This window comes from Argiope bruennichi, chromosome 3 (assembly GCF_947563725.1).
Source record: "Argiope bruennichi chromosome 3, qqArgBrue1.1, whole genome shotgun sequence".
NCBI lineage: Eukaryota > Metazoa > Arthropoda > Arachnida > Araneae > Araneidae > Argiope > Argiope bruennichi.
Genome location: NC_079153.1, coordinates 101,350,701 through 101,494,879, shown reverse-complemented (window position 1 = coordinate 101,494,879; position 144,179 = coordinate 101,350,701). Strand labels below are relative to the sequence as shown.

The 144,179-nt window shown below is 27.4% G+C and overlaps 4 protein-coding genes across 4 annotated transcripts; 1 reads left to right on the top strand and 3 right to left on the bottom strand.

Moving 5' to 3' along the window:
- Nucleotides 1–56,468: 56,468 nt before the first annotated feature.
- Nucleotides 56,469–63,791, bottom strand: LOC129963576 (protein N-lysine methyltransferase METTL21D-like). Its single transcript, XM_056078039.1, has 4 exons — nucleotides 63,411–63,791; nucleotides 60,884–61,064; nucleotides 58,447–58,566; nucleotides 56,469–56,610 (listed from the first exon to the last, which is right to left on the bottom strand). The coding sequence occupies exons 1-4, from the start codon at nucleotides 63,650–63,652 to the stop codon at nucleotides 56,488–56,490; spliced, it is 666 nt and encodes a 221-aa protein (XP_055934014.1). The 5' UTR covers nucleotides 63,653–63,791; the 3' UTR covers nucleotides 56,469–56,487.
- A 2,532-nt stretch (nucleotides 63,792–66,323) lies between these two features.
- On the bottom strand, nucleotides 66,324–100,764 carry LOC129962720 (E3 ubiquitin-protein ligase Su(dx)-like). Its single transcript, XM_056076661.1, has 21 exons — nucleotides 100,392–100,764; nucleotides 98,079–98,158; nucleotides 97,836–97,977; nucleotides 96,033–96,157; nucleotides 94,656–94,802; nucleotides 92,025–92,324; nucleotides 90,995–91,235; nucleotides 88,736–88,831; nucleotides 86,300–86,465; nucleotides 84,037–84,091; nucleotides 83,549–83,633; nucleotides 78,434–78,559; nucleotides 78,238–78,319; nucleotides 77,657–77,728; nucleotides 77,483–77,571; nucleotides 76,950–77,109; nucleotides 73,811–73,944; nucleotides 71,574–71,714; nucleotides 71,349–71,469; nucleotides 68,119–68,320; nucleotides 66,324–67,905 (listed from the first exon to the last, which is right to left on the bottom strand). The coding sequence occupies exons 2-21, from the start codon at nucleotides 98,128–98,130 to the stop codon at nucleotides 67,733–67,735; spliced, it is 2,709 nt and encodes a 902-aa protein (XP_055932636.1). The 5' UTR covers nucleotides 98,131–98,158; nucleotides 100,392–100,764; the 3' UTR covers nucleotides 66,324–67,732.
- A 389-nt stretch (nucleotides 100,765–101,153) lies between these two features.
- LOC129963127 (39S ribosomal protein L3, mitochondrial-like) lies at nucleotides 101,154–126,247 on the top strand. Its single transcript, XM_056077220.1, has 9 exons — nucleotides 101,154–101,312; nucleotides 106,508–106,738; nucleotides 116,426–116,516; nucleotides 120,769–120,909; nucleotides 121,762–121,861; nucleotides 123,713–123,773; nucleotides 124,547–124,655; nucleotides 124,830–124,907; nucleotides 125,932–126,247. The coding sequence occupies exons 1-9, from the start codon at nucleotides 101,227–101,229 to the stop codon at nucleotides 126,190–126,192; spliced, it is 1,158 nt and encodes a 385-aa protein (XP_055933195.1). The 5' UTR covers nucleotides 101,154–101,226; the 3' UTR covers nucleotides 126,193–126,247.
- Nucleotides 126,248–128,216: 1,969 nt separating this feature from the next.
- Nucleotides 128,217–142,051, bottom strand: LOC129963128 (aspartate aminotransferase, mitochondrial-like). Its single transcript, XM_056077221.1, has 12 exons — nucleotides 141,889–142,051; nucleotides 138,445–138,601; nucleotides 136,769–136,897; nucleotides 136,618–136,677; nucleotides 134,620–134,693; nucleotides 133,911–133,998; nucleotides 133,069–133,137; nucleotides 132,922–132,957; nucleotides 132,351–132,501; nucleotides 130,974–131,139; nucleotides 129,739–129,889; nucleotides 128,217–128,543 (listed from the first exon to the last, which is right to left on the bottom strand). Exons 1-12 carry the CDS (start codon nucleotides 141,972–141,974, stop codon nucleotides 128,421–128,423), a joined length of 1,290 nt encoding a protein of 429 aa, XP_055933196.1. The 5' UTR covers nucleotides 141,975–142,051; the 3' UTR covers nucleotides 128,217–128,420.
- Nucleotides 142,052–144,179: the final 2,128 nt, after the last annotated feature.

The window sequence follows — 144,179 nt, the reverse complement described above, 5'->3', positions numbered from 1 at the left end:
ATTCGATTTTTGCTCGGTAAAATACAAATCCCACAACTCACTCGTATTTCATATTTTTTTTAGTCTCCATTTGCAAAAATGATGCCACTAACTACTGCTTAGATCGGAAAAAGTATAAATCTCACATGTAAATAGTACGTTTAGGAGCGAAAAATATATATTAGCATTCAAAATCTCTTTAATATATTGAAGTCATTCTTCATGCAAGCGAAGATTTCTTTGGCAGTTAAGAGCCATTTTTCACTTCGGTAAAAAAGAATGTTGTCATTTGGAATGAGTGTTATCTCTTTTGTTTTTTCCCATGCTTTTCTTACGTCGCATTTACAAGAGATTCCCTTTAGGGATCAAGATCAAAGATTACATTGGCTGCGTTTTCTAAAATAAATGACTTTGGAAGTGTGTAGTTGCATTGGGGAATTTAAATTCGATATATCTTTGTATCCTTTTTTCAATGAAAACATATTTTTTTAAAAAAGTAAACCTAGGCCATGGAAAGAAAACTTTACATTTGAATATAATGTTGAGAACTTTACGTTTGCAAAGTGGGAACAGAATTCCTTTAAATAAGTTCTTTATTTGACTAAATAATTGCTTAAAAAGATTATAAAACTATTATTTTTAGTTACGAGATTTGCAGATTTTAAATACTTTTAAAGTAAAGGTCCACACTTTTAAACAGTATGACCCAAATTTAGAAACTGAATTTAAGGCAAACTATTTCATTCTCGGTGTATTAAATTTTTTTCAGAGATGAACAATGCATGTTCTTTCCAAAAGAGGTTTTATGAATCGAAAAGGAACTTTCATGAAGAAAAAATCCTTTATTATTAAATATAATATGGTTATATTTGAATACGCAAATGCAACGGGCAAAATACCTATGTGATAACAAACCGCTTCTTTATTAATCCTTACGCAAACTGAGCTGAGCGCTCATAGAGGAAAAGAGATTTTGGCTAGAAGGCGGTGCCTGAAGTATAGTTTTGAAACGTAACCTTAAGCAAGGTAGCAGATTGGAGTAATTGGTGATAGATTATTTTGTTCAAAAAGTAGTTTTGATTTTATCTAGCATCGGGCGTTCAAAAAACGCTTGCTTTATTCTTTCCTTTCTTAACATTCGACACAAGTTGCTTGTTTGCGTATTGCGCCACTTATTGTCTTTTTTTTCTACCACATCTCATGGGGAAAAGAATTAAATACCATATCATATTTTAACAAAATGTAGAAAGATACATCCAGATCGTACTTACGACTAGGGATTGCAATACCGGACCAAAATTTCAATACCGGTATTCGGTATTTTTTAGATCTTAATACCGGGATACCGGTTTTAATACCGGTATTAGAAATTTTAGAAAAAGAAAGAAAACACAGGTGTTTCTTTGTTTTATTTGCCAGTTTTATTAGAAAGGGTAAATATCACAAAAAATAATTTGTAACATAAATTATAACAGTATATAAAGAATCACAAAAAAGTAAAAGAACAACTTATTTATTTAAATCACAAAAAATTGTAAATATCACTATTCAGTCTGTGGTACTAATACAGATTTTTGAAATGTGATCTTAAAAAACATAATGCATCAATTGTACTGTCATTAAGCCTGAAAAGTAATTTTGTGCAAAAATTACTAGCTGTCGAAAACGCTCTTTCGGCATTTACGATAGTGGTACTGTTAGCAATGCGCGATATACTTTTTCCAAGTATTTACCTCTAAATCCCTCATCTTCAAATAAATCGATTTATTATCGGATGGTTTTGGATATAGCTGATTTCTGTATTGTATTTTGGTTCGTTGAAATTCTTATTTATCGGTAATTCTAATTTTTGTTCAAGAGACAATTCCTTTCAGTATCGACATTAGTATCATCATAATATTCGAATTCGTTTGAATGTGGATAGGTTTGTGGGTAAACAATTTACTATAAACTTAATCAGATTTGAATTGGTTCTTTTCTTTTCTTCTTTTTCATTTTCATTTTTAAAATCATTATAATTATGTAAATACCATAAGATATTTTCTATTTCGATATGCCTTTCTTCTGTGCGATTTTTCAATGTAATATATAATCTTCATATAGTGATGTGTGCTGTTAGAAGTAAACGGTTCCAACGTGTTTTAAAATCTAATATTAACATATATTCTGTTTTATTTTCAGTTAGTATGTATTTTAGTAATATGTCATCTTTTATAGGAAAACGTTTAAATATCTTAAAAAATTTTCGAACTTTAAAAAATATTGGAAGCAATTCTTGATGGGTTAATATTTCATCCTCATTAGCAATATCTTCTTCCACAATTACATTGTCATTATCTTCATTGTCAATATCACTCTCACTCTTACTGTTTCTATATCCACAGTATTTGGATTCTTCTGTTCTTTATTTTTTTGGTATAATACATTTATTACTCCTAACTGAATTCCATGAGCATAGCACAATTGCTGATTTGCAGCAATCAACTTTCCAAACTTTTTCATAACTGTTGCTCCATCAGTCATTATGGATACAATTTCTTCTTTCAAGGATAATCCATGTTTCACTAATTTAGATTTAAGCAATTAATTAAGCCATCAATTAGTTAATTAATTTCGCCCGTTAGGGAAACATAAAAACAAAAACGTTTACTAATTTGCTACGTTGGCGATCCCTGAATATATAGTGGAGACAATTTTAAAAATTTCTAGTAAATACCGAAAAACCGGTATTTAAACGTGTGAATACCGGTATTACAAAATTGTACAAATGGCTCAAAATACCAGTATTCGGTATCCCGGTATACCGGTATTGCAATCCCTACTTACGACCCATCAAAAAATATCCTTGCAACCCGCCACCACACGCTGATGTCTCCAATATCAGTGGATTTATTTAAATATTTTAAGTTGTATTCCATTTAATTGTTTAGTACAAAATAAAATATTCATGTCGAGAGGATTTCTTTAGAAATTGTAAATGATTGTCAAAGATGGAAATGACAGAGTCCTAGTTTTCTAAAATCGCAATGGGCTCTAAAAAATAACAATTTATACGATGAGAACGATTTGAATGAAACTTGGAAGACACAATTACAACATTATAGAAATGAAATAATGTAAACAAAAATATTTATATTGTAGTTTTTAACTGCAAAATTAAAGATTTAGCCATCATAGATAAAAAGAAAAAAGAAAAGCCGTTGTATCAGCGACTGCCATGCCAATGCATATAACAACCACTTCTAATTACAGGTTTAAGAAAGAAATCGACCAAATATAAACATTATATATTAGAATTCAATACTAGGAATTTTATAGGCATGGGAAGTATTTTTTAAGTACAACACTAACATCTCATTTATTTAGCTGCTTAATTTTTAATTAAAATTCTGGACTATCACTTCCAAATTTGTCTAATTCACATTTCTATATCTCCTCTAAAAATGAAGCTCTTAAAAGTTTAATGTTTAGCTAAAAAATTAATAAACACTTTAAAAGAACTCGTAATTCCCCTTATTAAATTTATGCTGATTTGAACAACATTTTAATAATGTAATATTCAATACAATATTCGAAGTGATAAACTTTGATTAATTTTATAAGAAATATTTTCTTCTCTCAAGATAACCTTGAACTGAAAATAGAATAATTTATTACAGAATTTCAATGGTTTAAATCTGTTACGTTACAAATGCTATTTTGTTTTCTGTGTTTTTTCAGAACTCTTAAAGAAAATAATTTCTACAATGTCATTATTTCATACATTGTAATAACTACTTATAATCTACATGATAACTCAACTAATTTATTCATACGTTCTTAGTATAAAATCAGAAGAATTATCTTGTTTTTATTAAAAGAAACATGTAATAAAAAGTTAGAGGGTATTTTAGGCAGGCATATCAAAATTCGAAGGGAAAAAAAACATTGCAGTTTAAAAGCATTTGCAAACATGACACATTACTGAAAAAAATGCAAAGAGTAGTGTGTATCAATATTTATATTAATTACGTGACTAATATGAAAAAAAAATTGAGAAAGCAGAATTTCTTTCTAAGGCTGCATTACTCATAGGCAATCTAACATTGCTACATTTATCTCAAATAGAAAAAAATGGAATCTGGACTGGAATATGTGATGAAATATACTACTTTGGAAGTCGTAAATCTTTGAAAAGCGAGAAATGGAACCGGACAAATCAATGAAGATGCATGAAAACCTCTCTCTTTATATAAAGAAATGTTTCCCTCGATACACAAGAAAATAGTATTTGTAGAATAACAAAATAAAGTTAAGCAAAATCAAATCTGTAGCTGTGTTACAGTCACATGATACTGACAGAAAATCTTTTTCTTCTCGAATATTCAGCTCAGAAATGAATAAAATAGATAATGTCTTATACATTCTTCTTTTTTTTTTGTAAATAGTACAAATAGATATATAACAAACTCTGTCGACTGTAAATGAAGTAAATACTTTTTTTGTAATATAAAGTTTTATTCACTTAGTTTCGTTCATTTTTATACGAATGGGTATATATACTTCCTGTGAAAATAAAATATCTAGAAACTCATATTAATCAATCAGCCTGATGCTGGAATTTTCAGTTTGAAATAATAATTTCAGCAACAAAGTTCAATATAATCCAATAAAAGAAATTTTTTGAAAATAAAGAAGCCTTTCTCATGATATTTCAAAAAGTAATGAAATGGTCATTGATTCGTTGCTTTTATATTATCACGATTTGTGTGTGTGTGTGTGTGTGTGTGTGTGTGTGTGTGTGTGTGTGTGTGTGTGTGTGTGTGTGTGTGTGTGTGTGTGTGTGTGTGTGTGTGTGTGTGTGTGTGTGTGTGTGTGTGTGTGTGTGTGTGTGTGCATTTGAACGATTTTATGTGGCTTGGTTACACAGCTTATAGATAGCTCAAATATATATATATTACTTTTTCAGAAACTCCTACTTTTTGTCTCCTTTCAAGACTTGTGTAGTTCTTTCACTTTTATGGAAATTATAGAATTATACTTTTAAAGAATTACCCTTTCTAAATGTGTGCAGAATATGAAACGAAATAATTTTATTAAAAATTTTACTATATGATTATATAATAAATTGAGAAGGAAAAATAGTTGTCGGTTGGCTAAAACAGAGAAGGATAAGCATAGTGTTCTTTCATAAAAGACACAGATAGCATAGATAAGACAGAGATAAAAAGATTTTAAATATACAAGGATAAGTCAAAAAATTAATAGCATTGTTTAAAAAGATAAAAGGAGATCAAAATTTTACAATGACTTTAAATGAATTCTAAAATTCTATGCAAAATCAACTTTTCGACGTATTTAATTCAGTTATTTAGACATCTGTCGATCCATGGCACACGTTTCCCTATGCCTTCTGCAAACAAATAACATTCAATGTTTATTCATGCGAACAGTGACATTCTATGCCTTAACCAATTTTATCTAAGACATTTTTCTAGAAGCATGCGAGAAAGTTTCGAGGATACACTCTTGCTGGTTTCTATTAAAAATATAGTTTTATAATTTTTATTTGCTTACTCAGAGCCTGAATTCTTAAGCCACTATTTTTAAATTAACTAATTTTCAGTTATTTTATTATTCTGAAACTTTGGGAACATAGAAATGGCTTTTTGAATTCTTAACTGATCTTCTTTTGCATTATATTTATACAATGAGTATTAGAAAAATTGGAAAAAAAATCTCTTCAAAGGAGTATTACAACAATATTCATTTTTTTCTTTCAAACATACAACACTGCCTCCAACAATCAATTGCCACACATCTAGAAACTGAAAAGGAATTTAGGCCGAGGTCAACCTTTCGGAAAACAGCTTTATCTTCAGCAGACAAAACAAAACGGATAAAGGACAAACGCCATCAAAAGATGTAATGAGACACTTTTATGACCTGTCTTGCACTGTCATTTGTCTCTGAATCTTAAGTGGATTTTTAGAGGTTCTTCCGCCTATAACCGCAGAAAAATTATGGTGAGCTTTCAGAGAGAACGAAGATGCATCCACACGATGTATCAATGAACTCATGAAGTCCTAACATCTCGTTTGTCTCTTGGATATTTTGAACGTGCACTTCTTGTCACTAATTTTTCTTAACACTCTGGTATCAACTAAAATGTATTCAAATTACGTTTTCTTTTGGATTGAGAACAATCTAAATTCCTTGATGTTTTTTCTCTGCAATAATAAAATATCAAAAGGCAAAGCATGATGTGGTTCTATAAAATGGAAATAATTTTGCCGTGAAAATATTAATTGCATTCTGAAAAAGAAAAATGCCATCAACATGCAGTCTTTTTTGATGCGATAATTTAAAACACAACAACTATAACAAGGAATAAATAGTAAGAGCAATCTTATAAATAAAAACAAAATAAACTTAAAGTAAAATTCAGTTCCTCTTAATTGCATCAACAACATATTGTTGCTAACTAATAAGAAATAATTTACCATTTTTTTATCGGTACATTCAGCAAGAAAAATATATAAGAAATAATCACGCTCTTATACGTTCGTTCTTGAAGAGAATGGATTAATTAATTATATCTGTTTCATATCAATTAATAGAGATACTACTACACTACGGACGTATAGTCGATGGAATTTTGAAAAAAACAGCAAACTATTAATGGACTATGGACAGCTGTGAAGAGGAAGAGGAATCATAATCACAATCCACTAATTTGACCCATCCTGAGGAGCAGGAATAAATCTAAATGATTGGATGCCCCTACAGAATAGGTGGGAACAATGGTTGAGTCTTAACCGCTGTTACATCCTATGGTACAATCTCTTTCTCAGATGGCATGTCCCGTCATCGGTAGATAGCAACTACCCCACATCATTTGTGCCATTCAGAACTGCGGTAACCAACAATATACAGGAAGCTTCTCACCCCTTATCTAAAGTACTTCTCGGAGAGGGAATTCAAGAGGAGGGGTAAAAACTCTTTACATTAATTTTATCAAAGCCATCATTAATTATCATAGAAATTAAGTTACAGAATGAAAATTGAGAATAATCAAATATAACAAAGAATCCCAAATTTTTCAACATTGCAATCTACTTCTTAGAAACTGAATCTTAGTAATCCACGTCACCTCAAAACATTTTCCAAGAGATGAACGACACATATTCCCTCCGAATGATATTTTATGAGGTCAAAATTTAATTCTGTGAAGAAGAAAAAATATGTATGATTAAACATTACTTTACTGTAAGTCTATTTAATAACGGACTTAATGAAGATTACATAGCATTGATTTAGTAGATTATATCAAGAGGCTTATACATTCAAATCCTTGTCTCGGCCCACCAAAAAATTGACTCGTGACACAATTTGGGAAACTATGGTCGCAATATCTTCCAAATGACTATGAAAAAAAGCTACTACAATTTGGCAATTTATTTTTTCGATATATTGCAAAGATACTGTTCTATAAACTGTATAAGGTTTTTTATCAAACCATTTATGTCAATAAATTTCAATGTAAGCCTTCTTGGCAGATCGAAGAACATTAAAGCAGTATCCCAATTCCCGCTAAGTATTCTTCAACATAACACTTATCACATCTGGACACAGCATCTGCAATCCTATCTTTGATATATCAATATTCTCAACTGGCGTTGCAAATACTCGGTTCTTTGTGTAATCACCACCCGCGAAAAAAATCTATTGGAGTTATTTCGGATGAATGTGGACATCATTGACACCATTTTCGCCATGATTTCGTTGACGCCATTTTGATAATTTAATGGGAAATAAACTTCCCTGAATTAGTTGCGTCATCTGTTGAACTGAAAAAATTTAAGAACATGAGTATTCATTAGTAAAAATTTTACTCTATTATATTCAAAAATTAATTCGTAATACTTTTTTTGTAATTAGGGAAACACCCATCAAAGCTGAAAAGAGTCACACAAAATCTAGAAACTGAATCTGGTGTAATATTAAAATGTTATATAATATGTCATGAAAACTCTATATTTAATATAAACTAGTCGAATTTTTTCAATAAAATGGTGTAATTCTTATAGTGTTCAATGTCTTAAAAGCACTGACACTTGTGAGTGAGGTAAAGGTACATTGTCTACATTTTGGTTTAAAAGATTTTATCCCATCAACGAATCTTGTGAGAAAAAATTAGACAACTCATAGACGAAGATTAGAAAGATCAGTTTAGGATAAATGGATTACTTTTCTGGACATTGAAATTTGAAATTCAATGTTCCGATTTTAATCATGTTCAAATCATTTAAGTTTTTCAATTGATAACCTTTTGTAAAAGGTATAATTTATATTTCATTAGTCCTTGTTTTATACCCTTTAAATATATCTTTGTTTATTTTATACATGAACATCCTACATCAAAATTCAAAATGAGGTAAGAGAAAATTATTTAAAAACAAAAAAAAATTCTCAAAATAAATTAAGAATAATATATATATTCTTAATTATATAAATATATAAATATATATATATATATATATATATATATATATATATATATATATATATATATATATATATATCTTCGAATCTCCTAAAACACAAGGTCAATTTAAATTAGTGAGAATCAAATAATAAACAATGTTGTTCAACACAAACGATTTGAATTTCCCCCTCCTGTTAAAAACAAACTGATTTTTCGTTCCCTAAGAGTATTAAAACTCGAAATCCTTATTGAGCTTTCAAAAATAAGAATAGGAAACAAGACTTTATCTAAAAACTATTTTCTTAAGTCAAATCATTAGCATTCAATTAATTAATTCTCTTTTTAACTAAAGCTCGTTACAAATAAGACTTAAGTATCATTATATTCACATCAATCGAATCCCTCTCGAGTATTATTTGGAAAGAACGGAATTAGAAAGGATTAAATATATGATGAATAATTTAATGGTTTAGAAAAGAACAATTGGAAAAAGATGAATAGTCTTTAATTCTATGTATTTTTTATCTGAATTCGGTGGTTACTTTTATTTCATCTTAAATGCCGGGTTTATATTCTTAAATGCTATAGAATGAAATGCATCCTAAATAATGAAAGATAAAGTGAAAAACAGCATAACATGGTTCTTATCTAATGAAAAATTATATCAAATAGTAACATATTCATACACTATTTTAAGCATACTTTACAAATTACAGTTCCTTGTTAAAGTGAAATCAACTTGTCGACAAAGATGGCTAACATATATATATATATCTATATATATATATATATATATATATATATATATATATATATATATATAATGATATGTCATAATCTAATTTGAACCCTAATTAATTTCCTAATTTTTATCTTAATTTAGCCCACTTTAACTTGTTGTTCTCTTATTTTCTGATCACTTCCCACTTTTTATTCAATTAATTCTACACGCGCTCTCTAAAACTGTCAGTGTAAGCTTTTCCTCACGCTCCGAGTGAAAGGATAAAAATCCTTAATGCTTACAACATTCTTTTAGAGTTACCTAAAATTCCATTTTCTAAATCGACACGTGTCAAAGAAATCTCTATCAGTCTCATAGTAATATCATTGGAGGGAAAATTTTTTATCTTTTCTACTTACGTGTGATGTAGACTGACGTATTTCTTTACACGTAAATTATTTCTCCCGTTGTGAAATAAAACGAAATTTTAAAATTTCTGTGTGTGTGTGTGTGTGTGTGTGTGTGTGTGTGTGTGTGTGTGTGTGTGTGTGTGTGTGTGTGTGTGTGTGTGTGTGTGTGTGTGTGTGTGTGTGTGTGCGCGTGTGTGCGTGTGTGTGTGCGTGTGTGTGTGTGTGCGTGCGTGCGTGCGTGTGTAACGTTATTTTTTTTTTGCAGCAGAAGGCAGGTTTGAAGACATAGACGAGACGTATTTTTAATTTCGCATCCCGAGAGACAGGCATGATTTATTTGCAAGCAGAGAAGCGGACGAAGCATGTCCGCCACAGCGCGGAACAAAAGCAAAAGTAAGAAAAGGGACGAAACAAATGATTACTAATCTTATATAATATGGGATTTCTGGCCACGTGTCAATTGAAAACATGTGTTGACCTTTGTCAAGGGCAACGAAGGAATCACTTTCATTTGATACGTAGAAGTGATTGCGGAGTAATTTTTACACAGTTTCAATTGAATTAAGGTTTCGGAGATTGGAAAGTAAGAATTTTAGAGGAAATTAAAATAAAAATGAATGCAGATATTGACAGATCTAAAGGACACGGGATTTATTTTAGCAAAGCATTAAAGAAAGAAATAAAAAATTTAAAAGAAAAATTTGTTATTACAGTAATAGATAAATCATCAAATAATTTCTGATTAATTTGTAAATATTATTATAAAGAACTATTAATTAATGAATATAACTTTAACGCAACTTATATTTTGAAGAACACTGGGAAAAAGATGCTAGCTTTAGATAATTTATATGCTATTAAATAAAAGAATGCTAGCTTTCGCAAAAAAAATAACCAAAATTAAGACTTGCTCTCTAAACTATCCTTATTTATTCCCAACAGTTAAATTTCATAAAAATCCATTAAAATTCAGATTCGTGACTTGCAGCACTGTCGGTTATAATTACTATACGGGAAAATATTTCTTTAAATATTTAAAAATTATCCTGGACAAAATCAAAGATGAAGATTACTTTATAATTAAGAGTAACAAAGAAGTACTGGATTTTCTTAAGGATAATAACATTAATAAACTTAATACATTTGATTTATACACCAATCTACTTCATGAAAAATTAATAACTGTCTGTACTTTTATATATGACGAATATTTAATTGAAGATGTTATTCCTAAAAATAACTGGCTAGAATAATGTAATTTGAATATTAATGAAAATTACGTTTTTAATGGAATTAATTTTTGTAAACAAGTAAAGGGCATTCCAATGGGAACAGTGTTATCAAGTGCTTTGACTAATATTTTCCTACATTACTATGAGAAAAATAATTAAATATAATTTAATAAACGGGTGGAGGTATATTGATGACTTACTTTTGATAAACTTAGATAATACCAATATTGTGACTAATTGCTATCCAAAAGATTTGATTCTAACAGAAATAAATAAAAATCAACTTGAGGCCACCCTTCTGGATTTAAAAATCGAAATATCTAATGATAAAGCAATAGTTTGTATCTAAGATAAAAGATGAATTCAACTTTAAAATAACGAAACTTCGTAATTATCATTCTAATCTAAACTCTAAAATTTTCAAAAATTTAATTTTCTCACAATTTAACAGGATCGAAAGAGTTTGTAATAACAAAATTTCCTATATTGAAGCAACAAATAATCTCATTAAAAATTTAACTAATAATGAATTTCCCAGAAACTAATGCAATATTAATTTTTTAATTAAAATAGGGATGATTTGGGATTAATCCTTTATCCAAAATAAAAATAGAACTTCCGTTGCATATTAAATAACTCAATAGATGGCGCTGAGACCCTCCAAGTATTTTTTTACCTTGAATGGCGTTAGCTAAGGCAGTTTAAGGAAAGTTAATTGAAATGCTTATGGATAATAGCTGCTTCAAAGACAGAATAGGATTTAATTTCTACATCGTTTTATGACAGACGTTAAAAAAATGGGTCCACTACGATAATCCTAAATACAGAAAATCATGAAGAATGAACGGGCATGCTTCCACGCCGAGAGCCAGATCAAAGTGCCAATAATATGCTCAACATTTGGTAGAATCAGTTCAATGTGATATATTTTGAGCTGTTGACACTGAATGAAATCATGACATGAGATGAGATCGAAAAGAAATGAAGCGTTTCAGCTGAACACTGAATGAGACACAACGACAGTACGACACGACAAAGTCATCCTTTAGCATGAAAAACCTCGGCCACATGTCTAACGACCGGTGAAGATATGCTTGGAAACACTAAAATAGACGGTCTTACTCCATCTGTCATATTCTCCAGATATTACTCCTTCTGACTACCATTTATTTCGATTGATGACACATGGCCTGCCAATCAGCCTTTCCGCTCTCATGAGGAAGTCCAAAAATAAATCGATTCGTGAATCACCTAAAAGGATCGCATCGTTTTTTCGATGTGTGCGTGTGTGCGCGCGCGTGCGTGCGTACGAATAGATGTGCATGCGGGGTGGGATGATCGCGCATGCAGGAGGAGATCAACATTCCAAAAAGAGAATTCACTTGACTATATACTTGGAATCTATACTTGTGTGTGTCTGTGTCTGTGTGTGTGTGTGTGTGTGTGTGTGTGTGTGTGTGTGTGTGTGTGTGTGTGTGTGTGTGTGTGTGTGTGTGTGTGTGTGTGTGTGTGTGTGTGATTAAGTAGTGATTGTTAATGACAGCACTGGTTTAATGAAGATCTTAGATATGGAAAGCTCATATACCTTCCCTCTTCCGAATAAAAAAAATGTTTCAAAGGACTTACATTATTCAGGAAAGGCTTTTTTCTTATTAGGTTGTAATACTGTGTTATATCTTCTAAAACACTAGTGATGTCCCAATTTTTTTTTTTTTTTTTTTTTTTTTTTAAATATTTGCAAAAAAAAAAATTAATTTAGAAAATCATTTCGACTTAAATATTTCATTAAGGTAACTGGGAAAATTCTGTAATATTTCGTTTCTTAATATACTATTAAATAATGTTTTATTTATCATTTCTTTGCTGTCGCGACAAGCTTTTAGAATGAAAATGCATTGAAATAATTTATTTGGGCTGCAAACTCGTTGCGAGAGAAACGTTATTAACGTTAGTAGCACAGTCAGGTTTTAATGGGGAAAGAGGAAAAGCTACTAATAACAGCTACTAACAATACTTAATAAGCTACTAATAATACTTAAATAAAAAAAAAACTTTTCATCATATAATATTCATAAAAACACAACAGAAACAGTCAACTCTCCTCTTAAGAATTTAAAAAATATTGCATTAAACTGATAAATTGGCTACATTATCGGAAAAGAGAAAACCTCCATTACATCCTAAATAAAAATTTAAAGCGAAAGAACATAGAAATAAGAGAGGCTTATTTAAAGGATATATATAAAAAGGAAACCAAGGTAGTATATTAATTAGATGTTTACTTACAAGGACATCCAAAAAATAAAAACAAATGCCCACTAAATAATGTATTTATAAACATTTCTTAGTTTTACCAAGCCATCAGAAGCAACTCGTGTTTTTCATGCTTATATTTTGGTGAAAAAATAGTTGATTTTCATTAGTTTTTTAATAACGCTTGGAGAGGAAATTGAGCTTGTTAAGCATTTTTTTAGATAATAATTGCCTCATTTACCAAGAATGTCAGCTTCTTAAAAGCTTCCAGAATTTGCACTTAGAATCCATTATCATTAATCTGACAGCGTATGAACAACTAAATGAGACATACAATAAAACAGAATTTTCTAGAGCAATTAAATTTAATTAAGCAGCTTAATTGAGATAAATCTGGACAATTGCAGGTTTATTAAAATAAATGCCATTTTAAATTCATTTTTAACATTTAAACTAGATTTTAGCAATTTACTAACGACCGATTCAGAAAAACTTTAGAAGAATGTCTTAGAATTAAAACTCAACAAGCTTTCATCATTTGATTACTTTTCCATTAAATATACTTAGGCTTAAATGCTTAATTCTTGAAATAACCAAATTTTAGAAATTTATATAAATGACCTCGTATTAGTAAATAAAATAATTTAGAATGAGATTCAGCTCAAAAATTTACTTCCCTTATAGTCTTTTTATAATATTTTTTGGAAAATTTAAAAGAAGGATTATTATAAAAATTACACGTCAAAGCCGATTACGTAAGGTTTTTATTTTATGTTTAAAAAATGGAAAGAAGATAAATTTTGATCCTAACAATCGAGAAATCGAAACTTTCATAAATCTACCCAATATAGAACCAAAATCCCTGTATAGAAAAATATGTGTTAATCTGTGTTATGAATAAATTAACTCAAAAACTGAACGATTCTAACAAATGAAATATGTACACGGTCTTAAAAATCACACTTTTGGATTTCTGTCAAGCTTTAAACGAAATTCATAAATGAAAATACTTTTGTTTTGTTTTTCCATAAGCATATGTAAGTGTTAACTAAATGATGCAAAAAGCAAAATTTCGTTCAAAAGATGCCCGACATTGCGCTCATATTTTGACATTTGAATGCCTTTCAAATTTGAAGAGCCTATTACATTTCACACAAAATAATTACTTTTATATCTACTCAGTGTCTTGTCTGTAGATATATCTTTTAAATCAACCAATGCTACATTCAAAACACATTTCAGATGTGAATTAGTTTTATTAGAAAGAAAAATATATAGTGATAAAAACACTTATGGTAATTTTTAGTATATTCGAAAATTACCTTTGCAATTTCTCGACCATATTTAGTCTTATTTCCTAAGACAACAGGATAACGAAAATCTTCGCCGAATGCTTGCAGCGTTTTGTTCTTTTCTATTATTGAGTAATGTCATGGAGCAAATGATTCTTTTCTATTATTTAGTCAATACATGAAGTAATAATGGCTTTAATTGATTTTATTTTATTTGATGATTTGATATTCGTAATCGTATTTTCAAGTGTAATCACATATTTTCAATGGGTTTCAAATTGGGGCTTTCCAACCATATGCTCATCAAGACAATTCTGTTATCTTTATGAACCATCACCTCCAAATGAGTGCTGTGTGACAAGGGGATAAACCTTATTCATACAGAAATGATACATTATCTATGAAAATAAATCACTGGTACAAAATAAAAAGTTTGGGTTTTTGAGTTGATTGTTATGGACTTTCTACCATGTTGTATATCACCTAAACAAGAAGGCATGCGATAGCTTCGAATTCCTACAAATTTTAGTATGCGATCTTAACACCGAATTTTTAGATAAATGTCAAAATTCAGTGATTATTTATTCTTACGACTTTCAGATGTGCTTGGCAATTTTCAGATTAGACCACGATTTCCAAGTTCCATTATACATAGGATTCCAAGATTTTGCCAAAATGTTTGCATTCCTGAGTTTACTTGAAAATTTTCAGATTGCACCAAGAAGAAGAAAACCAACAGCTAGTAATCCCATCAAGATTAAGAGAATTTACCCCAGTAAGGAATTTTGATTCTTTAGATCACTATTTATTAAATATAAAATAATAGCAGTATTTCGGGAGTATTGGGGTTCTCTGTAAATACTGACTTATGTTTATCTTTAATTAAATTCCTTATGAATAATTTAATAGTCATGATTCCTTCAAGAAAAAAAATTTAAGCATCAAATTAAACAAGCATTAAATGACATCATATGACAAACATTAAAGCCATATTATTTTAATAGCTTTATATTTGTTCTATATTTATTATGTATTTAAACCATTCAAATAAAAATCAATTTCCTAGGTATCGTCATGTGCAATCAAAAACATAATATTTGTTCTTATATTTTTTTTTTAATTTTCGAGTTTCTGTAATTTCACCTTTTTATTCTTCATGTAAATTCCGTAGATAATAAGCAGTATTAGTAATTTTCTTCCTTGGCTCTCAGCAATGGTAGAAAATCAAGCGATTAAATATTTGGAGAAATATTGAAAACTTTTTTCAATTTACGTACAATGATGAAATGTATTAAAACATTATGCAAAAAAAAATTAAGATTTTTTTTTTTTAATTTAGTAAAATTTTGATTGATAAATATTTTAGATAGTTGTAGCAGAGAAACGCCAAAATCTAACTCGGGTTTTAATTAATTAAAATTTCAAAAAGTATCTTTAATTCTAGAAATAATAAAAGAGATAGTTAGATGGTTTTTGTCCTTCCTCTATTTTTCCACATTTGATCATCTCCATTTCTCTATATTCAGAAAATTTAGTGAACTAGTGGATATCTATATTTTTTATTTAAATATATATAGATTGAGTTTTAATCTAACTACAGCTTTGAATTGAAATATCTGTGATCCTTGTAAGATATCACTACGAAATGTAATGACAAAAGGCATGAAAGAAAATTATTTTAACATTCTTTAATTTCTTTTTCCAAATTCCCATAATGCATTTTCGCTGTCGGTATCAATATTTATGATTGAAAATATTATTTTTATAGAGAAGGTTATCGACATTCAAAAACCAACATAAGCTTCTTACTGAATTTGGAAGGTTATATATCAATATCCAAATCGTTTCCTGATACATAGCAATAGTAGTCTCATTTACCAGTTATTAATCCATGTGATTTCTATCTTTGGGACTATGTGAAGGATTTAAATCGCAAAAAGTGAAAAGTCGTTTTTAGCCTCAAAATTTCTATAAATGGCTCATTCTAAGACTTGGAGGGTGGGAGGAATATTTAAATCAATATCTGATAATTTATTGATTGAATTGCACGATTCTGTAAGCTTTGAAAGTTCTGTCCTTGGAAAAGTTATCCATTCGATTCCATTTCAATAAGATATTTCAGTATTATTTATAATGACTAATATGTTTCCATTCAAGGTGATAGATTTATTAAAATTCATATTGTACATCTGTACATTATTGTGATAGACATATAAGAGTGGTTTTCCCATTTTTGCTGCTTTAAATAACATTTCTGATGCATTGGAATTAGCAAGATTATTCGCCAGTTATTAATCCATGTGATTACTATCTTTGGGACCATATAAAAAATTTTAATCGCAAGAGGCAACAAGATGCTTTAGCCTCAAAATTGTCATAAATGTCTCGTTTTGGAACTAAAATAATACTTAAATCAATATCTGATTATTTTTTGACTGAGTTGTATGATTCTGTAAGTTCTGAAAATTTTGTCTTTGGAAAATTTATAACTTATGTAAAATATTTTTTAAATAACATATAATTTCTGGAATTAATTTTTAACTTAAAATTAATTAATTAAACTGTATAAATTTTGGAAAATATATAATTTTTGTTGTTTTAGTATTTCTGCAGCAACAATCAATATTAATGAATCTACCCTATTTCAATAGTCCATTTTAGATTTGAATATTTAGGAGCTACATTCATGCATTTTATTAAAGTGACTTTAAAATACTTAAAGGTAATTGTTATAGAGTTTTTAATGTGTTCTTTTGCAAATAAGTTTCTTTAAAAATTTCCAAGTATATTTGCATTTCTTGAGGAGAAATATGCAATTGAGGATTTCATATCGGAATAGTTTTAAAATAATGCCTTTTTCAAACTGATTCTATTTCCTAATATTTTGCTTTAAAATCTATGTTAATTCTCTTTTCTGAAATATTGTTAGCCATTTGTATGAGAACTACCTCAGACGAATATCATAAAAAAAATTATATTTCCTATTAGAGAAGAAAGTTCGAAATAAAAATTTTATTTTAAAATGATTCTTTAAACTTAACTCTCTACTTTTCGTTTAAATTATTTTTAAGAATTCTGCATTTGACCAAAATCATTAATATGTAGTAAAAATAAAGAATACTAAAAATATTGAATTGTATTTAAATACAAAAATTGTCTTCTTAAAATTAAAAATAAATTATTTACTTTCTGGAAATTTCGAAAGTTAAACAAATTAAAAATGCATGACTATAAAATATGCAAAGCAAATAAAAATACATATAGCTTGAAAGAATCGTTCCGATTTTTCTTGAGGTTTATTTGAATCTCAAACGAATGAATATTGTTTCTTTTGAGTCATATAAAATATTGAACCAATTATGTTTAGTAAAACGATTTTTCAAAAAAAATTGAGAGAAAATTTTGTTCTTCTTGATCTTTAAGCAAGTTTTCTAAACATTAATTTAATTATATTGAAAAATATTCTCAAAGGAATTGCCTTAGCTTAGAGAGCTTGGATTATACAAAGGAATGCAAATTAAAAATTAAGAAATACAGAAAAACAAAACAACCATAAATACAAAATGTAAGCTCGCAGTTGTTGTTGTTTTTTTTTGTAGACATCAGTTCTGTAGAAATTACAATGGCTTTATTAATGGTGTATAAACTTTTGGCAAAGTAAAGGGCTGATGATAAGTGGCGTTGATAATACTCATGCTATAATATGCTAGCACTGTAGAGATGTAATTTTAACTAGCAAAGTGACGCAATATTATACAGAAATAGTTCTTTTATATTCTTCACAACCAAAAAAACATGGCTTTTGGTTGGGATTTAAAGAAAAAAAATTAAATGTTCAAGTTTTTTTTTTTTTTTTTTTTTTTTTTTTTGTAAATTAATTATTTTTTTTTAACTTCAGTTTTCAAACAAAAAATATCTTTTAGCCCAATATGAGTATGTTGTTGATAAAAGGCTATAACCGAAATTTTGTCCAATGACATCTTACTCATCTTTAGAGAGTTTTATAATACTTGAGAAAAGGGGATATTGACAATGCAAATAATCTATGAAATGTTTGAGAAAATTTCATTTTTAAATGTCGGCCATAGATATATGCCATGAAAATCCTCATAAAAATGTTAAAGCTCCTCCATTTCAAAAGCCTCTTTCTTCTATTGTGAAGCATATACAATCGATTGCCATTCAGATATTCTATTTGTGTTATTCAGATATTTCTATTTGTATATTTGTATAATTTACTAGAAAAGAAAACTTGTCTTAAAGACATTGGGTTTTGTGGCTAGATAAATTAAATCAATACAATAAAATTTCATATATTTTCCGTTTGTAAAGCTGACATCCAATAAATATTTATTTTTCCTTGGCTTTATGATTTTTTATAGCTCAATTAGAACTAATATTACAACCTTTTATTCGATTTTCTAAACATATTGGCAAATCAATTAAGATAATGTTTTCCAATAAAATTTTATTTATTCTTTATGGGTAACTAAAAACCAATTTTTTTCACGCTTGTTGCCGTAAATAATGCAAAATTTGTGGTTGTTATATTTTTGACAAATACAATAATTAGGCAAGACATATATTATGCTCGAATAGAAAAACACAAACGATAGTTTTGTAGTTCTTTGAAGATATATAAGCTGAATTGATTGGAAAACAGAAAGAATATCCGATTTTCTGCTCGAAAAACTTCATATCGGTATTCTGTTTATTGTGGCATTCATCGAATATCAGTTAATGACTTAACACTACTCATGAGCATCCTATCGTTCACTTCTATTGTGAAGCAATTTACTTTTAATAATAGAGCTGACATTTTATTTAGCTCATCGAGCGATCCATTTATCTTTTATGAAAAGACTTAGAAAAGAGCAAAAACTGAACCATCGATATTTTCTCTTTAGTGAATGATCAATGGTTTATAACTAAAACATACAAGATAAGAAATATACAATCCTTAATAGAATTTATCTAAACTTCTTATATTGTTCATATTTTTACTTTATAATGTTTTTATTTTTATTTATTTTTTCTTTGTTTATTTTTATTGTTAATATTTTTTTATTAATCTATTGCTTGCTTTTACAATTATTTGTTGTTGTATAAAAATAACCTATGAAATAAAATTGAATAAAATGACAATAATTATGAACTGAATTGACTTGTAGCTTGTAGCTCTCTCTCTTTCTTTTATTACACAACGTTTTTCATTTTATCAGAAAATATTTTTAAGTTTTTAACTTCATAATAGAGCATACTTAACCTCTAAATAACTAACATTTAGTAACAATTTGTCTTAAAAGTTTTGCATTAATGGCTATTATTATTACAATGCCTTCAACACATTCCTTTTGATTAAAAAATAATGTCATTGTTTTTGCAAACATTAATAATATATTTTCCCAGCATTAAAACAATTGTAAATATCCTGAAAATTTAAAATTTAAATAAGAAGAAAAAATTATGTTTTACCTAGAATATAAAATCCCACCGGTGGGACATATCTAAAATAGAAATGAGTAGCTTCCAGTATTGTAGTTGGTTCTCGCCATCTTTATTGTTATTGTAATGGTGTAGTCACTTCCTGACGATGGCGGAATGTACCTTCCATGAGAGGGTTTTTACGGAGATGGCCATTAAGATCCAGCTGCAGTTCCCGCCTATTGTTGTCACGGCATCCTGATCATCCAATTTAATTGTATACTTTTAGGTAGGTTGGTTCACTCAGATATGCTTATCTAAAATATAAAATAATTCATAATTTCATGAAGAAAAGTTTCATTTATACAGAAAATTCTCAATTACTGCTGATGGGTATTATTGATATTTTTATTAAAAAGAGGAATGAACGAAAACGAATCAAGAGAAATGGTACAGAAATAAAAAAAAAAAGTAGATCACAATAAGAGTAAAATAGCACTATTTTTTTTATTTGTTTTTTACTTGGCTTACCTGACGATTTTCAGATTACACCTAGATTGCTAAGCTCTATTATACATAAGATGCCAGAATTCTGACAAGATGATTGTATTCCAGATTGACATGACGATTTCCGGATTATGCCAAAATCGCCAATATAATTACTACGGTTGACTACCCTTTGCATTATAATCGAAAACGTAAAATAAACTAGTACCATTCATATTTTGCGTCACCTGTTACTTAAAAATTTCGAGACAGCTTTTGTTTTCTGTAAACTGTATTTAAATCCATTTCATTATGTTGGACTTTATTATAATCACTTCGTCTATCAAAATAACTATAATCAATGTACTTGCGATGCCGGGATAGCCTGGTTGGTAGAGCGTTGGATTCGCGACTCTTAGGTTGAGAGTTCGAGCCTGCCGGCCGAAGATTCCCCGCGTACTTGGTGGCTGACGCGCGTATAAATCTGTCGTGGTCACAAAGTCCTCCATGTAGGGAGTAATACCGCTGGGGGTAGTGAATCAGGGGTGATCTGTGGATGAGTGAATGAAATGCGTGAATGAAGTCCGCCACGTAAAAAGGATTGTGACGTGTGTGTAGTTAAGTCGTACTCTTCGCCCTAGTTGGCTCTACGATAAAAACAAGAGGCGCTCCCTTTTAGGCTTAAATCGGCTGTCTTCGAACAGCAGGCTTGTCCAGGGCAAGTGCCATAAGTAACAACAACAACAATGTACTTGCGTCATCCTATTCGAATCCAGTTCGTACCTTGTTAAGCCGCGGTCCAACGGCCGGATGATCTTCACAGATGTGGTCATAAAACTGTCACCCCTCCTTCGTGGTTTCACCCCCGCCTGTGGCAGCGGACCCACGACCAGAGAAATCTTCAGACGGCACGCGTTCCCCTTTCGACCGCTCAAAACCCTCAGTTTCTTTGACTCCCTCCCCCCCATAGCCCAAACAAATTTTCCGGTTCTTTGATGTTTATCCATCTACCGACATTTTGCGGGAAACTACAGGCGTACCGCGGGCGATGGGGGAGTGTGGTCCCCTAGTGGGTTGGATGTCAGATTTATGACCAAATCCGTGAGGTCGCAGGTCGTTGGACCGCCGCTTTAGTCGCCGATCCTACTTTTGTTTAACTCGGCTCCAAGCTTTGTTTGTCCTTCAAATGTCCTCCAATAACCATTTGTATCCCTTATCTGCACATAAACTTGGATATTATATTTAATTTTGCCGTATTCCATTTTCTTTTCCACATTGTTTTTACGTTCATTCAATATCTTTCCTAACTTTCCAAAAAACATCATTATATTACACAAAAGCACCAAAATATAAATGTTTACTTAGAAAACATTAAAAATTTATAATAAATATTGTAAAAAAATAAATGATTTATTCATTAAAAATGTCTATAAAAATGCTAGATGAAATTAACTGCCAGCAGAGCTAAAATGGAAATATAATTGTCCTTAGACGTTAATAAATCTCTGCTTCTGCTATACTATATATAAATTCTACTATATTTAAATTACTTGCGATCAGATTTTTATGGAAAATATTTCAAACAGCTCTAATTCTTGGAGAAGTAAATTATAGCAAGTGTTGTGAAATTTACGAAAAAATTGCAATAAATTATCAGATAATTACGAAAAGTCTATTTTTCTTTCAAATGTTTATCCGTGATTCCCGCAGCTTTTCTCAATGTCACACGAATAAAATTTCAAACATCAGAATTTTGTAATTCAAAGGGAAAATGCTTGAATTCCTTACCAAGCACGCTTCTTTAATAAAATCAATTTATTCAGACTAGCCAATCTAGTTAAGTACCTTATTCTCAAATATTTACTTAGAAAACGAAAAGAGATTAGAAAGTTAATTTCGGAAAGATCATGCATTTGTAAAGAAATTCGGAGTTGATGAACACACGGAAACTTGCTCGTCACGCTTTTATTTAGTTTAAATAAAGTTTGAAGAAAAGTTTTGGAGTCTACCAAGTTTGGAATGCAAGCAAGATCATGCAAGTTCGTGTAAAGTAGAACATGGCGTGGAGTTTGAATAAAAGTCCTTAAAAAGAGTTTCAACATCTGCTCGCAAGCTTTTAAACTGCATGAGTGAATGTGTTTATAGAATATTTTTATTGCAAGTTAGAGCCAGTACAAGTTTAATGACAACATAAATTATTGTTGGCCTTTTTAAACTTATGTAAAACTCGTCAAAATCACGCAATGTTTCAATAGATTTGCGTGGGATGCTACTATTTCTATTTACTGTAAATGAAACTTAAAAGTGAATACGTTAATATTTTTAATTTAATTTAATGCCATGAGGCTTTGATGTGGATTAACTATAATCAACCAAATATTCTTAGAATTATTTAAATATCACTTTATTTGAACGTAAGACTTAAATTTGAGCACTTTTTTTTTCTCTCTCTCTTTTTATAATTTTAGTATTTAACTAAATCGATTTCAGAATTTTTAAAAATACTTGGTGCTATTGTTTAAGAAAAATAATAAGATCTAATGAAATTGAACATTTAAAAAAAATATTCATTAAAAAAAGAAGTTAGATAAATATCTTCTGCCTGTTAAAAATATAAAAAATCCTGCCGTTTCAAAAATCTTCATACTTTGTTTCGTAACTATTTTTATGTAGAGATTTTTGGATATAATTTATTAAAATAAATAAATTTGGTATCTAATTTTGTGACTTCAATTGTAATTCTTCAATTACAGATACAAATTTTGGTTTCAATCGATTGGGAGGGGGAAGTCGTCCAAAATATACATTCGGTGTTCTGATACTTGTGTATTAACGGAACTCCAGCGATTAATCGCCAAATTTAGCACGTTAATGGCATCTAACGTAACTGCTGTTGGCCAGTGGTATGCGGTTAGTAATACACAAGTATATTTATTAGATAGTGTAGTGAATAGCTTATAAGCCAGTTAACAACTACGCTACCCGAGCCATTGCTTTTGTATCATGGTCATGTTACTGGGTTGCGAGCCACAAGGTCCCAGGTTCTATCCTCGCGCATCTCAATTCGCCACAAGAATATACGAGAATCTTTCGTCGAGACAGCTCTCGCTAGTTTTTTTAATATTACCAGAAAATAAAAAAGTATGGACTTCAACTGCACTTTCCATTATCCAAACTATGGTTTGTTTTATTTTTATTTGAATTTTTTTTCTCCTATTAGATTTGTTTATTCTTTAATTTTTATGTGCAATCCTATACTTATCCTCAGATTTCAGCTGGAAGGAGAAATGAAAAGTCCTTCAAATTATGCCTTTTTTAAATGCATTAGAAAATTTTAATGCATATTTTGCTTTATATTTTATATTTGAATCATCCAGGCTTTCCTGAAAGCATTTGTAAGAATGCTAAATATCAACAAGAAAACTAAAATAAGTTACTTACTGCAGCGATGGACAAATGGCAAAATATCAATTTGAATCTATTTTCATTATATTTAATTTTTTATTTGATATTCAGATATATCTTTTTCTTTATGCGATTGATTATCAGGAAAATAGAAATTAAATTTCGGCGAATACAATACTTGAATGATTTTTATATTTCTGTCTAAGATATTCAATCTCGTCTCTAGAAGAATTGAACTTATATCAACATTTTAGCTATTGTTAAATATCTTGAACAATTCTATGTCATATTTGAAGTAATATTTTGACAGTTTAAAATCGAAGTTGGCTTACTGGTAAAGAGTTTTAAAAGTTGTTTAACTTAATACATACTCATTTCACAAAATATTTTATTTAATCAGGAAACTTATGATCAGACTTAAATTAAGAAGACAATAACAATTTTCGATCTATGACTATCTTTATTCAGATTATTTCTGTAAATTCGCAATAAAAAACTGAAGTATATTGGTTCACAGAAATGTTTTTAATGGAGCAGAGATTCTACCTTTGCTCTGTTCATTTTACATGTTCTAGTTTTCAGTTCATTCAAGCAAAGTTCAGTTTGTATTAAAATTTTCCAGTAAATAAACGATTTTTTTTTCAAGAATAGTGCTATATGAAACTTTCAATCAATAAAGTTGAAACTTCTAAAACTTACTGTCTGAATATTGGAAGTTAATTAAATATAAAAAAGCTTCTAAAATTAAATCCAAATTCTAAAGCTTCTAAATCTAAATTGATCTCATGGGCTTATCTTCAACAGGATAGGAAACATTTGGTCGGTAATTAATTACGTCTTCATGTCCAACCTTGTTAAACTAACACATGTATTCTTATAAAAAATACCTAAGATTCCCTATCCTAAATCTACACGTGTCAAAGAAATCCCTATCAAAATATCATAGTAAGACCTCTGAAGGGAAAAATTTTGATCTCATTTACACTTGTATCGCGACGTAAACGAGCGTCAGTTTTATCATTTCTTCTTCTACATAAAATATCTCCCGTAATGAAATAAATGGAAGTTTTAAAATTTCAAAAGTTTCTTCTATTTAGTCACGCAACTTCTGAAATATGTTTACATATACATATACTTACAAGATGGATTTATTTTGTCGGCTGATTTCATTCACAATCAAAATATAAACATTTTTTTTTTCAGTTTTATTGGAGAAGTTAGATAAGGAACTTATACTTTCTATCAAGACAAAACTAGCCGTTGATGAGCATGACATTAAAAAAATAGAATTTCATTTGGAGTTCCACGGGATATCCAAAAGAAGGACTGAGACAGCGGAAAGCTGGACATTTACTACCAATATACATTTACTCGGAAACAGACAAGAGAGCTTTAACCTGACCTCTTCGGCCATCTTGGTGAATGAAAATATGCTGGCATTGACATTTGATTTCACCACGTTATACACTGTATTAAGAAAATATTTTATTCCAGATGTCAGGTTCAATGCCAGAATCCTCCGAAAGAATAGAACGATCGCAAAGTCGTTGATGATGAATAATGCAAAAGCATTTATCATCGTATACGAGAGCATCGAATCATGTAGCTTTCTAGAATTTGTTAACCAGAACAAACGTTTTAGAAGATGCACAGATGTTCATGAGACTAAAATGCTCACAACATCGAATTTAAAACCTTCATTTTCTTGAGCAGATTCCCGAAATTCTCAAGGAAACAATTTCGCAGTAAACTTTACAGAAATAGGTTGGCAATGGATATTACATCCGGAAGAGCAGAATATCGGCATTTGCAGTGGATTTTGTTCCGTTAATAGTGTGGAATCTGGCTACAGATTTCTGCAACGGGCATCTTATGATAAACTGAACATAGCTGAGTATTTGTCAGCCAATAAAATTTGGCTCGATGACTGTCATTTACATTGATCATTCAGATCAAATGCCAGTCATCGCAAAATTCATTGACATGGTGGTAAAACAGTGTAGATGCATGGGAAATTTTTATTGTAACGTATATAACATAGCTGTAACTGCTCTGCACAATACATATTTTTGTAATAATTTTTTACTATATAATAAATAAAATTTAAATTCTAGAAATATCGTCTATTTATTTAGAACATTCAGACATAACAAGATAAGAAAATTTACACTTTTTTAACATTTATCTCAAGTGTAAATACAAGTAGTAGTGGATTTAATTATTCAAAGCATTCTTTACTATCTTTTCTTTTGAGATAATGTTATTGCCTGTGTTCAAATATTTAAATAATTGTTCTAATGATTAAAAAATAAATTTTTATACTCTAATGTATTTTAAACTTACAAAATGGCAATTGGATAAAACAATTTTCTAATTTTAAAAGTAATTCTAAACATTCTATGCCAAGCTTGTCAAATCAATGAATCGAAAGTACTTAAGTCATTAAAAATTATTGTATTTTTCATGATCAACATATAACATTTTAACTGAAAATCATGAATTTGCATAACTATATATAACAGATTAATTATAGATTTTAAAATTTCTGAAATTTTCTCTTCAAACTTTACTTTAAGAAATGATTCTAAAAGTAATACAAGATTTTCAACAATTCATAAAAAATTATTTGTTTTTTTATTAACCTTCTAAATATTTTCATTTTTCTCTTTTAAAAATTAAGATTTTTTTTTAACGCTCACCAGTGATTATCACTTTAAATTACACTGTGGGAAACTTAAACAATGCAAAATGTTATACACCAAGAATTTATTTTTATCTTCCTTAAATTTAATAAAGGCTCAATGTCCAAAATATATGGAACAAATTTATTGGTTCAGAGTTAATTAAATTAACTTGAATATAGGTGTATATAGAACTCATATCATTGAGCAGCAATGTACAGATTACTGGCTAGTAGTAGCTATATCCATGGCCACTTAAATGGTACTATAATTTCATTTAAAATCGCAATTTCATCCACAATTCTGGCTGATTTAGAAATTGAACTAATCAGCCAGTGGTACGAATTATATTGCCAACATTTGGTTTTTCGATTGATAAAATATTTTTATTTAAATAGACTTCAAATATTCAGTTTAATTAATTTGTCTTTAATCTGAGATGTCATCCATAATTCTGTTCGATACGTGCATTTTTGCAATAGAATATTTTCTAAAATTAATCATTTAATTACTATTTTCTATACAGTAATCGATATAAAATTTTGTTGTCATCTCCCTAGAGAAATTAGACATATAAAATTAAATAATAGATTTCAGTAATTATCAGTTTAAAGTATTATATACTGATACATATTCAACATTATTCATATATATCCTCTATATTCACGAAGTCAGAGATGTTTAACTAATTTCTAGGATTTCAGACTGCGATTGAAATATTCTAACGGGTGAAACTAAATTCAAATTAATCCGGATGACTAGAATTCCGCTTTGCTGACATTAAACTCTTAATCTTGATAATCGCCGCTTTAGGGAATTCAATGGGCAGACGGATGGCGCCATACTGCCGTAAGCTCATACGACGGTCATTTCAGTCGGTAAATACCCAAGTTTAATTGTCTGACCAGCTGAATTCTCTGTAGCCTGGAATAGTTGAAGCAAACTCTAACCCTTTCATTGTATTGCCAATCAGCATGACCTGAAAGATAGTAAGTGAAGGCACATGTGTGCGCCTTTCAAGGCAATGCGATTCCTGCTGTTTTCACAAATTGATTCATAGCTTTCCGGGGGCCATACTGTAGCTACGATAGTAGCTATGAATTAATTTACTTATCAATTTACTACGAACAATAAATGGATAAGTAAGTTTGAAATTAAAAAAAGGTAAAGAATAAAATTTTGTAAAATAAATGTATAACATATTTATAAATAAAAATTTATAAATATATATTTTTTAAAAATGCGTAACGAATAAAATTTGCAGATAAAAAAAATATAAAAAGTAAAATTCGATTTCCAAATTTTAAATAATTTATTCAAAAACTATAAAATAATAATCTATAATGACATTATGGTAGGATAAAAACTTGAAGGAACCGATTCTGAACTCACTTTGAATACAGGAAAGTTTTTGGAACTCTTACATTTTTGTTTTAAGAAAAGGATGCTTTGAGAAAAAGAGATTAATTCATATTTACTTAAGGAGAAAGTGATGATTGGAAACTCGAATTGTTTCGCTCTTTTTCGTGAATTAATATTCTTTATTCATCACATAAAGATAATGATAAAAAAAATTTAGTAAATAAATTGAATAATTACGACCAGAATCTAGAGTTATTAAATATAAGACGAAACTTCATCATATATTTAATAATTTATATGTTTACTTTATATAATAATTTTATATAACAGCTAAAACTTTAATAACTTATATTTAAACTTCATCTTATATTTTGTCTTTTTAATTTTATTTTATTTTATATATTGTAGTAGTATTTTTTCAGAGAAATATATGGAAAAACAGAAAAAGAATTACCTCCCATGGTGGAATCTGGCGCTTTGTGGTCTTATGCAGTGTTCATTATGGTTTTCCTTGTTTAACAAACGTCGATTAAATTGCACATTTCAACATATTTTTATTTTTAACAATAGTTATTTATTTATTTTAAGCTACTTTTTAATGTTATAATTTTTTGAAAGTGTACGCGTTTTTAATTATTTATTTATTAATTAATTAATTATTATGATGATTTACACATGTATTGCATACACGTTTGTACGTATTAAAATTATATTTAAATCAATGCCTAGTGTTTATAAATATTGTTATAATTATATGAATAAATTAAAACAGTTGTGATCTGATGATGATCAGGTGTGTGACAAACGTGGTGTTAAACCGGAACAAAGTTCATAATTAAAACTGAAAATATTAAAATTTAAATAACTGTCAAATGATTAGTCCTTCAAAAAAATTTTCATACACGTTTGTGAAGGGTACAAAGGAAGCTGAAGACATAACATAACATAACGCCATCCTGTGCCCCTGATGCCTATAACACTAAGTTTTCTAACCAGTTGGATGAGCCACTACCTTCGTAAAACGATTACGAAGGTCGTGGATGAGCACAAGATAGAAGTGTAAAAAGAAATTAAAAAAAAAAGGATGAAAGAAAGAAGAGACGACAAACAATCCAGGGAGGGAAACAGTAAAATTAGCAGTAATAAATGATAAAACAGCAGAACAGCAAAAATAATAAAATAAATAAAGTAAATGATTAACTTTGCTTGCATTCACTTTTTTTATATAATTCAAAGAATTTGTATTTTTTACTAATTTTTTTATTTGGCAATAATAAAATTAATTATTTTTAATCGATATACCAGCGACCCTTCTCAGACTTGTGACCCAAGAATGTCTAGACAAGTTGGAAATCTGCCAACGGCTACTTTTTTAAATTCCATTTTTTTTAAAAACACTAATCGAAAAAAAATTAATACATCGATTTGCATATATACAGAACTATTGATTATAACAAATCTCAGACTGATAGTTAATAATATTTATAGATTGTAAGATTTAAGTTCATAAAAATTTTTGAAAAACATAATCTGGTAATGTTTTTTGGGTTCAAATCCTATTCTCAGATCGTTGATCGCGAAATGACTTGTAAAACTGCCGTTCATGTGTTTGTAAATTTCAGTCCTACTTCTCAAAATTCAAGGACGTTATTCTTTCTCTGTTTTTTGAGTCTACCATGATAAATGCCACTCAAATCTTGTGAGATCATTAGCTGATGTCATTTGGTTATTGTCTCGGACAATGTACCTTTAAAATTCTCTTCTTCAATCCACCACAATTAAAATAATAATTAATTTTAAAAGGAGAAAATATCATTCATGTTGGATTATGACGAATTGTGTTATTGGAAAGAGGCGAAAAACACATAAGCGAAGCATAAATCATATGTAAGACAACCAGATATGGAAGTAATTGCTTATGGCTTTTGAAAAATGATCCAATCTCTCAGTTCATTTTAATCTATTGTATTTGGATTTGTCACGGAATTCTTTATTTGCTTTTTCATTCCATTTACTATTGACAGCTTTAGACAGCTTTAACTGATACTGAAAAAAAAAATTACAGATCTTGTGCATCAAAGTCCTGCGTGCAAAAAGAAATATAAATTAATAGCTTAAAAGCTTTCAAATTAATTTTTTTAATTTAGTAAATTAAAAATAAAGTGTAACCCTTTTTTGGTGTATAGTCACCAAAATGCCTGATACACGATGTGTATGGCCCTTGCCTGATACATACGATTTAAGTACCAACATATACTTGAAATCTATGAGATCTCTTAAGAAAATTCTAATGACCTTATCTGGAGAGAGCCCCTCATTATTTTCCTAGTTTTATTTCAACTAGTTTAATTTATTACGTTATGAAATTTGGAAAAAATTATGAAATAATTAAATTGTCTAGTTAAAAATTAAATTTATCTGTTATTTCTTAAATGAATTTTTAAGCTGTAATTCATACATATTTTGGAATATAAATATTGTTATCTACAGTGTAGTTTGAATAATAATTTTTTTATTTAAAATTATAAAGTACAGAACTCCTTTTTAAAAAAAGACATATACTTGATATGTGCACAGAAAATATTAATTTCTAAGAAAATAAAAAAAAAAATAGAAGTCAGTATAGTAAAAAAATAGTTCACCGTATTTCAAAATATTTTTAATTTTAAATTTATTGGTAAGTCGGATTTTAAAATTTTAGTTTATGTTTTCAAGATATATATTTTAATATATCTTAAAATATTTTACAATAATTGATAATAATGTACTACATAATGATACTATCAAAATAAATCTGAATGGAAAAAAATTGATTTAAAGAAACATCCAGTGATTGTGTGACAATCAAATCTTGGTTCTAACTTTTTCATAGTATAGAAAAAATAAATTAGAGTAAAAATAAAAAAAGAGAGAAATGTCTCTAAAAATTATGGTATTTTTATCTTTTATCTCTTAATTTTAAAAATGTAATTAAACTGACGTTCGTATGTTTATTGGATTCCTAAGCCATTTGATAATACGCAATTCCACCACGTTTAAAATAAACTGATAGAACGAAAGGCGCATTGATACTAACATTTTTTCAATATTATTCCGAATTTAGAATTTTATATCACAAAATTTTATGATTCGCACTTCAATATGTTCAAATGCAGTAGAAGTACTGGGGAAGTTATATCATGTTATATTAAAACCTTCCCAAATATCTGATAAAAAAAACCTATAATTGTTACTATTTTGAAGATATTTCGATTGAAGAAGTTCGATTGATGCGTTACTGCTCTTTTGATTCTAGTTTTATACATTAAGTAACATATTTTTCTGTACTGTGTTAAAATTCTTAATAGAATAATTGGAAGTGTTCAGCATTCAAGAGTAAGTATAGTTAGCTCTCGAAGTAGAAACCAATAAGAATAATCTTGTAAGTAATGTCTTTGATATTATCAGTCAGCATATGCCTCGTTTAAAAGGAGAGCGTGGCATCACATACATGAAATAATTCTATCCCTCTTTTCAGCTCACTTTTATTAGTGAGCTGTCTCGACGTTTAGATACGGCTAATTTAAGACATTCAGACATAGTTCATTATTTCATATATGAGTTGTCAGGCTTCCATTAAAAAAGGAAACTTGACATATTATACATGAAATAATTTCTATCCCTCTTTCGGCTCACTTTTAGTAGACTGTCTCGATACAGGAAAGCGTGACATCTCAAACATGAAATAATTTCTATCCCTGTTTTCGGCTCACCTTTATAAGTAAACTGTCTCGCCATTTGGAGACAGCTTATTTAGGACATTTAGGCACTCTTCCCATTTAAAGAAAAACGTGACAACCCATACATGAAATAATTTCTATCTCTCTTTTCGGCTCACCTTTATAAGTAAACTGTCTCGCCATTTGGAGACAGCTTATTTAGGACATTTAGGCACTCTTCCCATTTAAAGAAAAACGTGACAACCCATACATGAAATAATTTCTATCTCTCTTTTCGGCTCACCTTTATAAGTAAACTGTCTCGCCATTTGGAGACAGCTTATTTAGGACATTTAGGCACTCTTCCCATTTAAAGAAAAACGTGACAACCCATACATGAAATAATTTCTATCTCTCTTTTCGGCTCACCTTTATAAGTAAATTGTCTCGCCATTTGGAGACAGCTTATTTAGGACATTTAGGCACTCTTCCCATTTAAAGAGAAACGTGACAACCCGTACATGAAATAATTTTTATCCTTCTTTTCGATTCACTTTTATTACTAAACTGCCTTGACATTTGGAGAGAGATTATTGAGGACGTTTAGATACATCTCATTATGTCACGCTTCACGTTTAAAAAGAAAACGTGACATTTCATTCATGAAATAATTTTCATCCCTCTTTTCCGCTCACTTTTATTAGTGAGCTATCTCGATATTTGGAGTGCAAAAACAGTCACGAATACGAGAAAATCAAGTCTTGCCTCTAGCTGAATGTATAATATATAATAATTTCTAGTTTAAAATTTATTTTTATTTATGTGTTTATCATTCGCTTATTTAACACTACATAACTAAACTTAAATTAGTATTATTCTGTAATTAATAATAATTTTCATAGGCTATGAATTAAAATCGAGAATATCTTTATTGCTTGAATTGCCTTTATATCGTTTCAATAATCAATTATGTCAAACAAATCATCGTAACTCATAAGAAATATCTTAATATTTCAGTAAAAAAAAAGAAATGGACGAAGGAAAAATTGCGCTTTTGGCAGATGTGTGCTCTCAGTAGATGACCTTTTTGCAATTTCCTGCATACACACTTTTCCTTTTCCATGTCTTAGATAGAAAGAAACTTAGCAGGTGCGGAGCCCATTTGAAAACAATATTAGTTACTAGCAATGTTTACTAAACACACTTGCACCGTAAGTGTCCCCCGTCCATTTCTTTTCGCATTTTTCAAATTTGGAATTAGAAATAAGAAGAAAATACTGAAAAACAAAAATAACACGCATTGAAAATTATTTTGTCATATTTATTTTTTCCAAATAAGTTCAGATTTGTGTTTGTTTTATTTTTAACACTTAACCGCACACACTTTTGGCGTTTTCTGTTAATTGTAAAAAAAAAATTAATTTGGATTGGAAGAAAATTATGTTTTTCCCAGTAGACATATATCAAATACACAAAATATAAAATACATTACCAATGTCCAAGCAAAATTTCTTTTCTCTGATATACTAATTAAATTCTGCTTGCAAATATCTACTATATTTTTCACATTACCGATTTTTTAAATTCATGTATTTATCACTTCCTGTATGTAATTAATTTTAATACTCCAATCCTTCAATAAAAAGGAAAAGATCCCTTAATCACTGATTTGGGATAATACGAAAGCACATTTGATCTCTGTGATTTTCTAGATCTTATTCGTCATGATGAATGATTCAGAATGTCACCGGATGCCCATTAGATAAAGAAAAGACCAGGAATTAATCCTACTTTTTGATATGGGAAAAGAAAGCCTTATTTGACTATTAAACAATTTTGCAATGAATTTCCCCAAAATGATTTATGTATTTTTTTACAGACAACTAACTGAATTATTAAATGTGTTTACTATATAAAGAAATCAAAAAGAGACGATCAGTTTTAAGCAAAGAAGTAATACAGTAGAATTTATTTATACAGATTTTGCCACTCCAATGCCAGTTTTGCGAAATTCCTTGGGAGTTAGGTAACACAGCCACATTTAATGCACAGCCTTATCCGTTATTTGGTAATTGCAGCTATAATCCAATTTAGTAAGATTCCAAAAAAAGGCTATTTTTTATTGTTTTAATTTTGTAAGGTAAATTTTAATTGATAATAATAATGAAAATCAGAGAATTAAATCTTTTGTCAACATTCGTGTGATATTTGTTTTCCTTTAAAACGAAAATGTTGCTGTATATTATATAAGATACATGGCCCTTTTTATTTTCTTATTAATAGAAATATTTTTAAATATTAGTATTTAAATCAGTATTACAATATGAAGTACTAGTTTTAAATTTGATTATATTGAAAAACTAGGTTTTATATACACAAATATCCAATCCTTATTTGAATAAATAAATATATTATGTTAAATTTTTAAAATTCTATTAGTCTTTCTTAATAATTTTTCCTTTTCAATAAAACAAAAAAATTTTTAAGACTGTTTTTAGAATATATCTTAAAAAAATGAAAGAAAATTTAAAGTAGAATAGGTTTTATTTTAGCATACATTTAATGTTAAATAGAGAGCTTAACTGCATTATCACATCTTTATCAAGAGCATTGTAAAAACTCGTGTTCATCGTTAAAAAAATTTTCATTCAAAATTGATAAAAGGGAAAAAAAGCATTTGGAGAGTCTAACAGGAATATCTAAATCTGCAATCTGTAAAATGCTCCTGGGAAGCACTGGGGGCTCAATGTTTTCGTCCGATTGAAACCAAAATTTAACACAGAACTATATTTATGATGAGAAAAATCACATACCAAAAGTCATATATATAAATCATTACATTTTTTGAGTTATTGCAAGCTTGTGAAAACGCAGATGGACAACCCCTTGACAGATTTAGTTCCAAATTTGATACATACATAAATTTATTGATACATAGACCTAACATTTCACTTTGAATAATTGGCCTGTCCACCAAATTTTATCTATCTAGCTTTTTACATTTTGTAGTTACCCTGTTCATTTAAACTCTGATAACCAGGCAGACAGACTTCCTCAGAATTTTTCGTTCAAAATTTTGCAGGAATCTCTAAATTAGGTGTAAATACCATACACTATATTTCATCCATCTAGCTCAAAGGGTTTTTGAACTATCTTGTTCACTGACGGACAGAAGGTAGACATAATTACATAAATATGCTTTACGAACTCAGAGAGGTCTGACAACTTGGAGTTACTGGTCAAAATTCCGAATCCGAAATTTTTTGATAATTATAATTACAGTACTTTCTCTTTATATTCTTCGTATACCAGAATGTAAAAATTAATCAAATTCGATCTCAATGAATCATTATTTTTATGACGTTTACAACTCGAAGAGTTTTATAAAACTTTAAATAAATGATGATTTGATAGGATCTGGACTTAATGATAGACAAAATATCACTTCTCAATTAAACATGAATAATTTTTTTACGAGAAATTAAAGTTGCAGAAGATCTTCCAATATCATAGAAAAACTTAATTCATTAACGATTTACCAATTCGGGACATTTTTTCCTTTGATTTATTTATCTAATTTCTTTACATTTTTTACAGTTAACATTAATATCTACTGAAAATACAAATGTAAATCCATTAACTAATTATCTTAATCCATTAATAACACCACCCTTCTCTACTATAATTAAGAGACAGAAAAGAAGGGAAAATCTATTTAGATATATGGTCTGAATATCAAACTTGAGCCGTGGTAGTGAACATGTTAAAGGCTTCCATCTTTCACTTTGACTTGTGCTAATGATTAAGATTTCTTCAAAAAAAATTTCAGTTGATGTCATGGCCAAAAATACATTTTTTTTATCACCATTTATCATTCGATTTAAAAACGGATCCTTTTCAAAATATTTAAGATGTCAAATGCAGTTTTGATGCGCTCAGTTCAACGAATTCCATTCAATTAATAAAGAAATTAAACATCGGCACCGGCGTCCTTGCATAGGGGTAGCGCATCTTCCCCGTGATCTGGGCGTCCCGGGTTCGAATCCCGATTCGGGTTTGGTTGTTCTTAATCTGTGTTCTATTTGTGAGGTGGTGTGAATGTGCCCTCCTGTAAAAAGGAGTTGTGCAAGCAAATGTGTGAGTTTCATCTTCATATGAGCTAGAAGTCAGACCTGCCCTCGGGTGCTCAGGGGTCTTTACCCTCAGAAGCTACTGCACCCCCTTTCCGTGGTAACGCGGACACGACATCATCATCATCATTAAATATCGGCGCTCTTAAAATTCTAAGCTTTCTCAAATAGTTGATGGCGATTGAAAAATGAAAGTTGGTTTGAGTTGGCATCAATTTGAGTTGGTTGATAAAAACTCTGGGAACATTTCAGTGCAAAATCACCCGAAAGAGATTTAACGCTTTAGTTCTGACAAATTAATTGGCCTGGTGGTAAGGTCTCAGCTCCAGAATCGGAAGGTTTCAGGTTCTAGAATCGATTCCACCAAAAATCCGTCGTGTAAGCGAATATGGTGCACGTTAAATCCGTCGGAGCCAAACGTCGTCCCGCTGGTGTACTGTGAAAGTTTGGAGAGGGCGATGCCAGCACTGGAGTAGCTCTCATTATCTGATCGCTGTTCAGAATTGCGAAATCCGTCCCAAAATAGCCCCATTGTTGCTTTAAAACGGGATCTAAACATAATTAAACTAACCTATCAAATTAATTATGTTTTCAAGGATTCTAAAACATGGAAATTCGTTAAAATCTCGGGTTCGAATTTTTTGACGATCATCACAATTATTCTTTGTGTACGAGAAAATAAAAAAAAAAATTAATGAAAATTATTTTTTCTTTCATTTTATGTTCAAATCAACATCTGACAAACCATATTTAATTGAAATTACAAGTAACTTTCGTCAAAAATAACTTTTAAGTATCTGTTAACAGACATCAAATAAAATAAGATCGTAGAGATACCAGAAATTATTCAAAAATAGATCGAGTTTAGTTTAATTATATGAACGTCCATTTTAAAAGGAACACTAGGACTATTTTGGAACGGACCTCATAATTTTGAACCATGGTCAGAGGGCGAGGATGACACCTGAGCTGGTACCCCCTCTCCAAACTTCCACACCACACCACACCAGCGAGAGGTCGTTTGGCACCGACGTATTTAACGTTCGCTAAACCCACTTACACAACGGTTCTTCGATGAAATCAGCTCTCGATTCTGAAATCCTCCGGTTTCGAAGCCAAGACCTTACCACCAGGCCATCATGGCCTTCTCAAACATAGATCTATCTATGGCCTTCTCAAACATAGATCTAAACTATCTGTTTATTAAAACCGCAATAATTTTTACATAGTAATAAGTACTTTTCCATATCTAATATAGAATTTTTACTAATATCGGATTTTATAAGCATAGCATTAAGTTTAAAAAAATTTCTTGTTATCGGAAATATATACCTAATATTAGAAAAATTGGGAATTCTAACATAGCAACTAAAAAATGAAAATTTACTGTGCAATTCTATTCCTAATAACTCTCTGACTGCGCCTTTTTTAAGTACTATTTAGATGCGATGTTTCCAAATAAATTCAAATATTTTTCAAACAAAGTGAATTGATACTATGTGTTACACAATAATAATATGATATAATAAAAATATGTAATCGTAAAAATAAACACTCTAAAATGCAAAAAACGTGGGACGCAATAGAAAATGGACCAATTGCCAACCCGTTTGAAATCGCAGCTGGAGAGTTAATATATCTTAAATACAATTTTAAAAACATTTTCAAAATACTATAGAATATAAAAAAAAAAAAAAAACTCACTTGAAGATAGTTTACTAAATTTCTTTAGAATTATGAAGAATTTATTTCCTCATAAAGTTTAACATTTTTCATAAAAGTAATTTCTAGCAAAATAATTTATCTCTAAAGGCCCTCCTTCACCTAACCATAAAGAAATTGAAGGTACTGAAAAGAAAAGTCTTTTCTGACTTTTCTACTTGTTTCTTTAAGTTGACTTTAAAAAAAAGTATATTCTTTTTTATTAGAGATTTTTTTTTTTTTTTTTGATAAAAGTGAGGACAAAAATTTTTCTTAAGACTTTGTCCAATAAATCTTCATCACCGTCCAACCAGAACAACGCAGGTTTAATTTAACATGACGTTAATTAACTCTAACAGCTGAATATAAAGGTGGGGGTGAGGAGAACCTAGATTTGCAAAAAACTTAGGCAAATTTTTTTCCAACTACGTGAAACTTTAAAAAAAATGAAAGCAGCCACGGTAATTAAAGCTTGTCGTATTAATTTTAATAGCTCGTATAAACCTCAATAAATTAAGGATCCTGCCGAGTTAATTACATCGGTAAATTAAATGCCACGCAAGAAAAAAATATTTTATAAGGCAACTTTTTTATCATTGTTAAAAACACACATGGAAAACATTTCACGGTTTCTGAAAATGGTTAGACAAGTGTACTGGTAAACAAAAGCAAATTTAGCATTCAAAAGATAATTGTTTTCGTTTGTAAATATTAAAAGATTAGAAAAATAAATTAAGTATTTGGGAATAAAGAGAAATTATTTTCTTCTTAGTCATTTCTTACGCATTTTATCTATGAAATAAATTTACATTAATTAAACATGAATAAACTTTAAACAGAATAAAAAAATAAAAATAAAACATTTAAGAGATTCGTATTTCTCGTCAGAAACATCGTTTTATCACTGTTGAAAACGCACATAAAAAAAGTATCATGGTTTTTGAAAATGGTTAGACAATGTATTTGTAAACAAAAGCAAATTTAGCATTCAAATGATAATTATTTTCATTTGTAAAAATTAGAAGATCAGAAAAATAAATAAAGTTCAGTAAAAAGTGTCAGAAAGTATCTTGTAATATCAGAAAGTCAGTGTAATAGGCAAATTTTTTTATCGTTGTTGAAAATGCATATAGAAAACGTCTCGCGGTTTATGAAAATGGTTAGATAAGTATATTCAGAAACAAAAGCAAATTTAGCAGTCAAAAGATAATTGTTTTCATTTATAAATATTAGATGATCAGGAAAATAAATTAAGTACTTGGATATAAAGAGAATATTTTCATCTTAGAAACTACTTATGTATTTTATCTGTGAAATAAATTTACATTAAATAAAACATGAACAAATTTTGAATGGAAACAAATAAAAATTAAGAGATTCGTACCTCTAGTCAGAAACACCGTTATCTTCATGATTTCTGTAGATAGCGCTTTCCTTTCCTGTAAATAGAATAGTAAAATATCCTTTCAGTGTTATAGGCAATTTTTTTTTTTCGTTGTTGAAAATGCACATAGAAAATGTCTCACTGTTTTTGAAAATGGTTAGATAAGTGTACTTGTAAATTAAAGCAAATTTAGCATTCAATAGATAATTGTTTTCATTTGTAAATATTAGAAGATCAGAAAAATAAATTAAGCGCTTGGAAAGAAAGATAAATTATGTTCTTCTGAGTCACTGCATATTATTTATGAAAAAAATTTGCATTAAATAAAGCACGAACGAACTTTTAATAGAACTTTTTTTTTAATTAAAAGATATCCGTACCTTTAGTCCGAAACATCGTTATCTTCATGATAGTATATACCTATACGGATAGTAAATCCGTATAGGTTTCTTTTTTTCACCTTTAATTTGTTTTTTTACTTTAATTTATGTTGTATCTGAAAATAAATGTGCAGTGGATTTTTTTAAACGCGTAAGTTTTGCTTTTCAAAACATTGTAAGAGCATAAAAATGTTTTAGGTTTAATCAATTATATTTTAAAGAGCTATTTTGAATAAAATAAAAAAAATGAAAGAGATTCGTCTCTCTAGTCAGAAAAATCGTTATATCCATGATTCTGTTGATGACGCTTTTAAAAATCACTTGTACTCGGAAATGACGGGATATTTTTTTTTTTATCGAAAAGAGAAAAAAAACCAATTCTTTTTTAGTATGATAGTTGTCAATTTTAAGAACTAGTTTTGGACTAATTTGTGCTCGATTTCATTATGATAAAATCCATATAGGGTTTTTTTCACCTTTAATTGGGTTTTTTTTTAAATTTTAATTTATGGTGTATCTGAAAATAAATGTGTTGTGGATTTTTTTTAAACTTGTAGGTTTTGTTTTTCAGAACATTACAGGAGCATAATAAGGTTTTAGGCTTAATCATTTATATTTTGAAAAGCTATTTTGAATTGAATAAAAAAAAAAAGGAGATCCGTACTTTTAGTCAGAAACATCGTTATCTCTATGATTCTATAGATGGCGCTTTAAAAAAATCACTTGTACTTTGGAATGACGGGATTGTTTTTGATCGAAAAAAGAAAAAAAAAAAAGCCAATGGCTTTTTAGTTTGATATTCGTCAACTTTAAGAACTGGTTTTGGACCAATTTGTACTCAATTTTATTATAAAATCCATATAGATTTTTTTCCATCCTTAATTTGTTTGTTTTTGTTTTTGTTTTTTTTTTAATTTATGTTGTGTCTGAAAATAAATGTGTTGTGGATTTTTTTAAACGCGTAAGTTTTGTTTCTCAAAATATGGCAGTAGTCTAATAATGTTTTAGGCTTAATCAATAGTATTTTAAAAAGCTATTTTTAATTATTTACAGCGATAACAAGCACATGAAAAATGTATCTAATGTGGTCGCAATGTGGAGCAGCATAACTCTAGTAAATAAAACGATAAAAAGTGTTATTGTAAAATGAACTTACAAATAATTTTTAATTTATTAAAATTGGAAAAAAAACAGCGAAAATAAATTTGAAATTATAGAAAGCCCATTTCTGGAATTTTAAAATGAGAAAAAATAATTAAATATTGAATAACTTTTATTAAAAATTTAATTAAGATTTTGAAAAACAATTTTGAGTAAACACATACTACACAAGAAGATATGGGATAAAATTGGTAGCTGTAAGTCTAGTGGTCTGTCTGTAAAGTATTTCCATCGATTTTTAAAGCATTCATTTCAGAATATATAAATTATATTCAACCTATAAGCATTACCACGTTAAAAGCTTTATACCGTTTTAAAAAAATAAAAAGAGTATTGAATGTATTAAACAAATAATGCAATGCAATACACAGATAGAAAGCATTTTATGGAATAGCTTTCCTTGGGTACTTTTTGTATTCAATAAATTATTTAAAGTGCTTTGACACTCATTTTAATAAAATTGGAAATAATAAAATTGGAATTTAATAATAAAATAAAATTGTAAATTAATAAGCGATAAAAATTGATGGATACATTATTTTAACTTTTGATAAAATTGTTAAAGCTAATGGTGAAATTTTGTTTAAAACATGAAATATTATATCGGTAAGCAGTATTAATCATAAACGAATTATATCTTTCTCCATAAAAAAGAAAGAGATTCAAAAAAATATTAGGCTTAAGTATCACATATTAATTTTATACAACGTATATAATTTAAATAAAATAAGTCGTATAAATTTTTGTTAATCTAAATTGCATCTAACTTAATCATATTTTGCCATCGTTTCTAAACCCATAAAAATTCTTAAAATGCATCAAAATAATAAAAAAACATCATTCTTTTACGAAAAAAATATGCAAGCAAGCCTGGTAAATCAATGTTAATTTGATAATATTTAAATTAAGGTTATATTGTAAAAAATTACTCCACAATCAAACAGGCAAACTAGAACATTTCAATATCGAATGAAGAGCCGCCTTCGGTGACCAGCTATTCGTCTATCTTCTACATTTAAAATAAATGACAAACCCAAAGATCCCACTTCCCAGCAACCACAGGTGAAAAATTTGAAAGAAAAAGAATTTCTCAATTACAAGCACTAAATTTAATATACAATGAAACGCTCAGGGGCCCTTACCCTGAGAAGCAACTGCACCCCCCCCCCTTCCATGGTAACGCGAACACGACGTCATCATCATCATCATCAGGTTGAGAACTTTGACAAAGTTTTATTTTGAAGTATCTCTCAAAATGTGGAGAAAAGAGGCAGATGACCATTAATGACTATCTAAAAGACATGGGCATTCGCATTAAATCATAATATAATTGTAGTTGAGGAACACTGACAAAGTCATTCCCCATACAAGATGTCCGCGGGAGTAGTGTTTTCCCAGATTCTGACAAAAAATGAAAATTGAAGATATCTAGGCGACCATTAATGACATATCAAGAGGTTATGAGCTTACTTATGAATTGAAAATGACAAAATCGACTTAATGGCTGGAGGTGGATAAATAGTTCGTTGGTTTTCCTTATTATTATAAATATAAAGATTAAAGAAAAAATCTAGAGTTAAAATTAGTATAATTGGAAGTTTATTATTTGAAGTTTTTGTTTTTAAAGTGGTATAAAAATGGGTTTTGTATTATAGTATTCTTTGAAGCTATAAAAGAAAACACGAATAAATTCCTATTACGTTGTGATTATTAAAATTTTAAAATATTTTCTTAGTAAACATTATTACCCAAGAAGTAACTGTGGGTCATATCTTATAGCTGTACATTCAATGTTTTGTTTTATAGGACTACATATATCAAGGATTTTTGCATTAAACGCCATGCAATTCCCAGATAGTACACCAGGCTGAAAATATCACGTTGGAACTTTAAAAATGCTAGTTTTGATTTGGTGTAAATATTTTATCCAAATGTTTCCAAGTATTATTCTTTTAGGAAATGAAATTTGCTCTCTTCAAACAGTACTGAAAAGAGCATCTTTCAAAAAGAAAAAAGAACAAACTTTTGCGTACCAAGATAAAATTTCTCATACAGTTGGTATATTTTTAGACTGAAAGAGGAGAGATAGTTAGACCGGAACTTCAGAAAAAAATGGTAAGACAATCCGACTGGGAATAAACTATGCTTTTAGTTGAAGTACTGCTAAGCAACTAAATAAATCTAGCTAATGAAAACGTTGAAATCGAAAGGGGAATTCTTCCCTCAATTTCAGTGACGTTTATAGGATAAAGAAGAGAATTTCTAGAGACATTTAGAATGTTTGAAGTTCTCCTGAGGCATTTGTAAATCGGCTTGCAGAAACTCCGAAGAGCTTTTCTTTCGAAAGACGGTTAGAATCGACAGCCATTTGCGGACTTTTTTCTCGTCTCTTCTTTCACCTCCTTTTCGATCAACCTAGATTTCAGGAATAAGGTAAATGGAAGACAAAGGCTCAGGGATTCGTAAAGTGAATCCAACAAAAAAAAAATCTGTTATTCATGGCTGTGCTGTTCTTTTTCTTTTGTCTTAAAGCGTAAAAGAAGAAACTTTTTCGCAAATTTGCTCTTTCACTGCTTTTTAAAAGAAAATATATTTCGTGCACCTTTGAAAATGAAAAACAGAACACTTTACGGGGGGGGGGGGGGAACCATAAAATAAGGTTCACAAATGTTGGATTATAAAATTTAAAAATTAATTTTTCAAGTGATTCAAATATTCCTTGAAAGTTACTCATACGAAGAATAAATTTATGTTTCAATTTCTGTTTTTTTTTTTTGTTGTTGTTGTTGTTTTTTGTTTTTTTGTTTGTTTTTGTTTATTTGTTGTTTTATTTTATGGTAGGGAACAATGGAAAAATGTTTACCATTTTTCAATTAACCTGATTCTGTTCGTGTTTGTAGGAATGTAATTTTTTATAGACTTTTCGTATTTTTTATAGATTATTTCGTGATATACCAGAGTTTAAAAATTTTGTACAACTGTGTGCTTCGATAACATTCGAATGCTGTAATATTTTCAAAATTTAATTAATTATTTCTTAAATATTTAATTTTAACTTAATTTTTATTTTATGAGTGAGCTTTTCTGTCAATAAGTTTGGTTTATAGTAGGAAAATATTTCATAGTCTTTATAATAATATTGATGTAATGCATTAAATTAAAAGTGAAGCATTAAAAACATATGTTTTTGAAGGAATTAAGAAAGTTAAGAAATTGAAATTAAAACCCAAATAAAGGAAGTAAATAAAAATTAATTCTTGAAAGTAAAGATCATTAAAAAAAAAGATGAAAAAGTATGATAAAATAAGCCACAATTAAAATCATGAGACCAACAATTCGTATACATTTTTCAAAAATTATAATAATTTACTATGATTGTGACTAAATTCCAGATTATTTATATTATTTTTTTCAATGACTCATATTTTTACTATTTTTGTTTTGATTTTATTCAATTTAGTTTAATTTTCATGTTAATAAAAGGAATCTTTATTTTCTATATTTCAGTACTAAAGATATTTTAGCAAATCCATACTTTTAAAAAACTTTTAACTTATAGTTTAGATTTTAATGATTAGTCATTACAACATTATAAAAATTATGCACAACATATGCTTCGAGCAACATTATTAACTAATTAATACACTTTTAAGGCTTAATCTAGACTGAGAAAAATATTCAGATTTAAAAAGAATTCTTTAAAAAAATAGAGTTAACTATACAATAAATATTTTTAATAAATTTTTCGTGTCACATAGAACAAACTTTAAATCGCTCTTTGTTCTGAAAGATATTCTGATGATAAGATTTCCATGTGCTATATTTTTTCATATAGATATTTCCATGTAGATTTAAAAAAATGATGATTTTTATAAAGCATGATAGAATTTTTACATATAGCATTACAATTTGATATCATTTGATGATAGTGCAAAATGAAATAAATTCATCCCGTTATTGAATGCATATTTTTAGAAATAATTATAGTATTCTCGGAAAAAAATATTTTAATCTTTTTATTTTTGCTCTACAATTTGGTAACTAAAAGTTCTGAAACTATTCATGAAAGTTCAATTCAAATCCAACAAACCTCGTTTCATCAATTTTTTTTCTTTCGTGCTCAAAAATAAAAAAGAGCATCTAATCAGTTCTTTAAGATTCAGTAATATTGACGTAAGAATGGATTCATATCCAAAGTTTCGAATTTCTTTTATCAGAAAAAAAATCTTTGTTATATTCAACTTTTAATTAAAATATCGAAAAAGTTTTGTTTCGCAATTAACCCTCCTAAGGGTGACTTTTGATTTCATATACTCAAACCAGCTTCAAAAAAAAAATTCAGCTGCTAAATTAGTTAACGTTAGAAGACGAACAAGAAAGATTGCATTCTTTAATTAAAAACGGTTTTCACTTCCTTCAGAAAGGACTTTTTTTTTTTTTTTTTTTGTATTTTACATTTCCCAGTATTGTTGGTACAAATATTTTAAATGAGATTTGCTATTATTTACATTTTTTTATCAATTAAGAATTTCATCAATTTTAAAAATCCTTTAAACTGCATTATTTTTGAAGCTTCCAATTTTTACTTAACTTCTTAACTAAGTTGTTAAAAAAATTATTCTTTAAGAAAATGTCACAACTTTTAAATTCTGTCATTTTTAATCTAATATGAAATTACTTTAATTTTTTTTATGTATTATTTAATTTTTTAAATAAAAGTGCAGCCATCTATTTATAACAATATAATTTTTTAAAAATATTTTTCTTATAAGATAGGGAAAAAATTATCAAAAAAGTAATTATAAGTTAATGCCATTTGCGAGTAGGACATTAATTTCGAACACTTTCTATTAAAATTTGTATCAATTATGGGAAGAGTTTTGCCCATCTCTCTTTAAAACTTTCGTTACATTTCGAAGCTATTATAATTAGAATGGTTAATTCAAAAATTGAATTTCAAATTGGAGTTGTCCAAGGGATGAAAAAGTACCTATTGTTGCCATTGACCCTAAAAAAATTATAATTTGAAATCTCTTTTTATTCGTCATGTTGAAATCAATTGGCATTTAATATAATATAATGTAGACAGAAAGACGAAAATCTCAAAAGATAATCGAGTCTCTTTTCGATTATCTTATTTTGCACATAAGACTTCTATGCCGAAATATTCCGTCTTCTGTAATCGCATTTTTAAGAAACATGCTTGATTTAAGCAAAAAACATTTCTTATTTATTAAAGTTTACTCACTTTTCAGGAATTGAGAGAAACTATACTAGTAAATAAAAAAAGACTAATGAGAAAAAAAAAAACTTTTATGCGTAAACGTAATAAATGTAGCTTTATCATTTTTTTTACTTGATATATCATAATTAGGGATTGCAATACCGGACCAAAATTTCAATACCGGTATTCGGTATTTCTTAAATCTTAATACCGGGATACCGGTTTTAATAACGGTATTAGAAATTTTAGAAAAAGAAAGAAAACACAGGTGTTTGTTTTTTTTTTGTTTTGTTTTTTGTTTGTTTGCCAGTTTTGTTAGAGAGTGTAAATATCACAAAAAAATAATCTGTAACTTATAAATTATAACAGTATATAATCACCAAAAAGTATAGAAACATCTTATTTATTTAAATCACAAAAAAGTGTAAATATCACTATTCAGTCTGTGGTACTATTACAAATTTTTGAAATGTGATCTTAAAAAACCTAATTCATCAATTGTACTGTTATTAAGCCTGAAAAGTAATTTTGTGTAAAAATTACCAGCTGTCGAAAACGCTCTTTCGGCATCTACGTTAATTGGTGATACTGTTAGCAATGCGCGATATACTTTTTCCAAGTACTTACTTACCTCTAAATCCCTCATCTTCAAATTAATCGATTTCCCGTCGGATGGTTTTGGATATAGTTGATTTCTGTATTGTATTTTGGTTCGTTGAAATTTTATTTATCACTAATTCTAATTTTTGTTCAAGAGTCAATTACTTTTCACTATCGACAGTAGTGACATCATAATCGTCGATAATTGAACCGAATTTTGAATGTGGATAGGTTTGTGGGAAAAAATTTTTAAGAAACTTTACTCTAACTTAATCAAATTTGAATTGGTTATTTTCTTTTCTCCTTTTCATTTTCATTTTTAAAATCATTAGAATTATCTAAATACCATAAAACATTTTCTATTTCGGTATGCCTTTCTTCTGTGCGATTTTTCAATGTAATATATAATTCTTTAAATAGTGATGTGTGCTGTTCTTTCAGTGACTGCAACATGAAATTTATTGTTGCATTAGCTGTTAATAAATTAGAATCTCTCCGACATAATGCCTCAATAGTCAGTTTTATTGGAAATAGAGCTGATATAGTTCTGGATATTAAGTCGAATTCACTATCTGAAAAATTAATTTACCGGTTTAAGTCGATTAATCTCTTTTTGGATTGGATTTTTCAATTTCAAAAATCGTTCCATCATTAGGAGTAAACTGTTGTTTTAGAATCTAATATTAACATATATTCTGTTTTATTTTCAGTTAGTATATATTTTAGTAATATATCCTTTTTATAGGGGAACGTTTAAATATTTTAACATTTTTTTCAAACTTTATAAATTATAGGAAGCAATTCTTGATAGGTTCATATTTCATCCTCATTAGCAATATCTTCTTCAACAATTACATTGTCATTATCTTCATTGTCAATATCACTCTCACTCTTACTCTTTTCTAAGTTGGGTTCCGAAGTTTCTATATCCACAGTATTTGGATTCTTCTGTTCTTTATATTTTTTGTATAATACATCTATTACTCCTAATTGAATTCCATGTGCATAGCACAACTGCTGATTTGCACCAATCCATTTTCCAACTTTTTTCATAATTGTTGCTCCATCAGTCGTTATGGATACAACATCTTCTTTCAGGGATAATCCATGTTTCGCTAATTTAGATTTAAGCAATTAACTTAGCCATTAATTAGCTAATTAATTTCGCCCGTTAGGGAGACATAAAAACAAAAGCGTATACTATATTGCTATGTTCGCGATACCGGAATATATATTGGAAACGATTTTAAAAATTTCTAGTAAATACCGAAAAACCGGTATTTAAACTTGTGAATACCGGTATTACGAAATTGTACAAATGGCTCAAAATACCGGTATTCGGTATCCCGGTATACCGGTATTGCAATCCCTAATCATAATGCTATATAATTTTTACTATGACAGTGCATCGTGAAATATAGATTAACTTGGGCAGTATATAATACAACTAAAAACTGATTTATCCAACTTTGTTTCATTTCATGATGTTTTTCAGAAAAATTGCATTTTTTACTTTTGTATATTTTTATTGCCTGAGATTTCTTTCTTTCACAAAGTGCATATCAACTGAAAAACGAACAAAAAAAAACTAAAACGGTATAGCATAATATTGATAGAAGTATAAAACCAAAATATCGATTAATGATATAAGGAAAGAATCATTGGACTTATGCAACATTCATTCGTTATAATGTGGTTTTCCAATAATCAAAATATCGGAATTTAGTTAAGAAAACAATCGTTAAAAAACATTCTTGGCCTGAAAATAACCCACTTTTTATCCACTCTTATACCACCGTTCAAAAATTATGAAAAAGGAAGAGAGACTTTATTTGGAAAACTTTAAAAGGTTTTGCGAGTAATACTATATCGATTACTGATAACTTAAGACCATAACATCGGAATAAAGCGCAAACTGTATTACGAAAACGGAATGCATTATGCATTTATCTTTTTATATTGAAATCCAAAGCAGTGTAAAAATGTATCGAAATTTAATTTAAAAGCTAATCAGAAAAGAGATTATCTTCTGAACTAATTTTATTTCTTACTTTTCAATTTCTATCCATCTCGATGAACAAGTAATAAAAATACTTTCAGATAAAAAGGTAGCTGAAATTTAATCAAATAATATTCCATTTATTTTTCCCAGATAGGAATTATTTTGCCTATATTTTTGTCAATATTTCACAAGAGCTATTACAGTTGTTATTGTAATGGGCCCAATTATGTAACCATAAACCAAATAATATTTTATCGATTTTCAGTTCATTTCTTTAAAGAAGGTCTTCAGTGTGGCTTTCAAAAGCTAAATCATCTCCAGAGATTTTATAACAGACAATTTGAAATGCAAAAATTAATTATGGGAAGGCTCTGCGCTAATATTTTTTCTGTAATGCATTGCAAATACAGATATTTTTCAAAATTCCTTCAAATTGAGGAGTTCCTTCTGAATAACCTTGTACACAAATGTCCCTAACAAAAAACCCTTTATTCCAAATGAAACGATTAATTCCATTTTAAAACATTCCATTTCAAAAGTGGTGGTTTAGATACAATACACTCCCGAGTATCCGGCTCGCGACCATCCGGCCTAATTTTCTTTTATCGTAATTTAATGAGGAAGGCAAGGCATTACTTTGGCAACATTGCCATGGCATTGGAAGCAAGGATCTGTTACGATCCTTACACGTGTCGTGTACAAGTTGAGACAGGAAAAGGCCAGCATTCTGCTGGTTGTTCAATGTTTCGTCAGTGTGTAACGGACCTCATTTGTTGCCGCTGTTCTTGATTATAACTTCACTGTAATCATAAATTGTTCCTGGGATATGCTTAATGTTGTTGTTTTTTTCAGTGTATCACAGTGAACGATTTATATTAATGTTTTGTTTATGCTTTCTGCATTTAAGTTAGATATTACAGAATTTATGTTAAAATGTGAATATCCTTTAACTTACTTTTTCTCTAATAAATTCTTGACAAGCGCAGTGAAGTATATAAAGATATATAAATTATCAGTATAGAGTCTTCTATTTTAACTCGACACGTTACTGATAACTGCTTCTATGATTCACCGGGCCGCGACCGGGTTCACATTCTTTGTGGCTTGACATAAATGGAGAGCTTAGTACTCAATAAGAAGTGAGAAAATACGTATTATAACTGTGAATTTTAGTATAGAAACTTTGTATTCTGGTATTCGTGGGCAAAGATTCCACCACATTATGCCGGATAGTCGGGAGTGTACTGCAGTTAAGTTTTAAAATTTATGCAGTGTCAGAAGTTATTTCAATGTCTTTTTTTTTTTTTTTTTTTTTTTTTTTGAGATAATAATCACACCTTTTGTTAATATCCATTTCAAACAGAAGTAAAAATTTTTAATAAAAATTTGTAGTTTTTAGCGATTTTAATTATCAAAAAAAATTGTTATCATTGATGGGAAAATCATGAAAAATAATAGCAAATAAAAATAAATGTGCATGTTTTGCTGGATTTAAAATATTATTTACTAAAACTGAAATTTTTGATAGTTGTGGATACAAGAGTTTTAATTTTCAATTCAGGCAGATAGTAATATATATCGTATTATTTACAATGTATCGAACATGTAGATACATGATTGGAGAATATAAAACAAATTATTACCTTTTCATATCAATTTTTTACAAAGGTCATAAATCATGTGACTAATTTACAAACTTTCAAAGAGATACTTTCTGTTTTCGAACACTTTTACTGCATACTTTTATTTAAAATGCCTTGTTCGTAACACTGTCTATTTATTTATTTATTTAAGAGAGTAGTGTAGCATGCTTTTAAAAATTTCAACATTTATCATTGTAATAATAACATAATGATTATAACATTTATCATTATAATATTGTTATGAATCTGTAATACCGTTTCCCTTCCAAGTTAGAAAGAGAGATTTACTGTTATCAATGATCCCCATACTTGACTACAAATCTTATGGCTAACTAGCGATTTAAATATGAATTTGATAACTTTGGAAAATGCAGGAATAATGGTCCTACTTCTATTAAGAACCGAGATCTAAAGAGTATTCCCGAAAATTCCATACTGTGTCGGGCTTTTTAAAAAATGAGAGGTGTTCACATGAGAGTTAAATCTATATTTGGAGTGTTGATTGTAGAAGAAGCCCTAATTATTTTCGCTGAGCAATATCATTGTCTTCTATTTAGCGATTTATGAGTTTCTGCAAATGCTGTTCATTGTGCACTCTTCGGTGTATTTTTGCTACCTGTGCCTCAAGTTTCTTGTGAAAAAAAAAGCATCATTTTCCATCATCAAATATATTAAACGTCTTTCACTGTAATATCCATATATCCATACGATTTTTATAATTACATCTAGGTACTGGCATATTTATATATAAATATGATAATTCAAAATTCCTTCAAAACGCTCAACAGTGATTTAAAGCTACTTTATTTAATACTTAGTTACTTTTTGGGTAATAGATGACCACTACGAAAGGGCTTTTTAAAAATTTGATACTATTTTTGATTAACTAAAAATTAATCGAAATTTCAAATTTGGTCCTCAAGTACTTAGAAACCTATTATAGCACAAAAACCATTTTTATAACACTTTAAAACTGAAATCCTTTCGATGATACCAAATTCCTTGTCGGGTGAAATGTTTTTCCTTTTTACTATAGGCTTACATTTGAAAAGGTTTTCATTTCTCTTTGGACCGAAAAACTTGCATTTTATAACAAATTCTCCAATTTAGTAATGGCAGTACTTTTGAGCATTTAAAGGATATAAAAGTCTTAATAATAAAAATAAGATTTGTTTGTTGAAATCTATTCTTTCACCAGTAAGGCGGAGAAACCATTTTTTGATAGAACAAGTTGGAAATATTGATAGACTCAATAAAAACAGCTATAAACTGCACAAAATGGCCTTTCAGATTCTGAATAGCGAACAATTTACCAGTCTAGAAGGCCCATTATTTAAGATGGATAATCCAGAATGGAGGACATAGAGCCCGAAAGTTGGGAAAAGATATAGGAAATAAAAATAAAGTGAAGTATGAAATAAAATTGAAAAATTGACTTTATCCAGCTCCTGATGGGGAGAGGGGGACAATGAAGATGAGTGTCAGCTCTCTTTTTAAAACATCTGATCTCCTAAAATGGCAAAAATAATGAGAATTTATAAAAGATGAAAAAGTATTTTACTATAATCACTGAAATTCTCTAAAGGTAACTAATACGAGTTAAACTAATCTTATTAGTCGTAGTTATTATTTCAAATTCGTGAAGATTTTAACAGATATAAAAAAAAATTGACTAAATCATAAATTCTGGCAGTTATCTTTCGCAAATTTCATCAAAATATATTGTTCTTTTGCAATCTCCTTTCTCCCCTCTTTACAAGATTATGATGTTTACAAAGGAGATAAAATAAAATTCGAATTTAAAATACAAATTCATTTTTTTCTCACATATTTACACTTTAAACAATATTTGATATCACAAACATTGTTACATCTTGAAATTCAACAAAAGATTTTTTTTTTTTTACATATTTATAGAATTCTGCTAAAAAATCCCCTCAATACAAAAGCTGAAAAAAATTATTAATTCTCAACTAGTATTATGACGAAAAATTTTGGTAATTAAGGTATTTGGTATTAAGCTCAAGTGAATACAACAAATTTTTAGATTATTAAATTTACTTATTATTACTGGATCCCACGGGAAGGGGGCACCTTTTAATTAAGGATGTGACTCTACCAGCATGGTGGTTGGTTCTCGTCACCATAGTGGTTACACAAAAAGGTTAGTCTGACTCCTCTCATCAATGACGGGACGTACTTCCTTAGACAAGGGTTGTACCGTGGCCAGTGATGGCCCTTAGGACTCGACCATAGTTCCCACCAGTGTTGCTGTTGCGGCGGTCCGGTCATTCAGAATTTTCCGTGTGCCTTCCGAAGAAACTGTATAGTGGAATAAATGAAAACGTCCATATTGTCAATACTGCCCTTGCCAGAAAGGGAAGGTAGGAAAAAGAAAGCTTCTATTACTTTTGGACAAAACTAGCTAACAACTATAGATTGGAGATTCTAACCTGTCTACACTAAATAAAATAGTTGTCAAATTACATAAATTACAAGTACACAATATTCGTAACATAAACATGTCATCAATATATTTTATACGATCTACAAGACATTTGTGCTGCAAGACATTTGAATGCAAATAATTAATCTATGTGAAAGGCCCACATGTTTTATTAAATGCTTATGAAGTTGTGTGACAAATTTCTGTCCTCCATTAAAAAAAAATGTTATATTACATTTTAATGATTTCAATAAATAAAAAAGTGTAGTGTAATTAGTGTAATTGTGCATGGGTCTAAATTACCTTAAAATAACATAGTCTCTCTCTCTAATGGTGACTTAGAAATTCCTGTGATGACACATTTTATAGATATGCCAATTGATGTTATTATTCCATTAAAACTATTCACTCATTCTATAACACTTTGTGGTTGATGAGATGATGAATAAGATGAAGCACTTTGGAACTAAAATAAAAGACTTTTATTCCATGTCTACATGAGAAATTGATTCTGAAGATTATCACAAATATTGTCTCTTATTAAGGTACAGACACAAATTTGCGGTTACAACTAATATATATGTATTTACATATGAAAAAGTTACAGTTGGAATTAGATAATCACTGATGAGATTCAAAGCCGTGGTTCATCGGTGAGGTTAAATCTGTAGATTCCGACAACCTAAAACATATTCTGAAGGAATATAACCAGATAGGATATAACGAGTGAAATTTTACATTTAATAGTTGTAACTGATTGTGGAATATGCAAAGCGTCACTTTCTCTTATTCTTTTCTATGTAAAACATATGTTTGTTCATCTGTTACTTTATTGAGACACGAGCATGAGTACCATTTGAAAAATATCTAGGTTTAGTTTAGTTAGTTAGAGCTGCGGTGCCCTGGTGGTAAGGTCCCGGCATCGGAACGGGAAGGCTTCAGATTCCAGACCCGATTTCACCGAAGAACTGTCGTGTAAGTGGGTCTGATGCACGTTAAATCCGTCCGGGCCAAATGTCCTTCCTAATGTGTGGAAGATTGAAAAGGGGATTGACAACTCAGGTGCCACCCTCGTCATCCGATCGCTGTTCAAAATTACGAGGTCCGTCCCAAAATAGTTTAATTATATTAACGTCCCGTTTTAAAGCAACGCTATGGTTGTTTTGAGAAGGATCTTATAATTTTGAACCGCAGTCAGCTGATGAGGATGGCACCTGAGCTGCCAAACCCCTCTCTAAACTTCCGCACCACAGAAGAAGTTACTAAAATATATCAAAGTGCTTCTCAGTTTTGCACAGTGAAAGAAACAGAAACACTACTTTTTGTATTCATTCGCCTTAATAAAATTATCTCCAAAAACTTTTTAACAATAAATTATGTATTTTATAAAAGCAGCCACCAATGTTGAATTCATTTTAGCTTAAAAAGAAAATATTTTGTACTTTGATATTATTTTAATGCACTTAGGAAACTTTATTTCTTTAAAATAGAAAGATTTTTTTTTTGTTGTTGTTTTTGTTGGTGTTGCTGACTATTGTTTCTTTGAAAAATATTTCAGGCAATTCATTGAATAAAAAACATCTTTGAGAGTTTTCAACATTCGTTTAAGGTATTTCTTCAGTTATATGTTCGTTAGATGTTGTCTTAAATCTTTTCCTCACAAACTATACTTTTATCCGTCTCTTAAAATTTTTCTTATAAAAATGTAATCAGTTGATAGATATTTTTTCATTTGTCCCTTTTACAATAAAAAACATACTGTCCCATATAACAATAATAAAAAAAGGATATACAAAAAGTAACACTTTTTTGTCCACGAAAAAGTTATACCCATATATTGCATTCAAATACACATTAAATAAAAAAACAAGTACTTAAAAATAAAATCAGAAGTATTTCTTCCCAGCATATCTTTCCTGGCTCTATAAGTAAAATAGTCTTTAATCTAACATTCTTGAGTAAAATATAGTAAAACGATACAGATTTTTTACCATTACTTTCAAATCGTGCCAAACAACAGGAAACATAGTAAATGCTAACTAAATCTATAGTAAGGTTATCATATCTGAAAATTCATGCCTTTAAAAAATTACAATTTTGCGATTCTACTATATTGTTTAGTTATCCTTAAAGATATTCCAAGTTTGAAGGATTTTTGATTTCATTTCATTTAAATTCTCATTAAGAAGATTAAGTTCTATTTTCATTCTTTGCATGATGGCAGAGTCCAGAAAAAAATTCTCAGTACTATAAATAATCATTTAAGAATTTTTATAAAGGAATATTTATTTTAATTAATAAAATGTGCATTTATTTTAATGCTTTATATATATATATACATGGCACTCAGAGCAAATCCATATGATTATAATTAGTGTTTAATCTCTATATTTGCTTCTTTCAATATATATATTTAATCAAACAATAATATTTATGTGTTTATGCTATTTTGTTTATGGAATGTTTATTATTATGTTTAATTTATAAAGTTCCTTAAGCAGAAAAAACAGTACAGGCAAACTTTATATACACATAGCTTTGAAAACTTTTTAAAAGTTCAAGACTTTAGTATCAATAAGTACAGGCAAATGATATTTATAAAATAAAATAACATATACAAAACTACAAAGAACCATAGAGAATTTTCACCTCATTCATGGGATTTTTTATTATTATTATTATTTATTTAAGTAAATGCTACAATCAGTACGTTCAGATTTATATGAATAATTAAAATAGCTAATTTTAAAGCATCAATGATAATCATGTACTTTTATATGAATTTTGTCTTTTTTTTTTTTTTTTTTTGCCCTTTTTTTAGGAACACCTTCAATTATTTTTCAATTATATTTGGAATTTTTTAGATACCTGATTAATGGTAATATTTTGCACAGAGAAAGGATTATTTCAATGATTTGTCAACTTTTTGATGGCTATCTATAATTATTTAGTGATGGTCTCAATTTTAGATAGTTTTAGCACTGAATGCTGTTTTATTGGCGACTTGCCCTATTGGTGTTAGTAAGCAATTGATTAAATTAATGTTGTAGTTATTGCATCCATTAAAGTATTTGATATTTGTTTTGATATGATGCATAAATTATTTGTAAATGGTTTATATGTAAGTGGTTCATTTTATATGTACCAAAGGGTTTAGTCCTTGGGTCTGCCATTTGTGCATTTTGCAAATAGCAGCATATTTTTTCTCTACTTACTGAATGGAGAAGTTATTTATTTGTTAAAATATGAAAGTTGACAGATGAGTTCATTCCCCCTTGGTCATTTTTAGCCCCTAATTGACTCCTAAGAAAAGTGGGATGGTGTGATACATAAATAAATCTGAACAATAAACATGGCTAGAAGATTAGCAATGTCTGTAAATTAGAGAAAATGGACTAGTTGTTACAGTGGCAGGCTTTGAAAAAGTTTTATTTTGTGATATCTCTTTATCACTTCAGGATGATATCTCTCAAAACTTTAGGATGATCTCAAGCTCTTGATTCAGAGTTGGAGAATAGTGGAAGATAGGCAACCATTAATGACATATTTAGAGGTTAAGAGCTTTTATGAAATAAAAATTGATGAAATAGAACAAATGATAGGAATTGAGTGATGTGACTAGTATTTTTGTTTTCCTTATTGTTTTAAATATATTATTATTCTTTAACAGATTTGTGATTTACAGTTCCATAACTCATTTTTATTTCATTTTTTTTAAATGTAACAGCTATATTATTATTAAAGTTGGACCGACCAGAAATTACATAAATAATCAATTATCTTTTTCTTTAACTTGATAGAAAAAGTTAAGAATTTTATTGCAAAAAAAAAAAAGACAGAAACATCATTTAAGTAATTATCAAAATGCCAATCATTTTTTTCCTATTATTTATAGTTTAAGTTCATTAAAAAAGCATTTGTTTTTCAGGTTATATTGTTGCAAGTTATATTTTTATAACATTTGTCCAAAATTTAAAATAAGTTCTTAATGTTTTCCTTAATAAAAACAAGGTGTTTTATTAAAGAAATTAATACAAGATGTTTAATGTTTTCTTTTACCAACATTTCTATAACAACTATATGTTTACAATAAGCAGACAATATGAAAAGACTTAGCACTAAATTAATGCCAATTACTTGATTAAACCTTGAAAAGCTGGACAAATCACATATGAAAAGTATCAAAAGGAAAATATAACACATTTCACATACATAGAATTGCTTGATAATCATTTCACAACGCATTATTTAATGGTACAATTAAAACAGCTGTTTTAACTCATGATAAAAACATTTAGAAAAATTCATGGTAAAAAAACATTTAGAAGAAACAATAACTAATAAATAAAATATTTCTTTATTTTTTAATAACAAAATTTTAATTACAAAGAAATATATAATACAATTCAGCTATCTTCACTTTGTGTAGCAATTTTTTTACATTTCAATATATGTATATCATCACTCTGAAAATCAGGATGATGTAAAGTTCTAGGAATTATTTCTACAGTAAAATGTTTCTTGAAAGCCTATAATTTAAAAATAAGAAAAAAATTATCAAGAAATTTTTCTAACCAAAATAACGTTTCTAGTTAATATAATTTGTTTTCAAAAAGACACAAAACAATTATCATTTTATAAAACCATAAATAGTTTTTCTGTTACAAAACTTATCACATTATACATATATGGCATCTACAAGATTTAAACATTTTATAAAGATTAAATTATGAATCATTGTATAAAGATTGATGTCATGTCAAAGGACATTAATCATATAATATAATATCTTTATAATTATTACTGAAGACTGAAAAATACAACTAAACATTAAGTGTAAAACAAACAGTTTCTTTTAAAATGTATTGATAATAACTGTTAAAAAACATTTTGATAGCAGCAAGGTATGAATAATATTATACAGATATTTCTTATTAAATGAGTTTAAAATTATTCTTTTGTCATTTTCAAATATTTTTAAAATTTAGTTTGAACTTTGAAATACATTCTTTTATCACATTTGCTTTTCATGAAAGAGGGCACAACTGCACTTAATATTCTAAATATTTTTGGCAAAGGCTATTGAATGATAACAGCATTTTTACAATGTTAATGGTATTATATACATTAAGTAACAGGGGAAAAAAAGGATGCAATATATTCTATCTATATTTATTACTAATAAAAAATATATTTTTAAAAGTATGATAGATTCATGCAAATTATTTTTATCACTGCGACACAAGAATCTAAGATGAATCTTTTTTCCATTTTTCATGCAAATTAGACACTTTCTCACTTTATTTTTGATAGGCATTAGAAAAAATTTAAATTATTATTTTTTAATCTAATCTTTTCAGCTAATATTTTCAAGAATCTCCTGGATAATTAAATATATTTTAATTGCCACAATAGAGTAGCTATATATTTTATAATAAAGAGGAGAGTACATAGTCGAATACATAATTTAACAAGACCAATATAAAGACAAATCTAAGGCCCTCATATGAAGCTAAAATATTTATTTTTTATGTAATAATTGATAATTTAACAATGAATGTGATAATAAGATGAGCTGCCCATAATTCTATATGACAAACCTAATTTCCATAATAATCACACAAAAAACAGATAAAGAAATGATAAATTAACCAAGAAAATTTAAATGAATTAAGAGGAGACATTTGGAAATGAAATTTTATTATTCTCAAAATAATTTTCAGATTACAAAGCAATGGAAGCATTATTATCAATATGGAAAACAGAATTTAATAACCCCAACTTTCTTACTAGAAATATTTTCTTATAATATGTAAGCCATTCTATATCCAATTCTAAAGGGAAAAAAGCTATTAATTTTTCGGCATTTAATTAAATTATTATACGTTACAATATTTCCACAGCCAAATATTTGGACGCTTAATCATTTTAGTAAGAACTTTTATTTAAAATGTTTATTTAGCTCTATTTTGGCTTTCTTATCCTGATTCTTGTTTAAAAATTAATTCTACTATTAAGTTTTTAATATTACACAATATAAAAAGCAATACATTGTTCATTCAAAGCATGAAATATATCGCTCTGTATAGATGAATTGTGAAATATCATTTTTATACAAAATTTACAGGTTGCAATAAAAAGTCAAATTCAAATAAAATGTAATTTAGTGCATTCTTTAACAATAAACAAAAGAATGCAAATAAAAAGTTGTGTAAGAAAAATATGGAAAATTAATTTAAACAGTATATATAAAAAGTATTAAACTTACGAATTCTTGTCATAAACCACAGCAATGTGTAAAACCTATGTTTTAATCAACTATCATATTTATAATTCATTTATATATTTTAAAATCTAATACTTACATCTAGAAAATTCTTTAGAAGTTCTTTTTTGTTTCCTATCACTCTATCTTCATATGAAATTAATATTTCTGTACTTGTATCAGATAACTCAACTAATGTTGGAACAAGTTTCTCTACAGACTAAAACAAAAGTAGCATTAAAGAGGATTATGTGACAGCAGCAAATGATAAAATATTTAGATAGCAAAGCATTTACAGCGTAATGTATAATGCTGATGTAATGTATAATACATTACATCAGCAACAACTAATAATGAATACAAAGAAACATATAGCTCCGACAAATACAACGGTACATAAAAATTGATAAATCATAAATTTGCATTTAATTTTCATGAATTTTCACACATCAGTAACTCGCATATTATAAAATATTGCATCAGGAATAAAATAAGAATTTTTTAAAAAAAGAAAAATAATTATTATTTTAAAACTAAAAATGAAAGCAGATAATTTTTGGTATGCCTTAAAAGTTCAAGTTATATTAATGTTTTTTAACTACATAAAATTACATTAATTATAATTTTGAAATATGAATTGTTACTTTTTAAATATGAATGGGACACATATTTGCCAATTTTGAATTTTAAAGTTTCAAGAACTCATAACTGGTGGGAAAAAAAACTTAAAAAACAAAATTCAAATTTATAATAGCTAACAAGTTTATTGATTTTTTTAATGCAATTGGATATTAAAACTACTTTATAATTGCCTAAGAATAACCATTTCAAGACTTTTTTTTTCTGGTATATTAATTTTTATTAAAGAGAATTCATTCCTATTTTTTTTTTTTTTTTTTTTTTTTAAATGTTACAGGTCAACTATATTTTGTCATTCCAATGGTCAAGTCAAATAAATTAGTTTACAAAGTTATGTTTATATTTTCTGTTGTCTTGGACAAAATCTGATTTTATAAAACAAAGACATTTATTTACAAAAAAATATAAATAAAAATAAACAACCCTTTGCACTGATGATGATGATGTCGCATCCACGTTACCACAGAAAAGGGTTGCAGTAGCTTCTGAGGGTAAACACCCCTGAGCACCCAAGGGCAGAAGTCTGACTTCTAGCTCATATGAAGATGAAACTCACACATTCGCTTGATAACCCCTTTTTACAGGGGGGCACATTCACACACCTAACAGATAGAACACAGATGAAGAACAACCATGCCCGAACAGGGATTCGAACCCGAGATACCCAGATCACGGGGAAGATGCGCTACCCCCATGCAAGGACACCGGCAACCCTTTGCACTCAAGCATGAAAATAATTATTAACATCCAAATAAAAGCTTTTCAAAAAACAAAAAAATAAGTGTTTATATTAATATATTTCCACAAAATTTCCACAAATTTTTACTCAATATTGCCAATAAATTTTCTATAGCTTAAGAAACTCAATTACATTAAGAAATGGGGAAAAGTAAATTCACATGCATTTAATTTTGTAATTTCACTGATATAAGAAAAAAGTGAAATTTTTTTCCCATTAAATATGGCAATATAATCTTTTAAAATAATATAAAATATCTAAATAATTTTTAACATAATATAAAATATCTAAATAATATACTAAATACAAAATACATCAATCACATTGCCAGCAAAATTGCACATTTTATAATTGCATTGCAAAATATGTAATAAGTCAATCTAAAATGGTGCCATGTCAATGATTATATTCCATTTTTAAATTATATTCCATGTTTAAAGTCATTTATCTCAACAAAATAGGAGGGGGGGGGGTAAAAGAAAACTTATCTAATGGGACAAAAGTCAAGGCTAAAGCCTAACAAAGAATTCTAGAAACATACACAACTTATAGCATATTATCCCTTGAAAAAATTAAACATCTGAAAATGCAGGGTCTGAAGATCTAAAAATGAACAGGAAAAAAAAGGGAAAAAAATACTAGAATAGCAACACAAAACAAAATATTTACTGATTTATTTGGATTTTATTAATTATTTCTTTTCTATACATATCAGAAGGAGATAGTATGGTTATTTCATTTACAATTTAGTATATTTATTTTAAATGCAGAATGATTAGTTTGGATTTAGTTATACAATTTAAAGTTTTAATCATCAGATTTCTTGAAAATATGTTATGACTATGCATTACAGTGAAATCTATAAAAGAATGAATCAAAAAGCCTGTATTAATATAAACTTTTCACCATAAAATAAAAAAAAATTATTAAAAAAAATGAACCAATAGTAACAATCCTACCATTTTTTTTAAATATAAAAATTCATAAATGAAAATTAGAAATATCTTATTTTTGATTAATAGTAAATGTTTTTTCAGTATTGTATAATTAAATAAACTAATTAAGTTAAAAAAATTAATTGGAACAAAATATGCAAAGAGAAAAAAATAATATTAAATAAAACAAAAATTAATATTAAGTGTAATTAGTTTATACTTACCATATCATAATATATACAATCAGACACTAATATTAAATCAGGAACTGGAAAATTCTTATCCAGTTTTCCCCATTCAAGAACAGATGCTGTAGCAGCTCCCTTTATAATATTTTTATTCAATTCAATATTCTTTTCAAGTAGAGGTATAACTTCTGGTAAATCAGTCAGAATTACTTCTGCTCTAAATGAAATTATGATAAAAAGATATTCAATCAATGAAATAAAGTTCATCAAGTGCATACCAATTTACAAATATTCTTCAGTTTTTAATTATGAGATTCAAAATAATATTGCAATTGTTAGGAAGTAAGTATCTTTTAAAACTGCCAATTCGATAAAATGTGTAGTTTATTTTCTTGAAAGATAGCAAGAACAAATAATATCTGAAAAATAAATTTTTCACCATTCCTATTTTATTTGATTTGTAAAATAAAAAGTGAAATCAATACACAATTAATTTTTATAGCAGCACTCTCCACAATTAGTTTCTAAGACATGTATATCTTTATCGATGGCATATTCTATGCTGTTAACTATAAGTCTATTACATATGTAAGAAAAAGCAAAATACATATCCTTTAAAGTTTTGCACTTTTATAATCAACTCATAAGAGGTTCCAAGATCCCCAACCCGAATTAATAATACAAAATTAAAATTTTGAACAAATAACATTCTTAAAAATGTTAAAGCAGGTATAAATAAACAAATATTTTGAAAATACTCTTGATTGTGCTTATTAGTATTAATTTTTTATGTAACAATATTTTTAGTTTGGTGCAGATTTTATGATCAGCATCCATATCCATTCTATTTCAGGAGCCTTGAGAATAAAATTTTCTGCAACATTTAGTCAAATATTCACAATGCATTGTGATATATTGAATATATATATATATATATATATATATATATATATATATATTGAATATTTATATTGAATATATATATTGAAATATTATATTGAATATATATATTGAAATATTATATTGAATATATATATATATTGAATATTTATATTGAATATAAATTTGTCTATAGCAATAATGATCAATAAAAAAATAAATACATAAATTCTAGATATTACAAAATTTTAAAAAAAAAAGCCAAAAATCTGAAATCAGGAAATGCAAAGCTAAAAGGAAAAGTCAACTAACTTATTTTTAAAAGTATGACTTTAAATTCAATGTTATAAAAAGGATAACCATGCAATAAAAACTACTAAAGCTATCAAATGAAATAAAATTTTATACAATGAACTGAAGATTTAAAAAATTATAAAAAAGACATTTTATATATTAATTGGGTATATTAAATTTCAAAAGCATTGCTAAAATTTCAGACAAATTTAGTTTAAATAGGTAGAAAAATACAAAATTTTAAATAAACAGATTTTAATGGTAATTACTGGGAGCAGTTAAAAAAGTTTTTGCTTTTATAATTACATAGCAAAAATAAAAATTCCAGAAGAAATCAACTTAATTTTAATATTGGCAAAATTTTAAACATTGTTTAATCACATATGATAGATGTGATTAAACAGTGAGGATGATTCAAAATATAGAACAATATAAATTTTGTTTAAATTAATTTTCTTAAAATCAAAAAATGCAAAGAAATAGAATTGATAAAATTTTATATATATAAAAAAAAAATTTGTGTGACGATATGTTCCGAAATTATTGTAGAAAAATGCAAGATTGTGTACCCCTTTTAAAGGAACATAGAAACATTTTAATATTATAAGAGATTCAAACAAACATATTTAATTTTTTATACACAAATTCTATAAACAAAGACTTTATTCAAACTATCCAGATTTTAAATGTGTATATTCTATGTATGAAAAATCTTTACAATAACATTCTTTAAATTGATAAGAATTTTAACGTACATAAGAACAATGTGTTCTAAATCTGAATTAATAAATTTTACATATTGAATTTTGTTCACTAAAAGATAATACAGTGAAATTTAATATTAAATGTTTCAAATTCTTCCTCTAATAACAACTAATAAAAATAACATTTTGTATTTTAATATTTTACTCAAAGTTCCGTTTCTACTAAATAAACTTCTATCACTGCTAAACCATACAAATGAAAAAATACTGTTATTATTGATCAAATCTAGAAAAGTAAATTTTAAGAACGATATCACGTATTTGAGAAATGAAATCCTGTATTGATTTGGATATTATTAATACAAATAGTAAAAAAATCAATGATACATATAAATTTTTGTTTAAACTATTTGTTTCTGCAGAGGAAAATACACCTTTATCAAAACATTATAAAAAGTCTTGTAAAAGAATGAATAAATTAATTATTTTTTATAGTACAAGAACCAACTTTACCAATAATGCAAAAAACTACAATTTAAAAGCAAAATGTTGGTATTTATAATTCAAACATTATAGCAAATAAATAGAAAACTATCATAGACTTTATAAACATGGGCGTTAGAGTACATGAAAACAGTTTGATTATTAGTAATAATAAACATTAAAAATCATGAAACATAAATTACCCTAGCACTGCCCCAAACAAACCGGCGACTCCAGTTCCTGATCCAATATCAATAACTATTTTTCCAGCTAACATATCATTTGTTTTTTGAAAATTATCTAAGTACTTTCCAAGCACAATTCCAGCATCCCATACGACAGAGCCGACATCACCTACAGAATACTGAAGTAATTTTAAATCTACTCCAGCAGTTTCAACTTCAAGCTCCCTCGTAAATTCATAATTATTCAGATTCTCATCCATAGTTTAAGTGGAGTATTAAAAATATATATATAGTGAAAATAAATTATCAGAAACTATTAAAAAAAAATCCGCTGACGCTTGAATTTGAATGATATAATTATTGAAAACTGCACACTATAGCTGAATGACAGGTAAATAAAACAAATCCAGCACAGTTACAGTTTTCAATGTTTTTTTTTTTTTTTTCCTTTTTTTCTCGACTCATACGGTTTTGCCAATAATGTACTTCATTTACGAAACCGCTGCGTTATTGTAACAGTTACAAAAAATATTCGGGTTCAAGGAAACATAATTCAAATAAGTTTGTTGTCATTTTAAAATTTATATTATGTTATGAAATTAAATAAAAATATTTTAAAAACTGCACACCTTTTTGTATTCAATTTCCATATTCTCTTTGAAGATTGTTTAATATGTGGGGACAGATTTTTACATCCTGATCTATAAGTAGTTGAGTGAGCCATATTAAAATAATTTCCTTTTAAGAATGTCGAATTCGACTGGTTAGAATTTTCATCAAATTAGACATCATAGTCCACCGAACTTAAGACTTTTCCCGCTAGACACAATAACTTTTCTATATCTTTTTTCTTTCAGTATCATAAAGACATTTCTTATTCACACTTTAATATGGGCCTTGGGTGGATCTTAAGTGTATATTTTTAATATTTCTAATATATATGGAAAATTCTTAATTGAAGATACTTTTCATTCAGATCAAGATTTTTCGGGTTTGAGATAGAGTCGCATCTAACGTATACTATTTTTTGTCAATACTAAAGTATATTAATTTTTGTACGGAAAGCAAAAGGCGGAATTGCGCCTCTCGGCATTTGGAAACAAGATCACTGTGGTGCTATGGATATTTTTCGATTGCTTATTTTCGTAATTCCTTATCATGTAATCGATTGAGCATATTTTTTAAAGAATATATTTCTTATTTATACCTAATCATTAGAGTAAACCTTACTTTCATTACCTAATCATACATTTACTATACCTAATCATTAAAACCTTACTTTTCACATCCATTAATTGTGCCCTTTTCCTCCCCTTGTATCGAGTGTCGCTCCCTACTAATGAATTTAGGTATATGCAAGGAATGTCTAAATATTTTTTGTTTGTTTACTTGAATAGATTTATTTATTTTCAATAGTAATAGTTTTTGCTTTTTTGTTCCCTTAAAGTGGGTCTCGACTTATACTGCTCACAATTACTTTCGATTTTTGATGTTTAGTCTTTTCTCAAGAATCATTACTTCAGATCAGTTTCCCCCCCCCCCTCTCCCCTTCAGCCTTTCTTAGAAGGAAATATGTTTTTTGATTCAAATTAACAATTACTTTTCTTAATTTCAAAGAATTTAATTTTTATGCCAAACATTATACCTTCCTTTTCTCATTCTTACATAAATTTACTATTTTTGAAGAATATATATTAATTAAAAAATTAACTTAGTTTTGAATTTTACAATTTATTTACCATTGTAGTGAATTTTGTTGATATCATTTAAAATTTAGGACTGTAAATTGGAGCATCTAGCATAAAAATATTATTTCACTACAAAATTTCAGAATTCTTAAAATATTAGCAAGGCTAATATTTTCTAGATTAGAGTTTTTACAAGTGCAAACATGTTAGTTTCAGTTAATGTTTTTTTAATTTTGTGAAATAGCCAGGATTCCTTACATTAAAAAATAATTAATATACGGTCAGGCACCAATAAAATAAAAACTGTTAGCACATACCAATAAATCTAAAGTCAGCCATCAAGAAAATATTACTTCTGGTTTGAAATATCACAAAATACTAATGTTACAATTTGATTCACCTATCTTTATTTCATTTTTAAATTTACTTTTAATTATGTAAAATTTATAATATCAATATAATTTTTTTTTCATATACATAGTGTGTGAGTAATTAAAGTATTATTGTAAAATATACTTTAAAGTATTTTTGAAAATTTATTAAAATTGGAGTAAAATTCAATAGAAATAAAATTAGCTTTTTTAAATCATTAATTTTAAAATGCATCAAAAGTTTTATTGCAATATACTTTGAAATTAGTGGATAAAGTTTGTTGAAAGTAGTTTGAATAATTACATATATAATAAATATTTTGAAAAACCTCTTAATCAATGCTTATTACCCAAAAAGTAATTATGTGTAAAATTTGATAGCTATAGGTCTACCAGATGGTCTTTTAATCTTTAATATGATTTTTTTCATCATGACAAGTCACATATAGTATGCTTGATCATAAATACTATAATTTTAAAATTTTTCTCTATCTCTCTCAAATATAAGGCATGCGATAAATATTTGATAAAATAAATTATGAAAAATATATAAAATATTTAAAAATAAAGAGTTTTCAATTAAGTTTAATAGTAATTGAATTTTAATTAAAAATTCTAAAATTAAAACTTTTAATAAAAATGTTTCTAATATTAATAATTAAAACAATTTTTTCATAATTACTCAATTAAAAATGTTAAGATTAGATAAAATTACAATACTTATGGCAGACCTTTTATGAAACTGTGTTATCTAGACTTGTGAATTAAAATTGTATACTTCAAGACATAATTAAGATACCTTTTATATATATATAATTCTTTATATATTAAGTAAATAATTCAATTGAAGCTAAATGAAATTATTAAGCACATTAACCTAAAAATATAACTTTTATTTCAGAATTCAACTAATTTATAATATTATTAGAAAAGGAACTTCATTTTATCAAATAGCTATTCATTTCCTTTTACAAATTAATATTCAAAACTGCACAAATCATCTCTTTATCTGTCCTAATTAAATGTCAAAGTCAATATTACACAAACAAAATACTAACAATAATAACAATCTACATGCCGACTGCACTACCAATGGTATTCAGAAGTGTCTGATACAGACTGTTACATTTTAAATAATCAATCACTGGTATTTGAAATAAATGTATGAGCAATTGGAGAAAACTCTAAAATTTACCAGTGATAAGGAATGTAATTTTTCAATTTAAAATAATACTTTTAAATCAAAATTTTAAAAATAACTTAGAAAAATACTATGCTTTATGTTCCTGGAATGAAAGTTAAATGATACAAAATTTTGAATTGCACAGTTGGCTGTGCGTAAATTATGTAATTTTTTTTTTTAGATATAAATTTTGAAGATGAGTTTTGAAAAAGTCTTACTGTGGAAATTTAAGAGGACACAAAACATTTCTTTCAACACTTCTATTTGCCAAATTTGATATATATATATAACACATTTAATTTACAACAATAGTTCTATTATATATATATATTTATATACACACACAAAGAAAACTTAAAAATGGAAATAAAAAGAAACATTAAATAAAGTTGTCAGCCAATAATTTTTTATACAAGAATAAAATCAAATTTTCATATTATAATATAGATTTATACACATAATTGAGCCACAAGGCACTTTAAAATTAATATCAGGAAAAAGAATATATTTATTATTACATAATTTTTTTTACAGAATAATACAAGCCTCCACTGTCATATATAACAGATTTTTTTTTTCCTTGTCTGACTTTAATTTATATTATAAATTTACAGAGCAAAATGTCTTAAAATGATCCAAGAGATAGGTAAACTCCGGAATGTCAATATAATCTTGATTTTAGTAAAATTAAAGATATGTTTTCTAAATGCTATAATAAATCAATTCTGTTCCATCATAGCATTTATATTCTGATGATGCAAATAAAATTGCGTTCATACAGATAATGGGAGAAAAATCACCTATTTCAATAGAATCATATTAAAATATCTCACTTTGGTACGTCAATAAATACCACTTTTTTAAATTCATTTGATTTTAAATCTATATATCACGGCCACCACACATTGTGCTCTATAAAGCAACATTTTCTTCCGTAACAGAACTCAGAAATGCTTCTGATTTTGCTTAATGAGCTGCCTTTGATGTTGTTCTACATGGCTGAGAAAGGATGTAGAATTATCTTGCTTTCCCAATACATCACATATTATCTTCCGGAAGACATTTTAGGTCAGATTTGAGAAAGGAATAAAACTGTTTTTATTCTTGCGCAAATCCTTCAGTCTCTTCTATTGCATAGGTTAATTTTTCAACCAACTGTTCATAACTTTTGTATGGAGGGAGATCTAATCGATTGAAACAAGTATGACTTCTCGGAAGCCAGGTTTCTTTGCCAACTTTCTCAATGCAAAAACGTTGAGGTCCATTGCTTCCTGTAAAACAAAAACGAAAGCTTGATAAAAATTTCAAAATTAAAAAGGAAACTGTTTTTATACATAAATCAAATTATCTTTAAGATTCATTATTCATAACTAAAACTATCTCTTAAATGCTCCTTTTAACAGAACAATAAAGAGATCCATTAGTGGGAATTTGCATAAAATATTTTATATGGAACATGATACAAAAGAATCAGACACACATACCCATTAATTCGGCAAATCCACCAACAGGTACTCTACAGGTTCCTGTCACAAATTGTAGTAAACGAGCTCGTTTTTCATTATCCATTTCTCTCACAAATTGCCAGAACCAAATGATCTGTTTCCCATTTCGAGTATAATGCCTATAAATGGTATTACGCTGCCAATCTTCAATGTCAATTTCTTGCATGCCACATAACATTAACTAAAAAGAAAAGAAAATTACCATAAATAAAATTATTTATCAAAATTATACATTCACAACAGGGGAAGAGCCTCCCCCTCCCCCCAAAGATGGGTGCTGAAACCTCTTATGGGAATGGTAGCAGTTTCAGAAATAGCAATAGTTTGATATATAACAGGACACTATAATAAGGTATTCCTGTTAAAATACGTAACACTTTTTAAGCACCTTAGCCAAAAAAATTTAATATCTTTGCACATGCCTGTATATGTAGAACAGCATATTTTTTATTGAATTACTGAAAAAATTTAATTTTAAATCAAAGGATATCTTTTTGGTTTCACAATGAAAAAAAGATGTTAACTGTTATTGCTATAAAAAGTAAGTGAATTTTTTTAGAAGATTAATAATAAAAAAACCTTTCAAACTTAACAAATTGCCAGATAAGGTGGATGAATACATCATTTCTGAAAATGTCGACACTGATGTAGAAGAATTGGATGATCAAAAATTTTGCATTTGATTATCCAGCAACAAATATCTAACATTGCTGGGATGGAAAATGTATCCTCATGTTAACTCACCATATTTAACAATCAAGAGCATTTTATTGAAGCCTTATAAAACTGACAGCTAAAGCACTTCAGGTTGACCATTATAAAATTTGGCAAAATTTTCATGAAACTAATGATAAAACAACACCATGTTCTAATTAAGCATTTAGAAATGGCCTATATATGTATAGAGAGACTTCCCTAGGGAAAAAAAAAAAAAAATTACAAAGAGAGAGAGGTAGAATTTGAATCCTAAAGAATAAAAGCTTTAAAAAACTTTTTTTTTTAAATTCTTTGGAAATTTTAAATTTAACAGATTTTCTTTAAATATAATAATAAAGTTTGATTCAACAAAATTAATTAATTTTTAGATTGATAGGTACATCTAAAAAGTACCCTATGAAAACCATAATTGAAAACTTAAGGTTTAGGTTAAAATTTCATCAAAATGGATTTTACAAAACTGACTAACCTCATTCCTATATTGAATTATAATTTATTGTAATGTGTACAGTAAAATCCTTTTAATAGGTCATTTAAAGGATCATTCCAAAATGGCACATTGATGGAATGATATTAATGGCACAATGATCAAATGTGTACCATACTAAAAAACTTCACTGTGTTTTTCAAACAACTTCTTCCATGTTCAATATTTCATGTCTCAGGTGCACCAAATCCATCTTGCTATATTCTTATTTTCTGTTGATCAAACCAATCTATATAATCTTCTTTACACAAAAATTTTAACATATATTTATCAGACATAAATAAATTCTTTACCATCCAAAATACTGAAAATTGAACATTTTACAAGTCCGAATAAATTTAATATAGTGTGCATTTTGTACTGTCCCTTCAGGATAACCATTGCAATATTTTAATAAACAACAATGTCCATTGTTTATGAAATAGAGAGTGGAAAAAGAAGGCCAATAAGCATTATTTAAATATGTGTTGGCATCCCTGTATATGTCTGGATGTTTTCTTTGCATTTCTCAAAAAGAGTAAACACTTCAAGATTATTTTTTCAAAATTAAGCATTTTTAAAATGCTTAAAAATGATGGTGGCAGATGTTCAGAAAAAGAGTTGGGAAAACTCTTTCTGGTAAAGAAAGCCGAACAACTTTTTAAAAAATAATGTGTCTACAATCAATAAAAAGAGGAAAGCATCCAATATTGAACAATATCTTATTTGTAATTAAATACTCTAATCACATAATTATTACATACATACATATATTATACACAGATGGGTGACAAAATAATACAAATACTCATGGTGAAAAAAAAAAAAAAACATTTCAAAGAAGAAAAATATGCATGTTACTTTGCACACAAGTATACTCTCTAGTAATTATGAAAAGTATCAGTCACAGGTGTTGTTTGCATCTACCATACTCTCCAGATAATACAATAATGACTGATCAGTCAGTGTTTGAAACAGGCATGGTTATTGGAATACAATATGCTGGTTGCTCAGTGATGGAAATAGTTAATTATTTGGGTAGTGCAAGGATTACAATATCAGCCATTATGACAGCATACACAAAATGTGATAATTGGGTATCTGCGAAGCACAACAGTGGACAAGGAAAAAAGCTTACTGAGAAGGATAAGAGTGTGACTCGAATAGTGGCCTAAAAGTGCAAGCAATTTATATCCCAGATAACATCTGAAATAAACAGCAATTTCCAGAAACCTATTTTAGCAAAAATTGTCAAAAGGAAACCTTGAACTTTTATGGGAGAGTCGTAATTCATAACCCTTTGGTTACATCAAATCATGCTTTTCAGTGGATCTAATGAATTAACCATCACCACATTTCTGATACATGGACATGTTTATGTGTGGAGAAAACAAAGGAGCATTTGCCTCTTGTCAAATATGAAACTAGACATGGTTATTTTAAAGTATGGGATGCAATAACTTGGCATGGTTCTTAAGCCACTTGTTATTCTGCATAAGTAGGTTACAGCTTCTCACTATGTCAATATTCTGGAAGGGTTGGGGACCAGGTGCATCTCTTTCTCTACATTTTTATTTTCCAGAGAATGTTTACTTTATCAAGACATCAATGCTCCTATCCTCCTTTAGACGATTTTAGCTATTAACATAGCTAAAATCGTCTAAAAATGGTTTGAAGTAGAAATGAAAGTAGATTCATCTTGATTGGCCCCTCAATCTCTTAACTTGAACATTTGTGAGGATATTTGGATCAAAGCATGTTTGATTTCCTCCACAATCTATGCTTCCAGAATTAGAGACTGCTCTCCAGGATATATTTCATTAACCATTCATATTCCATTAAATGTTGTTCATCACCTCTATACATCTATCCCACATTGCATACAATCTGCAATTAAGTCAAAGGGTAGACCGATTTTCAGTTTAAATTTTTTTTTGCTTATTTCATTAATGTTAATGTTATTTTGTTACGCATCTTCATGTATATCATATATAATCAGCACATACCATTAAAAAATTAATTTTACCTCTAGTTCTCTTTCATCAAAATAATGTAACCATTCTAAAGGTAGTACTTCATTAAAACCATCTAGGAAAGATTTTGTTTGTTCTTCTTGTCCACGTGAAAACCTCCAGTCTGTCATTAACCTATTAATTGAAAAAATAAAAGGTTTTTAAAATCTATAATTTATATTCTAAATTGAAGTGTAAATTTTTTTAAAAGGATAACAGAGCAACAGAAGGCAACAAACCTTAAATATTCATCTTTATTTTCTTCACTAACTCTGATTTCACCACCACCAGGTTTAAGTTCATGGGACTGTATCTGGCCAAGAATTTCAAAATCAACACTAAAGAATAATTCTAACCCACATTCTTCTATATTGTTTTCTCTGAAAAGTAAAAAGAATGACTTTAATTTATCAGCCTATAATATATCAATGAAAAAGTCAATTATAAATAAATATATTTATTTCCCAGAAAAAAGTGCCCTTGTAGGATGCAATTTGGCAAGCACCAACTGTCCATAGAGACCTTTATTACTTATCACTTTATCTCACTAAGCTTAACATGGATTATATTTCAGAAAAATATAATAACTCGTAAAATGTAATTTTTGTTTACAAATGAAACATTTTTTTAAAATATTTGACAATAAATATCACATTTTCAGTCAAGTTTTAAAAATTAATAAAAATACTTGATATTTAATACATTATAAAATACTTATTATGATTAATAGCACATAAAAAGATTAATGATACAAAATATAAAAACTTAAGAAAAAAATAAGTATTTACATTTAGGATTTTAAAATACAAGAAAATTATAATAATTAATGTTTCAAAATTGTATGAAAATGCTCAAAATACAGAGACTGACATTATAATAATAACATTCATAGGTAGTTGTTTCATCTTTTATTTTACTCCAAGCAAATTTTGCATCTTCTAGGTTTTTAATCATTTATTTTACCATAAATAATTACTTTTTTGTTATCGTCATCAGAAAAATCTGTAGATCAATCATTCATAAATTTACATATATCCACATCACCCCCTTTAGAAAAAGATAAGCAGTCTTTTAGTCATGATTACACATATGAAGCAGACAGGAATAAAATTTTTGCTAGAATAAAACTCTAATCTAAAGGAGAATATTATATCAACCACTTTAAAATGAGCATTTTTGCTCTTAACATTCCAAACACGTTTCTGTTTACATTTGCAAAAATCCAATGATTCGAAGTCAGATTGCTCAACCTCAATCCGACTTCGAAGAGAGAAATACTAATATACAGGATCCCTCTTTTGGATTAGGAATGCCATTTAATAGAAAACATTTGTTCAAAATGTTCAATGCACCCTGTGTCAATAAGACTGCTGATATTTTCCCGCTTTGATGCAAAAACATGCCATTTGGCTCTGAGGAGAATCCAATGCAAATTTTCATACTTGCAATTAGTACCAAGGAGTTAAAATACGATCAAAATATATATAATCAATTATTAATATAATATATTCAATTTCCAAAGATATACACAACATAAATGAATATTATTAATGGTTTTCAAAATACAATCAAAGTTATTTTACAAAAATTGATAAATTATAAATTATTGATTTTGCATCTTTGTTTTTGTATAGTTGATAGCAAAAAATGCAATATATATATATATATTTCTAAAAAATCTATAAAACTTCTATAAGAAGATTTTATAGAAGATTTAACTACATTTTTTTGGTGAAACATTAAAAATACATAGATTTTTTTAAAGAAAAAATATAAGTTTCTAACAAAGAAAATAATTCAGAAATTGATACAGCTAGTAAGGAGATAGGAGAATAATTTGAAATCAGATTTTGATGCAGCTAAAAGAAAGAGTTTGAGAATACCAATTAATTTCCTTTTCAAAGGAAATTAATAAGTATTCTCAAATATTTTCCTATCTATTTACTTAAAACATACAAAATAAGTGTATAATTGTATATATTCATTTATATATAATGCATGTATTCAAAGTGCATCTACTTTTATGCCCCATATCACCATTATATCTGGCATTTAGGAAGATAGATTTTCTTATGGAAAAGATTTAAAATTACATAACTTAAAAACAGTACATTGCATTCACTAAAAATTGATTTTTTTTTCTGTTATTAACTATTTGCAATGATGAACAACTGGCTTTCTTTTATATGTTGTAGTAGACAGACATTCATAATATGTATTAGAGCAAACAGGCAATATTATGCAAAAAACTTTAAACTACTTTTTATCATATTATGAATTTTATTAGACATTTCTTATTTTCATATATACTGCATTAAAAATTGCACAAAAACAAGTTTATCAATCTAATGTGCATATCAACATTTTCTTTCACTCATTTCTTTCACTCATAAGATGCTCACAATAAATATTTTTTAAATAGATGTATCATTCCAATAAACAAAAAATGATAAAAGCACTCAAATTTTTGACATACTTAATCCATACTAAGGAATTGTAAAATTCAGGATCAATGGATTCTATATCTTTCATAGTTAACTTCTTCCCAAGCATTCTTTTGTAGAAAGGCAGGGTAAAACCACTATATATAAATTTTCCATGGAATAATGCCTAAACATTAAATAAAATAAAAAGTTATGAGATTATTAATATTGTAATATCAAATTTATAAAAATTAAGATAAATGACATAACAAATATTATCCCTCATTCTTACCAAATTTGTTTCCTCAAAGAACATCACGAGAAATATTAATTCAATATTCATGTTTGTTTTAAACAAAATTTGAATATATAGTTATACAGACAGGAATATACAGTACACTCCCGATTATCCGCGGAATTGGGTGGCGCGGCCGCCGCGGATAACAAAAATCGCGGATAATCCGAAAAAAGCTAAAAACGGGTATAGCAAAAGAGAAAACAGTCATTCCAACTTTGAAAAATCGTTTTATGTACAATAAAATGTAAAATAAACAGCAGGAAATGTTTAACTAACGCTTAATATTTTAGTATATCACTCAAAACGAACCTAAAATGCATTTTGTTAATAAAAACGGAAAAGTGCTTTGTACTTATGAGAAGCGTCAAGGATGCACAGAAAAATTAATACATATGTACTATTTTAATACTATAATGTATTATGTAATTACAAAAGCATAACTGTAAAACTACACCTTTTTGAAGAAATCAGTTATTTGTTTTTGCTTCTTGCTTTGGAAGCATTTTCTCTTTGCTTGGAAGCAAAAACAAACACTTAGTGCGGCAGGCGCGGATAATCGGGAGTCTACTGTATATATATATCTCGCTTGTTCACATTATATAATGGCTAATAGAAATCATAAGATGAACAAAAACTAAATTCTTGAAATTTTCAATCCAAATACCGTTTTCCCTAAAAACGCCCAAGTCTTAAAAAAAAAAAAAAAAAAAAAAAAAAATCTTATCTTCAATGTAGAAGATAAAATTGCATATAATTTAAATATAATATGATAATGGTTACTTAAATGGTAACTGTATCTACAAAGCAAGCTAAACAGCATAAGTCAATCACAAACAACATCTATATCTATACTTATAATAAAGCTCAATGTGTGTGTGTGTGTGTGTGTGTGTGTGTGTGTGTGTGTGTGTGTGTGTGTGTGTGTGTGTGTGTGTGTGTTGGCACTCTACAGGCCAGGTCATTTTACATACAGCTATCAAATTTGGTACATGTATACCTTAGAGGTCGGGAATGTGCACCTGGGGTCCCTTTTTTTGAAATTTTAATTAGAATTTTAATTATTAATTAAAAACTAACTTTCCCGCCAAAAAAATCTTCCATTTTCCCCACCGCCAACTTTTCTGCCAAAAAAATCTTCCATTTTCCACAACAGTAATGAGGCTAGGGTTAACATTTTTCGGCGGATTATTTCAAACGATTCTGTTTATTTTCTTAATGTTTTATGCATTTAAAATTAAACATTGTTAATTAATCTATGTTTCAGATTCATTCTGAAGTACTTTTGAATTAAAATAACGCAGAATAAAGGAAATTAAAAATGTATAATCTGCATAGCGTTACCCCAACTGGGGTAGAAAAATTCACGCATTTGCGTTACCGGAGCTGGCGAAGAAAATTCACGCTGCTTGTTGCCATGACAACCGTTATCAACGGATGATTTAAATTATTTTTAGGTTAGTTGCATGCTTTTGTAAGTAAATTGTATTTATGTTAGTTATATATTTTTTTGTATATTCTTATAGTTTTAAGTATATCGATTTTTAAGTAGATTTTTTTAACCTGTTTTCAATTATTTAAATTATTTTTAGGTTAGTTGCATGCTTTTGTAATTAAATTGTATTTACGTTAGTTATATATTTTTTTGTATATGCTTATAGTTTTAAGTACATCGTTTTTTAAGTAGTTTTTTAAACCTGTTTTCGACCGATTATTTTAAACGATTCATTTTATTTTCTTAAAGTTTGATGCATTTAAAATTAAACATTGTTAATGAATCGATCTGTTCATGATGAACCTGAGAAAATTTTGTTGACAAATTCTTGAGATATTACATAACTTAAGAAAGATATTCTTTAGTGCCCATAAAGTTTAAACGCTCAGTGACTCTATTATCAGTAATCATATTATTAAAAAAAATGCTTTGTTTCAGTAAAAAATATTATTATATTAATTGCAGTTTAGTCATTTCCATTTTAATTTTAAGCATAAATTCTACTGGAACTAACATAAAATTAGAGAGATACATATTATGTTATGGCTGAAGGACTTTATATTATTATGAGTGAATTACATGACTATCAAAATTTGAAGCTTTAAAATATTTGATGAAGCTATTAAAGTAGGAATTACATAAAATATTTAATTATTAAAATTTTAACGAGCATTAAGATTGGCGAACCGGCTGGTCGCCAAAGGCGGCTAGTAAAATAATAAAGTTCATTACTGATAATGCATCATAGTACAGCAATAATATATATATTGATTGCCTTAACAAATACATCTCATTACTTATAAAGGAAAATATAACTTATAAACATATCTCATAAAACTACTTCTTAGACTAAATTATCAGATTTTAATGTATTTCATAATTTTATTGCATAAAAAAGAAATTCACTTTAATATCAAAAAGTTTGACTTTTGGAGGGGAAAAAAGAAAGGCAAATTAATTATAAATCTGACATACAGTATATTTATATATTTTGATAAAAATGGACATATGAATTAATAAAAGAAGCAGACTATTATGCTGAGTGAAGGTCAGAAAAATCTCACTTAAAAGTACTAGATGCAATAAATGGTCCAATATTATAAGCAGGAATAAAAATATCTGCTATACAATTTTTTAAAATTAGTGTTTGATTCAATATCTATAACTTAAATCCTGTAATTTCTTTTGTTTTAACAGATTTACAGTGAAACTGAATAATGATTAATTATACAAAAATTTCTAGCAAAATTTTTCAAAACTTAATATAACACAATCCTAGTTTAAATAAACGATGCATATGGCCATGAATAAATGAATGTGTCATCCATTTCACATGAATTTATTTATACTTTACTAACTATGAAGATTCACATTTTGATGAAACAGAGAAAAGTATACAAACCATTGCTATGAATCGACCAATAAACCTAAAATACAATAAATGGTCTGGATTAACAGATGATGCTGGATTTATTTGAAGGCTGTAGTTATTTTTCCCAGCATATTCAAAGAGACAGTACATAGGATTCAGGACTTCATGAGATAGAAGAAAAAACCATTCCCTAAATAAATAAAAAAAGGGGGTCAGAAATTCAGAATATTAAGCATAAATCAAGAAGACAATTTTATTTGCGCTAAATGTCACTAAAGGAGTAAATATTTACTAGTATAAAAAAAGTGACACTCAATCCAATTTGAAAATTATAAATTTAATAGTGTAGTTTCTATAATTAATAAAACTATAAGGAAAGGCAATAAAATTTATAAAGGAAAAAAACAAAGAGAAAAGAAAGTAAAAAATTGTGGGAAAATGTATATTTCTGAAGCAACTACAAGTATTTATTTACACCTATTTTAGATTAAATTTATAACAAAAGATTCTATACGTTTTTGCACAATTTCTAAAAAAATATCAATAAATGAATGTTGAATTACCTTGCAATCCCTCCATAATCAAGTCCTTCTTCACCTCGAAACGTTATAAATAACCTTCTTCTCAATTCATGAGGAGGTACTCTCATTATCTGAAAGATTTTTAAAAAGTTTTTTAAAAAATTTTAATGCAAAATATTTTATTCAGAAGATAAAAAATACTACACATTAACATACCTGTGAGAAAGAATCTTCAAATATGTTTTGTCTCGAGACAGTTATTTTTATATGACTTGGTAAGGCATTACACTAGAATAAAATACAAAATGCATTTATTAATAATTCTTATAAAAGCAGCACACAAAATTATGTAGCAAGATTAAAAATGCAGCATTATTAATAATTTAAAATCTCTTAGATTAAAATAATTCAACAGACTTCACAAATTCTAAAAATAAATTATTTAACCAATAAAGAATATTTAATACTTCAAAATTTATATATTTTCAATATAGCTCATACTCTTTCAATTCTTTGTGTGTGTGTGTGTGTGTGTGTGTGTGTGTTATTATTATTATATATATATATATATATACACACACATTAAATGTTTCATAACAGCTAAAAAATTATTTCTTCAAAATAATAGCACTGTTTAACATTTCTTTAAATTCATAGCTTGTAGAATTATTTACAAAAGATGCACTGATGTAAATTTTAGCTTTAATCATCTTTACTGTGTTACAATAACTTAGAGGGTTATTAGGAACTCTAAAGTGTAAGTATATAGATTACAACAAATTTTAAAAATTACTTACGTGGCACAAATATCGAAATTGAGTAAGTTTCCATTTAAAATTTCGTTCATATGCGACAGGCACTCCATAAGCTCCCTTAGGTCTGCAATTAAACAATCTATAAATATCTATATCATGACAATATGGATCATTATTAAAATTATTAATCTTAGTTATATAAAAAATATTTAACAGGTTAAAACATTTAGTAACATACCCTTTAGCAGCATAAGGCTGACGAGGATCAGCAAAAGTTGTTGTCTTTGTGTTATGATCAACAAAATACTTTAGCCCTTCTGGTGTTCGCTTTATCTCCCAACCAGGTGGCAGAGGATCCTCAAGCCTATAATCGTCATAAAATTAATACAAATAAGTATATAAGCATAGTTTATTTTTTTAATCAAAATTCTACAGTCTTCCAACAACTCTTAGTTATAAGTCAGGAAATAGAAATTCTATTAACGAAATATCCATTGAGAAATTTCCAGACAGCCAGTTATTCTGGATTAAAAGATCTTTAGCTTGGAGAAAAACATGAACTAAACTGCATATTTAATAAGCAATTAAATTTTGCCTTTTAACTTAGTATTGAAGCCTTAAAATGTTTATAAATAAACATTCTGAGGTTAGGTATGAACAGATTTTACAACTTATATGCTTAAAATTAAATAAAATAGTTCAAAAGTTTTCCTGCTCATTCTGCGGTTAGGTATGAACAGATTTTACAACTTATATGCTTAAAATTAAATAAAATAGTTCAAAAGTTTTCCTGCTCATTCTGCGGTTAGGTATGAACAGATTTTACAACTTATATGCTTAAAATTAAATAAAATAGTTCAAAAGTTTTCCTGCTAACTATAGTAAAACAATACAAATACTTCTACAATAATTTAAAATAGAATAAATTAATAACTACAGACAGATCAAATGATAAATATTCAATTTCACAAAACCTTCTTGCAAACATATAAGTATTTCATTATGGAACATATATGTATTTGAAAATTTTTCATACTATAAAAGAAATACTATCCCTTTGTTTTCTATTAATTATACCATATACACAATGCATGTCTCCCATCTCAAAAGTATAATTGCAGCATTTTAAAGAGGAATAATTTGTTTGAATAATTGTCTAGATTACACAATTAAATTCAGCCAAATCAAATTAATTTAAATTTTTTAAACATAATGCACTCTTGCATGCAAGCATGATGTTTCTTTTAAAAAAATTCCAATGTAAAACTGGTTTATTTTAATGTGCCTTAATTACTCTTTCAAATCGCTTTATGTAGAAAGCAATGAATAACATTACTTCTTCATTCATTTTGAAAAACCTCAAATTATTTATCACCATAGCTAAATAATGATGTGCTAAGCTACAAGTAAAGTATAGTGAATTCCCCAAAACTTAACATTCAATAAAATATTTTTATTTTAAAAGTGCCTCAACTAACCATGTCATTGACAATTATTTTTATTAAAATGTGAAAAAAAAAAAATAGTCAGCACAATCAATGAATTGAGTAAACTCATTAATTTTTCTGCAGTGATTAAAATTACAATTATGTAAGTACTGGTAAAATAAATAAAATTTTTAAAAAACTATTTTTTAACATGACAGATGTAAAACTATAAAAACTACATTTCTTTCCTAATCATCTAAGATGAATTGGATGTATGTCACTGAGACAGTAGAAGGTTTGAAGCTGACAAGGGTAGGGCACAAAGAAAATTCAGTTCAGAATGAGATTTAGTATAATGATAGTATACATTTAGAATGTTGACTCACAAAAATGTTAAAACACAATGGCCAGTCAATTTCGAGAAAATGGCCCACAAATTTTATGCACAGCCAATATATTGTGTCACCATTGCTAAGCGGTGAATAGTATAGTGGTTAAGACACTAGTGTAATATTCAAGAGGCCAGAATTCGAGTCTAAGCTAACATTTTTTGCTTTATTTTTTTTTTATTTCAAATTAATTTAGAAACTTACAAACAGTCTTAATTAATATGTTTTTCACTTTTTATGCAAAAATAAATATTTAATCCCCAAATCCTTGGATAATTTTTAGAAGAAAAATACTTATAAGCATGAAAACAACTTTTTAAATATTTAGAATGACTTTAATTAACATTTTAAAGATGGATTCAATTATTATGATACTCATTTTTATATGGAAAAATTAAAAGTATTTTCTCTTAATACATAACTTATTCTTTAAAAGAAAAATAAGTATGTTCATGTATATTATTCTTGAATTATAACTATAATTTAATTTTTAAGTGTTAAATAGTTATAAATAGAATTTTAACTATAAAAATATTTCAAAATAACTATTTTCATCTTAAAATCATTAAAAGTTAATTTTTAAAATTTTTGGATTTTAATAAAGATAAATTATTTATCATAACTCAATGAAGCTGTATTTACATCCAGAATAAAAGAGAGCAGTTGAATAAATAAAATTATATCTGCAAACATTCTAAATGTTAATAATTGAAAAGAAAAGGTAGAAAGCAGGTGTTAAGTTATGGAATGCATAGGCAGATGTTTCAAAATTTTTAGTAAGGGTACAATATGCTTTGTGCACTGCCCGATTTTCTGAAGAAAAACAAATCTTTTTTTTAAAAGTAAATGAAATTTTTTTTTTATCGGTTTCTTTAAGGTTTCTCTTGTGGATAATCATTATTTATAAATTTTATAAGATTATATATATATAATCTTGTTTGAAATATTTTTACAATGACAACCATTCTGTTTCTTGGATGTAATAAAAAATTAATGAAATATTTTTATGATATCAGTAATTATTTTTCCTGCTTAAAAATAAAATTATAATTCAAATATTAATTGAATGGATATTTATTTTTGAGGGTCATATTTTTAAAACATTCATTTTTGATTGATAAAAGAGTTAAATATTAATTAAAGCTTTCTGCAATTTTATATAAATAAATTTTTAAAAAACACATTTATTTTTCCATATAAAAATGAGTGTCATATTAATTGAAACCATCTCAAAAATGTTAATTTAAGTAATTCTGAATATTTAAAAATTTATATTCATACTTATAATTATTTTTCCTCTAAAAATTAAATTATAATCCTAGAATTTGGGGAATAAATATTTATTTTTGCATAGAAAATGAAAAACATATTAACTAAAACTGTTTGTAAATTGCTAAGTTAATTTGAAATAAATAAAAAAAAAAAAAAAAAGGAAGCAAAAAATTTTAGCCCAGATTTGAACTGCGGTCTTTTGAATGCTATGCCGGTGTCTTAATCACTATACTATTTGTGGCTCAGCAGCAGCGAGACATTATTAATATATTAGCTATGCATAAAGTTTGAGGGCCATTTTCACAAAATTGATTGACCACTGCACTTTAATATTCTCATGTGTGAACATTCTAAATGTATATTACCTTTATGCTAAATCTCATCCAAACTGAATCTTCAACCTCATGCCCTCTCCTTGCAAGATTCAGTCCTAAAGGCCAATATCAGCCTGGGTACATAATAATTATTGGAAAGCTCTCTAGGTCAGTCGTAGCACTACAATAATATTTCTTAGCAGCATTATAGTGTTTTTCAAATATTTGAAAGCAGTAATTTTAAGAACAATTTCAATTTTAGTTCCCTTTTGTAATTCCCAAATTAAAGCAGTATTAAGTTTCAGAATCTTGCTACTCATATAGTTGAAATTATGGAGCCAGTGTACTCTTGAAAATGCAATTGAAAATAAAATGTATTTAAAACAACAAATACTGTTAAGATATATATAAAAAGTCTAGATAAAAAAAACATCAGCATTTTTAAGAGAATGAACTATTAAGAAAAATATGAATAATTATGAGAATCTCGGCTAATAAGGTGATAGGATGTATGTTTAAGAGGGTAAGTGTCTATCTGTTAATCCTCTACTGTCCATACCATTCGATCGTGAGCAATTAACTTTGGCATAACCTATCAAGACATGGAAATGCGCACCTCAGAGCAATTCTTGATATTTTAAATTAAAAATTAAGCAAGATTGATGATTTTCTACCATTCCACTATTTTGAAATCAAAACAAAATTTGTCTTTTAGATTATGACAATTTAGTGATGTAATTTTTTTAGGAATTTTGATATTTCAAAAAAAATTCTTATAACTTTCTAAAATACTTAAATTGTTGTTATCAAATTAAAATCATTTTCTAGGCCATATCAAATTACATGGCTTTCCTCAATTGTTGCAAATGAAGAAAGAAAGATCCCAATTATTATCCGAGTAGTTTAAGTGCAGAATAAAAAAAAGGGAAGTTCCAATACCATAAAGATAACAAAAAATCTTTTTTAAAAAATTATCTAGATAATTTTGTTTTCGATAGCATTACAATGCTATGGAATTAAATTTCCTTTGAAATTCTAATATACAATAAAAGTAAACTGTTATTAAAATGGGATCTTTTGCAGTTATTTAAATTTTGATGCTTAAAAATAATTTTAAAAAATTATTATGAAATCTAGTTGTGCATAAGAAATTTAACTGAAATTATACAAAAGCATTATTTCTGGTGAATCAGCTGATCTTTAAATGTGACAATTGTTTACACAAACAATACATAATTGTTTATAAGTACAATCTTTAATAATAATTAAAGCAAATATTTGCAGGTATGTATGTGCGAGTCTGCACATGCATGTGCATGTCCATGCGTCTGTGTCAGATTTCTTTGCTTCTTACAAACAGGCTATAGGACAGATTATAAAACCTAGTTACCAAATTTGTCACTTTGGCACAAACATATGTAATTACTGTTAAGATTCTGATGTAAGAAATGTTTTTTAAGTTTAACTATATTTAAATACAACTACTCTCTCTTGTAATTTAATAAAATCATAAATATAGATTATTGTTCCTTTAGATTAAAGATTTCTTATTCTGAGCTTTTTATTGAACAACTCAGAGATAACAGAAATTACAAAAAAAAGATTTTGTAGTACACAGAGAACTTCACAGATGAAAGATTTCATTTACTATACATTTATATATTTTTTTAAATATGTTTTGATTCAATAAGCAAGTTATTGGATAAGTTGTAGCTTGTCATACTATTTAAATTAAGCCATAAAATTTATAGAAAAGTATTATTTTTCTGTGGGAAACTATTGTATATGAAATTTAATTCAAATATCTAACATCCAAAAATCCTGTGAATCAGCTAGGCAATATTAGTGTCAAATATGAAGGTGCTAGCAAGGTTGATGACAATATTAAAATAATTTCATTAGCATCATAACCATTAGATACAGAAATATCAAATCTAAAAGTTTATCTTACCCTTGAGTCCGAGGATCTTCCCATTGAGTAGTTTTGTTCTTATGGTTGACAAAGTACACTCTACCATTAGGATCAACTCGTTTTTCTACAAGTCAGAATTTAAAATGCTTTAGTTATATTAAATGATCAGAATAAAACAATATATTTTTTTAAAAAAATCTTTAAAAAATGAATTTAAAATGTTTTAACTTTAAAAAACAAATATATATTTCACTAAATATTGCAATCAGAACATTGAAAAAACATTAAGCTTTTATATACTGATAACATAAAATATTTGAGTTTTCCAATAATTTCCATTTTATTCTGTTAAAATCTCAAAAAAAAAAAAAAATTAATAATATTTTTTTAATTAGAAAGAAGTACTTGTGTATTAACATACGATTCTCCAAAATCAACACCACAACCATGTATAACTTGATCAATATAATAGTAAAATTTGGAGAAATGGAGATTTAGCATACTAAAATAAAATATTATTAACATACCCCATCCTTCAGGCAGTGGACCAAGAGGATCATCATCTTCTACTTGTACAGGTGTCTAAATTAAAAAATACTTAATTCAATTTCAAAATGTTGAAATTACAATGAAACAAAACATCTTATGAAAATAAAAAAATCAAATTTCAAATTTAATTGTTATGATAAATAAAATGTTACAGTAATTTTAATAAATTATGTGCGATTTATGAAATGAGCAATTTTGTTTTTATATCATGACTAAGACTTTTATGCAAAAAACATCAAAAAGTTTTTTTAAAAAATAAAATAATATCATTAAAATTACCAGCAGCATTACAATAGTTTTAATTCAAAGAAATATATAGTAATTAAATTTATAAATAGTAAGTGCTAACTGAAGTCACATTACTGAAAAATAAAATTGATATTCTGAGATAAACTGTTAAAATATAAAATGCATTCAAAAGCAAAAAATTAATTAACCTTGTACTATTATAATATATAATAATGTACATCATAGATTTCATTCAGATATTTTAATCGATACCTCAAGCAGAAAAAGATTAAAACAATGAGGAAGAATAAGTGATTAATATAAAGCAAACAAAGAGAAAAAATACTATTGTAATAAAGCAAATACTGATACAATTTCGTTTTAATTTATAAGCAAACCTTAAATTTAAAAAGGTCTTGTACATATACATAAACTTAATTAATTCTATTTATAATTTTGTGAAAACAGAATTAAAATCTGATATTATTTCTGATATTTAATACATGTTAAAGAAAAGTATTATTATGATTGAATTATCTTCAGCAATTAGATACAGTCCTTCAAAAAAGTATCCAAACTTTTCTTATAGTTCACAATATACAAATGTAAATTAAGCAAGATTTAATTAAAAATTTATAGATTTTAATTTCTAATTCATTTTCGTAAGCAAAACTACATTAAAATGCAATGATTGCAATAAATCCATTTAGAAATTTATTATTTTACTGTATTTATTTATATTTGTACTAATGTAATTTATTATTTTATTGTATTTATTTATATCCTTACTAATCATTTTTACATACCTGCAATCATTTGTACTGTATCATTTAACTTTTTCAAACATTCCATTTTATTATTATTATTTTATAAATCAAGAATTTCCTAATACTTTCAATAATTCTTATTGGCTCCTTTTTATATATACGTTACGTTTAAAAATTATTTTGCTTGAATGTCAACAAATTGAATAGGTCTGTTGTTGGCTTTCTTTTTTCATCATAATTATTTTGGAACATTAATTAACATTATGAATACTAAAATCATATTCAAACAATTACTTTATTTCATTTTTAATGTCAGCAAAGCAAAATAGTGATGATGCATACATTAGAAATATGTTTTGTATATTTAAAAAAAACTGAAATGAAATGGTTAAATTTTGCACAATGGTGTTTTAATGGCTAATTTTTTTCTGAATGCTTCTTTTCTCTTTCTTTCCAATTTTTAACATATATTTCATAATTAAAATTAAAGCATTTTCATGACCTTTACTAAGCAGAAGTTCAAAGGTTTGCAAGAAAAATCTAATATTCTCATTTAGTTGTTACAATTTATTATATCTGGAAGCATGGGAGAAAAAAAAACAGCATGTGTTATTTGACATTATATAACAGCATGTGTCATTAGAAGACTTGGCTTTCAAAAACTCATAATTCAATATTCAATTCTTTGAAGTGAAAAAGTTTTTAAAGTATTCATGTTAATTTCATTTGAAAATTTTGAATTTGCATTCTAAATTGGGCATTGTCATAAAAATTTCAATTCAAAGTAAATTTTAATATGATCATAATTATTTTGAAACATTAATTAACATTATGAATACTAAAATCATATTCAAACAATTACTTTATTTCATTTTTAATGTCAGCAAAGCAAAATAGTGATGATGCATGTTAATTTCATTTGAAAATTTTGAATTTGCATTCCAAATTGGGCATTGTCATAAAAATTTCAATTCAAAGTAAATTTTAATATGATTATAATTCTCAGCATAAACAAAAATAATATAATTTTTAATAACTTAGTTTAGAAATCCTTAGTTTCATTGTAATAATTAAATTAACTTCTGAATAACAAACAGCATCTATATACTATTTATTTTTTAGATTGTACTATTAGCCCATTTTTCAGAATTATCTCAATCATATGTTAAAATCAAATACAAAATATAACACAAAGAGCAAAATTGAAAAGAATTAGGAACTATGCAATTGAAATAAAATTACATACATGATATAGGAACCTCTGTTGACATTGTTGCATAGCTTGAGCTTGGTGTGACTGCCAATGTTGGTAATTTCTCACACTCTCAGCAGTTGGCCTTTGCCATGTAGTTGTCCTGGTATTGTGATCAACATAATACACCCTTCCTCTGTTGTCTCGTCGCATCTCCCATCTATAAAAGGCAAGCAATAATGTATCAAATGCATAAAATGTCACAAAAACAGATCTCATCTGAAAAATACAGACTTCAAATAATTTAGCACAGCCAGTCCATGAGTACATTGCTATAATTAATGTTATCCTAATGGAATAAAAAGACTTTAAAAATAGAATACGAATCAGTTTTCTCATAAAGCCTCAAGTATTTTTTATTTAAAAGTCAATTTATGGCAGAATTAAACAATTTAGCATGAAGTTGCAAGTATTAAACATTTCTTTTATGTAAATAGAAATTGAGTTCTTCACAAATATATGCTGGAAAGTTTACAGAATATTAATAAGAAAATTTACAAACAGCAAGATACATACAGTGGTGGCCAAAATCGAGGACACTTTTGAAAATCGTTATGTTTTTTAACTTTGTATGCTAATAGAAAATGTTACATTTCACAAAATGTACATATCTATTCTATTATATATCATTTTAAAGAGAATTTAATGCTGATTTCATTACAAAAAGCAAAATTCAAATATTTTCAATACAAAAGAAAGTTATTCTTACTTTAATCTATATAAAAAATACAGTGGTAAAGTGGATTGTAATTTCTAATTTTCCTGACAAATCACTAGTTTTGTTCTGGGAACCAATCAAATGTTAATAACTGCCAGAAGAAGATGACATGTTTAAAGTTGGAACAAGTCATTTTTGTGCTTTTTTTCTGTAGAAGGAAGAGTGTTTTTTTACGTAATGAAATTGCAAGTTGGAAATTTTGTTAAACTTTTTAATGTATATTTGGAATTTTTGTAGATAATTCTAATATTTATTCAAGGAGCAATGACATCAAATAAAAGAATAGATGGACATCTAGGAAGAGAACTAAGATTATTGTGTTACATAAATTTGGTCTTTCTTATGCTGAAATTGCAGGACAATTGGGTGGTTCAGTGACTACATCTGGTGTTCGAAAGTTTTATTTACGATATCAGGAGGCAAATTCAATAAAAAACAAAGCAGGAAATTTCTGAAAAAGGTGCATTGTATGTGTTGATAACTGAAGAATAAAAAGACTATTTCTCTAGGATAGAAGAATGTCATCAATCGTGATCAGAAGTTAATTGAATGATGCTGTCATTTATGTCAGTTCAAGAACAATCAGGAGAAGATTATTAGATTTTGCAATAAGAGAAAGAATTCAACAAAAAAATCCTTATCTTGATTTAGAGAAACGTATAAAAAGAGCACAATGGGCAAATGAAAAAAATTAATTGAACAGATGATCAGTGGTCACAAGTTATATGGAGTGATAAAACAAAGATATTGTTATTCAGTAGTGATGGCAAAAATATGTAAGACATAGAATTGGCGAAGAGCTACATCCTGACTGCATTCAGGCAACTATGAAGAACTCATTTAGTGTGATGATTCAGTCATGCATGTCAGCAGACAGTATTGGTCTCCTTCATGTTAATGATGGGACATTAAGCGCAAGAAAATACATTGACATTACTCTAGAACCAAACCTTACACCTTCAATCAGTGATCTCTTTCCCTACAAAGCATGATTAATTTTTCAACAGGATTCAGCTCTTTACTATACAGCAAAAATATTAATAGTACGGTTCAGTACAAAAAGCATTGAATTGTTATCATAGCCAGGAAACAGTCCTGACATCAAAAGCATAGTAAACTTATGGCACCATTTGAAAACTCTTGTACATATGAAGCATTCATCAAATAAAAGGGAATTAATTGTGGCTATAATTGTTTCCTGGCATCATGCAATAACGAAGGAAGAGCTTAAAACTCTCGTCAGTTCAATAAAACATCAGTGTGAAGCTGTAATAAAAAATAAATGTTGTCCTAAGTACTGATAACTCACTGCAGTCATAAGCATCTAAGGTATCTTGATAATTATTGCTGCTCAATTTTTTTTTTATTGTAAATATTTGAATTTCACTTTTAGTATTGAATTCAGCATTAAATTCTCGTTAAAATGAAATATAATAGTTTGATTTTGTGAAACATTACATTTTCTATAAACATACAAATTTATAAAACATAAAAATTTTCAAAAGTGTCCACAATTTTGGCCACCACTATATGTTTGATCCTGAAAAGTAAAGCCCTTTTAAAGGGAAAAAATTAAAAGCATTAATTTAAAAATATTTTAATTTTATTTATTCTATTAATCTCAAAAATCCATTTTCCAAAAGAAGTATAAAAGGAATAAATATTAATGTCTTATAATTATTATAAATTATTACATTCCATAAAAATCTTACCCTGCAGGTAGAGGTTGGGGTCTTTCCCAAGTAGTACTTCTAGTATTATGATCCACATAATATTTTCTTCCATACTGGTCAAATCTAACTTCCCAACTGTTAATAAAAATCAAATATTAGATATAAACCAATGGCAAAACTGAAACTAACATTTTCTAAGGGAGAAAAAAAAATTTATTCCTTTCCTAAATTTTTCTATGTAATTATTCAATTCAAAAAAGGTACAATATTTATATGGCATATCATAATGTATCTCTTGATAATAATGGAGAATATATGTGTCTATTAATACACTAGAAGCAAAGATTATGATTTAATATGGTCAAACTTGAATTAAACATACTCTGGAGAATGGAAATGTGAAACTTGGGTACATTTATAAAATATTTTAAATCAATAAAAAAAATCAAGCAAGATTTTAGAATTTAAAAAAATAACTTTCCAAAGTATTACTGTACAAAAAATGATTTTTACATTTTAAACTTCAAAAATATTGTTTCATACCTATTTGTTAAACAATCTTCCTCTAATTTTGGCAATAAATTTCATTGCAACAATACTTTTAATGTTACAATCAAATTCAAACATCATTCATTGTAAAAGTCGTGGATGAATTTCTTTTCATATTTTTTGGCAATGTCATAATAACTTTTTGTTTTTTGCATTTTGTTTCATCTATTTGTGTGTGTGTGTGTGTGGAATCTATAAGAAAGGACCATTAAGATATTGAATAATGAAATAAACCAAGTAGACTAAATGCTTATTCTTGCTATTTTTAAATCTTTTTATCTGCATGTTTCGCCACTCACATGCTGATGAACACTCTAATATGACAATAACACATACAATCTAAATTTAATACTAGAGAATCACTAATCTATGAAGAATAAGAAATTCAAGTAATATTCATTTTCAACTTTCAATCAGATGTTAAATAATGTTCAGAGAATTTTAAACTATCACTTAACTCCCTTAAGAGTGTTTATAGACACAATGAGCAGTGCAGGGACAAGGCAATTAAAATTTAAAAAATGCTACTTGAACTTCTACCTCAAATTGAATTTTATAAATACTTAATCAAAAGGACCAAGAATATCAAATCATACTATACATAAATGATTCAATTGAATTCGTACACAATAAATATTCTGGTAAACTAACTCATCAGCAAGGGCAGTTTAGTCAATAATAAAATAAGTTATTCACTATTCTATTTGAAAGAAGAAAAATTGTGTACATATGAATAATAATACCACCAATCAAAATTAAGGAATAAATTAAATTTCAGATATATCAAAAAACTTCCCAGTATTTAAGTTCCAACTTATTTTTGATTTAATAAAAATCAACTTATTTAGTTTGAAATATATACAGTATATTATATGTACTTTTTTTTCTTTATTTTTAATAAAACTTTTAAATGCAACACATAATTTATGACTATGACAAATTGATGTTGAAGCTAAATTTTACTAGCTTATGCTGTTCGCAAAACAAGGTTTTGTAAGTGATCATTTAAACAAAGGAGAAAATTAACCAGTTTTCAATTTAATCATCTATTATACTATTTGAAAAAAAAAATATGAAACATGGTAGTCAACAGCATTTGTAATGTTACTAAGTTTTAATATCATGATGAAATTCCAAATCATCAACATAATATTCAAATGTTTGCTTTCGCCAATGTTAAGATTTATAATTAAGATAAATTAAGATTTATAAAAATAACCTCCATGGACTTCATTAATTCCGAAATAGGATTTTTACTTTCATTCTTCTTTTGAAGTATATACTATCTTTAATCTGAACACACAATTATTAGTAGCATAGCGATTCAATTAAATTCATTTTTTCAAATAAATCAAATAACAGGACTAATTTTTTTTTTTAATTATATTCCATATTCATGGTTTAACAACTTTAAAAGTTAAGAATCTAGGTGCACAAAACTGATTGCCTAAAATGGAAAGTTTGAATAATACAATCATAACTTGGATATATATTTTAATTTATAAATTTACAAATAATTTAAGCTGAATACTTCATTAAAAGTTATAAATATAACACCCACCATAAGACTTTTTATAAATAAGATAAAAGAAATATTAAGGGCATGTATTACTTTATTATAATAGAAAGAAAATATTTTTTATAACTGACACGAAATAAAGTGAATGGAAAACCCACACTCCCCAATCATTCTTTAATAAAAATTTTATATCATAGTTGGAAAATGTTTACAAATAGAATATCATTTACCCAAGAGGCAGTAACTCTTCTTCACCATTAGCAGCTTGTCTTTGATTCCCAGATCTCTGAGATGCTTGTGCTGTTGAAGGTGCAGCAGTAGAAGGTACCTGACTAGTTGAAGCAGATGAACTGGGTAATGCTCCATTCATTGTTGCTGTTGCAATAGAAGTTGAAGGCCTCGGTGAGGGAATATTATTATTGACTGTGATGGGAAAAGGAGCCATTGCTTGTGCTCCTGTTTCTGGTGATACTGAAGGAAATAACATGCAATAATGTCAACTCACAATCTAAGAACATATTCAAAGTCCAAGTTCCAAAGTCAAATGTTTTGAAACATGTTAAAGTAATCATTAGTCACAAACTGAAAATTTATCTTTGCATAGTTACATAAAAGCAATTAAAACACTAAACTGATTCGAGCAATAATGCTCTTATTTTGCTGCATGTATTATAAAAAGGACAAGCCTTGCCACAATTTTTTTTAACTAATTTTTGAAATTTATTACAATTAAAATGCTTATTGCTTGGAAATAAAATCATAATTATTAAAAAAAATAAATCTTTTGAATTTTAAAATTCTATAAAAATGGCTTTGTGCAATAATATGTTTTAAATTTAACAGAACTAATGTTAGTTTTAATTAAATAAAAAAAACTGATTAAAACTTTGAAAAAAGTCTTTCAAAATGAGAAACTATTACTTAAAAAATAATTATGTGATCTAGATGCAAGTTCAGATTTGATAGCTCTAAATTCAGCAATCTATCTGATAGAGGGCTTTGAATAATTTTGGCATCCTGCTTTTTACAATTTGCAGACAGTCATCAATTCCAAAACATGATCATATTACAACTAATCAAATACAAACCATTTCAGTTATATTACAGCAAACTCTCAAATGTTAAGCACTTAAAAATATTTATACAAAATATTTTAAATATTAATGTCACATATATACATCATAATTCAACATGTAGATTAATATATGAGCAACTTCATGAAACAACTTGCATACAAAGACTATATTAATTTTCACTAACCCACAGCAGGTGAAACTGTAGAATCATTAACTATTGCTGGTAATGATTGATGTCTACTGTCATTCTGGAGTCTGCGTACACCACTATTAGGTGAAAGACCATTAGCTGGCGACACATTGCCACTAGGAGATGCTGGAGTATGATTGTTACTGCGTCTTGTCCTTACTCGAGCTCCTCCAAGTACATTGTTCGAAAGATAGGATGAGCTTTGATCTTCAACAGCTGAAAGTCGCTGCTGTGATCTGTTATTTGGTCGAAAATTGACATTATTACTGGAATGACTTTCATCTACATGATTAGCTAGAAAGAAGAAATTTAATTTTGTAATACCATGATAATAATTTTCATAATAACATGTAATTTTCAGAAGAAAAAATAACACATCAGAAAATTTTAGGTCTCTTGCATTCAAAGGCCAAAACAAAAGCTTTTTTTCAGATATAAAAATTACTTTGGTGTGTGTTTTTTGCATATGTACCAAACAATTGTGATTTCATCAAATAGGTAGAAGTGAAAGAAGAGCTGTTTATTTATTTATCAAGCAATATATAGAAAAGTTACACAAATTTTGAATTAAAATAATATAATACGATTGAAAAAGAAACTGAAAATCAAATTTGAAAATGAATAATTAAAAGAAATACTTCTAACAAAAAATTTTTGAAAAAAATCTTTGCTCACTGCATTTTACCCTTCATAGGAATAAGAATGCTTGCAACTATTTCTTGGAATTAGTTTGTTGCAAAAATTTAACACAATTTTGAGAAATCAAAAATAATATAATGCACATTTATAAATATATTATAAGGCAATTTTTTTTACAAGGCAAAAAAAAAGAAAAAGAAAGAAAAAAAAAAGAAAGTTTTGAAAAAAATTAATAAAAAATTAAATATTTGCTAATGATATAATTTTGAGAAATGAATATTTGCATACACATTCATAGCATTTTGTTTTTACCAGAACAAAAAGGAATTTTGAAAATACTAAACTAATAATAATCATCCAGAGTATCATTTCACATCATTTTGCAACTACCCCACTTTTTATCAACATTTCAAAAAATTAATACTCATTTTAGAAAGGGGAGGTTTAATTTATGAAAATTACAATATTTATTGCAAAACCAGTTTTTTTTTAACAAAACATTTACTTAATCCTATAAACAATAGTTTCAAATCTTAAGTGTACAGCAAGTGCAAAATAACAGGTGTTAAAGAATGGATAATGAAAAAAGAAAAGTTCATGAAATTAAGAGAATTCATCAAGCTGCCCCTTATTCAAAAAGTTTTCACAAAAATCTTTATTATTAGTCAAGGAACTTTTTTCATTTTGTAAACTTTGTATGCAATATCACTAATATCACTTAAAGAAAATAAATCATATTTTATAAACTGCATAGATATATCAACATTGATATCTAAGTAGAAAGTATTGATATATCAATTGACTATCAATGTACAAAATTATTTTGTTTGTTACGATAATATCAATATAAATGCATGCATTCTAAACAATGGTGTTAAAAAGTACATTAAAACAGATTTAATTAGTTTTATCAGCATTTAGTATTTCATTTATTTATTTTTACAATGAAAACTTCAGAAAAAAAAAAGGCAACTTTTACTTCTGTGAGCAAAACAAGTGACTCTTATTAGAAAGGTTCTAATTTCTAGGTCTAACAGAAACTTTTCATCATATGAAATTTCAGCCAGGAAATTCTGTCAATTGCATCATAATAATCAGTGACTATTTACCCATCTAGAGAAGAACAGACCACCACCTAGAGCAATTTTTTTTTTTTTTCTTAAATGTTTGACATTCTAAAAATTCTTAATAATTTTACATACTTTGTGTACCAATAAAACCTACTTTATCAGGAACACATCTCATAGAATATGAATATCAATCTTCAAAATCATAGTATGGTTTCATCAGTATGTTTCAGAATTATTGAAATACTTGCCAAATACTGGCCATAAATTGAAAAAAAAAATGACAAATTTGATAAGATATTGCTTAAAAAAAATTGATAACAATAATGCAATTTAAAGTTTAACCAATGTTTCAAAGCTAGAGAAAAAAAATAATTTTAATTTCAAATTCCAGAAAGTAAATTCCGAATTCCTTATAAATCCTGAACACAACACTCTAAGATACTGACATGTCTTCAAAATTTCTAATAAAAAAAATAACCTTTAATGGATCAATTTCTTTCTTTAGGATCAAATAAAATTTCCTGGAACATTCTTTTTCTCCTATTGCTGCTTTTGCAAAATAAATAATGCCATTAAATTTGTCAATTGTTACACAGATATATTAATTATCAAAGATTCTTTTCAAAGTTATGAACTTCTTGGATTTAAATGCATACAAAGTGTACTATAAAAAATTTAAACCCATTTATTTTTTTTAAAAAATAGTTATTTCATGCAATCAAAATTAAACACACACACACAGTAAAAATACATGAAAATTTTCATTTCGGTTTTAAGGAATTGAGACTATTTACTTCCATTTTCTGCATTTTAGAATAACTATTTAATAGAACAAAACTTTAACTCAGCATAAAAATAATTACTAATATTACGAAACTTAAAAACTGAACATATAAAAATAAAAAAGCACGCTCACCATCATTGGTTACATTTTCAGAATGCCCCCTCAGAGGAAACCTAGACAAATCAATGTGTAGACCATCAAGAACAGTTACCAGATGGCTTGAAGATCGGCCTGTTTTGCCATTAACATTCAGTTCAACTGGGCAGGGCAACTTTTCCACTAAAATTCAGAAAATTTAAAATATGACCATGTTATTTTGTTAAAATGAAAGTTCTTTTAAACATAATTTAAAAAAAAAAAAAAAAACCTAAACACAAACTTTAAAAAAGATGAAATTTTTAAAGATTATTGAATAATTAAGAAACAAGATTAGAACAAATTTCATACAAAATAACTGAAATACTAGAGCACATAGATTATAAACATAAATGAGAAAGAGAGTGAAGAGGATTTATGAAATATATTATTCAAGAAACTTTTTAAAAAATATCAGAAAGTGGAATAGGTATATAAAATAACAGTATTGTTCATAATACCAACATTTTTATATTTATGCTACAACAATCCCAAATCAGTAAATGTACTGACCCTGTTTATTAAAGTACAACTGAATTAGCTGACAATTAAAGGGGGGGAAATAATAATCCCTTAAAATCAAGTAAACATTCTACAGTCTTTATTATTATTGTCTTAATATTAGTCTCACTGATAATTTGATTTCTTTTCATCAACAGTTTTTAAAGTAAAGCCAGATAAAAAAGAATCTGTTTACATGAATATAAATCAATTTATCATTCTCATAAACATTTTTCAAAGGTTCAATAAATTATGTGTATTAATTGCTAACAATGCATTGATTAAGATAGAAAATTTTAATAAAAATTCATTAAATTTAGTAAATTTTATGACATTTTAATAAAATCACACTTTCATAATTTGTATGAATGTGTAAAGCAGATTTATTTAATACTTAAGGAAACTAACCAGCTACAATTTCACTCTTTAATTTCTAAAAAGGATAATTTTGAAGAACAATATACCAAGATAAAAAGTTAAACTCAATGACTTTTTACAGTTGCAACTAAAGAGGATTAATTTTAATACAAAACCATCTGTGCTAAATTTTAAAAATAAAATTTTGAAAACAATCCATTTTAAAATAAAAAATGACAGTAAAAAATTAAAACAAATGACTGACAAGTAAGAGAGGAAATTGCAAGTTTACATATAAAAAATATCAAATAATGCAAAAAAGAAACCAAGCATTTTTGCAAAAATCCGGAATTAATAGGGCTATTAAATATTTTTCTGCAATACCTTAAGTAAAATATTTCAGAACAACTTCTTTTAGGTTATATGATATTATAAATGAAAAATTTTGTAATTAAATTTGAATTAGTATCAATCTATTAAATTCCTATTATTGAAATGTATAAAACTGAAACATACATTTGCCATCATGTTTCACGAGTATTTTATATAAATCTATAGTTCCTTCCCCTAAAAGTCCATCTTTCATCAGTGAACTATGGTTCAGCACTCGGAAATGCAATTTTGAGTAAGGAGTAACAAGTCTAGAGTAAGATCAAAGAATTAAAAAAAAAAATTATTATTCTTCAATTGCAAGCATCAAAGATAAATCAAACTAGTATAGCATATAATACAATATAATTTTTTCTCATATTAAATATAGTAAAAATCTATATAAATAAAAAATAGTACATATTAAGATAGTTTATTTGTAATGTAACTTTATAAATCTAATAAATGATATAAAGTTAAAATTCATTTAAAATGACAACTATTTTAATAAAATTTAAATTATTCTAATATTAAAATTATTGAAAAATAATTAAATATTTAGTCATTGTAAGAAAATAAATCAATTTTATTTTACTTTTTATTGAAATGTCTATATATTTTGAATTCTTAGGTCATTGAAAGATGTCAAATTGATTAACAAGAATATTTTTTTTTTAAAGTATACCGAATAAAAAAAAAAAAAAATTATCTAAGCAAATACTTATACCATTAAAAAATTTGCAAATTTAATAATCATGTTTCCATGATTCATACTATGTTCATTTCTTCTCAAAGAAACTATAATCACTCATAAACATTTTAAAGAAGAAAAAATTTTCAAGTGATTAAGATGAGGGAACATATGCTACGTTTTTGAAACAACATATATATGTCTCTATGCTGCAGTCATAATGCAAAATTATAATAAAACAAAAATATATTGATTATTCTTCGAAAAGCTTTCAATTTAATCTGAAAATTTACTATTATACTACAACACTTTATTCTTAACTCATTCAAAATTAAAATCCTGTAATTTTTATTAATAAAGCAAAGTGTCTTCTAAACAAAATTAAACAAATTAATTAAATCAAACAAATAAAAAACTATAGACAAAAAAAAATAGTTCCAAAGCTAAGCACTACTAGCATTCACCTTTAAACATATCCTGATTAATTATGAACATATTATTGATATTTATCTTCTTTAACCATTATTTATTTAATCAAGAAAAATTTACAGATTCCATAAATTATGGTCAAATAATCTTAATTCTTAATGCAGAAAAATAAAATTCAGTAGCATGCAAAATGATCTTCAAAATAAATTTTTATTAATTAAGATTATTTCCTTATTCCTTAATTCGGAATTTACAACATGGCATGGTTTATTTTTTTAATTTGTTAAAATCTTGAAATGTTCTGCCACAATAAAAAGAAAACAAAGATAGCAAGCACTAATATACTTTTGACACAATTAAATTACAAACAAGAAAGCAAATGTAAAAACTACTTCAATATCAAGTAAGGAAATACAAACATCAGAAATAATATTGATATTCAAAAGCTAGAACAAGCTACAAGTAAAAGTAATGGCAATGAAAAAAATTGTGACAATATTATACAATTTATTAATTAAATTATCTCAAATATATAGAAAAATAGTTTTAACAAACGAATGTTATTTATCATGCTTATTGATGTTTTCCATATAATTTTCATATTATTGATATTAAAATTTCTATTTTTCAGAATATTGAAATTTTTTAAAAATAATAACTGATTGAGGCAAATAAAGTGTGCATTCTTTAGTTAATTTATCTTATTTTGAAAATGAGTGTTATGAATCAATTGACCATAGTTGACCATATACAAGGAATTAAAATAACGGAAAATAATAGATGCAAATGAAAAAGAGTAAAAATTCATTTTTAATAAAATTTTAACTTACATAGGAAATGACTCATCCCATTTTGGATTGCAGGTATTTTTACAATATTCAGTTTTCACTGGAACTCCACCATCAACACTAGCTTCTACATATGGGCTCGGTTTAAAAAGGATGCTTGAAGCATTGAGCTTGGCGGAAACAACTAATCAGAAATCAAGCAAATAATACATTAAAAAAGTGCCCTGTGTCAAGCAAACAAGTTGGATGAAATAATTTCTTTTTTAAAAAAGGGAAATTACTTACTTGTTACATTCAACTCAAATAATGAGCTAGTCTGACGCATAGCTTCACCCATTGCTGGATATCAGGGGCTTTCTTGAAAGCTAAATTAGAAGAAGAAAAAAATCACATTTGTAATATTTTGTGAATTTTTTATATAATTTTCTGTTCTAATATTTGCAGTCATATAAATAATAATACCTTTAAAAAAATTACATAAATATCCTTAAATAATGCTATCTACATATATTTTTCTGAAACAGCAAATTCACATGAAAAAATGAAGGTTTCTGCAAGATCAAATAGTTTGTAATTTTACTTATGTTAATAACTGGATTATGTTCCAATAACAGTATAAAATCTTTCATTTTCCTATTAATACAATAAATTAATTAGAAAATTATTTTTAGAAGAGTACTATTTTATATTAAGCAAATGACTTTCTGACCAAAAATATATTGAATTATATAATATAGCACAATATCAATATAGGACCCAATTAGCAATTATGAATTACTGGAATGCTTTTATATTTATTATTAATTGTTTACATTTATTTTTATTATTAGATGGAAACTAGTTTGTATAGATTTTTCCCCCCTTCAGATTTGAATTTCATCATGCCATATGTGTTGTATGGGGTTTTCTACCAAAGTTTCTATAATATTTTTTTAAACTTCCAAGTAGTATATAATAATAATTATTCTATCAATAATTTATGAATCAGTATTAATACCAATAGCCATCTAAATAATTTATATAACTAAATAACATTTCATCAATTTAATAAGGCTTTTTCCATATTAAAGGAACAGAAAATTTTAAATTAGATACTATTTCTTGGATCTTTTAGGTGAACAAATTATACACATTTAAAATGCTAAACTATCACTATAATTTAAAAATAAAATTCAATCAATATCAGGTTAATAAAATTTAATAATACAAAATTAAATCAATGCCATCATGAATTCCTACCCAAGTTAGAAACTAATGTAATAGAAAGTTCTACTATTCTATTACATCAGAATATACATAAATCTAATAAATTACATTGATTGCCTCCCTTTTCATATAAACTTTCTTTGAAAGAAAAAAGAAATTAAAATTAAAATACAATATTTTCATTCTCTGTATCAATGAATTTCAATTTATAATAACATATTTTTTAAAAAAATCTGTAAGCAACATGTGTAATTTTTTGTTAAAAAAAATCAAATTCCAAATCGGCACTTCTGCAGCACTATAGTTGATGTATTCAGAAAATCTACATCTACTATGTCAATACTATTTGAGTTGAAAGTGCACAGTCATCTAACTATTCCCATATGGCATGAATAAAAATAAATTTAAAAATTAAATTTCTGTATGAAGGAAAAAAATAAGATGCAAAGGAAAATATTGCTATTTAATACATTTTAATGCATATTTTAATCTATCTCTAAAGACTGCAATGATATTATATCAATATAATTTCAGTAATACTTCAAATTCCTATTATTTCACACTATTGCACAACATACAGTTATTTAAACTCTACCACTACAACAAGAAAAAAAATACTCTGAATATATTCAAATCAATATTATAATTCAATATACTCAATCATGAGTAATTTTTTAAAATAATTAGATATCAACAAACAGAAAATTAAGATGGAAATATAAGCTAGAAATGTTTAGTCAAAATTCTATCCCTTATAATTAAAATTTAATACATTCAGATTTTAAAATATTAAGTTATGATCTATATTTTAATAATAGTCTATTAGACCAAAACAGATTTTGAAATACATTTAGCAAATATGAACTACTATTATTTACCATTAGTTTTTTTTTAGATTAAAATTCTTTAATAATGCGAATTTATATATATTTATAAAATTAAATAGGGTAAAATAATAGGTTCAAGCACTCTACATTTTTATCTTCGTATTTTTTCCAGCAGCGCAATTGATATTATGTAAATAAATTTGAAGGTTATTGCTTAAGAACAATTTGATACTTATTTATAAGATTTAAAGTGTTAAAAAAATGAGATATCAATTGGCAGTTTCTAATATGTTTATATTTTTGTAGAGTTTTAAAAATCATATACGTGATTCAAATATAAGGGGAGAAAAGCAAAAATTACTACAAAATCCGATAGATTTAGTGTCATTTTAAATATTAAAAAACTTCAGGAAGTTTTGAGGTGACAATAACAATTTTATGTTTGGTTTCACATTGCGACGTATGCCATAAAAACGTCTACTTTCATTAAAAAGATACCAAGAACAGACATTCATGATGCGCATATTAGTCAAGAATTTTTTAATAAATAAAAATGAAACCCTACCTAAATGATCAGATTCTCTCATAAAACAATAATGTAGCAGCAGAATATATTAATCCAACGTATTAAAACAAAATAAACAAAGTAATGATGTACGTAACAAGATAAACGAAAACTTCATGTTTATATAAATACAGTATCAGTTGGTAAGTGAAATCATCCACAGAATCTAGGCCTATAGCTTAACATTTATAAGACCATTTACTGTCACTTCCGGTGTCCTCTACATTATATCACGTGATAAGAAATATTACATTGTGTTTAATATAGAGATAATATTTCAAAACTTTACTATCAATTATTAATATAACAGTAATATGTAACAACTATCGCGTTCACGTCAACGACCCCTTTCCTTTCACTCCCACAGTGTTCCTCCACCTATAACAACTAAAAAAAATAACATGTTTATACTTTATACTAAAGAATCGCACCTTCTTCACGAAATCTGGGAATAAATCTGCAAATCTGGGAAAGTAATATTTAGTGAGAATAATCTATTGTCCTGAAAGAGGAAAATCTTTAGAATTCTTAAATCAAACTTAATAGAAAAGATTTCCTCAATTACCGAAAAACATGAAATACTTTTAAGGCAAATCTTTAAAGTATAGAATTTTTATTTTGTTAAAAAATCGGAATTGCTAAATTTATCAAAAATAAAAATGTTTATGAGAAAGAATTACTTAGTTATTTAGAAACGTTAACCTCTAATTAATATAGTTTCCTTTTCCAAACAAACAACTACGTTTAACTGTAACTGCTCTAGAGCACACATTGTTTTGAAAATAATGCCTTGGAAATTTTAGTGCACTCCGGTGTAACATACACAAAATAAAAAATGTTTTCAATTGCTAAAAAAATATCTATTTGTTCGCTATCAGCTCGTGTATTATATAATAATAGCCAAAATATCCTCCCTACAATGTGAGTTTGTCGACATTTTTCTATTCTTTGAAAATCTGATTTTGTTTTCAAGAATGCAATAATCAACTTATACTGTTTTTAATAATTCAGGTAAACTCTGAAAGTACAGAATTCTGCATGTTTGAGATGCAGTATTATTATAAGTAGCTGAATATGTAGCTTTTGAATATATTTATCATGTTTAGTATTAACGTGTGGATATCATAATAAAACTCATTAATCGTTTTTTCGATTTTACTGACTTTTCTGTTTTAGTTAATGGATGAATTATGGTGGAAACTGCAATCATGTATTTAAATTTTATTATTATACTAAAAAAAAATTTCGTAAATTTCTTGGGCCAACATAAATTTGAATAGCGGAAGGTTTGATAGATTTTATGGGAATCATTGTACACTAATATTGAATAATTCTTTTTTATAAATTTATTAGCTGATATATACTACTTAACTTTTGTATTTCTTCTTCTATCTAAGTAGATGACATTTTCTGTTTTGAAAATATGTTGTCACATTGATTAAACTTAGAGTTCAGTAGAATACTTATGATTTTTAAGGAATTCTTATCATTTTAAAATGAATTATAGTATTAAATTATGTAAATGAGTTAATTTTATATTATAAGTTTAGTAATTAGGTAATTGGATGCATGAACCACTGTTAAGAAATAAGGATAATTTTTTGTAACTAATAAAATGTCATACATATTTGTAACTGTAAAAAGGCATACAGCATACATTTCTAATTTGTTGGGAAAAATTCTGGCTATTCTATATATATTCTGCTATTGCACCTTCCCCTTTTTTTTTTTTTTTTGCTTAAATATATAATAGAAAAAATGCTGCTGTATTGTAGTTTTTTTTTTTACATTAACGTTTTAAATGAAAGAAGAGCTTTATAATATCTAACTTATATTTAATAAAAATTAAAACAGTGATTTTATTTTATAATTCCTTTAACTTTATTCACTGCATTTTTGTTGAAGGTTTGTAATTTATTTATATGATTTAATTCAGGTCTTTCTTAAGTGAAATTCCATTTAAGAAAATTTTCATATATTTTCTTTTTAATGAGACAAATGTTTGTAAACATTAATGCTAACATGAAATGTGACTTGATTAGAAATGACAACAAAAATGCCATAAATTCTAATACATTTCTTCTGATGTTAAATTTCTGATACTAAAGTTGGGTTTCTTTCACACATTTTGACTGCTACTCTGTTGCATTATACACTCCTGTCCATAAATTAAGGATAATGCATGTTCAGGAAAAGAAAGAGTCAGAAGCAAAACAAATGTGACTTATTTGTAAAGCCTATTTATTAAACAAAAGGTAAATACCAAAAAAGAGGCTATATGTTTGATATCATTACTAAAAATTGTGATTTTCTACTCCCTGGACCAAATTACAAAAAAAAAAAAAAAAAAAAAAAAAAAAACAATATTACATGGTTGGTATGATGGTTAATACATAGCATGTCTCCCAGAAATGCAATACAGTCCGTACAACGTCGAGGTATGCTGAATATCAAATTATTGATCTGATCTTGGGGAATGTTACACCGCTCATCAAGCGATGCTCTCCGAAGTTCCAGTAGACATGTAGGAAGTGGTTGGCGGACTGCAACTTGTTGGCCATTCCGCACATGCTTTACTGGATTCAAGTCCCACGAGAATGCTGGCCAGTCCAAACGGGTGATATCCTCCAATCAAAGGCATTCTTTTATGATGTTTGTATGGTTAGGACAGGCGTTGTAATCCATAAACACGAATTCTGTGCCCATGGTGCCCCGAAATAAATGTACATGTTTTTCCAGAATGACGTCCTGATAGATTTGACCTGTCATGGTTACACTTTCAGCATGCAGGTCAGTTCTGGAACCCAGAATAATTCCTCCCCAAATGAGCAATCCAGCACCACTGTAATGGTGCCGTTCAATGATATTCTCTTGGTGGTAATGGGTACCTGGTGCTCTCCATATTAAAGTTTGGCGAGAATCAGACTACAAGCTAAACTTGGATTGTCGTAAAACATCACACAAGCCCACTGTTGTGGTATCACAATGTATGCTGTCCAGACTAACCACAGGTGACAGTGATTTGCAATAAGTGGAACACATCTTACAGACCTACTGGCATATAGACCAATCTGCACTAAGTGTCTGTACATGGTCTGCATTGAAACTGTCATACCAGTGGCTGAAGTTAGCTGATGAGACAGGTCTGATGCTGTGCTCCATCTGTTTCTTTTGGCAGTAACTGCCAAATACCAGTCCTCATTCAGGGTTGTAACTCGGGGGGCGACCTGTGCTGCAATGTCTACTCACATTACCATCATCTTTTAATCGTTGCCAAAGTCTGGAGATGATACTCTGGGTGAGTCCAAATTCCTTGGATACTTCCGGCTGGTTTCGCCCACATTCCAGATGGCTGATAATTCTAAAACGTAAAAAATCATCCAAATGCATCCTTTGTGTCACAACTATGCGGTTATTGCATTGAAAGGCTTATGAAGCACTTGCGAACAATTTTACTTCTTTGCCTGTATTCCTTATACATCACTCTCTTACACTCTTGTCATTGTGACACACTGTCGGTGTCATCTGATGGCTTCCTGCAATTTGCATACGATTTTTGAAGATGTGTGTAGTCATTTTACAGGTGATATATGTATTTTAGGGTTCGATTCCCTTGTGACTCTGAATTATCCTTAATTTATGGATATGAGTGTATTACACTACCTGTCTCCTCATTTTTTGAGCTGAAAGGATCCCTTGCATTTTAGATGGATGGAGGTGAATTTTATTTTTTATAAATAAAAATGTAAAATGAAAGTTACATGAGCAAAACATGCACAAAGAAAATGGCACAGTGTAGCAGTTGCATTACTCTATCTTCTCTTTTGTAGTACAGATGCCGATGTCTGATTAGGTACACATCCCATAGTACATTGCGATTGTAATAAAATTAAGATGATATGCTGTTCTGTTAAGCTGTGTGCATGAATGTCTTGTCTTTGTGTTATGTTTGTTTTGTGTGAAATGTGATTATTAAAGAAACGTTCCCGGAAACATATGTCCTGTTGCTTTCACTACATGGATCATAATGATCTACATTCCGCCACAACAGAAAGCAAAACAGCAATTTAAAAAAAGCAATAAGAAAAATGTATAAAAACAAAAATGATATAAAAAAAATTAGAGAGGATTTTTATTGTTGGATGTGAAAGCCAATTATAAAAAAATCATGCTGAATAGCATTCCAAAAAAAAAAAAAAAAAAAAAAGCTTGAAATGCATTAAAAGTCAAAGTTTGATTCTTAATAAATTATTTCTAATAATATTTTTAAATCACTATAGTTTGTTGGAATTTAGAAATGCCTGGAGGCTGTTAGTGGACATTTTGTTGCTTATTGCATCTTTTTAACAACAAGAGTAATTACCATTTGTATGGAGATTAAAAAGTATGAATAAATGGGACTGTGTCTTGAAATGAACATAATTTTTTCTCTAGTCTAACTTAATAGCCTTTTTGAAATTTGGGTCAGTATTTTTTTATATGCTTTTATCGTTGTTTCTTTTTATTATTATTATTATTATTTCACTTCTCACACCATGTGCTTAGATTTCAGATAGGACAGTGCCTTCGGGAGAGAAAAAGGCATGCTTACAATTATGACTTTTTTTACGAGTTGCTTTTCATATTAATTTCTCAAGTGTCCAATATATCCCTTAAGCTGCTTCTCTCCATTAATTGAAATATTCATGTTAAAATGCTTTCCTGTTTAAACACATTTATTAATTAAATTTATTAAAATTATTTAGGTTTATTAAAGGTGCTAAACCTATCATTTATCATATGAAAAAATAAAAATAGTGATTTTTTTTTTAATATGTTTAATATTTTTGTCTTTTTAACAAAATATCTATATGTATATCAAACAAAAATTTTGCATAAAAAATCATTTATATCTATTTAAGTCCAAAAATTTCCATTCATTACATTTGCATGACAGGATGGAAACAGAATATCTAGGAAATGTCCTGGAGTTTTATTGATCTGAAAAATTCATGAAAACACTGAAAGGACATTTTGTACCAAACATGTGTTCAATTGTCAATTTTGTACTCATTTCTTTATATCCAAAGTCTAATATCTCTAAAACAATCATATAAATAGCTGCTCGAGACTTCTTTCTTTCAAGGGAAAGTTAATAAACTTTAGTTTCACATGCACCTAACTTACCCAAAATTTTCCTATATTATTGTTAAAGATAATAATGATATTTCCCCATTGCAACAGTAATATTGAGAGATTACTTTTTACTGAATAAAGATTGTCTATGGAAGTCTAGTATGCAGATTTATTACAAGAAGAATTGTTTATGACACTATTTAAGCAAATTATAGAGTAAGTAATTTTAAATATATAAATAATTAATTTTAAGTATAATGAATTCACAAATGAAATATGAAGAGTATAAAGAGAAAAAAATGAAAGGAAGAAAATGTTTTAAACAGAAATTTTGAAAAGGAAAAAAAAAAGAGTATCAACTTAAAAAATTAAAAGCAAAAAATTTCAAAATTACTTAAATAGTGTTTTAAATAGTACTTAAATAATCTTGAATTGGCTCAAAAGAAGAGTTTAAGAGTCAAGGAAGAAATTGCAAACTTTAAACATTTACAGAAGAAGGTTTTTAAAACTTTTTAATTCACTTAAACCAAGAATGGGTGTTAAACACTGGCAAGTCTAAACCAGTGTTTTTTTAATTAGTATTTTAATATGTATTGATATTTCAGTTTTGAAATTAAATATTGATTATTATTTATAAATTTTTATGTATTAAAGGTAAAATATTAATCTTGTAATTTTACAAAGAAAGATAATTTTTGTATTCAACCTTTTGCATTTATTCATACAAAAATTTGTTGTATAAATATAATGATATGAGTATAAAAGGAAGTTATGTAAGATATGAAAGCTAATCGAAGAAACTGAAAATTACAAGAAATCTAAAATGTATTAATAAATCTTTATGTATCTGAAAAAGTTTATGAATCTTTGCGTATTTAAGAAAATTTCCGAGTAATTTATGTTCAAAAATTGTATTTTATTATTCTTAATGATTTATAATTTTAAGAAATGTTTTTACCTTGACACTCAATATTTTAAAATTACATATTATATATTTATAGAGCATGCAACTGGATTGTGTCAACAAGAGAAAAAGGTTATGGGCATGGCATTAGAAAAATAAAAAAATTTGACAATTATTGGGTTCCAAAGAAACGTAAGTTTACTGATGATAAGCTCACTAAAGAAAATAAAGATTTCTTACAAGAAGTAATCAATGACAAATACCTAAAGCCAGGGGAAAGTCCTTTAAGAGAACAACCAAACACTGATAGAGCTGAATGGACTCCTGAGTAAGTACAAACTGGCATTGTTCTGTGCTCTCTTTGCATATTCTCCCGTTACCTTTAAGAATAAAGACATAGGCATAAAGAAATGAAATATTGTCTCATTTAACCTCAATTCACAATTATTTAAAGATGTAAAAAATTGCATGAGATATTAAATAATATTTAACTAATTCATTAAAAAGCTAAATTTTTGCATTTTAAAAAAATGGTGCTGTAATTCTTTCAGAAATTATTGGTGAAATATGTTTTTAAAAAATTAACTAATTTTTGAAGAATTTGATTTTAAAAAGGATATCAAAAGGCACATTTCCATAATCTAACATATATTTGTGTCAAATTTGATGTTTCGAGGTTTTAATAGTTAATAGTTTCTGAATATGCCAACACACACAATAACTTTCATTTTTATTACTACTAGCCTTTGGCAACCAGCTGGTTTGCTAAGATTATTAATTATGTTTTCTTTCCATTAAGTTTCTTTTGCCTAAAATAACAACTCATGCCTATCTTATGCATAAATCATGATTCTTCTAAGAAAATATTTTCGAATATCAAACATCAAAACTATGTTATTTTAATAACATTTGTCTTGTTTATTATGCATATGAACTGATGTAATGTAGTTGAATCCCATGATATCAATGTGCTGTTCAATATGCCCAGATAATTCATCTTCTTTCATGTATTGTAACTTCACTTTTTTACTATTCATATAAATTACCCAGATATTAAGCAGAAGATTTCTTCTGCAACTTTCAAAAATGTAAAAAATTCAAATGATTGAATATTCAGTGGAATATATAGCCAAAAATTTGTACAACAGTTAAAGTTGCATCATTAATCATTAAAAAAATTTGAAAAGGAATTAGTTTTGTTCAATAATATTTTCTTTTTAGTTATGACTGGAAAATGCCTAAATCCTACTTACATTTTTTAATTAATTAAAATTTCATAAAAAAAATTACTCCAAAGTATACAGCTTACTTAGAATATTCCTATAAAATATAAAAAGGGACCAATAATTTGTTGGCAATTCAAATTAAGAAAGAAAAGCTTTATATTCTTTATGAAAATAAGAGGATGACTGACAGTCTTACTGCAGTTGACAAATCTAGTAGATCTCATATAAAATCTAAATAAGAAATAACTTTCCCAAAGTAGATGTTTCAGGGTGGGGATGGGAGGTGCACCCATCAAGCACTCACTGATGCACTCATCAAGATTCCTTTAATTAACAAGATATCAAGATGGTCATCTAGTCGCATGTAAGCTGACATCTAGACACACTGACATTCTGCCCAAATCATTATTATTGTATTTGATCCTCTGTAGTAGGCATTATATATAGATGGATAGAGCTAGTAATCAGTTGTCACTAAATGTTCACTTTTATTTATGTTATTTTGTGTAGTTGATAAAAGATTAAAACTTCTCAAAGCTTCTTTTGCAATCAATAGGCCAGAAAATAACTCATTGCAGATTGAAAATTAGATATTCCTTCATGGAATTAGTGGTAATAAACTGTTATATATATATATATATATATATATATATATATATATATATATATATATATATATATATATATATATATATATATATATGGGAGGGGAAGGCAATGACTAGCATTAATATAAAAATATATTTATTATAATTAAAGGACAAAACATTACTATTCTAACATAAAACACATAAAGATACATGAGCTTGAGCTGTAGGTCTTACAGGCTCACTACCCAACTCTCGTCTGCCAATAATGGCGGGAAAGCATCACATGATTAGTGATGTGACGCAACATAGCGCCATACAGGATACGAGATCTGTCAGCGCTTCCACATCGGCCATCATGATAGGATAGGCGACCTCCCCTTATGGTATACAGTACATTGAAGTAAATATATAAAACAAACATCAAATACAGGAAAATAATAATATATAAAATTGAAATATTCACAAGATAAAACAAACAAAATAGTCATACCATCCGTGACAGCATAAGTATATAGCAATACAATAGCGTGCACTGGAAATATCGAATAACTAACTAAAAATAAAAATAATATTTGTGTTCAGCATATAAAATTACAATAACACAAAATAAATAGAATAAAAATCAAAGTCTATATCGTCCAAATATACACACACAAAAAGAAGGAAAATAATTCTCTTTCTCTTTAAGTAGTGCTCAGTGTTTTCTTTTGAAAAACAATTCAAGTTATGTGTTCTATATTGCTGGACCATGGTTTCATATATTCTGCACTAGTTGAAGTTTTTGATGGTCCATCGAAGAAATCACACTTTTCAACATCGTATGTGTCGTTTGCTTTAATTTTGATCACTTTATATGGTCCGAGAAATTTTTGTTTCAATTTCAGACCAGGGCCAAATTGAGTGCGCTTGATTGCGACGAGATCATTCAATTGAAATTTTTGAGCATGTTTCCTACTCATATTGTAGGTACGGCGATTTTCTTCTTGGATTTTGAGGATTTGTTGTTTTGCATCTTTACGGAGTTCCTATCACACTGTTGGAGAAATGCAGACTGGATCTCTTCGTTGACGATTTGAGGATTTTTATATCATGCTCAGATTTCATTTTAGTTCCAAACAGAATGTCGAATGGAGTAGAATTAATACTTCGTTGAAATGTAGAATTAATAATTTGCTGAACGGAAGCAACATGGCTATACCATTTTTCAGGGTTTTCTATGGATAGCTTGGAGAGTACAGATATGATAGTAGAATTAAGTCTTTCTACCTGACCGTTTGATCTAGGAAGTCCAGCTGTAACAGCAATATGGGTGATATGCTGATGTTCACAATATTCTTTGAATGGTGTAGATGTGAAAGCGGTACCTCTGTCCGTAATAATCCTTGAAGGATTACCGAAAACTGATCTTTGGCATTCGAACTTATTGAGAACTTCAGAGGTGTCGGTGGACTTGGTCGGGTAAAGCCACACAAACTTCGTAAAGGAATCGATGATTGCCAGAATATGCTTATATTTCTTAGAAGTGCTGGGAAGAGGACCCAAATGATCAATATGGTATGTACGAAAGGGAGTATCGTCTTTGTCAAGTGGATGCAAAGTGCCATCTAATTTGCCACGTTTTCTGTTATTTAGAATGCATGTTACACAGTTGCGTATACATCGTTCAATTTTCTCTTTCAAGTTCGGAATAAAGAATGCTTTGTTTAACATTTCCTGCGTGCGTTTTACTGCAAAGTGGCCTCGTTCATGACAGGATTTAATAATGTTGGCCTGCATATCATCAGGTACGACAAATAAATCGATTCCGTCTAAGTTCTTATATAAAATGTTGTTCTTGACTATGTAGTTCTCGTAAGGTGCATTTTGAAGTAATGCTTTTATAGCTGTAATATGCTCATCTGTCTGTTGAGCTTTGAAAATTTGAAGATTGACACAGTCTTGAATGACATGCAGTCGACATGAGTCATCTTTGAACCGGTTCGATGCTCTATTTCGTAGTCTGAAGGTATAATGCCCATCGCGAAATGCGGGAATTCATTTCTTTTTTTATTTAACGTTTTGACGAATGCATTACAGTCAGTGATAATTTTAAAGTGTGATCCGAGGATGTAAGTTCGGAATTTTTTAAGAGCTTCTACAATGGCGAGTACCTCCAGCTCATAGCTGGTGTATTTTCTTTCGTTGTCAGACGTTTTCTTGGACATATAATACACTGGATGGAATTTGTTATCATCTTTGGATTTTTGTAGTAGGACTGCCCCCAAACCATCAATTGACACGTTTGTATGAATTTCAATGGGACTGCCTTGGTTAAAAATAGTTAAAACGGGTTAATCAGAAAGTAACTGTTTTAAGCGCAAAAACGCAGTTTTTTGCTGAGCTTGAAATAGAAAGGGGCTGTCCTTACGAAGAAGATCACTAAGTGGTTTTGCTATAGTAGAGTATGAGGGGATAAATTTTCTTAAGTATCCCTAAGACCTAGAAAACGTTGTACGTCTTTTGCATTTTTTAACTCAGGATAATTAAGAAAGAATGGCTTTAGTTTTGGAGGGTGAAGGGAGCAATTTGCCGTGTTCTACTACGTGACCCAAAAATTCAATCTGACTATACAAAAATTGACATTTTTTAAAGTTTATATCTAGTCCATAATCGCGAGCTACTTTTAGAACAGTGTTAAGGCGTTCGAGAGCCTCGGATTCATTATTTGCGGGAATGATGATGTCATCCATATACGGGAGGACAATGCCTTTTGCAATAAGATCACGAAAAACGGCATTTATGTATCGCATAAAGACAGGAGGACATGAACTTAAACCGAATGGCATATAACGGAATTGAAATTGACCTGTATTTGTGACGAAACTGGTGTAACAACGACTTTTTTCTTTTACCGGCACATGAAAAAATCCGTTACGCAAATCGAGAGTACTGAAAATTTTAGCATTTTGAAGACGATCTAAAATGTCATCAATTAATGGTAGTGGATAATAGTCTTTAACTAATTTACGATTTAATTTTCTATAATTTATACAGACTCTATGTTTTCTATCTTTCTTACGAACTACGACAACTTGACTAGCATAGGGTGAAGAACATGGTTCTATAATTCCATTTTTTAACCACTCGTCTATCTGCGCATTTACTATATCACGTTCGGCAAAGGGTAAACGTCGAGGAGTGTGGAAAATTGGCTCATCGTCAGTAAGCGTTATATCAAGTGCGATGTTCGTGGTTTTAGTTTTGTTAGGTTTATAGGCTAACAAAATCTGTTCAACCTCATTGCGAGTTTGTTTAGAAATATTCGGACCTATATCAAACGTGGGAGTTTCGGCAGAAATAGCCATTATAAAACTGTCAGTTTCAACAGGATCATCAGATTTAGAAATTTTAGAAAATACAACACCGTCAGGTTTAATTGTCAAATTTGCCTGATTTATTACGTCGCAACCTATTATTAGATCATAAATAGTACAATTATTAGGTACCGCAGAAATAAAAACAGGAAAACTTGGTTTGTCAATAATAATTTCAGATTCAAAGGAACCTATTATTTTAGTTTGAGAAAACCCGAATCCAGTTAGTGTTATCTTGTTTTTCGTCAACGGCGGCGATCCTAGTTTAATCCATGCAGAATGTTTGAGAAGTGTCGAAAAACTACCAGTATCGACTAATCCGGAAAGTGTATTATTAAGAATAACAACCTTTTTATGCATATTCGACGGAGAATGCAATAAATGTAAAGTGTTGACATTATCACGTGGGGTAGAACTGTCATTCCGAGTAGTACGGTGACAATCGGAAGATTTATGTTCGAAAAGATTACCAGAAAGACATTTAGGACCACGATTACGATTAGGGCAAGACTTTGAGATATGTCCAAAATCGTTACAATTAAAACAACGCATGTTACTGTTAGTCGGATTACTAAGATTCGATTTTGATTCTCTTTGTTGGACAGGGATTTTATGTATTGTACCACGTCTTTGGCCGTCATTAGCATATCTAGAATACGACATTTTTGAATTATTTCCGTTCATTGCACTTACGATAGTTTCGAAAATTCGTAACTTTTCTTTAAATTCAGAATAACATTTTGCACCATAAAGAATAATTTTATCAGAAGGGGAACTCTGTATCCCGTTTATTGTGTATTGAATAACAGAACATTCATCAATAAGGGTTTCAGACTGATTCGCAATTTCACGCATGGCAATAAAATACTGCATAAAAGTTTCATTCGAGCGCATTTTACGTCTTTCTAGTTGTTTATGTATTTCAATATAAGTTACTTTATCGTAAAATTCATTAATTATTGCATTTTTAAAAGCTTGATAGGAATTTAGATTTCTTTGGGAGAATAAAAAAGATTTAGTTGCGCCGGAAACTAACCTCTTTACAAAGATTAATTTTTGTTGTTCGCTTAAAGAAGGGAAAAGCGGAAAAATTCTCTTCAACATCGCAAAAAAAAAAATTTAATCGAATAGGAATCATTGCCTGTGAAGTTTCTACAACTACCACAGAGATCATGTAATAAAAAACAAAACTGAAGGTTTATTTCATTCATCGTTTGGTTATTCGAGTGATTCCGTTTTGGCGCCAGTAATTATTGTCTGACTGTTATTTATTAATGTTTCGTCTGAAGTTGCGGGGATGGGGAAGGAAGAATTATTACCCCCATTACTTGATGAACTTTCGGTTTCAGAAATCTGTTGAGGTTTTTCTTCTGTTTCCGATAAAAAACTAGTATCTAGCGAATTCTGAAATTCATTTAAATTTGTTAGGGCTTTAAAAATATTTTCACACAAAGCATCTTTGTCGGTCTCAGTTACTTCTAAGTGTAATAAATTAGAAACGGAGATAAAGTCAGATAAAGAAAAAATCTTCAGCAATTCTCGTTTATGTTTTTCTACATCTAAATTTTCAAAATTTCTCATTCTTTTTCGAGAAGAATGGTCAAAATTACTGTAACCTAACACAGTGTTAAGCAATTTTACTGAATTAGTTTTTGCATATTTAAGGGAGTTAGCGATTAATTAAATATCGCCTAGTTTTAAAGACATTGTAATTAATTAAAACAGAACTAGTACACATTCAATCAGGATTAAAATTTAAAGGGAGAATGATATAAAGTAACGTACTATAAATTAGAAACTTATCAAGAAAAATTGCGCCTACCTGGTTGGGAGCAGTCGAATTATTCACTCTTAAATGATTCACACATTTCCAAATAATTCAATTTCTTCTGTAATTTAGAAATGTTGAACAGGATGATGTTCTTTTTTTAAAGCGGCCAGTATATGTCAGCACAGTTGCACAATAACACGAAACTTGAAAGTTATCACTTTTTCGCTTGAATCATATCCATCAAAAACGTGCACTAACGTCCATTCACCAGTCTAGTAAAACATCCACGGCAAAAATCCACTCTTATCAAAACTTTTAGCGTCTTAAATTGTACTAACTTCCACAGCTTTTTCAACAATTTGGCGGGATTTGCTAGGGGTATTCACGAGAAAGGCCGATCCCCCAAAAATGTGGGGAAAGGCAACAACCAGCATTAATATAAAAATATATTTATTATAATTAAAGGACAAAACATTACTATTCTAACATAAAATGATACATGAGCGTGAGCTGTACGTCTTACAGGCTCACTACCCAACTCTCGTCTGCCAATAATGGCGGGAAAGCATCACATGATTAGTGATGTGACGCAACATATATATATATATATATATATATATATATATATATATATATATATATATATATAGTATCAAAAGTCAATATCAGTTAATGCTACTGAAAAAGAGTTGCGATTCAGTCATCAATATCAACTTAACAGCAATTTTCATTTCTTTTGAATCAGAAATTCATTCAGTTAAAGGATTCATTTCAATCTGATTGATTACAGAAATCTATCAATTTTCGGAAGGGGCATTTCTTTCAACATGATACCTTTGCTAATTCACAAGTGTTTGGAACTTCCAAAATCATGTTAAGAGTTTAATACTGTAATGTTTCCCCATTTCCCACACATAGTTAAATACCTACAGACCGCCAGATGTGGATGCTTTTGCTAGTAGAGTCATTGTGTCTGGTCATTTGTTGCATCCAGATAAAGGGCCACAGATGGATGCCTTGTTGTTTCAAATAGATCTATCATATCTTCAAAGGAGAAGAACATCAGCCGGCGTCCTGGCATAGGGGTAGCGCGTCTTCCCCGTGTTCTGGGCGTCCTGGGTTCGAGTCCCGGTACGGGCATGGTTGTTCTTCCTCCGTTATATCTGTGAGATGTATGAATGTGCCCCCCTGTACAAAGGGGTTGTGCAAGCGAATGAGATGTGTGAGTAGCTAAGACGTACTCTTGGCCCTAGTTGGCGCTACTAAAAACAAGAGACGCTCCCTTGGCTTAAAATCGCTGACTTCGTCAGCGAGCTTGTGCATGGCAAGTGTCATTATAAACAACAACAACAGAACATCAAAACATCCAGTTGTTAATTTCACCTCCCTTTATGAAGAGACTCTTAAAATTTTCAATAGACAATCAATCACCAGCAATTATTGTCATTAAGTGTTGAACTGGGATGTCAGCTGGTGTTAGCTGCGAATTGATTATAATTAGCGTGTATTCAGGAGGGGTCAGTTACAAAGATGGATCATTAACAGGCATTTCTAGGATCAGCTGAAGACCATTGAGGAAACATTACTGAGCAACTATTGGGTAATAAGGAACTCAAGTTCACCAATGAGAAAATCAGAAGTGGAGATCTGACAAAAATAAAATGCATGTTTTTTTTTTGTTGTTGTTGTTGTTTTTAGAGAGAGAGAAGAGGCTTGGAAGGGGAAGTCGGAGAGACATCTGTGTTTTGGCATCCCAAGAAATGGTTCGTTAGTTTGTGAGAAGCTCCGTATGATTTAGTTTCTGTGTTAGGATCCACCTGATAAAGGTCTTTGTATTTCTGGAACAGTTTCTGGAGTAGCCATTTGAGCTAACATCCTTTTAATGTGTTTTTGGTGTCTATCGTCCGATTTGATTGAAGAACTGTTTCATGGTTAAACTTTCAATTGTTTTTGTGTACATATATAAGGCTGTAAATAAAAGAATTGTTTGTTTACGCTACTCTCTTATTTGATCATTCTGGATCAAGATATTATAATACTAATGACTTCCGTGTTTTTAGCGTTGATGCTATGTATGTAGATATTGTAATGTAGATTTTGCTATAAGCAGCATTTGTTGATAGTAAATAGAATTTTTAAAAAAAATGTATGTGTAGAGTAAAAAAGAAACAGTTTTTTTATTTTAATTTACATGCACCTAACAATTACAAAAATGTTAATCATTAAACAGATCATAAATTATATATGTTTGCTTGGAATGGAATTTCATAATTTTACTGAAGGAAAAAGTATTTGAAATAATAAATAATTTTGAAAATTTATTATAAAATAATTTTATTCCTAAACTTCTAAAAAATGATATCAATTTCATATTGTAATGAAAACCATGTTCAGTGGCTTTATTGTGAACAATCCAGTAAACTCAGTGGTTTTTATTCCTCTACAAAATACAGGTAATAAACGCTGCAGAAACATACATAAAGGCAATGCTTGCAAAAATAAGCAAAAGTACTTGAAGCAATCAACATTCCTAAAGAAAATTCAACTAACTAACTCCTCTCACTTTATATAGGTTTTCTAGTTGGACAAATAACCATCATGAACAATAACTGAATCTTAAGTCCTAATACAGATATTTCCATATTCCTGTACTTTTAAGAACCTTCATTTTTGTTAACAAGGCCTTTAAAATATCTAAAACCTTACTATCAGACCAATTGCACAAGGAAACAATATTACAAATCTTAACAATATGGGTGACAAAATTTGGCCAAATAGCTCCTTATTATTGATTATGCTTTATTACAAATAGCTGCCTATATTTTTAATTTAAAAGGGAATATTCTATATTCTTCCTAAATTTTTAAAAATTTCTTATAAATTGATATTTTATATTACATTGATATTTGTATTTTGAAGCTTTTTATTTGGTCAGCAGAAAAATTATCCAGTTGAGCAAAATTTTATTGAATTTCTGATTCCAAATTATATTGTGTTGTTTTAGTTTGTTGTGTCATTATTATTTTTTATCAATAATAGTTTTCATAATTTATTTATTTCCTTTGTTGTTTTTAGATCTGTAAGGGCTGGTCTAATTGCTAGAAAAATAGGAATATATCCAATGTGGACAAAATCAGGGAAAAAAATATTGACAACTTTGTTACAGGTATTTTTTTTTAACTATATAGTATATATTTTAATATCTTACATAATGAACCAGCATTTTTTTCAGTTAATGATTTTTATTGCTAATTGATAACTTTACCAGCATGATATATATATATTTTTTTCTTTTTACTTTTAATAACTCTGTAAATCTATTGAAATGTATTAAAGATAGATTTATGTTTCTGTATACATGTATATATACTAAAGTATTATACATACATAAAACATTCAAAACTATATTAAGAAATCATGAATAGATTTTTTAGGCTTTCCTTTTTACTGTAATCAATTTCACATCTATACTTCTGAAATAATCTCATCAAAGAATGAAATTCTATATGTAATATATGCTGCAGTTATATTTAAAAAAATTAGCCTTCCCATTAGCTAATTATTTTAAGCTGTTAATATTCATCTAATATTGCAAACTATTTTTTTCATTTCGTTATGAAATATTTGCAATCTGAAGGATTTTTTTTTCTATGGAAATGTTTAAAGAAATGGTTTATTGCTTATTTATTGATATTTTGTAATCAGGGCCTTTCAATAATTTTATATTTTGAGAAGAGCAAATACTAAGAGTTAAAAGGGAAACTAAGCTGAAATGACATAGAGCGTGACTTGACTTAAACAATAGACGAATCATTAATAATAAATATAAAATAGAATGTGCTTGGATTTGTAATATTTATTGCATTTATTTCAATTTTGCATAGTAAAAAGCTTTGCTTTTAAAATTATTTTTTTGAAAAATATTTCTATTAATTTGACGCTTTTATTAATCCAGCAGTCCTCGAGTTTGATTGGATTACTGAGAGATTGCTATATATAGTTAAATTAATTGGAGATTACCACAAAGAATGGAATTTTAGGACTTTAGAAAGTTAAAGAAAATCAAATAATTTATTAAAATTATATCGAACCAGTTTCTAATAAGAATAAAATGAATGTCTGTTTGTCAATGCTCTACAGAACAGATTGTTAGACCTAAATCTACTAAATTTGGCATGTTGTTTTCTAGAATGTGTGCTTTTTAATTTTTATTATAAATTTTATTTATAATTAATTTTTTTTTAATTCAGTTGAAACACACATTTTATTTATTTCCCCAAAACTTTTTGCACAAAATTAAATTTTAGAATGGTACAAAATGTTTACATCTCGAGTCACTATAACAAGGGAAAATATGATTTGTGTGTACTAAATAAAAAGACATTTTTAATATAATAATTTCACTAAGCATTTAGAAAATAAGACCTAGATTCATAATCAACAACTAATACATAATGGAGTAACAAGGTAAGTATTGGATGAACTGACACTAGATTAAAAACAGTATGAAGTAATGAGAGTTTTGGATTGTGCTGTCATTGGTTAATAAGCAGTGAATTCAAATCAATTATATGTGTTAATACTGAATTATTGATGTTGTTTCCTTAAAAAATAAAAACACTTTGAATTTGTTTGGTCATTGTGAGTCTTTGAAATCTGATACAAATTTGCTTTTAAAATCTGTGGAAATTATCCAAATGTTGCATTTTTTTCAAAAATTTATAGGGATTTATGAGGTATTTTCTAAAGGGAGAAAAAAAAGGTATTTTCAAAACAAAGAAATATATCACCTTTTATATGTAGAGTTAATAATTTAAGGGAATTTGTGAGATAATAGATTTTCTAAATAAAGAAATATGTAATTTTTATATGTGGTACCCTTTGCAAAGTTTTTGCAATATGACATTAAAAGCAAAAATTATTATAAAATAGTGAAACTTTATATTTTTTCAAATATTTATATGCTTTGGCCATCATAAAATATTAGTTTTATATATATATATATATATATATATATATATATATATATATATATATATATAATATGCACCGGCCACATTTTTTTCTTTCTAAAGATTCAGAAGTATATTTTAAAATTTTTTCATGCTATCCTAATTTTTATAGCCCTTTAAAACACAAAATAATGATACTTAGTGTAACTGTTTCAAAAAATGTATAGCATAGTTGTCAGTATTCATGGTTAAAATGTAATAATAATCCTGATATTAGAAAGAAAGGAAACTGAAAAGAATTTAGAAGGATGTTTGATGGATTGTGATAAAAAGATATATCATTTATATATATATATATATAGTTTATTGCCAAAAAAGAAAAGAAAAGAAAACATAAATCTAATTCATTAAGTTAAAATGAAACCTTTGTGGTTTGTTTGATTTTTGCAGTTTTTTATATGAATAATTTTTTTAATGTTTATCATATTAATATACAGTTTTTAATTATTTCCTAATTTTGCATTAATATCTTTGAAATATTTTCTAACACTTGACTGAGATTCATGAAGGGCTTTGTTTTATTGAACAATTTCTTTTTTCTTAATCTAATTCTTATTGAAATTAAAAATTGCTTTTCGAATTGTTTCCTTAATGTGTAAAGTTCAAATTAATGAATAACTGGGTCCATTTTCTATATAAATATTTTTCTTTAGATTTAATTTAGCAACTTACAGACTTTGAAATTTGAATTGATATACCTAAATACAGTCTATTTTTCACTATTGATTTTGGATACTCCGAATTTCATTGCTGACTTTTGTCCTCATTCAGAAAACTCCACACAGCTTTAAGTGAAGATGACAAAAGCTCTTGATAATAAAATACACAAAATTTCAGAGACCCAGAGTAAAGTTGATCATTTCCAAGAACTCTAACCCTTCCAAATAGTATTTTTTGAAATAAGTTCACAAAAAAAAGAGAAAAGTGCAGAAAACCAGAGACACAGATTTTTTTTTTTTTTTTTTTCCCCTGACACAGCATTCTTCCACATAACACGATTGATGCAGTTTTTCGCCTGATGGAAAATCTAGTGATCGATTTTATCTAATAATTATACATAATCTTTTTCTTTAAAGAACTTTAAAATATATAGAATAAATATTTTAAGATACAGTCAACAAAATAACATTGAAATTTTTTCTACAATTATTTTTTACTAGAAGAAATTAAAAAAATTCCTTGAAAAATAGATTTTTACATAGTGTGCTTAAATGAAAATTTCAGATCTGCTTGATTTAAACTGTATCTGTTGTTAAAAAAGAAATTTAAAAGTGAATTGTAAACTGATTCCCCCCCCCCCTTTCTAATTGAATTTAACAATTTTCGAAGCGAGCAACATTAGGTGTTTATTTAGCGAAACACTATGCTGCAAAGAGTGAAATCAGCGAATGCTCACACAACTTTTAAATATAACATGGTTAAACTGTCACAGTATGTCAAACAAAAATGTGATGAAATAGCATTTTCTGATGCATGCTTAAAAGAAATTCAATCACAGAGCCCTCTGTTAAAGAGCAGAGGACTTTATTAAAGAAAAATCTATGCTCAAGTTTATATCATTTCATCTAAATAATAACTTAGAATTAGAATTAAAATTTTGAGATTCTGAAAATAGTCTGTCAAAGTATTCTGATCAAACATTAATTAATTTTATGAAGCACCAATCATGCATGATATTTAAGTTAAGTATCAGCCGAAATTTTGAATGACTTGATAAAAGTCTTCATCTCTAGTCATATACTTAAATAATGAAAAAGTTTGAAATATGCTTTCATTTTCTTTCTCTAAATTTCTCTTTCATTTGAGAGGTCTTCCTCCCCCCCATGTTCTGATTGTGTATTGTGAATATGGGATTTTTCATTATTTCTGGTTTTCCTTTCATTATAATCATCATTCATTGTGACTTTTTTTTTCTTTCACTTTTGTATATATAATAGAGTAAATAAATATGCATAGCTATCCATTAATGATATTTTCAAATCTGAAAGTGTAAAAACATATTACTTTCATTTTTTTTCTAACTGAAGACCAGTTTTTTTGTTTTTATAATATTATCTCACATTATGAGATTTTATTAAAAATACTATAGTTTTATAAAGTTATTATTACTAATTATTAATCAATTTAATGCATAAAATTTATTCAAATATTATTATTTATTTATTATTTCAATTTCAGTGCAATTATTAAGTTTGAAATTGCATATGCAAAACAATTATAGATTTTCATCTCTATTCTTAAAATTATTTCAGAAAAGTAAAATAATTTTTAGATATATATATAAATGACATTTTTAGCAATCAGATTAAAAATATATAATGAAAATGCTAAAGTTCTTGATTTAAAAAAAATGGAGTAAATTTAGTAACCGTTTCAGAATAATTTTCTTTATTTTATCTTTTATAGGTTGTCGATAACCATGTAATTAGGTACAATCCTCCTGAAATATTTTCTCAATCAAAATATAGCAAGTCTAATTTAATGCCATCTGATACTAGAACTTATGGAAGTTTGGTGGTTGGAGCCGAAAGTGCCGACCCTCAACTGGTAAGAAAAGTTTCATAATCTTCGTTATTATTACATTATTGGCTTATTAAAAGATTTCAGTATTTATACCTTACCTTAACATATCTAATGTTATTTTATGTTGAAATAATTTCCCATCATAATATTTATTTAAAGAATACTCTTCATAACATATTATAATTCATTTATTTTTTGAAGACAAATGGTTGTTATTTTTTCTTACATAAGAATCATCCAATTGTGCAGATTAAAGAATTATAACACTTAGATGCAAATGAATAAATGTTTCTGTGAAATACAAAATATATAACCCTGTGTTTATGATTTCCATATTTATATATATTTAAATTCTTGAAGCAAATTTTTCAATTCTTAAACCACATTGTTAAATTTGTTTTGGTTACAGAGTTCTACTTTTTACTTTTTTTGTATACAAAGAGAAAGTATAGTTACCATCAAATAATTCTGCTTCAAGATTTAGACAAATTTCTATATTTCAGATTTCCCTGAGTTTGAAAAACACATTTTGGGAATTATATCTGTTTGTCTTTGAACACAATAACTGAAATATGCGTTGAGCTAAATGGATAAAGTCTGGTATGTGGTCATCACATTAAAATCATAGATTTCTATCAAATTTTGAACAAAATCCATTCATCATAAGTTTAGGTCAATCAAATGAGATAACTGCAAAATGTAAAGAGCTAGATGGATAAAATTTAGTGCATAGTTTAAACATCTAAAGGGTAAATTTGTATTAAATTTTGAATCAAATCCATCAAGGAGTTGACTGTCTGGTGGTCTGTGCATTCACATTCGTCTTAAATGCAATGCCTCAAAAATGCACTGACTCTATTAATTTTTCTTTTTTAGTTTACTGCTGCTTACAATGGTCTTTTTGCTGAAGCTGGGGTTATGCCGAAAAAGAAATTAACTCGTTTTCGTATTACGCCTGATGCTAAAATAGAACCAGGTAAATTCTCTCACTTCATTTTTAAGAAAATTAATTTGCATTTTTTTTCTGAACTTCTTTAATGAATATGTTGCAAGATATCTTTTCATTGATAAAAAAAATATTTCATTTAAAAAAAGTCCTTTCCTTGTGGTTTCATTTTAGAATCCCCCCCACCTCACCCTTTCATGATAGATCTGTTTGAATTGAATTGTTTTCTTTGTATTTAATGCATTTTTTAACCAAAAATAAAAGTTACTTCCTGTACATATAATTATCGCGAATTTGAATTTCAACTAACAATGAATTTTTATTATTACTAAACTGATCTATAAAATGAATAATCTACAGCCAGAGCTGTGAGGAACAATGGTGGCTTGTGAGTTTTTATCAGAGAGGGAAAGACTTTTAATCTTACACTGTCTTATAATGTATTTTTGTGCCACTTACATTTTTTGATTTCTTAATCTTGAATAATTATTTGACATCCTTAAAATCTAAAAATTAGTAAAATATATATTCTTTTAGCATTTTTTTTTTTTTTAAATCATGAAAAAGACCCAAGATCTCTAGTCCATAGATAAACGTATTCAAAATATTTGGACTTAAAAGTTTTGAGCAAATTTGATTAAAAACAAATTCCTATTAGTTTCTGTTTTTTAAAAAGAAGTTATATATATAAATAGATGTGTACACATATTTTAAGCAAATGCATGGCCAAAAAGAAAAAACTTTTGAAATTTTAAAACTGATTTTTTTTTTTTTTTTCATGGGAGGCATATTATGTACTAGAAACGATGATAAAACTAATGTCTGGTTGCATCATGATACAAATGCAAAAGAGACCAAAATTTTTCCCTTCAGTAGTTTTACAATCAACACATGTAAGCTTAGGAAAGAAAAATGTAGGTATCTTTAAAAGAAGGTTGCAAGCATTAGAGATTTTTATCCCTCCATTCGGAGCATGGGAAAATGCAAAAGTGAGCAATTTTATAGAGCGTGTGTCGAATTGATTAAATAAAAAGGAGGAATTGGATCAGATTGGAATTGGATTTAGAATGAAGTTATAATATGAGTTAAATTAAGATAAAAATTTGGAAATTATATATATATATATATTCCATTTCTGTATTTGCAGAGTTATACCACTATATCATGTTTTAAAATTTTGCTATAATAATTTTTTTAATGCAAAATAAAAATATCAAAGTAATTACTAAATTTGTGTTTATTTGAAAACCTGTTTACTGATAATTTCTTTTTTCAAATGAAAGCAAATTAAATAAGTTTATCATGTAAAGTGATGTTTATTTAACTACAATGAAGCTTTTTTAGAAGCCAATTACTCGTGTGCCATCACCTTTGTGTAAAAAGCAAATACTAAATGAGTAATTTATGTAAAAAAGTATGTTTTCTGTTTTAAATATTTAACAGGGAACAAATCTGAAGACATAAATTAGTTTCTTAATATTTAATCGAATGAGAAAAAAATTATAATGTTTGTATTTTAAGTGACTGGATTTAAAATTTCGTCATGGACTGATTAAACTTATTCCTCCCCTTCGTCCATACAATAATAAAAAAATAAAATGTCGGTCTACTTTTTTAAACCAAATAAAAGATAAAAGCTTAAAACCTGAATGAATATTTTGGTAATATTTATTTTATTACTTGAATTAATTTGGTATGTATTGCAAATAATGTTCAATTAATTAAAAGGGGGAAACATTCAGTTATAAATGCAATAAGTGTTTTTGGGAAAATAGTTATTGCACCTATTATTTTTAATATAATCTCTTAAAAACGTATTTTTCCTCTTTATTTAAACATTTTTCATTTCCAATTATCTATAATAAATATTTTATTTTATAGGCACTCCACTATTCGCAAACCATTTTAGAGTAGGAGATTATGTGAATATAAGAGGCATAACGTAAGTTGGAAAAATAAATAATTACCTATCCTTATAATGAGTTTCATTTTGTAATTTTTTAGATTTCCACATAAAAATGTTAATATTGCATAAAAAATTGATTAAAAAATGTGCAATTTTGCTATTTATTATCATTTTTTACTGAAATAAATATTATCAGCTATATTTTGTATGTAAAATATCAATATGGAAATTATATAATAGAATATATGAAATAATATATAATAGGACTTTCTTTGTCATAACTTATTAATAAATATATATTCTGACACATGACTATTTAATATTATCAATTTTCTAAAAATTTCAGTTTCCATGAAGAAAATGCGAGGTTTTCTAAAATTTTGATTGATTTTTAAAAAGCTTATGAGGGCAAATAAGAGATACTAGCATTTAATATAAAAGATTAAATATCTGGAAAATATTACTTCTGCTAGTTTTTATCTTTGTATAATTCTGGCAATAACACTATCCCTCATTCAAAAATCCGAGTTCAGATACTTTATTCATAAAAATGAAAATATACCAATATGGAAGTTCATTATGATCTGCATTGCTATTCGTACTAATGACTGATTAGTGCAGATATAAAGTAAAATCCTTTTCTGTGAGAAGAAAGTTGAAATTCTGCTGAATTTGAAGGAGAATGGAATTTCGGAAAAACCTTTATTTTTTTATTGCATACATAATTCAAATAGTAAAACAGGAGGGAAAAAAGCTATGATTTTTAAATGTTTGCTTTTTAAATTTATGTAACAATACAAATTTTACAGAAAATATCATGGCTTTCAAGGTGTTGTGAAGAGATTTGGATTTAAAGGTGGACGTGCAACTCATGGTGTCACAAAAAGTCATAGGAGACCTGGATGTATTGGTAGTGGTGTAAGTAATTTTTTTTTTTTTTTTTTGTATATTGGAAGCTAGGGATATGTATATAAAAAGCAAAGTATTACAAAACATATTTTATTTGCTCCCTTTTGTTTAGAGTATATTTTGCATAAAATTATTTATGAATGTTTTATTTATATGCTTGCTTATTTATATATATTATTTCAGAGAAAAAGAGGTGTTTGGAAAGGGAAAAAAATGCCAGGACTTATGGGTGGACGATATCGATTAGCTCGTGGACTTAAGGTATTTTGATTTAATTTGCCACAAATATTCCAAAATGCTTTTGTACTGATGTATTACAAATTTTATCTCATATTTAATTTCAGCAATACTTGCTAATTGTAGGTTTTCTTAAATTTAATTGCTTAAAAAGTAACTAGTATATCAGAATTAATATCTTTAAAAATTGCTAATTCTGATAGTTATATGTTGGGGATTACTTCTTATCTTTCTTCTTCTCATTAGCTAGAGCCTGGATAAGGAGAACATTTGATATCAAGAAATTCAGTATTTTGATCATACATGTGTATATATATATATATAATATATAAACTTGTTTTGAAGAACCAGGCATAGAATGCTTTAATACTCTTTATTCTTCATGATGTCAAGGAAATAGATAAAAACTGTACTATTACCAAGATTTTTTTTTTCTATCCAAGCTATAATGTGGGCCAAATAGTATTCTGAATAGGAAGGCAAGAAACAGGAAAAAGAAGCCATAAGAAAGTATTATGAACTTTTAATGGAGAATTTAACTATATTTCTGAACTATAGGTTCAGAAGACAATTTGTTGACACAGCCTTTACTAAAGGTCCTTGTTGGCATTTAATACATCTGAAATAATAGAACTTCAGATTTCATAAATTGTGTTCTCAATCTTCTTACTGTCATATAGTAACAAAAAATTTTGTACAGAATTTAATTTTTCATGAGGCATATTTATATTTGAATAAAAAAATTTTAAAAATGATAAAACAAGCCTATTGAGATAAAAAAAGAAAATATGCATTTAGTCATTCAACAAAAATTAGTATTTTGAGACTATTATGTCCTTACAATAAATTCATCTAACTAAGCATATAAATTTTTAAACTTCCATATTATTTCACAGAAACACTAGTATTATATATTTTTTAAAGAACTATTTTATATACTTAGTTAATAGTGTAAATTATAAAATTTTTATAAAAATATATATTCTATAGGTTATTTTTTTTCACCATTGTAAAAATGTTTATATTGCTTTTTTTTTTTTTTTTTCAGATTTGGCGAATTAATACTAAATATAATGTATTATATATACATGGACCAGCAGTGCCTGGTATTAATGGAAACTATTGTACAATCTACGATTGCTATATTCCTAAAAAGAATCATAAAGAAGATAACCCTCCACCCTTCCCAACATTTTATCCTGAAGATGTTGAAGAGCCTTTGCCAGAAAATATTTATGATAAAGATCTTCATAACTTTTCAGATCCATCAATAACAATTGAAGATGAAGAAGCTGAATCTAAAGGATAATGTTTGTGTAGTGTAAAATGTGTATAGTTTGTAATAAAATTATTATATAAAATAATTTTGAAGTTATTTAAGCATGACACACACACATTATTAGGACATCAGATTGCATTTATGATCTAAGGCTGTAGTAACTTGTTGGCAATCTCATCTTCTGGTTAAAAAGATATTTTTTTCCAATACTTCCAAAGACCAATATTATTAAAAAATCTACCTTTGAGTTTGGACACAAGTCTGATACATTAAAAATTTATAGCATTCATACTTGCTGATGTGGAAATTTGAAAATAATGATCATCAAATCAAATATACATTATCTGGTGTTCTCATGAACCATATTTCGAGATTAAATCAATCTGCATCTAATGTAGTATCAAAATAGGATGTTTTGAGAGTGTTATTCCATACTTGAAACATTAATTAATAGTGTAGATTCAATTATAAGGATCACTTTGCTATTGCTTTCAAAATAAATAGTGTTCTATTTGGCATTACATGATTTATTTCCGAGCAGATTTCATAATTATTGAATAATATAATTAAGAAATCTGATTCTTGAATCCATACTCAAATGATGATTAACCAATTCTTACTTTCTAAATTTACAATGCAAATAAATTTGAAGAAGCCTTAGACAGATTTAACTCCCCAATGGTGAATTTCCAGCAAGGCAATTCCATTGGGAAGCAAGGAAATGGGTAAAGAAACTTTTTTTCTTAAAAATATTAAATAATATTAACACTTTATTTAATAATTGGTTAGGTTTTCATATATTTCATTACATTCCCTTAGTTATTAAAATATTTATAGAATTGAACATTTCCAGTAATATTGTGTACAAATGTGGATACCACGCAGTTTGGAATCGTAATAGATTAACAGAAACAAATACATATTCATAAAAATAGAAAAAATAATAATAACCTAAAATAAATCATCAACATGTTGGAAATGTGAAACTAAATTTCTATAATATTGAAAGAGGGGCTTCATAATGCCTAAGACTGCAAAATAAGTGAATCTGCTATTATTGAAAATGGGCAACATTCCTCCAATAACATATTTGCCCTAAATATAGATGTTGGGGAAACTTTATAGAACAATTAATAAATGAATAAAGATAAAATTTGTTCTAAAAAGATGGAAACAAAGTTGAATTTTATCCTGAAACAAATTCTTTGATAACATCTAATGTCTTGTAATTGGTGAATCAACACATTATATAGGATAAAACATTTGGCAGAACTTCAGTTCATTTGTCATCCTCCACTTAAGAATACATTTATCCATTGACGAATTGCACTTTTTCATAGAATTAAGCAACATATTTGGTATATATGGTATGATAGAACATAATCACAAAAATGTTGATCAATTCTATCAAAGAGCATTACTCAAATGAGTGATGTGGGATGAGTCAAACGTCTCATCCCACATCTTCAGTAAATATAGGTTTAATACACATTAAATCATAGCAGTCAAACATTTTCTGCATGTTGCTTCATTAGCTGCCTGCCTAATAAGCTACCATTGTATAGACTTTTTTAATATCTTTCTCTAAGACCAATAGCTTTTTATTTAAATGAGAAAAATCATTATTAAAACTTATACCATCTCTTATCTAGTAACATATCCACAACTGCAAACTTAAGAAGCCTGTTTTGGATTTAAGCCAAACAATTGAAACCAAATTTAATTATATTTTAATCAGTATTTCAACTTAATTTTTTCGACATAAAATAAGATTTTGAAGAAAAACACATCTGAATGGAAAATAAAAAATACTACTTCAACTGTAACCAAAATTAATTGTTTAAATTTCATATTACTACACTATAAAACCAAGAATATAAACTTTAAAAAATAGCAAAAATTTTAGTATATTTTGTTAAATAATTAGTATATTCGGATAATTAATGATGATTAAGAAGGTATTTTGTTGTAAATCATACACTTAAGGTTTAAAAAATACAATATAACATGCAGTATTCATCATAGATATAACTAAAAATAAAGAATTGCAAAAATATCGAAAGCTTGATTTATTGAGAGAACTTTATGTACATCATTTCCTGCATGATTCAAAATCTTGATCTGTAACTAAGTCACTCATTTGTATCTTATATTTTTGATTTCTTGAATTTACAGAATCTACATGTGTGGTCTAATACCCAGTCAGAACACAAAAATATATTACTGTTCTGTAGAAAACGAGATTGTGATAAGCCAGTCTATTTTGTAACTTGGTGCATAGCATGTGCTAAGTAGTCAACATTTCCAGAACAAACTCCAGCAACAGAAATTCGACCATCCTTAGTCAGATAAACACTAAATTCTTTGGTCAGCCTTTCAACCTAAATTATAAGAAAAATTATGATATATAATAATATCAATGAAGTAAAAATAATTTTAACAATAAATTCAAGTATTACAAAAAAAAAGTAAAATTCCTGTATTAAAGAATATATTTATATTAATGGATTTCATGATTTTTTTTTATAATTCCATATAAATAAATGTTACTATGATATTAAAAAAATATGAAAACCCATTCTTTAAGCTTTATTTTGCAACTACATAATATAACTAACCATATAAAAAGAGAGTGTTTGTAATTTTTTTAAATTATAATTCATTAAATTTAGTACATTTTGAGACTAAACCATACTATCAATAGGGATAAAAAATTTATACAATCTAAATATAGAAACAATTGAAGGTCTTGCAAATGGCAAATACTACTCCTTAGATAAGGTTAATCATCAAATAGGTGAATAAAGGAAGCATGTTTTATATTGTCAAATAAATAGACTTCCTAAGATAGAATAAAAAATTAGTAAAACACTCAAATTTGATTACCCTAAGAACTGATGAAATTTCATTGCTCATCTGAAATTCCCTTCTATTTTGCAACTTACACAAATTCTATATAATTGAGATTTAATTTTCTGTTTATTAATTAAAGTCATCTGTCACAGTCCATTTAATTTTTGCATTTTTATTCAGTTCAATAATAATATATTCATATATTTTTTTTCATATAAGTTCATTCATTAATAAATCTCCCTTTTTTTTAAAAAAAAAAAATCTAAATCAGAATATAAAATTGAAGAAATTCAAATGAACACTTTCAATGAGACACATATACTTCCATAAGCAGTATATGTGTTCAGAGTACTTTATAATCAAATCGAATTTGAAACATCTAGTTTCTTCAAATGGACAGGAATATATAGTAATTATTCATAATATATAAGAATAACAAATGTTTAAAATGGTTGTAAATTCATAGTACTGAAGGAGCTGGTGATATTGAAAAAAATATTATTACAGTCATATTATTTTATTGGAACAAGATATTAATTTACTTTGTTAACAATTACCAGTTTCCTATAAGCACTTTCAATGAAACATCATAAACAAAAATCATGTTTATAGATATCACAAACATGGATATTCTGTTATGTTTATTTTAATGACACTTAAAATATTCTACAGCAGTTTTTTTTTTTTTTAATTCTCTTTAAATATTTTTTAAAAATTACATACTTGATCTTGGGCCATGCCAGTAAAACAAAACATTCCGATTTGATCAGTAATGTGTTGCCAGTTTCTAGTTGAACCTTCTTTCTTTAATCCATCACGCAGCTTTGTTCGCATACCAATAATGCGATCAGCCATTCCTTTAACTTCTTGTAACCTAAATTAGAAGAAATTATATTTCTTTCTATATTATATAAGAATAGAAAAATTAATTCTAAAATAATTACAAAACATTTTAAACATTTACAAGTAATTCTTATTTTTAAAGAAAATTAAACAAATGAAATATTACAAAAAAAATAGCATAAAGTATTTAAAAAATAATTCATTACATTGCAAGACTATGAATTTTTCAAGAAATATTAAATATTTAAAAAGTTTTAAAAGATTCAGCAAATTTCTAATCAAATAATCAAGATAACTGTTCTTTTGTTGTATAAGAAATTATTAAGTTCAGCAATGTTAGGAAGATGTACTTCTTGGATGATGTTATAATACCATGAAAAACTTTTTTGGATATTATTCTGGCAGGCATGCATTTAAATGACTCTATATTTTAATTCAACAAATATAAAAAAGAATTTTCAGTTACAAAATCAGAAGAGTTGAAACAACTTTAAATTCCTGATTTACCTAATGATTTGAAAATGTTGGTAGCAAAATATAAGTAGCATAACACCAAGCATCATGTTGAAAATGAAAAATTTATTCTAAATGAAAATGTACCTTCTAAATTCAACATTTTAAAATAATATTTAAGTGCAAATATATTTTAGAAAGTATAATGTTTCAAATTTCAATAAAAAGCTGGAACAACTTTTATAGGTAATTTATATAACTTTTATACAGAAATCCATTAGTAATAAATATTGAATTTACAAAAAATATTGAGCTTTGAAATTTTTTAATACCTTTTATTCATAATATTAAAACATTTCTAAAGTTTTTCGAGATATTTGCTTACAATTTCTTTGTATTGCAACAATTTATAGTTTGCTCTTTTTTTAAATTTGATTTTACAAAAAATTGATTAAAAAATTTTGATTTAATAAATTGAAGTCTTTATTCATTAGTAACAAATAGAGTAAAAATTTAGAACATTGACATGATCTATATATATTTTATAACAGAAGACAGTTATGTCATTTATATACCAGTTTAGAAGAAATTCTATAAAAAAAATCAATAAATTATTTAATTAATATCTATAAATATTTTTCAGTTTAACTAGGCTATTATACCATTGTTTATTTAAAGCAGGATCTGTTAGAACCATGCCAGCTATTCTTGCTCCATGAATAGGAGGATTTGAGTAAGTTGGTCGAATAATAATTTTCAATTGAGACATTACTCTTTGAGCTTCCTCTTTGGAACTGCAAACCATACTGAATGCACCAACACGTTCACCTGTACAGATATTAGAAAATTAGTCAAACAATACATTCAAATTCAATATATATTGATATCAAGCTATCTAAATATATATCAAGTTATATATATGAACACAGAATAAGAAAAATAATTGCATTTCACTTGATCAATTGATTTAAATTAAAGAACATTTTTAATGTTATTAGTAAAGTTAATCTTGATTATTTTTTAAATTAGTGTTTAACTATAGAATACTAATGATGTCCAAAAATATCTAATTAAATTAATTAGATGTGTTTAAGTATACAATAACAGAAACACTAATTGCATTATAATTTAACAAAAAAGAATCTACTGATTAATAAAATTAAAAACATCCGATTTCAAAGTTTATGAGTCCTATTTTGGAGCAGAGCATATTTTTAAACATGGTCAGACGAGCATGACAACCAAACCTGCAAGCTCTTTCCCAATTACTTAAATATGGCAGGGGTAGGGGGAGAAGGTAGCACCATGATAATTACGCATCAGATTCCCATACATGATCAATTTTGATGGAATGAGATGGCAAATCTAATTGTCAACGTGGTTCTAATTTTTTTTAAAAAATGTGACTGCAAATAATGCTATTTTAATACATAGTTTCTAAGTTTATTTTACTATCAATATTCATTTCTTTTCATTCAATTAATTTAAAACTTTGTAAATTCATTGTTTCTATTAATTTAAAGGGATAAAAGGTACCAAAAGAATGGAACCTACAACATACATCTCAACCACATACATCAAATGTTGTTACCAAAAGGGAAATTCAATATTTAAAATTAAGATAAACACATATAAAATGATGATTAATCAAAATAATGTAAATTAAATAAACTAAAATGGTATATTTCATGAATCATTTTAATAATTAATTTGATTTCATATCCAAGAAATAATTTAATGTACATCTACAATTTGGTTAAAATTCTTTTAAAAATTCTACTGCAAAAAAAAAAATGCATCACAAAGAAAAATTATTAATAATTAACTTCATTCAAGGTTTAAATAATAGATCAAAGTATAGTTAGTTACATTACTTTTCAAATATAAGATTATTCTAATTAACTAGATAATATGATTAACATAATAATGGTATTTTAACTACATAATTAGCATTCAATGATAATAAAATAATAAGAACATTAAATTTAAAATAGTATATCTAAGCTACAATAATGCAAAAACATTATACACATATGTACCATAAAGACCCATATTTTTAGCAAATGATTGTGCTAATGCTACTCTGTGACCATCTTCAATAAACATCCTCACAGCTTGAGCATCCCGATCACAGTCGCCAGAAGCAAATCCTTGATAAGCCATATCAAAAAATGGGAATAGTTTACGAGACTACAAAAAAAAAAAAAAAAAAAAAAAAATTAAATAACATGGAAGAAATTTGTTTTTCTAACTTTTATTATTCTAACTTAGATTTCAATATCCGAAATGTTAAAACTTTTTTATGTACAAAATTAAGTAAAAAAAATTTCAATTTCATCTGAAAATTCTTAATTCATTATCCATAAATTTAAGGAGATACTAATGATAACTTTTATATGAAAAAATACTTAAGTCAAATGTTTCTTACAGAAATCCATGCGACTATGCAGCTTATAAGAGATGCAATAAATGCAGTTTTTTTTAGAGAAATTCAATTTAATTACTTGTTAAATTATGTACACAATCACAATAAAATTTAAGAAAATACTGTATAGTCTAAAAAGTAAAATTATTGTGTCAAATAAGTAAGTAATTACAAATAAGACTTACTTTGATGACATTAGACATCTCTTTCCATTGTTCTGGCTATAATAATAAAAAAAAGTAAATTTATAAAAATATCAATCAGAAGAATTATAATTTTTTTTTATATATACATATTTCACATAAGATTCTTAGAAAACATTTTTAACTTGCCTTTGGATCAACTCCAGTGGGGTTATGAGCACATGCATGCAGTAATATGATGGAATTCTCAGGTATTTTCTACAATAAAATAAACATAAATGAATAATATTTGATTGAAACAAAATACAACAGAATTCATAAAAGTTACAAATTTAAAGAATTAATACATATCATTTGGCAATTTCTAAAAGTGACAAGTTTCTTTGAGAAACAGAATAAAAACAAAAACCAGGCACTCATAGCTTTACAGTATTAGAGATCTCAAGAACAAAAAAAAAAAAAAAAAAAAAAAGACTAAGAATGTTGCTGACAGATTAGTTGCTCTCTATTGTCAATACTTCTTGCTTTCTTTTACTGGATTGACTAAACAGTAAAAATAGTTCTGCTGATAACATGGTACTATGCATAGCAGCCATTTTTTTTAAGTAAATTTTTCTCTCCTAACTTTTCTTTCTTTCTTCTTTTTTACCCTACTCAAACATTTATTAAAACTAAGCTGAAAAACAATTGTTCATATAACTTGAATTTTTCACATGGTACTATAACATTTTTTAATTTATTAAATTAAATGCTATTTATCCTTCAGTAATAGCTATGCTGCAAGTTCTAAATCTCCATATAAACCAGAATGTATCAGTAGATTTATAAACCATACAGTAAATCTTAAAGATCAAATGAAATACTAAACCAAATATTCATTTGCAAATGAATAAAGGAATTAAATCAGTATACCAACTATTTTTCTATAAAATATTAAAATTATCTCCTCCCCCCCCCCTAAATAAAGGAATGCCAATTCAAACTTACACCTTTTCTATCTATTAGCAAAAACAAAATTTAAAGATACTTACAGCTATATCTTGAAGAGCTCCATTGAAATCAAAACCACATGTTTTTGGATCATAGTATCTATATTGTTTAACTGCTAAACCACACCTCCTGCAGGATAAAAGAAAATATGTGAAAAATTGTTTAATTTAAAAACATATTAAAGAAATATCTAGATACACATTTTAACAATTCTATGGCTGAAAACAGATTGGAAATTGAAATTAAACTGACATTTGCTAAAAAGTTGAGGCCGTAAACATCATGAAATAAAACAAATAATAAATTCTGAATTCAAATTCTACCAAATAAACCCTTCTTCAAATTAAGATTTTAAGCTAATAAACCAAATTTGTCAGCATTAATTTAAAAAGAATAAAAATTACCAGTACATGATCTATCAAATACCTATAAAAAAGTGATTAATTGTAATGAGAAAAAATATTAAACATATGCAAGAATAATATGTAGAAACCAAAAATGCTTCATCAAAATATGCAAAAAAAGTAAACTATTCACAATTTTCAGCAGAATAAGTTAATTTTTAATTCATTCTAATCAGTTTATTCTATATACTAACTATTAATTCTTATTTACTTTAACTATGATCCACAAATCTTATGTTAATTACAATTCATACCACAGATTTAATTGAATGACATTATAATAATTAACTAATACTTCAAAAAAATCAAACACTGTATGGATTTGCACAATTATTTATCCTCATACCTGAAAAGAGGAATATGATTTCCCCATGTGGGTGTAGGCATGTAAATTTCTTTATTGCCTTTGAAAAAATCTCCCTACAAAAGAAAATAAATAAATTTCAAATATAAAATAAACAGAAACAAAACATATCAGCAAAATATTTTATCTTAATTTATTGAGAATTTAATACACAAGAAAGTCTATTCTGATTATTATTATTATTTTTTAATTTTCATGAACTTTTTTGTATTTTGAAACTGATTTTTTTTTTTTACATTTGATTAAGGCGTTAAGACAGTCAAAACTACTCTTGTGAAAATTTTACTGTATATGGAAGAACCAATGCCGCAAAGTAATATTCATTAATGTCCCTCTACCCAAAAAAAGAATATTAATAATAGCAATATAATCAATTATACATCATCAAACACCCATGAAATTTTTTTAATTTCAAAATTTATATAAATGCAACTGAAAGGTTCTGGTTTTAGTTCCCTACAAAAATGCAAACTACTGAATAGAATACAAAACTTTTCTATAATTTCTACATTAATCTACAAATTTTTCTTTGAAATACTATGAAATGTAAGAAATTTTCTGACAACTAACAGAATAGTTAATTTTTTATTAATTATAAATTATGTTGCCTAAGTTGCACATTAAAATGAATATAGCTAAACTACAAGAAAGAAATATGTAAATAATATTTATTTTACTTCATTGTTATTTGAAAATGCTTCCTTTAAACTCGAAAATTCTTTTGAGAATCCTCATCTAAAAACATCATATACAAAACTAGACTACTTGCTTTTAATAATCAAAGTGGATTAAAATTTAATATTGAAAATAGCTCCCTTCATATTTCATGTTGTAAATATATTTGAGGTTTGTATCATTCCTTAAAAATATTAAATAATTTTGAAAAAATGTACTTTTTGTGACTTTTAAAATTGTTAGCAACAGTTTCTATTGTTTTCAGAAATTACAAGACATTTAACATCTTAACGCAATAATTAAAATAAAATTGCAAATGAAAGAAAAGTCTTTTGTACATTAATAATTTATAGCAAGAATATTATATATGCATGTTGAGATTGTGTTGAAGCAAGGACTAGGATTTACCTTTGTGTATTAATTATATTTTTACATTCCTGCATATGATGTTTACACTAGTATAGTTCTCAATTGCCGACCTGACAATTTTATCAGATCAACTATTATATAGTTGGTTTGGATGTTTTTTGTGTGCTATAAATGTTACAAATTTTAGAATTTTTTTCATACTTAAATAGATTTTAATAAAGACAATGTGATAATTTAATTCTTCATTAATAAAAACATGAAATTAATTTAACTCTAAGCAATATTATGAATATCAACTAGTTAAAAACATATTTGAAAATGCTTATTAATTATTATTCAACTCATTACAACACTTATATAATCATTAAAAAGCAAAATAGTTTTAAAAAATCTTGATTGTATGAAGCTGAATAAAGTCCAAGACTTTTTTTAACTAAGCAATTTTTCGAATTCACTAAATTTTAGCAAAAATTAATCATTTTTTCTTCATAAATATTGTAAAACAATGACATAAAGATGAATTATAATATTGACAGAAAATAGATAATATGTTTAGCTTCATAAAAGAAACACAAAATTACAATAAAATACTGATAAACATAACATAGTACTGGACATCTAAAGCAAAAACTGAAGCAAGAGTAATTTTGAGACAATAAAAATTCTTCATATTCATATTATTATTTAACAATATTTAACTTAATTGTTAAGAAGGAAAAAAATACAACATGTACTAAATTCATAAAATTACATTCTCAAATGCTTCACATTTAGAAAGCTATTTTATTCTGCTGCTAATCTTCGAATCAGCAATATGACATGATAAAAAACAAAATTCAGTATCTCTTACAAAAAAAATATTTTTTATTACATAGTTGTTATAAAAAATACTTAAAAACTGTAATTATAATAACATGAAAATTTAGAAAGACTTACTAGGAAAGCACCACCAATATACAAGGATCCTGTTCCAGAAATGCCTTGAACAGTTGCATTCTGAAATTGCAAAGGTCAAACTTATTCTCTTATATCAATCATTAAAAAAATGAAATCAAATAATAATAGAATTAATGAAATGTGTAGCTACCAACTCTTCTTTGATAACAACACTGCTTTCACCAAATGCAAGTTTTGCCGCAGCTTTACAAAAATCAGCAACGCCAATGATTCCAGCATATTCCTTATCCATAGCCTGGGATATTATCTTGTGTTCTGCCTAAATGATTAGAAATGGAATTGTAATAAAATGTGAACACAGATGAAATTCAAGAATATTTACATGAACTTTGTTTTATTTATATAACTAAAATGTTTATAAAATATAATTTTGAAATAAATATGCATTTATATATAATTATAAAACTTTGTATTAATTTTATTTTTTTCTTAAAATTTTGGAATGTTTTTCAGCTATAATCAAAAAGGTATACTACTTCTTGAAACCTCCAGCTTTATACCTTTAAAAATGTAAAAACCACTATTTTCAGCTTAGTATTTCAAAAAGATATCATAAAAGTTTTTTTTTTTTTTTTTTTTTTTGCAAGATCATCAAACTACTAGCTTTATTAAAACTTGAAATTAATAATCACATTTCATGCTTTGGATAGAATTCTGAGCAAAGTATATCTTCAATTATTGCATTTTTGAAATATGTTTCACAATCTCAATACATGCGAAAGAAAATTAGTTTCCAGTTACTGAATCTAATATAACAAAACTTAAAAATAATAATTATAAAGGAACTATTAATAAGTTATTCAGCTGTTAAAGTTTTTTAGAATTTCAAATAGATATTTAAGAAACACTAGGAAGACATGCAGAATATATTTGAATTAAATACACATAAGATTAACAATAGCGACATCTTTGAAGAAGGCAATCCAGGCAAAATACCCTAGAAGCACAAATATATAATCAATATTGTAAAATATTGAGCAATATTCTCAATATTGTATAATATTATTGAATATCGAATAATATGACATCATAACAAAATGCGTGCTATATGGATATCAAAGTCTTCAAATCACTTTAAAGAGCCATGCTACATGACGAAAAAGATATATGTAACACTAGAATCCTAAGATGATTTGATAGCATGACCATAATTGTGATATTGCATGCAAAGTGGTATGGATCGCGACTAAATATTAAATCCTCCATAAAAAAAAATGCTTAAAATGCACAGTGCGTTTTTATACTATCAAAACTGAGTTTTAATAAGAGTATATTTAAAAAGTTTGATGCTTCTTGGAACAGAAGTTTAAACTCAGATGACCAGAGTTATAATAACTAGATTTTATGAAGTACGGATAAAAAGAATGCAAAGATATTCAATCCACGATTCTTTTTTCTATATTCAGCCAAACAGAATGTGAAAAATTATAAATTATTCCGAATTTTATCCCAATATATTCAGGTATTAATTATATATAATACAAATTAAGCTTCGAACACAATTGTCTTGTGTACTCAAATATTTGTAATGATAATTCTTCAGTTTCATCAGATTATTTCTATATCTTTCAGCTGAAAAAAAAATACATTGTTGCAACATTCACTTGCAAACTATTTGATAATATGTTTTAAAAATATTTTTGATTTTAATATCCACCAACATTTATTTTATAATTAATGTATATGTTTCAATTCATAGCTACAATGAGAACAGTCAACATTCAATTTTAAATAATAAATTTTATAAGCTCTACCAACTCATTCATCTTTATGATAAGAAAAAAAAAACGAATACTGCTTCCTTACCGCTCGAACACTTGGTAGGACATAGGGTTTTCCATTATCATCCCGATAAGCACCCACACCTAAATTTATTTTCTTTGGATTAGTATCTTTTTTATAAGCATCTGTAATTCCTAAAATGGCATCCGGAGGTCCCATCTCCACATGAGACCACCATGAGCTGTAATAAGAAGCAATAATCAATAAAATTACATTTAATGAAACATATTTAAGTCAAATGATAATGATAATTCAAAATGATAATATTAATAATTTTACATAATTAAAGCCCTTTCAGTTCAATTACCCCATTTGTAGATACTGTTGCAGAAGAAGATAATCTGATTTAATTATCTTCAGGTAATCCATTAAAGAAATATTTACCACTATGGTATAAACATTGAATTTTTGTCATAAGCAAGCAATGAATATATGAATGCTGAGCACAATTTAATTATACGATTTCAGAACATATATAGTGATCTTTTGATTCATCTTACCAATTATTATATCAAAATTTTATTGATTTTTTTTTTTTTTTTTTTACTTGAACTTGTAAATAATATGTCATTTCTTCTAACACATATTTTATTCAACCTTCTTATGAAATCTAATCCAACTTCATTTATATTACTGTTACCAATAAACCCATATAAAACTTTCAAAACTTCAATCTTCCTCTTTCCACTTCAAATGCTTTATCACTTGGTTAAATTGAAAAAACTAAATATAAAGCCAGTACTTATATAAAAAGTAAAGACATTTCAGAAAAAATTTAGAAAAAAATATATCAATAATGGATGATAGAGAAAAATATTCCTATTTGACAAAGTCTTTTAAAATTGATATATATTTCCCTTTTTTTATTCTTTCATTTATGTTTTAGATGTAGTGAAATTTTATAAGATCAAAATACAATAGTTTTTTTTATTAATTTTTAATAATTTAATGTTTCATAAATTTTACTTTACGCTTTATCTTAATTTTTTGGGGGGATATTTTTAATAGATATATTAAAAATAGCTATATAAAACAGATATTTACAATGTAAAATTCTTCTTTGTGGACAATGTTTGTTGCAATACAATTTTTTAATCATTTTCAGTAATAAAAAAATAAAGATTTAGTGAATTTGAAAAGGCTATATTATATAATTTATATGTCAGCTTTGTAAAATAGGAAAAAAGGTATCAGGAAGTTACACCTAAATAATGATTACGGTTTTTTGAAAATGACAACAAAAACTTCTTAATGTAAAACAATAAACTTTAAGGTACTTCTCATTGTAATGATGGCCGAAAAGCGGCAAGAGAAAATTTCGCCACTTGGTGATTTCAATCATCAAACTATATAGTATACGATTTTCATGTTTTTTCCTCCTCATTTTATATATATATATATATATATATATATGCAATTGAGTACATTTTTATAATTTGGCAAACATTTTTCTTGGCACTTTTGGTTGCTGTTAAAATTGAATTGTGCCAATTTTATAATTAAGAGAATTTCAAGAGCAGGCAGCATAAGCTGAATAATTTCCATGTTCAATTTATGCAGAAAAAAACATTAAAAAGCTGATAAAAAAGCATTGAAAAAGAGCATCTTAATGATATGTCTTGCATTCGTAGGCTAGCATATCACTATATATTCATCATAATGCCTAATGATGTTTGAATTTTCCTTTTTAGTTACGTTTTATACTATGGAGTATGCTGTCAGATTAGTATTTTAATGTCTGTCAAACGATACCCTATCATTGTAAGCTATATTTAATTTAAGAAAAAGGCATTGTAAAAGAAATCATATATAGATTATAGCTTATTGATAAATTTGTTGATATAGTATAGCAGGTATTGTTTAAATTTTTTATTTAACTTGAATAATTTAACTCAACATGTTTCATAATAAATTAAGTATGCTATCAAAATATATAGTTTTTTTAGCCACTAATAACACATTTATTGCAGTAAACTTCATCAATTGAGAAAAAAAGAAGAATAGAAATAATATACAAAATTTTAAATTTTCCTTGAATGTATGGAAAAATTAAAATTTAGTAAATTAGAATGACAATTTTTGTTTAATTTGAACTTCTTTTGCTATACAAACATTCTTAAGCTTTTAAAAATAGTATAATTGTCTAGGAAATTGACAAGTAAAAGAATGTCTGCATTGCAAGAGAATTAATAAATAAAGTAAGATAATATTTTAAAATATTTATAAATAAGAGTTAAAATCAAAAAGAATGTAGTTATTAATATAAGCAAGATCAAGAGATTTATGAGCATAATAACCAGGAAAAAATATGAATTAAATGACAATAATTAGTGAAAAATAAGAAAAAAATACAGTAGGGAAATTAAATGAAAAAATAGGCAATGATTAATTGTAATAATCATTCTTACTGTGGCTGCTTCACCAAAATAATTTTAACTTTTAACTTGTAAATAATTATTACCAGTTGAAAAAACATAAGAAATGGAATATAATTTCCTCTAAAAAATTTCTACATAGCCTTAAACAATATAAAACTGCAGACAGGATATTTACAAATTAGATATTAACATGTTTTAAAAATTATGAGAAAATAAATCCTTTTTTAAAAAACAAATTCATGGTAAATTATGGTGATAGTAGGAAAGGATTAGATTCTCCATCATTACAATTCAAATTTTGATCTAAAACAATAAAAAATTAATAATTTCAAAATTTGCTCTATTGTTTTCATTTTACTTAAAATCTTGAAGAGAGTACAGGCATTTACTCTGTCTCCATATTGAAGCTAATATTTAATCAAATATTAAAATCATATACTTGAAATTTACAGAAGATAAAAATTATTTTCTAAAGCACAGGTTAAAATTTCAGATATCTTCTGTGATTAAATTCTTTTAATTAAAATATTGCGTTTTAAATTTTTTTTTAAAATACATAATAATATAGGTTTTTCTTCCTTTTTTTAATGAGATCTTCTAAATTAAAATTTAACAAAAATACATCAAAAAGATTTTTTTTAAAAATACTGCTATTGTGCAAGACCGGTGAATTGTGAAGAAACTAGTTTATCAACATTATCTTATTTCTCTCTTGAAGCTATCTTCTAAGAACTCCATAGATTTGTTTGGGATTTTAAATTATACTAAAACAATTCCTTCAAATTTTGTCAGTACGTTAAAAATAAATTAAAACTGTACCATATTATAAATCGAAATGAGAAGTTTTTAACAAATGTTTATTTGATTTCCAAGATATGTTTTGTTAATAGAATAAAAAAGAAGAGGAAAAAAATGTTTAATTACAAAAAGAAAAATATTTAAACTTTATTCTGCCGAAGATACAAAACGTTTTTTCAATAAAACTTACATTTCGTAGCTAACATGCACATGTAAAATAAATCCAATTTAACGCATGTAAATTTATAAATGAATGTAAATTTATAATTATGTAGGAAATGTATATAATTACTTCTGTCTGCTTGCAGCATTAAGTGCGACAGGAGCATACTTCAAAACATTAAAATACAAAATTGGAGATTTTGCGGCAAGAGCCATTATATATCACAAATTCACAATGCGGTTTTCGTTTCGCACTTCCGAAGGATCCAGCGGAAAGAAGGTCAAAAGATAGAGAGGACACCCCAACATTGCTTGGTAGTTGTTATGAACAGTGATACGTCTCTTTTCGATCCATCCAATCACAAAACGTCAAATGGCATTTAAATGGAACTTTTCATTAAAAAGGTGGAGCTCTTTATGAGTTGCACAATTTCATTATATTGCAAACATTTCTGTTTGTTGTGTTTTTTTTTAATAATTCTGTTTTTATTTATTTGAGCATACTTGAATCTGCTTGATTCTGAAATTTAAAAATTGGAAGGTAAATATTTTTCCTGTTTAATATTTACATCTTATTTTTACAGGAGTCATTTCGGATTTTAATTCCCTGCTCCAGTGAACTTTAAAAAAAAAAAAAAAAAACCGAGCAGCTACATCCAACAAGTTACCAAAAGGAAATTGGCTTTTCCATTGGCTAAAATGAATGTAAAGATTTTATAAAACTTTACACACCAGTTCTAAGTTTTTTAATTAGAACCAATACAATTCTTTTCATGTGATCTTTTAAAATCCAGACAATCATATTACGTCCAGTCTGATCCCAGAAAGGTAAAATTCTAAAATATGAACCCTATCTTTTAAAAATGAACAAAGAATCATTAGGATGCTGGAGTATCAACAGACAACTTAAGCAACTGATTAAAGAATTGCCGGTTTAAAAATTTATTTATTTATTGCATTATTTCAGGGATAATTTAATTTTATGCTGTCATTTAATTTTAAGAATCGTTGTAATCTTATTCAAATTCATTTCCAAATGTCATTTATTCCTTCCTATATGTGTCCACATATTATTGAATTCAAGTAAGTATATTAATTAGTCAACAACCCTGGGAAACTTTCTATTAGAATATTTAATTTAGAGTAAAAGAGGTTTTTGGTTTTTTTTTTTATAGCATTTTGTTAAACATTACTTTTAAATTAGATTTTATTTTTTTTATTTTTACGACACGTATTGATATCGGTTTCCTTCCAGGTGATGATTTAGTCTTTCCATATACAGGTATTAAAATTTCTGGTTTAGGAAGTGGAGGGACAGAAGCTTACATTGCCTATAAGCTCCTGCAGAACTTAATCAGACTTCCCAATATTAGCACAAAATGTCTAACAAAATTGTTACGATATCCTCACTGTATTCAGAATTTCGAACAACATAGAGATATTGTGCAATAACCTATGCTAATAGGGGCAAATATGTGCTGTATAATATTATGCAGTAATGAAAACCGGGGGGGGGATAGTTCTCCCTTCTCGAACTTTCTGGCATACTCTCTATCAAAGGTGTTATTCCTTCCCCCCGCCCCCCATAAAACTGTGCACGATGAGCAAAACTGTAAATTACACGAATGTTCAGATTTTTATTTTTGCTCATGAAAGTTGTGTGATTCGTAGTATAGTAAAGAAGTAGGGGGATGTACTTTTGTATTAATCGCATAGCACTAGCGAGTAATAGTGACGCAATATCGATCTTTTGTATGAATATAACGTTTTTACTGAATCTACAATGCAATTCCTGTCGTTTAATCGTTGGAATGTGATTAATGTACAAGTATCAAAAAATCGAATGTGTATTTCTGACCCACTGAAACCAAAATTTGGCATAAAATTACAATCGTAGTCAAAGAACATATACTGAATTTCATCTATTTCAATAACTGAGTTTTAGGTTGATTGCATTCAGATGAACGCGAAAGTGCATACCAACACACGGCCAACCTCGTGGAGAATTTGGTTCTAAATTTGATACGGATGTACATTTTAAAAGCTGAATCTGTATACAAAATTTCATCTACCTAACTCTTTACGATTTTTTTTTAGTTGTCATGTTCACTTGTTTTCTTAACAGGCGGATTGATAGACTTCCTCTGAATAAATTTCGTTCAAAATTTGATTGAAATCTACAAATTTAGTATAGAGTTCATGTGCCAAATTTCATCTGTCTAGCTGAACGCATTTCTTATCTATCGTGTACATAGCCATAAATATAGAAGGACAGACATATATAAATTCAAAAATGCATTTTTTGGCATCACTGAGGCTCGAAACGTGAAGATAATTTAAAACTTCGAATTCGATTGTTTTGGTGACTACAATGCATTCTCTTCGTATACTTTATATACTTCCTATGAGAGAAAATAAATT

Coding starts and splice junctions, on each gene's coding strand:
- LOC129962720 (XM_056076661.1), bottom strand. CDS start 98,130: ATGGGTGAAGCTATGCGTCAGACTAGCTCATTATTTGAGTTGAATGTA. Junction 91,236..92,024: donor TACAGTTTCACCTGCTGTGG/GTTAGTGAAAAT, acceptor TATTTCCTTCAG/TATCACCAGAAACAGGAGCA. Junction 86,466..88,735: donor CCCCAACCTCTACCTGCAGG/GTAAGATTTTTA, acceptor TGCCTTTTATAG/ATGGGAGATGCGACGAGACA.
- LOC129963127 (XM_056077220.1), top strand. CDS start 101,227: ATGTTTTCAATTGCTAAAAAAATATCTATTTGTTCGCTATCAGCTCGT. Junction 120,910..121,761: donor AAAGTGCCGACCCTCAACTG/GTAAGAAAAGTT, acceptor TTTCTTTTTTAG/TTTACTGCTGCTTACAATGG. Junction 124,908..125,931: donor GATTAGCTCGTGGACTTAAG/GTATTTTGATTT, acceptor TTTTTTTTTCAG/ATTTGGCGAATTAATACTAA.
- LOC129963576 (XM_056078039.1), bottom strand. CDS start 63,652: ATGGATGAGAATCTGAATAATTATGAATTTACGAGGGAGCTTGAAGTT. Junction 61,065..63,410: donor TTGTTTGGGGCAGTGCTAGG/GTAATTTATGTT, acceptor AATTTCATTTAG/AGCAGAAGTAATTCTGACTG. Junction 58,567..60,883: donor ATTGTATATATTATGATATG/GTAAGTATAAAC, acceptor CTTTTGTTTTAG/TCTGTAGAGAAACTTGTTCC.
- LOC129963128 (XM_056077221.1), bottom strand. CDS start 141,974: ATGGCTCTTGCCGCAAAATCTCCAATTTTGTATTTTAATGTTTTGAAG. Junction 136,898..138,444: donor TCCTACCAAGTGTTCGAGCG/GTAAGGAAGCAG, acceptor CTAATCATTTAG/GCAGAACACAAGATAATATC. Junction 128,544..129,738: donor CTGGCATGGCCCAAGATCAA/GTATGTAATTTT, acceptor CTTATAATTTAG/GTTGAAAGGCTGACCAAAGA.